The 144,179-nt window shown below is 35.2% G+C and overlaps 1 protein-coding gene across 2 annotated transcripts; it reads right to left on the minus strand.

Annotated features, from left to right (window-relative positions):
* Positions 1–18,225: 18,225 nt before the first annotated feature.
* Positions 18,226–114,324, minus strand: CDH10 (cadherin 10). Of its 2 annotated transcripts, none has more exons than XM_040068748.2 (12): positions 114,265–114,324; positions 75,105–75,482; positions 51,085–51,379; positions 42,448–42,567; positions 41,624–41,791; positions 36,116–36,303; positions 32,989–33,242; positions 31,186–31,322; positions 28,802–28,923; positions 22,364–22,472; positions 20,190–20,441; positions 18,226–19,296 (listed from the first exon to the last, which is right to left on the minus strand). In XM_040068748.2, exons 2-12 carry the CDS (start codon positions 75,333–75,335, stop codon positions 18,803–18,805), a joined length of 2,370 nt encoding a protein of 789 aa, XP_039924682.1. In that variant the 5' UTR covers positions 75,336–75,482; positions 114,265–114,324; the 3' UTR covers positions 18,226–18,802. The 2 variants fall into 2 exon arrangements, with proteins under 2 accessions (XP_039924682.1, XP_039924675.1); XM_040068741.1 differs by having other exon boundaries at positions 113,854–114,276.
* Between the last annotated feature and the right edge of the window lie 29,855 nt (positions 114,325–144,179).

The raw sequence follows: 144,179 nt of genomic DNA on the forward strand, positions 1-144,179 counted from the left end.
ACCTGTGGCCATTAAAGTTGCCTTCCAACAAAAGCAAAGCATGTTTGCTTCTGCTTGCTACTTTTCCAATTGTTTTATTGATCCCATGATTTTTATTTTTTTTTTTTTTCTGATCCAAATAGGAAAAAAAAGGTTCTGCTGGCATGCTGTGGTTAATTTACCTTCTGTGTATTCCATTCTTCCACAGACAGGTTTAAGTGTCAGACTTGGCATGTAGGAGGTGTCAGAAAGTTATAGAATTTCAGGAAATGCACATGAGAATCCTGTGAAGAATAAAACCTCTGTTTTTGTTGTCAGTGAACTACTAAATGGTCACACCTGCATCTTTTAGTCATGATCCACAGCCCTGTTTGCTAGGCAATGTTTTCAATAGTCTTACATAAATAAACATTTGTGGTATGGTTCAGAATTCCTGTTTGTTCTACCTATGAGTTTAAAAGGGTCTCATAAATACGTCTTTGATTTCATCCAACAGAATAAAACTACACAGTGAACAATTCAGTACCTTACCTGTCTTGATAACACAATGAATATATTTACATTGACATCTTTCCTATGTTCATTATCACTGTCATTCCCCGGAAAAATTAATGTCTTCACAAACTCATTTGGAGTAATTTAACACACACAGAAAAAAGCATTTTTCACTTCCATCTGAGCAATGAAATTAAATCATGATATACTGCAAATTATGATGTCTACATTCAAACAAACAAACAAACAAACAACAAACCAAAACTCAAAAAAACCCAACCAAAAAACTAAAACAAATCTCCATTGTTTTTCTGAGTTGTGATTTCCATTTGTGCTTGGCCATCCTATCCAGAGTGAGACTAGAAGCAGACATGTTAAGGGAATTGGCAGTTGTGAAGGAGAAAGAGGAGTAGAAGTTATTCCTGTCCAAGAATATGGTCACAGGGTTCCAGATCATGAGTAAACTTGGGTAAAAGTATTGTTTAAATAAAAGCTGTGGCAAAGTGTTTAAGAGAATACTCTGGTTGTGGTAGATGGAGCCATGTCCTTTAATTGACCACCTTAAGGGCTCTTCTGGCCCAGTTATTCATTTGCCAAAGACATACAACAAAGAATGTACCAAAAAAGAAATATTCATCAGCCATCATGTACAGCTGCCCAGTGTAGTTATTTTCTAATGCAAAAATAATTTTTATATACATATATACAGAGGTGCCGGTATAAAAAGGAAGAAAGAATAAGTTGAAAAGCAGCCAACGAAATTTTAGGCAGTCCCAGTAGTCAAGGTAATAATGCCCATCATCCACAAGGTTATGGATTGACACATTATTTCCAAGTTTAAACAACTATTAATACTTCATTTCACATTTTTAAGGGTGTTTAGTTGGCATTTGGACAATTTTGAGAATACTTGTATGCCTCTCATTAAGAGGGTAGGTACTTTCCAAGGGTAACCATGAAAGCTGATAAAGTTGACAATAGAAGCAATGTATAATGAGGTAAAAAAATTCATAGGGAATGTCAGGATTTTCTCTAGGACCCTTGAGTAAGATGTTGTCAGTTGAAAATGAGCTAAGATAATTCTTATAATTGCTGAAGAGATACTTCAGAGAGTTGAGTTATCACCATAATTTCTTTTTCAATCTATGCAAAATGCATGCATGAAGCTGCACATCCACATTAACTTGTTATATCTAATGGGAATACCACCACCATATGGCAGTTTTCTATTACTTCTAGCCTTAAATAGGTAAGTACAATTCTACCCCTCTCTGCCAAAAGGCTGCTCACAGCTGGAAAAGCAGAATGATGTGAAAAGAAGGGCTGGAGAGACAGGAGAAGAGCTGGAACCTGAACGACTTGAAGAAAACCATGTTGGACCTGGTCAGTTTAATTACTGAGTTACCTATGTTTCATACTTGTATAAGGTATCTTTGTATCAAGAGTGATTAATGACTTTTTATTCAGTAAAAATCCCAGAAGAAATCAAAAATATGTAACATTTTTACTTATAAATAAAACCAAATAATAGAATCATAGAATCCTTAAATTTAGAAAAGACCTCCATGATCATTGAGTTCAACCTTTGACTGAACGCCATAATGTAAACTAAACCACAACAATAGATGCCATGACCAGTCCTGAACACCTCCAGAGATTGTGGCTCTACCACTTTGCTGGGAAGCCTGTTCCAATGCTTAACCACATTATCAGTGAAGAGATTCTTCCTGGTATCCAATCTGAACGTCCCCCTGGCACAGTTCCTCTTGTCCTGTTGCTAGTTGCCTGTGAAAAATGGCCAACTACCACCCAGCTACAGCCTCCTTTCAGGCAGTTGTATAGAGTGATAGGGTCTCCTCTGAGCTTCTTTTACTCCAGGTGGAAAAATCTCAGCTCTGACAGCTGCTCCCCACAGGACTTCCTCTCCAGACCCTTCATCAGCTCCATTGCCCTGCTTTGGACATACTCCAGTTCCTCAATGTCTTTCTTTTGGTGAAGGGCCCAGAACTGGATGTAGGACTGGAGGGGCAGCTTCAGCAGTGCTGAGTTCATGGGGACAATCACTGCCGGGGTACTGCTGGCCGCACTATTGCTCACGCAATAGTGTGATGCCATTGGCCTTCCTGGCCACCTTCGGCACAGCTGGATCATGTTCAGTCAGCTGTTGACCAACACCCCCAGAATCTCTTCTGCTGGTCCACTTTCCAGACACTCTGCCCCCAACATAGTGTTGCATGGGGTAATTTTGAATCAAGTGTAGGACCTCGCATTTTCTTTATTGAACTTCACACCCTTGGCCTTGGCCCATTAATCCAGTGTGTCCATATCCCTCTGCAGAGCTCTCCTACCTTACAGCAGATTAACACTCCCACCAATTTGGTGCCATCCTGCATGGATGTGCTCAATCCCATCAGATAGTTCATTGACTGGCCCCAGTACTGAGCCCTGGGGAATACCACTTTTGACTGCTAGCCAGCTGCATGTAACTTCATTCACCAGGTAGACTAAATCCACAACTTTTCCTTTTTTTTCACTAGGCAGGTCATAAAGTTTTGTTTACTTAAAATCTTCCATATATTTATTCCCAACTTTATCAGCTGCAAACAACATGTTGCAACATATTTGTTTTCTTGTTTTGTTTTGCATTAAAAACTAAAAGCAAACCTGTCTACAGTTTAGTGTCTCAGAAGGTATTTTATGCATATATAATAATGACCCAATTTTCACATTCCTGTCTGGAAGTGTTCTTCCACCCTCATCCTGGCAAAAGAGCAAAAAAGTTAATCTCCCAGAATAATAGATAGGTATATGAGGTCTCTGTTCACCAGCATTCCTTGCCCATACCTTTAGGAGACTTGTTAAATCACAAGTTAAACAAAACCTCTCACAGGAGCATTGTGGTCTGGCAAAAACAAGTTTGGAGGAAACAATTCGTATCAGCATTTTATATTTTACTCTATGCTAGCATTGTTAAATTAGTAGATTTCACATGCAGTTGATCACAACTGATCAGTTCTTTGCCAAAATCACTGAAATTACCTGGAGAGAAGAAAATAGCATGCAGACAGTCAAGCCCTGCATGACAGCATGCACAGCAGTGGGTGTTTCAGAGAGTCAGAATTCAGGTTTTGACTTTCATAGAGAAGAATTCCTACCTCAAAAGATGATGCCATTCACTTTATAGTGCAAACCCTCTCACAGTCCCTGGCAAAGAAAGACCTGTGAAAAATGTGTGAAATAACTAATTAGCATGAAAGTAAGGAGCAGTTCAGAAGGCATAGCATCTGCAGAAATAAGGTGTGAAACACTTTTTCAGAAGGGTTAAATGAAAAAAACAATCCGTGGTTTTCAAAGAAAATTGCTGGCTATTTTCCCCCTACACTGAATTTTGCCAACAAAGGATATTTGATATTTTAAGGGAAAAAAAAAAAGAAAAAAAAAAATAAAAAAAAAAGTAAAAAAAAAAAAAAAAAAGAGAGAGAGAGAGAGAGAGAAGAAAATAAACCCACTCAGTGTTCAACTGAAAAACGTATGCCAAAATTTGATTATTTCCTGTTAAAAACAGGAAATAAATAAATAAATAAATTGAAATGCGCTAGCTTTCCTTCAAAATTTGCATGAAAGTAAATGAGATCAGTTTCACTGCTGTTATGAAAGCAGAAGCTGAATGGGCTAAATCAGGTGTTTTATTGCCATGTTTTAGAAAGCATTTTAGAAAAGATGAGATGTTATACAAAATTATTTTTTTTTCTCAGCCTGAAAAATATGTGTTCTATAGCCTGCAACAGCTGATGCAGCTTCCTTAGAGAAATAATATATTCTACCTTTAATACTGAAAGTGCCATAGTAAAGAATGCCTCACATTTAATGAGAAAGGGATAAGACCTCAGAAAAGCTTTGAACACCATTGCATCTTCATATTTTGTTGTTTAAAAAAACAGTACAGACCCTTTACACATTAAGCAAACCTTTCCCAAAGGTTTTCCATGGAAAGAATGGATAGCCATTGCCTCTAGCATCAGTAACTGGATTTGGCTGACCAAGAATGAGCAGCCAAGTCTTGAACAGGATAACACGGCTGGTTGAAAAAAAGCTAAAACTGTTCCGAGACTTCAACCCAGAAGAGATGCTATCGAGTCACTCTTTTTTTTTTCCTTCCATATGTACAATTTATGTAAAATATATTGAGAGGTTCCTGAGAGAACATCACTCAGAGTTGTAGTATGGGGTTGGGACATTACACCTCTTTTCTATGAAGACAATATTATGTAATATGAACAACAGGGGGGGAAAAAAAAAAAAAAGGAAAAAAAAAGCATTCTAGTAGAAATTTCTTTAGTATGTAAAACCACTAAATGAACACCTGGATTTGGTCCTTTTTCTATTTCTTCCTAGTGTTTTGTTTTGCATTGATAATGTTACTAGAGGCCATCTAGCCTTGAGTATACTTTAAATAAAAATCTTTAAAAAAACAGAGTTGAAAGAACAATTATTATGGCAATATAATCTTTCATGCAGAGTCAGTTAATGCCATCATTATGTGATTGAGTCCAAAACATTAAGGTGAAAGCAGTTTGGCAGCATTTTTGCATAATATGCCTCTGCTTGAAGCATCAGTCCTGTTGAAAAAGATAATGTTTGAAGGGGGGGGGGGCGGGGAATGGGGGAAGGCAGATGAAAGATGCATAAATCAAAATAGGAGGACTTTAAGCCCATTAGGGAAAAAAAAAAACAAAAAAAAACCCAAAACAAAACAAAAAAAAAAAACCCAAAAAAACAACGCTTTTCATTTCCAAATATAGACCAACAGATTTGGTTGTGATTTTATTTCTTTCCAATTGGCACATAAGTTATACTGAAAAGGACTAGAAATGTTTCACCATGTACAGATGCATTATCTTAAAGCAAAACCTTACTAAATTAATAAAATGTACAGTAACAGTTTTGAATATGCTAACATAAACATATTTTAATTCTCAATGTAACTCACTTTTTTCTCATAGGGAACAGTGTTGAAGTAAAATATTATATATGGGAAGTTGTTAACTTGGGCATGAGGATTGATTGTCATTGTTCAAATAATGGCTAATTTTGTATTTGTAAAATGAGTTTGTCTGGAGAAGAAATTTCAAATGTTCTGATTTGTCAATTCTGATCCATTTCATATATATCTCTTAGTGAGATAATAATATGTATGTCCTGTGTAGTCAGAAATTTACATTACTTGTTTCTTGAGCTATTCCATCTTTGTGAATTTGATACTTCTAGTGATGTGTTGAAATGTGTCAGATACGTTTCAACAGAGACATAATCAGAGCTCACTTATCAGAGAGGGACAATATACCTTTATTGTGAAAATGTTATGAAATAAATTAATACTTGTGAAAAATAATTTCTTATATTCCCGTACACATTTAAAATGTGTCTTCCTAAAACACAATATGCAGTTAACACAGGAATCCAGAGTTCAGTTTTATACAGGCTCTTGGCAATATCACAAGATCTAATTTTTAGTAGGTTTTTTTTTTTTTTTCATACTGTAAAAATATCACTGTTGTTTGTTAATTATTTTGTTTTCTATTTAAGTATACTCAAGATGATATAACTGAAATACACTGATATTTGCATATCATCAAGAAATCAGATGATATCTTATTGTGCTCTATGTTATTTATTTTCATATTGTATTTTATATGATTTTGTTCTGTACTCCCCCGTTCTCCTGAGAAATGTTATGTTCCAAGGTTTGTCCTGCCCTCCTCCCTTGTCAATCCTCCTATATTCCTCCCAGTCCCCTCCTAGAGGCCCTTTTTGTCATTTGATTATTCCTCCTGGCTTTTAGAGAGTTTAGGAAAGGACATCGAGTGATAGGGCAGTAGCCAAGGAGGTTCCTCCCTTTTATGTTCTCATTGGTTTCTTTAAATGTCCCTCCAACCCTGTTCCACACCCACCTTGTCCCTCATTGGATGTTGGCTTGTCTCCCCCCTTAGCCCCTCCCCTGTATGTAAACCCAGAGCTCAGCGTGCTGCGTGGCTTAGCTGGAGAGACTCCCTAAGGTTTGGATGTCCTGGAGTGGGACTGAATAAACACCTTGGACTTTGCCCTCCAACTGAATCCAACTCCTCCCTCCGTCTTCGGCGAGGTCTCTCCCATGATAAGGGGAAAACCCCCCTAACCACTCCTCTGGTTCCCAAAATCCAGAGGGGTGTTCCCTGACTGATTACAGTGTCAGAGCTAGCCTGGGTGGGTGGAGCCGTTGCTCCAAGAAGGACATTGCGACAATATCTTGACAGAGACATTAGAAATATAGAGCTTCTCACTGAAAGTCAGAAATATTTGGCCATATAGAATGTGTTTTAGACAGCTCTATCTTGAATCCCTCCTGAATGGCTTAGGTGGTATTTTTGAAATGTATACATTTTAGGAGGAGCACCAGGAAAGATCAAAAAATGGACCAGGTTTGTATAATTCTTGCCATTCTTCATAAGTCTTCTGCTTAAGAAGAATCTGTAACCAAATATATTAGAATCAAGTAATAGCTGTGCTCTGCTAGTAACATATAGATATGATTCTCAAAGTAATTGTGGAATATTAACAATGGAATTTCCCTGAAATATAGTAATGATAGGAAGAGATATGGGCCATCTTCAGTCATAGTAATGCCAAGCAGAGATATATATAATTTTAGGCCTTAGTTTTCTGAAAGTAAAAAGTAAAAAAACAAAACAAAACAAAACAAAACAACAACAAAAAAACCACAACCAAAACCAAACAAACCAACAACCCGAAAACAAACAAAAAAACCCAAAACAAAAAACAAACAAACAAACAAAGTTGTTTTTATGAATCAGGGAATGGTCACAGATTTTGAACTTGAAATTGTCTTTTCCCTAGTCTCATTCTGCTCCCTATCCATCCGGGACTGATGTCTTTAAGGGAAATGAATGGTGCTTCTCTCCAGAACTGCACCAGTATTTAGTAGTAGAATCTACTACAGCTTCTTTTCAAATGTGCATCCCCTCATACTCAGTACACAGCTTAGTTTATGCCCATCTCTAATGAAGAAGAGAGTCAAAAAATCCACAGCCCATTGTTTTTCTTTTTAAAACTCTGTGACTGTTCTTCTGTACTGAGGAACTGTCCTGGTTTGGGACAAATTTGGGAGAAAACCCCTGTATAGGATCCCTCTAAGGAAGCAAACCCACGTGGCCCCTCCCTCCAACTGGTCCGGAAAAAAAAAACCAAAACCCTCTTTGGAGAAAAGTGGAAAAAACTATTTTACTAAACAAATGAAGTGCATACAAGTATAAAGAATGAATAGTATGAAACAATAAAACCTCTCCTTCTGAAGTGAGATGGCAAACTGAGAAAGTCCTTGCCGTGGGTGTAGCTCGGCTCTCTCTCAGCGTCTCCTCAGTCCCAGTCCCTCCGGCGCTGCTGGAAAATGCCGAGGTCCAGGCCCCGGTGGGCCGCAGGTGCAGCCCCCAGTGCTCCCCTGGGTTTTCAGTCCAGAGCAGGTTTAAACAGTTCCAAGAAAAAGGAAAAAAAACAGTCCAGGGAAATTCTCTGCCCTAGCTAGCTGAAACTAACTAAAAGCAAAAAAAAAGATCTCTGTCCTGCAGTCTCTCCAAGCCTCCGCCGAACACGCTGTCCACAGAAGAATGTGGAGGAGTCAGGCAGTTTTCTCAAAACAAACTCCGCGCTTCTCCTTGCTCTTAGAACCAGTCTTAAAGGCACAGGACTCAATATACAGCACAAACAGAACAGACGATTGGGGATACAGGCATCATAAAGTTACCCTAGGACAGGAACTGATAAGGAAAAGGTAGACTTTCAGAATGAATAAACAAGCTGGTTTTACCTTGTACATACTCAAAAGTTTTCTCAAAACAAATTTATTTAAATAGGTATTATTTATTCATATGTTTTTATCTTTGCAACTTCTACTTCCTTGATTGTACATGACAAACCCCACTATTGTTATGAAAGAGATGAAACACTCAGATGTCATAAAGTAAATGGTCCTGACTAACTCAAACTGGATGCTGCTGAAATTGTATTAAGTTTTCTTATGACTTTAGGGTTCTACTTTCTTTAACAGCAGCAGAGCAATATCAAGGTGCCAAGAAGGCCAAGGGCCTAAAAATGTTCAGTTAAGCTGTGAAGGGCTTGTTTGTGCTTATCTGAACTGAACTGAACCTGTCTGAGGTACATCCACTAGAAGAAATAAAGCTGAACTAATGATAGAAGGAAACGCTGGCCATTTTTTCCAAGTAATACAACAGAATTTTATTTCTACATTATTTTAATATTTTTCAAGTAATAACACTGCAAAAACTACCCCCAAAACATTATTCAGCTTTCACTACTTTTAAAAAAATAATTTATATTCAACTTCCAGTGGCAGCATGAATTGCTGTTGATTCATTTCACAACATTTGGGTTCTAGACAAAACCTGGACCGCTCCCCTCTCCTGGCATTTTACTTTTAAACACTAATTTTTTTTTCTTTAATATCTTAAGTGAGATAATTGTTTGTGCATTAAATTGCTTAGATATATATAAATAGCTGACAGTGGCCAGGAGTAGTTATTTTCAGTGGGCTTAAAGAGATTTTATCTGTGCATATGAATGTTGATTAGTATTGCTCTTACATTAATTAAATTAAATGATGTAATCACAGAAATATTTTGTTTTAATTGAAACGGACTTAAAAAAAAAAAAAAAACAAAACAAAAAACTACAAATCCTGAATCCTAACTGCGCAGATTCTTGTAAGCTCTGTAGGTTGATTTCTTTTTCCTTACATAAAAACTTCGAGAATGATTTCCTCTTTTGTTCAGTTACAGGTCTTCAAACTTACTCTCAATTCCAGTTTTATGCACCTTTAGTGAAGTTTACTGACATTCATTTTGACAATGTTAAGGCATTCTTTGTGTGGTTTGTAATATGATGTACTTGATGCTGAAAGAAACAACACCCTTCTGTAACAAGCATAATCAGGCAGGTTTGTAGCTCTGGAACTCAAAGATTTTACTTTACAGAGCAGATACGCAGGACTGTGTGCTCACTGTCTTAGTCAAAAACCAGTTTCAGTTTGCAAGTCTTTTACACCTGCAAAAATATAATTTGGTGTACTGAACCAAATGCAGAAGACTACAACACTTTATGAGAGCAATTTCACATTAGATATTTGATTTTATTCTGACTTCTTAAGAGTAGGGGCAGGGCCTATGGTATTAGTCAGAACATGCCTGTGAATAAAATGACAGCAATAAGTCATATTCTTATTTGAGTGTTTCTTAATGTGTTATCAGAAAGGAATAAATACTGAAAAAATGCTAAATCTACTTTTAAGAATATTTACAATTTATTATTCAATCATGGTTTTACCCTGTGAATTCTATTTCCCTGTTTTAGGGAAACAGAATTTGCTTTTATATCTCTGTTGATAACAAGGCTTTTAAAAAATGTTTTATAATTTTCCTTATATTTTAAATAAGCTAAAACTACAAGGGAATCTTAGACCTGTCACATTGTCAAATTTTATGTATGAAATTGTTCCTTACTCATTACAATACAGGTAATGACTGAATTTGTAAGAAAAAATCTGATTAACTTTATCACATACTAATGGGAATAATACTCAAACTTAATAATAGTTAACAAAATAAAGGTTGTAAAGGCAACTCAGAAAATGCTGTTATTGAGACTGTGCTTATTTCTTTATTTTATGTGTGTGTTATAGGAAAGTTTTAACCACTTTTTTTTTTTTTAACTTTTTTTTTGTTACTTTTTTTCTCTTTTTCTTTTCTTTTCCTGAAGGAAAGCTACCTGCACTTCATAAGTAACTATTGACTTTGTCCAATGGGTAGCCAAATATTTAATTTGCCTTATTCTCATTAGAGGGGACTATCAAGTATTTCCCCCCCACCTCCCGGCCCCAGCACTCCTATTGTGCTTGCCACTATAGAAGACCAGTGTTTGATAATTAATTGGGGAATAAATATCCTCATGGCCTAAAAGGCTTATTTATATGTATTTATAAGTAAGACCTGAGAAATAGCTACTAAAATAAGAAAATACCTTCTAACTGAGATATGTAGCTGTGAATTCTTGGTTTGAAGGAGTGATGGTTTTGCCACAAGTTTAGAGCTCAGAAATTCAAAACTATATAGGTTATTGTGGTGGTGCAAAGGGTTGATTTGTTATGTGTTACTTGTTTTGTAAAGTTTTTCTGTGAATTTTTTATGAGATTTCATAATGGTATGTTCCGCTGTACCCCCCTGTTCTTTGTAATAGTTCCTCCCCTGATGAGTTGTTATGTAAAAGTTTGTTTCTTGTCAATCATCCCTCCCCCTCACTTGTCCCTGTCAATCCGCTCCCTCTCCTCTTGGGCACCCTGTCTGTCACTTCGGGGCCCTTCCCTGGTTTCTGGAAAGATCCAGGGAGGGCATCGAACGATTGGTGGGCACCTGGGGAATCCCCCACCTCCTTCTTGTGATTGGATCCCTGTTCAAAGGTTGACACCCTCTGTTACACCCCCTTGTCCCCTCATTGGCTGACCCGTTGTCGCCACCCCCAGTTCCACCCCCGTTTAAAGGTTGTTGCACAGCCCTGCTCGGGGCTCTCTCTGGGCAGTGGCTGACCGAGGTGGAGCTCCTTGCCAGACTACCCTCCAATAAACCATCCTGTTACCCTGTCAGAGAGTGCCGACTCTTTATCTGCCGCCGTGGTCGTGTCTTCATCAAAGCCCTGTCACTGGTGTGGGGAATCAAGACCCCACAGGGAGGAGGTGGCTTGCCCAGCCTGCCACCCCAACCTTGCCACGCATTAGCCGCAGTGCGGGCTGAGCTAGCCTGTGGGCTGCGCCAACTGAGCGCAAAGGGCACTGCGACAGGTTACGGTTCCCAGTATTTATTTTATTTCAAGGTCCTCCAGTAGAAGTAGAAATATAAAACTGCTTCATTGGGAAGTGATATTTTGTTGGAATATTTTTACTGCAAATGACAATCTCTGTATGAAATGAGGCAAATCTCTACAGAAAACAGTCATTATACAGTAGCCTCAAACTATTCCCCAAACAAGTCTACCTAGTGTGGAACTGAAGATAATAGAGCAAGAACTAAAATAAGGAAGCATAAGAATTATCATAACACTTGGAGTATATGGAAATTTGCAATAAGGAGGAAGATTTTTTTCTCTAGTGCACTAGTACGGAAGAAGGCCAGACTGAGCCCTTAGCTACAAAGGAATGATTTTTCACAAGAACTGCTTTTCAGATGATACAATTAAAGGTCAAAAGACAACCTTAATGATTTTATTTTTTCTGTCTTCCAGCTTAATTTGTACCAAGGCTGCTCAGGTCTCTCTTTGAATTGGAGATGCAGGAAGGTTTATATATTTTTGGTATAATTGTGCATAGCAGTTTCCTAAAGTTTCTCTGCTGGGAGTGTCATCCAGAAAGGTTACTGTGACATTTCCAAAATTATGTCTTATTAATAGGATTGAAACATGTTTGTTTCCCTTTTCATGCATCAATATTGTATACATGTTTATCTATATTGTGATGTTTATCTAGAACATGCATTCATACTTGTATATCTATATATGGAATATTGATGTTAGCATTTTCTTTGGGTTATGTTTTGCTTTGAATGTAACATAAAGAGTAGTAAGCAAAACTACTTCTCAAACATTAATAATTTGGAGGAGAAAAAGAAGTTGGCAACACTTTCCTTCCAATAATGGTTTTCAGGAGCCTCTGAGTTATGAAAAAGTTTTACCAACTTCCATTACTAAAAAGTGATGCTTATGGCAGCTAAATTAACTCTAATATCCTTGACTATGTCTGATGGACTTTCATGTAGAGGGAAACATTTCAAATTGCAATTTATATGTCATCTCGTTAAACCTAACGTTTGCAAGCTGTTATGCCAGCCATGTCTTAGAAAAGTACCCACAAAATTTGTTTTGAATAAATTTATATTTTGGCCCCACTTATATTAAAGTGCAACTGTCGTGAAGGGAAGGTGAGTTTAGCTGAGTAAAGGTAAAATAAAGCTCTTCTGTCAATACCCTCTAACATTTTCCTGGTCTACTTCTCTGTTAAAAGATTTTATGGCATGACAATTTAGCGGCAGTTAGAGATATATTGAAAGAATGTCAAGGAGTTTTGATCTATTTGCATTGAGAATTATATGGTGGGATTTGTTTCTGGAGACAGAGGGAAGGTCATAAAAATGAGAATATATTAATCATTGTAACAGAAATACAAATGTCTAGATCATCAAAGCCTGGGTTTGATGGTGGCCAGCTGTGAGTGGTTAGGAAGAGTGAAAGCACAAAGTAAGCATGTAGTGATAATTACATATGAAAGTTTCTTCTATGATCACTGACAGCATAAAATTGTGGGTCTTTGTGATTGATTATAATTACATGGAGGGGCTTTTGAACCATCTCCTTCAACAATTTTGTAATCCATTTAAGAAATTGGCATTTACAAAATCTTGCAGCAAGGAACTCCACAGTCTTAAGTTTGTTTTGTATCAGAAAAATAACCTCTTTTACCTTTTGAACCTGATTTTTTGTTTTGTTTTTATTAGAAGATTCCTGATTCTGTTACTGAAAAGCACAGTAAATATTGGATCCTGCATATAATTCATGTTTTCATGGACATCCATTGCCTATCAGCTGGAAAATCCCACCCTGCTTTGTTCTTCTTTATAAAGAAACCATTTTCTGACCTTTATCATCTCTTATCCTCTTCTTTATCTTTTGCTATCCTCCTTGTCTGGGGGAGGACATGCTAATGACAGCAATAAAACCTTCAATATAAGGACATAGTCAGTAGCATAACATTTTTTTCTTTTTTTTCCCTAATAATTCTTAATATATTATTTCCTTTATTTACTTAACACTGAGCTAAGACTTTCCCACAATTAGCTATTATAACTACAAGATCTCATTTGTGAATAACATGTTGTACCACTTCATCAGTTCACATTCTTTTGAATGGCTTTTTTTGTTTACTGGTCTTAATAACAATATCAAATAAGCTTTCATACCCATTATTCATTTCCTTTGCCAGATGAAAAGATCAGATCTAGAAGAATTCCATTTTTGTCCATCCTCTATTAGGATTAATGAATATTTATCTTAATTGATTTTTCTGTATTTTGTTGAGAAGACTCTAGCTTAATTTCTTTAGTAATGTTGATGATAGACCTTTTCAAATATCTTCTGGAAAGCTAAGCAGACTATGAAATCTGAAATTACCTCCTCTACATGTAAAAAGTGTGACTGCCTTGATACGTAACACAAATGAAATTCCTGTGGGTGGCCAAATTTTAATTTTTGTCCTCATGAACAAGCAGGTTACCACACTATTGAGAAACAAGCCAAAATTAAGAAAGTTCATTGAGTCTGTAATTTTTTTTTTTACAATTCTGAAATTAGTAGGATGAGATACACAATAACAACATGCAATATGATGGAGATATTTCTTATGCATCTATTTAAATACACCAAAGTGACTCTGTAAATTAAAGTTTTTCAACAGTGTCATGACTTCCAAATCCTTTCAGGTGTTACTGATTAATTATTTTGTATTTGCTGCACTTTCTGTGAATGCAAAGTCATGCTACCTGTTTGGAACAAAAAAGATACTTTCTAGACTCAGCTGATGACTTTCCTCTGATCTTTTAGTGAATATAATAAATTAGAATTTGTTCTGCTTCCCTCAAAAAGTTTGACTAGAAGTTTCCACACACAGTACCTAGACATGGGTGCAAAAATATTTATAAAATGCTTACCTTACAAAACTTAATCAATAAACAAAATACTGGTTTGCAAACTTTAATGGAAATATGCAAAATTATTCTGCCAAATATAAGTTCAAAATTGATATGATTTCTGGTTTGTAGTCAAAAAACCAAAGTATATTTCATATTTATTTTCAAATATATTTTTATTTTTTTCCTTATTGATTAGAGTTTACATCAATTTAAAGACAATGATTTTTTAAAAAAATTAAATGTTTTGATGGTTGACTGTACTCTTTTAAAACGGAAACAAAAATATCTGTGAAGAAGAGAAGCCAAAAGAATTTTTAAAATTCTCCCTGGCTTACAGTATTTGTGAATTCCCATGTTGTTAGTTCTATCTTCTGTCATGTAGAAAGTGACTTTTCATCCAGCTTAACCATATTAGAATAGAGCTTAAATAAGCCTCTGAAAAACTGGAGAGACGATAGAGAAGCCCAGAATACTTTGCTGGAAAAATCAAAGTTGTATTCACATGTCTCCTAATATTTCCAATTATCTCCTTATGTTTACTATTTATAGAATGGCTTTGAACATAATAGATAACACTGTTATGAATAAGTGAAATTGTTTTAGCTTGAACATCTATTTGTGCATCTTGTTATGAACAGATTACAGCTCAGTGATTTCTGTGCTGTTCAAGTGAACCTGATAAGGATAACACAGTGTTTGAAGGCTTCTGGTAACTTTTATTGTCTGGTCTCTAGTTCAACTTATTTGACAAATAGTAAGGAAACCAAAACTCTTTATATTCTTATATAAGACACATGTTACTAACTAGCTTCCTGAGAAGTTTTTGTTTTGTTTTTTTTTTTCTTTTCAGAAGTTGGTTATGGGCCAAAAGAGAGCATTTGCTTTTTATTCAATATTGGATAAACTTAGAGGAACACTCAAATTTTTTAATTCTGATAGAATGAGGGCAAACCAGTCTGAAGCAACCTGGAGAAATGGTTGCATTTAATTTTCTCCATCATTCATGATGATTCTTGTGCGTCCCTTCCAACTCAGAATAGTCTCTGATTAGCATAACAAGCAGTTCTGTAACAAGTGTTTATGTAGTTAACGCAGTGGGAGCAAATTATAATAACAGGTTTGAAGGGAAATAGTGTAGCAAATTTGTTCCTCTTTGTGTGACAGGTAGCGCAGGAAGAATTTAAGAAGTCATAGGAACATGTGATTCAAAGACAATTTTGGGCAATGAGTGAGAGGAATGAAGGGTGAACTCTTGGCAAACAATTATGCAATTGATAAATAGTTTGGCCTGGGAATAGTATTACATATGACTGAAGGAGAAATTATGGAAATATGGTATGTTGTAAGAGTGAATGTGTGAAAAACATCTGCATATACAGAGACGGAAGCTGGTGGATATTGACCTGATCATTTGCAATGTGAGGATTTTTTTGGTTTAAGTGCTGGTTCTGTTCTCTAGGGTTTTTTATTCTCCTTAAACTGTTCCTCCTATCAATCACTTTCCTGAAGAGCCTATGAAATATTCCTCTTTACACTGTTGTCACTAACAGAAGATCTTGTTCACATCTGCTTCCATAAAATCCCTATAAATATATATTATTTTGCAACAGATTGTACTCACTGTCTATTGAATATCCAGTGGCTACAACAGTTTTTATATGCTTCTGACTTTTTAAACATTCATGAAGTGTCCTCTTGTAAATAACTTGCACATTCCAACTGAAATGCAATATTAATGCATTTTCTTTGTCTCTGTGGTCCTGTGGCATTTTTGTCTTAAGAACATACAGAAAATTAGTTCAGACTAAACCATACCATGATTTGGTTTACTACATGTTGGTATGTTTTGTTAGTTTTCATCCAATTTCATGTGGCTAAGCTTAGGAGGTACTATTTGGGAAGCAGGTATCCTGTTTAACATTTTTCCATTTTAGTTGTCTAGGAGATTCACTTTCCAATTCCTCACTATGTTAAGGGTACAAGAAGACATTGTAATAGTGCTTTGATTCCTAAAATTTCCTAAAATGTACCAAGAAATAAATATCCAAGGATATGGCAACAAATAATAATAATAATAAAGATATATATACTATTTATATAATGATGTTAGTATTATGTTTATATATGGTTATATACTTTCACAATGGATACTAATATTTTATTTAATAACACATACAGGATTAAACTTTAAACATCAGATTCTGCTGAACAGTTATAAAATAACTTACTTCAACACAGTGATAGAAAAATATTTCCTTATAGTAACTACTTGGAAATTAGTACTGTAATGCAAAGTCAAGAGTCTTATTTGATGTTTGCTGATATATATGAATAGTGAGGAAGATGTGTGTATTTGTTTTTTTCCCTCCAGAAACAAACCAGAGATTTTAATTGAGTTGTATGTAAAAGTGTTCTCTGAGTCTGTTTAACCAGGGTTTTTTTAGCAATGAGGTAAAAACCCAGATGCTTTACAGCCTATTTTATCTTCTTCCTAGTATGTTCTCAGTTAAATACATAGGTTGTCACTGATCTCGGTGTTGCTGTAGACAAAATTAGTTTTGGAAGAATGTCTTTTGTCTATTTATGTATTTAATGGACAGATATTACTTGTTTGTTTCTTCTTATTGCATGATGCTGGCAAGGATTTGGAAGAAAAAAATTAGGTCCTGTTCACTAGATGATCATAAAGATCAACTGTTTGTATCACTTGTAAGACTTTTAAAAAGCTTTGTAATGGTGCTTATGTAAGACATTTCTTAATATTCTCAGATTCATAATCTATTAAGGAATATAAAAAATCATTAGCTAATAACAGTATTATTGATTGAAGTGAAAAAATTCTATAATATTCAGAGTTTCTTAATAGATCAAATAGTTTAACTTGATATCAAGTCAATAAAAATTTGGTCTCCATTGCACCAAAACAGATTGCTTAATGGTAGTGTATTCAGCTTTCAACTTCACTGGGTTTTATCAGCCCATTAAGGATAAGAAATATTTAACTAAATGAGAATGCAGCATTCCACTTTTCAAAGGAATAATATATTTCCAATATCTCTTGGTTTTGTGCCAATAATTAGTTGAAAGAGAGGAGTAATAAACATTCAGCTATGTTTCTCCCACAGTAGCTAATTCAGACTTCTTAATATACTGCTTTGGCTCTGAAATTATTTAATCTCAGCATCATTTCAAAACTGCAGTGCTTGTCCAGTACAAAACTTGCGTAACCTAAAGATTAAAGGAAGAGACATTTCAGAATATTTTTGGATACCTACTTCATTTTGTGATAGCTAAAGTATATTTTTGGTTACAGTTGGCTAGTTGCCCAGTTTTCTTTTTACTAGACTTGAGAAAATTCAGTAAATTGAGGGGAGGGGATGCTAGTTTTTGTGACACTTTCTCAGTCTTCAGATTGACAGCTTTAAATGGTTGAAAAACAACACATAGTGTTTATCAGCAAATGATTTGTCTTTGGAAAAATAGAGCTTAAAAATGATTGAGCATCTTTTTATGCTTTATCTGTTGCATTTACAGATCACTTCTGATGATGTAAGTATGACTCAAAATGGAGATCTGCAGAACAAATAAACTGAGATTCTGAAACTGATGTTATGTGTTTGGCTAGATAAGTTGTGCCAGCATGTTTCTAGAATAAGGCAATTCGAGTTGACATAAGATAGTAATTCTTCTTTCTAGACTAGAATATGATTAGTTTAGTTAAAAACCAAATAAATTCTTTTAAACATTGACCTGTAGAAAGTAACACTTTTGAGCAAGCAAGTAAGTGTATAACATTTTCCTGTCTCAGTGAGCACAAGCACTTCAGACTGTGTTGTATGTATAGAGAATACTTCAGAACAGAAGTATTAGTAGTTGGTTGTGATGCCACTGGAGAAATTCCATGTTCTCTTCAAGCTTGAAACTCATGGCCAGAACAGGCAGGCAAGCATTAACATAGTTGTAAAAACTGGTTTATTTTTTAAAAATAAATACAAAAATATAAATATAAAACATTGGCAGATAGAATTTGATGAAATGAAGTTGCACAAACTTTTTTTTTAAACCAGCTGCATATTACACTTATTAACACCACGTGTACATTTTGTTTTATTTTAATGTACAGAACAGGATATATCTGATTTTTTTTCTTCTTTGCCATCTTAAAAGCTGCACTTTCAGGAATAGGACATGTACCTAACAGAAGCGGCTTGAGGTTGCTTAAGGGATTATCACCCTGTTCAAATTTCTGAAAGTAAGATTTTTTTTGTTTTACTTACTAAAATGTATAACACTGAATTTCCATAGCTTTGGCTCTTGGAAGTTGATTAAATAAAATGTTGTGTATATTCCAAGTGGCATCCTACTAGAAAGAATGAATGACATTAATGGACAAGTTTAAAACAAATTTAAAAGGAAACCATTGTGCTGAGTGGCAGGAAAAGTTTCCTGAATGTTAAATAGTGTTGAGTGCAGAAGGTGTCTGTAAAATTACTTCCGCTTGAAGGAAAAGAAAAAAAGTAGCCTACTGTAGGTTAAGAAGTGTCTTTGTCACTTTCTCCTCCACCGTACATCTCAGCTAGCTTATTAAACCGAGGCCCCCACTCTCGGAGGTAATCATAGTTTTGGTCTCCTTCAGTAGTACCTGACTCCAAGGAGCTCAAGGATTCAGCTATGGAATCGTTTCCTTCATAGGCATAGGTTGCAAGCGAGTCATATGGCGGCGCAGAGGGATCAGTGTCATGCTCTTTTAGCCTTTGGTTAATGAAATCTCGGACATCCGTGTTGTCTGGTGCCGAAGGAGTCCTCCGTGGCACAAATAACGTTTCAGGGATAATGTCTCGTCGCAGCTTCTTATCTTCAATAGCTGCAGGATTCCTCAGGGTGCCGATATCAAAGGCTTGGGTGTCTTCCTCTCCACCACCTTCGTCATTGTAACTCACAATATTGTCTCTGATGTCCTCTTTAGAGAGGATCAAAGGCTCCTTCTTTCGTTGCCTCTTCAGAGCAGCAAATAGCACCACTATAACTTAAAGAGGAAAACAAAGAATGGGTGAAGAGCGCTATTTAACAATTTCTCAGCAGCAAATCTGCCAGGTACAAGAACTACATTCACCAACTAATTTTTTTGTTAACTAGATAAACATCTCTATCTGTATAATGGTAGCACAATAATGTCTATATCAAAAAACTATTTTGCACACATTTTGTGCTCTGCCTTACATGACCATGAGATTGTCTGCATGCTCCTTCTGCAGGTGCAATGAGCTTTAAAATAGCCAAGTCTATTCTGAAGATATTATTGCTTTTTCAAGCTCAAAGGATATTGTTAAAAAATGGGTTTGAGTTGAATTATAGGTCATTAAGTGTTATTCTGAAAACCACAAAATGGAGGTTTTACAAAATTTTCCTTTTTTTTTTTTTTTTTAATATTACAGCACTGAAACCACTGGACAGACAGGGCTTTGATGCAGTAAAATTACTGCTTACTGTTATATGTAAAATATATGCTGCATATTAATTTTTAGTAGTTATTTAAATGAAAAAAAGAGACTTTTCCTAAAAAAAAAAAAAAAAAAAAAAAAGACATTAAAGCAATTTTTAATTATACTATTCATCCTCCCTGAACTTTCTTCTTTTTTTGGAAAACTTAACAGAAGAACAACATAAATCTACTTCTGGTTGCACAGTGATAGTTTTAACAGTCTGGGACTTGAATTCTTATTTACAGTGTTAAATTAGCAGATAACGAGGGTTTGCCTTTTTTTTTTTTTTTTTTTTTTAATTTTTATTTTAAGCTGCAGTAATATTCTTCTTGCAAAATCCAGGATCATTAATTCTATCAACCTGCATAATTTTGTGAAACAAGCCAGACCTTAAATATTTGTTCCTGGGCAGGTGAAGACGCATTTCTCTTCTTACCTAGCAGGATGATGATGCAGAGGAGGATGGCCACCAGTGCACCCGTGCTGAGGCCAGCAGGCAGGAGCAAGGCCTCGGCACTGCAGGACTGCATGTTCCCCCGGCTGTCACAGGCACACACACGGATGGTCAGCGTGCCCGTGCTGCTCTGGATTGGGTAGTCGTTGTCTGATATCACCACTGGGAGAAGGTAAGTACTTATTTCATGTCGACTAAAGCCATTCCTTCTCGTCAAAATCCTGGCAGTGTTATCTAGGTCGATTAAAAAGATACTGTTGGAGGCTATACAAACAGAAACCATATCACTTGTAGTAGATGCAAACCATCGTATTTTATATGACTTAAAAATAGTTCCTGATATCATAGTGATATCTCTGTTTTTCTAACAACATTCCCATTTGATCAGAAAGCTATTTATAAGTTTTTAGGTGCATCTGGCCTGCTTCTCTGTGCCTCTGCACCACTTTTATGTTTGATTTGAAAAGAGGATTTCTCAAAGCTTAAAATGTTTTGCAGATTAATGCAAGCAGTGTGTGAAACAGTTACAGTTCAGGGCTGAAACCCTGAAATGCAGCGACCAACTGAGGAAAAATAACTTTCCACTTTGTGCAGTTTAACAAGTACGCAGTTCTGGAACATTCTTTCTATGCATCATCTGTGACAACACCCACAGGAATCCTATCTGTCAACTCGGTATGAGATTTGCTACACCAAACCACTTTTAACACACTAGAACAATTAATTATGTACCTTAGCACATGAAGTAGGGCTTTTTTTTTTGGATAGAAATTGTCTTAGGAATTCAGAAAATGTGAAAGATGGTAGGTATTCCTGCACATTTTTGAGAAGTGAACTTGCTAAACTGTATCTGTAGCAGACAAATCTTAGTTGTGTGCAGGATACATCAGCATCAAAAGCTGTCCAGTGAGTGGCCAGAGGGAAGGGAAGGAAGAGAAGGAATGAATAACATGGAGAGACTATTTCTTCTACTGCTGAAGCCTCAACACTAGACTGGCAGCCAATACCAGAACTGATAACATTTTAGAGCAAAAGAGAGAAAATACGGGTTTAGTGTGCACTAAAAGGAAAATTTAATTTTCATCATATTTGTGGATTGCTTGGGGTTGGCTATGTGGTTAGCTATCTTGACAGCCAACTTCAGGCGCAACTGAAATAAACCATGGGGAAAAAATAATACAATTACAGATGAAACAGAAATATCAAGATCTATACCTCTCTGTACTCAGGACCTAGTCACCAAGATATAACCTTTGTTTAAAATATTAAATAATGAATTTTTTCATAGACTTCAATACGTGAAACATGAAGGGGTTTTTTTAATTGCTTCCCTCACTGGTTTTGTGTATCTTAACACTATTTGTTTTCACTCAACATCAAAAATTACATGTCTTATGGATCTTTAAATACCTCTTCTGCAAGGGATTTTATAAGTTACTCAAACAATTTGATTTAATTGCTTCACTTTCCCTACCGTTAGAAATATTTTTTCTGCTGTTTGTAGTCCATTACATCCTGGAATATTCATCAGGAACAGAGGATTATTCCCATAGCCTTTATGCCTTTGACACATTTGAAGGCTGATAAAGACGTCCCCTTTCATTTATTTCTTCGCTAATCTAGAGTCTGCTCAACAAGTCATACTAATAATGTAGGCCAAAATTCATAGTCTCACTTCCCCAACAGAAGCTTCTGAAAATTTTCACTGTTAAAGACAGATTGAGAAAGGAACAAAAGAAAAGCCAAAGTGGCTCTCAGAACCATTATTTTCATTAATGGTCAGAAAGAAGCAAAACAGAAGGCCAGGGGAATCAGAATTATGTGACAAAAAGCTAAAGTGAAAAATCTCAGCTTGTCAGCCGAATGCATTTTTGAAAGCTTTTTTTCTTTTCAAGTATTTCATCTGTCTCTTACCCCAAGCCAATACTTTTCTGATGTTCTTTATAATTTTTTTTAATCGCATTTCTGCCTCACTTACAAAGATAAAAATCTAGAAGTCCTAAACCTCATTCACGTAAAATATTCTTGATAGTAGCAACCTTCACAACTTCTTTAGATATCAAAATATAGATATTGATAGATATCAAAAGCAAAAGTATTTCAGGAATGTAGCCAGACAGAAAAACCTCCTTCATTGGAACAGGCACGAATTTTACCTTCATTATCCTGAACAGTGAAGTTAGGGTTTACGGCAGCTAAACTGAAGAAAAATTTTTGTCCACCAAGAGGGTCATCTTTGTCTACTGCACTTATGGTTTGAATAAGCTGCAGGAAGAAAAGCAAGCAAACAAACAACAAAAAAAAACCCAAATACACCTAGGTTTTTGACAGAGCTGTCTGATCAAAGAACATGGAAAGCATTAGAATAACTTAGCATTCACACATATTGATTTAATATTTATTCTGTAAAATATAACAACTAAACAAAAATGTTCAACAAGTACCTTAGGTAAGCTTTTTGGAATAAGAACATAATGTATTTTTCATGATGTAGTACATGTGCACCTATATTTTTGTAGTGACATAGTGGACAAATCTTGTCAAAAATAGTTTTAGCTGTAGCTGGTAGTTTTTATAATTCATCTTTGGTTCATCATTTTAAATTCAAATCAACACCTAAGACAGTAATTCACATGAAGTTTTCTATTTTCATGATAAAAATGGCATTTTATGAGAGATATTTTTGAAAGGGAAGTTAACGTTTCAAATTACATTTCAACAGTAAGCATTTTTTCTTAAACACGGGTTTTCTGTTTATTAGTGTAGCAGAACACACCAACATGATTCCTCAGATGAAAAAAGCAGTTAGATTTTGTACATATTTCCACTCTTGTAAAACCACTCTTGACTTGTACACCCTAGAGATGCACAACTTTGGAGCGGGATGAGAATCTGGTGTCATAATTCTCAGAGTAAGCTGCACCAGATCATCTCCATACTCAGACTCAGAGATTTCTGCACTGCCTAAAAAAATTTTGGAGAATTTTTTGGGAAAGTAATGGCAAGCCCTTTATCAGCACTTGTTTACCTACCAGGTAAGTGAATATGTGGCTTTTTCACTGAAATTTCTATGCCTAAGAGTGGCAAAATATTGTTTCACAAGCAAAACAATTTTTTTTAACTTTTATTTTTGTTTTTTTTGCCTAATTTCAGACTGGGGCATTTTTTATACCATGGCATGGAAACTGAATTTAAGTCTGGATTTTTGTTCATGTATGAATGAAGGTTCAGTTATGTTCTTAAGTTTAACTTCCAAACATAGATTAATCGTTAGTCTAGATCATTTTTATTCATTTCTTATCCATTGTTTTAAATTGCACTGCTTTTTCAACCATGGAATTACATCTAATTTTTAACACTATTCCTTCCCTGTCGTGTACTTGTTAAACCCTGTTTGTTTTTCCTCTTCCAGTTCTTCCAAATACAGCCATTACTCTTCATATCACAGCTATTGTCAGGTCTGATCATCTTTAGCATCAACAACTGCAATGCACTCCTGTTTGCCTTAAAAAACGCATGACTAACTCCCAACTTCTCTCTTGTCCATCCAGAAAATAGCAGCAAATTTCTTAATGAGGCAAAGATGGGACTTTTTTTAATATAGCAGCTTCCTTGGTTTTTCAACAGGAGTTTTGTCTTTCTCTAAATCTGTTTTCTTATATAATCTTCCAATAACTTTTTAAATGAATAAAACTGATAATGCAAGCATAGACTGTTATTTGTTTGTGAGGAATGAATATTTTAATTATTTAGTGAGCAGATAGCATAAGAATTTTCACAGATATTTACAAAATGAGTAAAAAACCCACTAGTTTATTTTACTGCAAAACTAGAGACCATGAATATGGTCCATTGTAGGTGTCAGGCTGATGAAAATTGAGTGTTCATACTCATAGTTTAAATAGAGTGTGTAGAATTGAAAGCATTATTCTGAAGTTTGAAAACTGTTTCCTGACAATATTGATTACTGCTTTAACATGATAAATCCTGTTTTACATCTAGTTTTAAAGTTTTTTTTTTTCTCTTAGACCTGCCAGCCATGGGAAACCCCAATTACCTTGTAAATAAAGATATAAGGCTTAAGTTGCTTCTTTAGAAATGCCACAAAGTAGTAACAGCAGGGAAGCCAAGGATGTTACTCTGTATGATAATGGTGAGGAAATTAAGGGCCCCCTAACAGTCATGAGGGTCATTAGCCACTAAAAATCTGAAAAAGCAGTGGAAACAAGTTTGCTGTATGGTCTGATTATTCCAACAAAATTTATCCTTCTGCTTGGTAGGACCTCTGCAAGCATCACTTCTATCAACTGTTTAGATAGAAGTTTTCTTCTAAAATATACTATACATTTGCTTTTAAATTTAAGAGAAAGAATGAAAACAGAATGTGCTATTAATAAAAGGAAAATTCTTTAGAAACCCTACATCAATTTGCAGTTCAAAAACATTTTATTGCCTGAGTGTAAAAAAGTAAACCTTTGAAAGTTTTTGAAAAAGGTAAGGCAAAGACAAAATTCTGATACTTGTAAAACCACTGGAAGCTATAAGATCTATGGCTATATAGTGAAGAAACTAAAGTAAGAATGAATCAGAAAAACTGGGAAAGAAAGAGAACAAAATTTCAAGTAAATTGATCAAAAATTGTCATTTGTCAAAAGAAATTAAAAATATGCAACAAAGAAAGATGAAATAACACTTTAGGATTAAAGTATTTAAGAAATTTTTACAGCAATATCTGAAAAATAGGAAGGGAAAATTGAATGCTAGAAAAAAAACTTCAAGGATTTTCTTTTTTCAATAGATCTGAATTTTATCTATTTTTAGAAAGACACTTGGTGAATACAACAAGGAAATTTCTGGAAATATGAAGATCCCAAAGGCCATGTTTAAGCAAGATTATGGTGAGAAAAGCATGCCTGATAAGGATTGTTATATGGGTCAAATAAGATGATAATGTGAGAAGCAGCATAAAAAGAATTGGTTCAAGAAACCTAGAATGTTTATTTAATCGATACTGAATTAAGTTACCAGAAAAAGGAAAGTAGACTCCATCATTCATATTTTAAAATGTCTTTGAAAGAGAATCCATTATGACCTAGACCTATTTACATAACATTTGGCCATGTGAAGCGGGAGTGGGCATGTATGGATTTAGTACAATGAAGGCTAGTAACAGCAAGATAATAACAACCATTAAACATCACAGTGTACTTGAGTCAGGTGGAGGTGTCCCGGGGCTGTGCCGGCGCTGCCCGGGCCGGGCCCAGGCGGTGCCAGCGGCTGCAGCGGCCCCAGCGCAGGGCCCGGCTGAGCCCCTCAGCCCCGGGCGGGCGGGACAGAGCCCCGGGGAAAGCCTGGGACAGGGAGCGCAAAACGCTGCCCGGCAGCCAGGGCTGAGCCACGGGAACCCAGCCGGAAACAGCCCTGCCAGCCCCGAGGGGACAGCGGGAGCAGGGACGGGGCAGCAGAGACCCGGCAGGGATGGCCCTGCGGCCAGGGAGAGACCCCGGCGGGGCAGCGCTTCCCTGCGGACCCGAAGGCGATGCCATGCTGCAGCAGATTTATCCTGAGGGAATGCAGGGGTGTTAAGGGATGTTGTTTTAGTTGTTCTTTGTTTCTCACGATCCTACCCCATTTGTAATGGACAGCATATCAAATTAATTTTCCCCAATTTGAGTCTGTTTTGCCAGCGATGGTAATTTGTAAGTTTGTCTTTGCCTCAAGTAATTTTTTTTTTTTTCATCCTCTCTCCCCCTGTACTGTAGAGGGGGAGCATCTGGCTGCATCTGGGTGGGCATCTGGCTGCTGGCCGAGGTCAACTCCTGCCTTCTTTTCTTTTGGCAGATCATTTACAAGTAGAGAAGAATGGCCTCTCTTCTGGCATCTACTATAGGGAAAATGAATATATAGAAAAAATTATACACAGCTTCCATGCAAGATCTCTCTAAAGCAGGACTGACTTCTGCTTTCTAAACTGATTCTTATCTTGTACATTAGAGGATCTTTGGAGGCTGGCAGCTGAGCTGCCAGACGTGTGACAGCTGGGAGCTGACAAAGCCAGTGGGATTCCGTCTGTCCAGATGCCCAGCTGCTGGCTCTTCTCACCTGGGGGCGGAGGACAGCTGAACCAACTTCTTTGGTTGCAGGGCTGCAGCATCCTGAGCATTTTGCAGCTTTATTTCCCTGAACTCCTATTGAGTCAGCCTTGTGTAGGTCACATGAATGCCTGTGTCCTCTTTATGCCATCACTCCAAGACTGTCCTCATTTTTGGGGGGGGGTCGAAAGAACAGCAACCACCAAAATAGCATTCTGCCAGAGGTGCTGCTTGTGTATAGCTTGAGCTTTCTGAGATAGGATGTTTGCATCGTTTGTAAGTTCATGGTATGATCTCACATCGGCAGTAATAGCAAGCAGGAAAACAGTCACAGCCTTTCGAGTAATCCAGACTACAAAAGTCACATTTCTCTCTTGCTATATATTTGCATATGTGTGTATGTTTGTATACAAGGATTTATGTGCACCTCCCTGGGTATCATACATAGTATGTGTGTCTGTATATATGTACGTCTAAAATTTAGGCTTCTGTACAAATGAAGTAAATGGAAAAGTATAATATTCATTACAAGATCTGTCTTTAGTAGATGGGAAATACTAAAATGAATACCACAGAATCTGTGACTGATGAAGCATCATTAGTTTCAGTGACCTAACAGAAGATACAAATTTCATGGATCAAATGTAATTATGAAAATCTGAAAGGGAAGAAAAATAGCAGAAATGGGGGAGGAATCAAGCTCAGAGAACCATGTTCAGTTTAGATTGATTAGATTCTCTCAGGACAGACTGAATTAGAAAAAAAAAAAAGTCTTATTTATGAGCTGCCAGTAAACAAGAAGAATATAATTACATTCAAATAGATTATTCATGTTATCCTGCATTACATTTTTCTCTTCTTGTGAATTGCTTTCTTTAAGCAATCATTTGAAACTCAGATTTCTTAAAAAACATGTTTATATTCATGGCCCTGTCAATAACTTCAGCAGGTTTTTCTGATAAAGACACTATTGAGCTCTGTAACAATTTAAATAAGTATTTGTGGATGTGCAAATTTATTTGGCCTCTCACTTATTCGTTATAAGTGATTAGTAATACTTTATTCAACTTTTTAACTGACAGCCTATTCTGATTGTAAGCAATAAAACAATATAATGTAGAAATAACTTTTATATTTACTTTTAAATTATACTGACTTCAATAGTCTAGATAGCCGACAAAAAACCTGTTCCTTAAAATATATTTATATGGAAATTTAACTGTTCTATTAGCATTTCCTGTACGCTCTAGAACTAGTAACCTGCACAGAAAAAATTCTGAAACCTCAGATGAATAAAATTTGTAGAATCATACATTTGTTGGGTTGTTGTTGTTGTTGTTGTCGTTGTTTTTAAACACAGGATTTTTTTTTTTTTTTTTTTTTTTGGTGCAGCTGGAAGAGGAAAAATCAATGTTCTTCTTTTACAATTGTTAATCCACATACCGTATTGAAAATGATTAAAATCCTATTTTAGCATTTATAGCAGACACTTCAACTGTTCAAAATTCTACATTTTTAGCCAGTGATTTTTCTTTACCTAACAGCTTGAATTCTCTTGTGACTGTCATAGCAGATGAATGCACTTGCTCAGTACCTCTAGATATTTTATGCATTATAAATTTGGGCCTAGATTCTTTATTCTAAGTTCAAAGTGATGTCACTTTGGAAGGACAAATGGCAACCTGAATGTGAAATTTGCAACATAACCTGAATGTTAAACCTGTGGGACTCCAACAGTTAAGACAATCTGGCACTTCTACCACATTCTATTCAAGCTCACTGAAAGGGTTGCACTGAGCTACTACTGCCACCATTTTAAAGGCTTTATTATTGGCTTATTATGCTCTGGGACATGTAATAGGACAACATTTTTTAAAGAGCTCTAATAAGCAACAGGCTATTGGGAATCAGGTATTAAACAGTACAGTCATTTCACTTAAACTGAAGTACACATTGTGTAGCCTCTAAGAAGCAAAAGAAAATATTATACTACCATTTAAAAATGTATGTTTTCTTATCAGAAATTTTTGGTGTGATAGTGAAAGATGAATCCAACAGTCGGGGAAAACAAACAAACAAAAAAAAAACAACAAAAAAACCAAAACTGTGACAGATATTTTTGTTTGCAATCACTGTCAGCATAGATTGAAATATATCTGAATTTTTCTCTTATTTAATTATAGAAAATATAGATCAAACTTTTTAGTTAGATACAGCATTGTACTTTGTGAAATTAAGGGCAGAGGGAATCATGACCATGTCATGGACTTATCTTGTCAGGATTTGACAGCAGTACAAGGTTAGGTAAGGAAAAGTGGTGATTGAAACACTGATGTACTTGTAACATATTGAGATATCACTGAAAGCCTCACTCACAGAGCTTCTTATTAATTTTTCAAAAACTTATTCGGATATGATTTTTCCTAAGCGGTAGGCAAGAATGATCTACAATTGAATGCTGTAGCAAAACTGGGTAGTGAGAAGTGTTTATCAAAGGCATACCTGTCCAGCTCTTGCATTTTCACAGACAAAAGTGTCGTAGAATACAGCAAACTGTGGGGCATTGTCATTAACATCCAAAATTCTTACATAGACAGGAACACGAGTAGTATCTTTGGGGTTGTCTGACAGCAGAAGAGAGAAGAAACAAGATTATTTTCTTATTAAGAGTTTTCTGTTTTCTTCCAAATTTCATGAGCAATGCACATGCAAGGTGAAGTTTGAATCTGGTCAATATTCAGTGTACAAACCATTAACAAGTCAGAATCGGGCCTTCTGAAAAATAAGAAAATTATTCATGTAGAGTAAAAAAAAAAGTATTGGGATCTAGTGAGCAATTATTTTTTTCATAAAAATAGAGGACTGCAAATGTTAATAATATATTTAAATATTATAAATGGAAAGTATGTCCACTGCTACAATAACAAATTTGATCACTTGGTGGGCTTAAGGTTTTGTAAGGTTTTGATCTTTAATTTTAAAATTCTTTGTGATCTAGTTTTGTTTTACAGAAAAAAACCCATCATTTACTGTGCATTGTGTTGGTTTTGGCTGGGACAGAGTTAACTTAGTCGATGAGATGTTGATTCATATTCTGAAAAATTTCCAAGTCTGACTTTCCTCTCTTGCCCCTCGAAGAAATTCAAACAAAACAAATGAAAGTACCCCTCCAAAAATTTGCTGAAGAATTTATTAGAATAAGATTCTTTTATGTTTAAATTGCTTTTAAAAATATGAATGTATATTTTCAGACCTTAGGTTCTGAAACAAGAATAACATCCCCCTTGCCAAATGCCCAGATCCCACTATTATTTAGAGCGCTATTTTGTTAGCATAGGTTAATTCAGGAATACAAGTGTCCCTGTTCTTACTTGCTGATCTTGTTATCATACCAAAACTATTAAATAATGCCTGGGTGTAAAAAAGTGCAGCTGTATCTTGGAATTCTGCTGCGTGGTAGCTAAGCACTGTATGCTTTTTCAACATTAATGGAATTAGATAAGTAACAACAGTAACAGATTGTTCCAAAATACTGATTTTCCTCCCTTTTTTTCTGCTTCAAATAAAACAAAAGACATTAGGAGCAGCTGGAATTACACTAGCTTGCTATCAGTAACACCTTTGCTAAAGAGCATGATGTGGATCTTTTTTGACATCCTGAATTGTTTAAATTTCCAGGTTTAGGACACTGTTTTTCATAGCCTTCTGCTATGTTTGTACTAACTTTCTAAATCAGTTCTAACTCTGCTTTCACATTCTGTCATACTTCACAGGCAACATCTTAAAATATTTAAAGATCTAAATCTAAATCTCCCTCTTCACATCTTTCTCCAAAATTAACATAACTCTGTGGAGAATGCTAGTTACTCCAGATATGTCCACCATGTAAATTTGCTCTGTTTCATGACAAGGAAATAAGTTTAGCACAAAGATCTAATCATACAAGGATGATAAGTTTCATCATTATATAAATCTGAAAATAATTTGTACAACATTGGACAGCACTCTAAATGGTTGCAAGCTCAGGACAAAGCATCACAAGGAAAGAAGAGTTTTTGGAAAAAAAAAAAAAGACAGTTTTTTTGTAGGTTTTGTTTGTTTGTTTGTTTGTTTTTTAAACACAGAATGTTTAACTGGAAGGACAGTGTTCCATTTAGTCCTCCGCAGTGTAGCTCCTGCCAGCTATGTTTCACTGCTAATCAGGTTTTTTTTCCTTTTTTTTTTTTTTTTTTTCCCTTCAACTGATACAGAATTAGCCCTAAAAAAAAATTAGTGACTTTGACAGGAAGTGATTCTTACTTGCTGATTTCAAAGATCAGACCTTTGTCCCTTAGAAAATTTTCTGTCCATTGGTTAAAGCTATTCTCAATAACATAGCGGATTTATCTACAGAGAGATGTTTTAAATAGTCCAAGAAAAGCTACAGCTTTGGGATCGAACTGAATTGTACTTGTAAGATATATTGATTTTAAAAGCTGTAGGTGTAGATGCCATAGGAAGAGATAATGAAAGTACTTCTAAGGAAATGAAGAAAATAATAGACGCAAAAACATAGATTACTATGCTAAACTTGGCTATTTTACTAGCAAAATCATGTTATTGTCCTCCAAGAAAAAGAATAAAAATAATTATTTCAGTCTTATTATTTAACTGGCTAACAATTCCAGAAGTAACTTGGACATTAAAGGTCAGTAATGGAGGTAGGTGAGGAAAAGAGCAATGAGGAGACACCTGCTGTTAGCTAACCCACAATTCACTTTTCCATACCATCTAGTAGAAAGGGACGTGGGAAAATAAAGGAGGGGTGTTTTTCATCATGAAGTTGCAGCTGTAACATTACAGGCTAAGGAAAACTGAAAGGAAAAATAAAAACCAAATTAGCTTACTAATCTCAGCTGCGATAACACTAAGATTGTGCCATTGGGATATCTCACGGTCAAGTGGCTTAGAAGTATAGATGGACCCATTTCCAGAATGAATGTTAAATATCCTGTCAAGGTCAGTGTGACGATCCAGAGAAAACCTAAATATGGTAATGAAATATAAAGTATCATCAAAATTATACAACATCAAAGAAGACATGTATTTCATAAGTCAGTACAGTTTTATGTTCTACATTACAAAGGATGGTTTTGTAAAGACATACATTTAGTTTCTATAAATACTTCTGAAAATTCTGAAGGTTTGCTCCATAGAATAAGGAATTAAAATTTGAATTTTGAAAATCTGATCCAATAGTGTAATATTTGATAACTGGAGCTTTTACAGGAATATAGAATTATTTTTAAAAATCAGAATTTCAATATATTAATTAAAGAATTAATTTAATCATGAAAGGAAAATGGTCTATGATATACTGTTTCTTCAGACTGAGATGGATAGTTAATTTACAAGTTGTTCAAAAGTATTGCTATAAGCTCAGCTTCTACTCTATAGGATGTATTAATTCACTAGAGATCAAGATTTAAAAAAACCCCCAAAACTGTATAAAAATAAATCCACATGCAGAACTCTCGCTTTCATGCATAGGCGTTAAAGAACCTTCTATATTTCTATAGTTCTTATACTTCTGGCAGGCAAGATGTCCACCACCACCACCACATATGGTGGTGTCAAACTAGTATCAGAAAATTTGTCTTTCCTCTTTTTTTTCATTATTATTTCACATTGCCTTCAAATTAGAATTGAACCTTTCATGTGGAATTAAATGTAGGATTTTGCCAAATACAGAATGATTATCAGAATATGTGTCAGAATTGGGCCAAATTTTTAAAATAATACACTTGTATAGTACAATATAAAAAAATGTTTATGTTTCTATGAAAATTTATGAATTATCTAAATTGTTCATCAAGTGCATCTGGTTTTACTTACAGTACTTTTAACTAAACTGAGCCAAATAAAAACATGCTGTTAGAAGACAATAATATCAGTACAGTTTTGGTGGCTGTTGTTTGCTCACACCATCACACACAATTGCAGTAAATATAAAAGAGATACAAATAAAACCCTAACAAACAAGTCAACACCAAAATGAATATAAAAACAATGACAAAAAGGGAAATTAGAACAGCCAATGAAAACTTCTGATGGTGCCATAAAGACTTACTCAAATGTTGGGTTTTTACTTCTAGCTTACTCTAACAACTCTGAACTAGAATTAAAAAAAACCCAAAAAAACCAAAAACAAAAACAAAACAAAACAAAACAAAAAAAAAAACCACGCACAAAAAACCCCACCTGCTAACCTGCTATTTTCTGGAGATTATTTATTTATTTATTTATTTATTGATATTGATATTGATATTGATATTATATTACTTGTAGGATAAGCATTTCACTTTCCTTCATACATGACACTAGTTTTATTGAAGACTAGAACTTGTTTCATCAGCACTCTAAAAGCTTTTCACAGTGTGAAGCAAGAATCAATTCTGATGGGCCTACTTGAAATCAAGTTTTCAATGAATTAAGGCACTGAAAAATATTTTGAGTGTCTCTTGTGTGCAAGTAAATTGCTGTTGCCTGACATGTTAGTAGGTTTACAGATAGCACCATTCTCAATTCTGTCTATCTCTGGAACACTAATAAGTAATAGAAAAAAACCTCTATGTGAAATTAATGTTGCATTACTATTTGTCTTGATTTCTTTAGCACATAATGTGTATACAGACACTGAAGTATATTACCTTATTGGACTTGAGGCAGAATCAGGATCCCGTGCCATTACTGTTCCTATTATTGTCCCCAACTCAATATCTTCATGTACCTCAAAAAGGTAAGAAGACCTGCTGAAAACAGGAGGTTCATCTACATCTTCTACAGAGATTTTCACAATAGTTGTGTCTTTGAAAGGCCCAAGGTAATAGAAACGGGGATCCACATGGGTATTTTCAGCTTCTACTTTCAAAGTATAAAGTCGTCTTGTCTCATAGTCCAGTGGCTAAAAATGAAAATTGTGATAAATTTTGTTAAATTAGATTTACATCTAATTTACATCTGACAGATGTTGGCCTATATACATAATGGAAACAGAAGAGGGCTCAAGCCTTACCAGATCCTGCCCTGCATTATGGGAACACCAACATAAACTTATATTTTCCCCACCACAGGAATCACTTTGTTTAATAAGAAATTACCATTGTTTTTAGAAGAAGTATCTTTCCCCAAACATTAATTAAATTATCTCAGCATGAATGACAAAAATATTTTCAGTGCAAGTAAACCAATTTTTCAGGGAATTTTGCAGCTGTTTCACACAAATATGGATTTGAAATCATCATATAACCATTTAAAATGCTTGAGATACTGACTGGAAATACAAACATTTCAGAAGAAGGTATTCAACACTAATATTTCTTAGGAAATTCTGTAAACTCCTAGATAATCAAAATGACCAGAGTATTCTTACTGTCAATCCTATATAGCTACCTTAAATATCAGGAATGTTTTAGGTCTTTTGAGGATGGTGTCTCTATATCTAGAGAAATAGTAGGGTTTAATCGTGTTCTTTTTCATTTAATTTAATGAATCCAACATCAGAGGGTTTTGGTTTTTTTTGAAAATATATTTGACATTTTTGTCAGCAGTTCTTTTTTAAAATGGAAGGAGGAACAGTTCACAGTTATAATTAGAAATCATTTTAGATTGAAAAGAATTCTATTCCCTCAATTTTTTCTTGCTGTCATAGATGAAAAATGTTAGCTAATTAATGTTTCTAAGGAAATGAGCAAGCTCAAAATCTACCTTTCTGACACAAAGAAGACTTCATTAACTCTCACGCATTCTCAGAAGGATATAGAACTGGTGATTTTCATTCATCAAAATGGGTGGTTGATGACTTATTTTTTTCTGCCTACCTGTTTTTAAATACTAATTAATGCTCACTAAAGATGCAGAAGTGACAGGTTAGATATTTAAATACACTATTCAAAAGCAGAAAGATGCAGTCCAGTGAAAGAGTGTTTTCCCACCGCCCCAGACTTGTTTCAAAAAACTAGTCAAAGCAGATGGGAGAGTATCTATGAATACAATTGAGAAATGCTACTATTTAACCTAGATCTGAGGCTACTGCTGTGTCTGTGAAGTGTATCGTTCAGATGTTAAGGGATGCTGGCTTCAATCCTAAAATCAAAGAAGACACGCTAGTCCTGATTTAGTCTAATTGACTTAATCTGGAAGAATGTGCACCATGAATATGTAAACTTGCTACTCTAATATTCACATCCAATTTGGACATCTTGTCCATCTACAGTGCAAAACATGGATATGAAACCTGTGGATTATACAGGCATTCCAGAACATCAACAGTAAGGAACAAAATTCTTGCCCAAATATATGAAATTGCAGAAAATCAATTATTTTGTCTGCGAGAAATTGTATAGAAAAAATTTGTACAGAGAATGTTCTTTTACAACACATAATACATTCAGACAATAACTTACAGGCTTTGTAAAGAAACACAAGCTATTTGTAGTTATTCACCACCGAAAACAAAAATTACAATCAAAATGGATTAATAATAATAAAAAAGAGACCATTTTAATGAATCAATGAACTTAGCATTCTCATCTCCTTCCTCGCTTGTTAGTGCTGTTGTCTATAGTATTGAATAAACTTATTCATGACTGAAAAAACATCCTGAAAAATGCAATTTCTGTCAGACTGTTAAGGACAAAATCAGGACATCTTATTCATTAGTATTTATTGACATTTTTTGGGCTGCTGTATTATAATTAAGTAAATTTCTTATGCTTGATTTAGCTACTAGACTTTTTTCTAAGACTCAATTGATTTAATATAATAGTTTATGTGAAAATCTGAAGCAAGCAAGAAAAGAGCATCTCAAGAGAAGCTTTCACTAACTAGGAAAAGGAAAAATATAAGACCTCCATCTTTGGGTTTTTCTTTCTTTTTTTTCCCAGATAAACAACTACACTCACTATGAACACAACAAAACAGATTAAAAAAGGACACTCTTTGCAAAACTTCTCTCTTCCTTGGTTGCCATTATCAAAAGATATGGAGGTATCTTTTATATAATTGTTTATTTCATTATTCTGTGTTTAAGGACATTTGTTTGGAAAGGTAATATAAACAGTGCTTTATGTTAAAAATGGTCCCTGAACTCTTTGGAGTTCACCTCAAAATCTCAAAGACGAGGACCAAGGGACTCCTGGAAGGGAAATTTTTGAGTAGTAGGAGAGTGGCATTTCTACTTGAGAGATCTTAGACTTAGAAGACAAGCATCTGAAACTGCTTTGACAATGCAAGACAGAGGACAGAACTAAATCTAGCTCTGGAACAGGAACACCTTCATTACATACACATTGCTCATGTGGCAGCCCTCTCATACACTGGAAACCGGAACAAAACCATATAGCTTGCAATTCACCTCTGGTCTGGGATACAGATCTCATCTCAATCAAGTAGATGAGAATCTCACAGGGAAGGAAAATCTGTGTCCCTCATAAGTGAGTGAGCTGCTGATTGCTTGCTGAAGAAAATAGGTTACAGAAATACCTAAGAAGTCTGCATGTGAAATCACCAAGATAATTAGTGCTAACCCACTCTGGCTGGTCCAGTTTTTCATACTTTGCTGGCAACAATGCTTTAAACCTATGCTGCATCTTAGATATGGTCATCATCTTTTATTTTCAGTTCGTCTTAAAAGGAAATGGTACCTTTAGGTCACACTGATGGGGGATGCTTGCAAATGTTAAGCAGTCAGCATGTGTTATCACATGTTGTAAGCAATGAACATTTGTAACATATCATTGACATCAAAATCATTTAGTGAATGCTGTTAATAGACACCTTTCGCACAGTGATGATGCCTTCCTGTGTGTCCTTCTGTGTCACAATATCAAACATATCGGTCCCATCGCCATCTATAATTCTGTACTCTACTTCTGCATTTTTTCCAGTGTCCGCATCAGTGGCTTTAACGCTGCCAATGGCTGTCCCAACTGGGGAGGACTCAGGAATGCGGAGATGGATGGTACCTGTCAAAGAGACAAAGAGCCATTCAGGACCCCCACAAGCATGAAGTAACATGCATGAAATAATACTTCATGAACAATAGCTGATAACATAATTTTGTGCATATTTTATTCTAGAGAACTTGCCATTTAATACCAAAATGATGGACAAAATACAAGGCAGAGAACTATCCAGAGGAAAGCTTTATCTAGGAGACTGAAAAGAAAATCGTAGAAGAAACATTCATAGAAAAGTAGGGTTGAGAAAGACCTTTATTCTATCTCAGAGGAGAATCAACTATATCTGCACTCTTCTTGCCTTTCTTTTCCTTGCAATTTTCTTGTCCTCATTTTTCTTTCATTCTTGAAATACCATCTGGAAAGACTGCTTTGTTTTCTTGCCAGGTTTCACTCTTCTTTTTACCCCTTAATATCTAATGGCAATCTTTGACATATATTTTATCATAGAAGAAATAACAAGAATTGAATTCTTTGATTTTGCTGGCCGATTCTATGCAACGGATTGATATTTCAGCTTTCAAAATTAGATAGTAAGATATCATATTAAATAAATTTGAGTAACATTAATGCAGGAGGAGGTGCTTTAAAAATCTACAAGCAGAGATTGTGCCTATACTTGTTAAAGTATATTTAACAAGTATAATTGTGCTTCTACTTGTTAAACCAGTTACTTCACCTTAAATAGGCTTATGAATATTGTAATTCTTGGTTTGTGCTACTTTTCTTATTTCAGTTATATCTCTTTATGGTAGTGTCATATAGCTGATAAAATGCATAGGAATAAAACTGTCATCATTCAGACATGCTGCAGTAAATTGAAATAAGTATCTTATCATTTATTTCAGCATTGCATCCTAGCCTTAGTGTGAAAACTGTAAATAAGGGTGCAGATATTTGATCCCATCTGTTGGAACATACTCTAGAAAAACACGTGGGGTACATAATGCTCTATGAAGAATTCTCAAAAAAATATTTTAAAATTAATGCATCTACAGTTGTCATTCCAAAGATGAAAGTGAATTCATCACATCTATCTTGGAAAACATTTTCATCTACTGTCTTGGTTAAGTTTTCCAGTATTTTCTGTTCTACTTAGAGGCTACCTAAGTTGAAGGAGTTAGAAGCAAGCTTAAAGTAATACAAAAGTGGAAATGGTTGAGGACATGAACCACAACAGTAAAAAGTTTAACATGCTACACAAAAAGCAACACATATATACATTGCCACAAATAATTAGTACAGAAAAGTCCATCAAGGGAGTATCAATTTTGTGCAATCAAGAAGAATCATGGGGAGAGATTGGCAAGGCTGTATGAGACAGTCACAACTAACATGATTTTATCATATCTCAGGAAGGCATGAGTCATTTGAGGATTACTGGTGTATTAAAACCAGCTACACAGTGACACTCACTACAAAAAAAAAAAAAATTCTGGGTCATTTGAGATTTTTTTTCTGCTTCTACAGCGTTATTTTTTCTGCTTCTATTACATTATTATGTTCCTATTTGACAAACTTGAAAAAAAAACCCCACAAAAATTAAAAAAAAAATAAATGCAATCACATTTCGTTTGCAATTAAATGTTGAATGAAAAATACTGAAATATTTAAATTTAATTTCTTCATATAATTTTACTTAAGCATATTTTAATATGAAACTTTCATATAGCAGCAGAATGAATTCTTTATGGCCATGTACACCCCACATTCTATTTTTATATGTTTACTTTTGCTCAATCACATTTTGGTGTTGCGTACTTTATCCTGTATTTTCTCTAACATTTTCATTACTTTTCTCTAATAGCTAAACCGGTATACTCCACTAGTAGACAATCTCTCTGTAATCACCAAATAATTAAAAAAAAAAAAAATAACCCTAGTTTAGTACTTAAGCAGTACTATAGGAGACCACAGTGAAAGACTGTTTTTTGTGGGGTGTTTTTTGTTGTTTTGTTTTGTTTTTGTTTTTGTTTTGTTTTGTGGGGGTTTTTTTGTTTTGTTTTGTTTTTTAATTTTCTTTTGTTTTGGGGGGGGTGGGGGTTTTTTTTTTTTTTTTGTGGGTTGTTTTTGTGTTTTGTTTTGTTTTGTTTTGTTTTTTTGTTTTTTGGTTTTTGGTTTTTGTTGTTTTTTTGTCCTCAATTAATGTTTCTATGTTATAATTATTTTTGTGGGGTGCCAACTACTCCCGACAATTTTTATCTTCAGCACTTAAAACTACATCCGTAAGCTATGCCTTGTGGACACTACTTTGACTCCCAGTGCAATACCCAAGTCATTAATTTAGTCTACAAAGTGGTAAGAGCTCATATCATGAATTGCTAATAAGGTAGTGGAAACAGAGAAGGAAAATAACCAAAAACTTATCATCTGAAAGATAATTTTTAATCCAACTTATCCATTTCTAGAAATGTCCACCATAGTATGAGACACTCAGTTTTATAATTTTTGCCACTGAAGCCATTTAATGCATTGAGCAAGTATGGGATGCAGTGCAGTATGGGATGCAGTGCAGCTTTAGACACTGTATCAGAATACTAAGTACACCAAAGCAGAATCATCCTTGCAAAACTCTGCTGTCAATCTTATTTCTCTCTTCTCAAGGAAAATAATTTACTCTTTGCATTTACTCCAGTGAATGATGTCCTTTCATTTGTCTGTCAGGAAAAGAAATGGGAGGATCAAGGAAAGGAATACTTTTCCATATACTAAGGAGAGCAGAAATCAGCTTGAGGATTGAAGTCTACACACTTGGGATTGTAAATACTTCAGTCAGTCATATAGAATGAAAAACCAATCTTATTTTTCCATTTACCCTTTTTCCCATTCGCTCTTGTATAGGCTTATAATGTAAAGATAAATATTATAACGTACTAGAGGCTACAGTCTCACAGGAGACATGGGCTGCCATAATTCAGGTGCACTGAGTTTCATTCAGACTCAGGCTTCTAAGTCCATAAATCGCATTTTCCATTTATCACTGATCAACACGATTTCCTTACTTCTGAGAACACTTGGAAATATTACAGCTGAAACAGAGATCCATTGTCTGATGTCTTTGAAGACCTTTCTGCAGCACCTTGAAATAATTTTCAATCTCATCACCACTGTTATCTATGTGGGTTTTAGTGTATTTTTAAGCAGTGAAAAATATTCTGAAGAATCCTTGCTTCATAACATATATATATATATATATATATATATATATATATATATATATAAAACATATATATATATTTTTATACATATATATATTTAAAATTTTTTAGAAAGTATGGTATCATACATTATGTTGAATTTTCCACAATTTTAATATGAGTTTCTTGTGGGAGACATTTAAGCTGATATTAAACATTTTATTGAAACATATAGCTGTAATATGCTGAGTCCTGTGGAAACATAATGGACATTCTAATACTTAGCCTGGTAATTTATAAATCTGATATGAATATTATTGTTTCATTAACCTAATACATACACATTCTTTTTTACTAATGGAATAAAATAAAAATAATTTAACTTAATCAGTTTCAATTCCAGCAGTCTCATTGAACTCTTTTAAAATAATGAATCATTATAATGCCTATTTCCATTTTGAGATTAAATATAATTTTTTAAACAGTCAATAGCTATTTTTACTTTCATATATCAAGTAAAATGTGTCATCTTTATAAATGTTTTAGTTTTCATCTCCAGTGAAACATTCATTTATATCTAACTAAGAAATTGGCAGAGAGAAAGTAGAGAGAAAACCCAAACAACAACAATAAATGCCCATGGGAGTAAAACTAAGTTTCTTTAAAGCAAATGACACATCTGATTTAAACTGACATTAAAGAAAAATGCAGAGATGCTACATCAAATCCTTCTCTCTCTCAAATATTTTGTTGTACTCTCAGATAAGCCATGTTAAAATGGTCTAGAAAGTTGATTACATAATTCTAACTTCTAATTTAACACACTATTTGAAAAACAACAAAAAAGAGAAAAAGAAAAGTATAAATATGCTGTTTTGAAGCTTCTATGGTGTCTTAAACTTTTTTTTTTTTTTTTCTTTTCTTTTCTTTTCTCCTGTAACGCTCTGAACATGACACCTCTTTGAACAGTCTTCTTCAGTGTGTCCAGAGAGGAGTAATACAGCATTCCTCTCCTACACAACAATGGAAATAACATAATCTTCCATAAACAAATGGAAACAACAAAAGTAACAAATAAAATATTTGTGGAAAAACTAAGAAAATAAAATGGTAAATTATCAAGAAATTCTGTTCAGAATATGACCTTTGTGGAAATGCACAAATTCTCCTTACTCAATGGTGCATGACTTTTTTACTTCAAGTGTGTATATGAAATGACACGCTGATAAACATCTTAGCTAAATGCATATATATTAACTGCAATATTAAATTGAACATAATTATGTACTTTAGTTGTGCCATAAGGAGCATAATTTGAAGCTGATTCTTTTATTTTGATCAAGAAGAGTGCATCAGTAACTACTGGATTGAGTAGAATTATGCAGAGTGTCTAAAATGTGTGGTGAGGATAACTCTAAATCCTCTACATATTAAGTAAATCTAAATCATCCTGCAAATATTGCAACTTCAATTTATGCAAACGGCCTCAAATGTATTTAAAATCCTTAACTGTTACAAATTCAATGTTACATAGTTTAATATTTCCATATTAGACAGAGACCAAGAACATTATTATATTTTGGGTTGAGGATACAAAGTCTTGACAGCTGTACTATGAAAAGTCAACAGAGCATTATAAAAACCTTCACTAAAGCTGTAAAAAAAGTAAAAAAAAAAAAAAAAAAAAAGTAATTTACTTTAATTTGGGATTTTTTCTATGTTGTTTTGTAGCTCTATAGCTGAAAAAATACAAATCAGTCTGATTACCTTTGATTAATTTTCTTTTCCACATTCTTCATGATTAAATATTTAAGCAGATACTTCAATTCAAAAATTTCTGGATATCTAGAATTACAACATTTAATTCTCCAATGGGAGAGCATGTAGGATTTAAACAATAGGTAAGGAAAACAAAAACATTGCTCTAATGCTCTTACAAGTCCACCTACAATTGCTCCCCACTTTACTGGGAAGAATTCCAGGTTTACAGCAGTTGTATTTGATCATGTAACTATATTCTAACAACAACAACAACAAAGCTGTAATATTTAATATACTGCTCTAATAATGATAATCAGCACATAAGCCTTTTGTTTATGTGTGCCCCATAATCTAGATTTACTCTAAATTAAACCAGATGGTGATTGCTTAACTCTTACAGCACAAGTCAACTATTAAATGCAGCTTACTCTGGGGGAAGCGAGGTGGATTGTCGTTGACATCAGTCAGTGTGATGTTCACAGTGGTGGTTCCTGATAATCCTCCCATCTGGCCTCCCATGTCCTTTGCCTGGATAACTACTTGGTACTGCTCCCTGTTTTCTCTGTTCATATTCGGCAATGCAGTCCTGATGATGCCTGAAAGAAATAAATCAGAAAACATAGTCACTAAAAATGTATTTGTTGCTTATGTGCAGCAATCTGCTGCATCTTTTTTTTATATTAGTCCTGAAATAAATCTCTAAATTATTAATTAAATGTTTCAAAGTACAATTTTCTGTCCTTAACTTTTATCATAGTCTTACAATTGGAGTAGTCTTTAGTACGGGCTATGTCTTGGTTGAATACTTGTTCTACATCACAGGTCCCTTTCCTGTTTCATGCTAAAAATTATTCAAGATACTTATGCACAAGGTTTAGGAGAAAGAACACATTTCATTAATCCAAGTAGAATCATTAGGAAAAAAAGAACAATATTTTCTGAGAAAAAAAACCCTTTTCTTGACTTTATCAGAAAAGTTGTTATTTAATCTTAAGCAATAAATAATACCACTGTAAAATTACTTATACTTCATCATTTCAGATGTCTTGGTTTTATATGCATTATATGTATCTATATGTATTCATATGTTTTTATATGTATTAAAAATGTTATAAATCATGAGAAAAAAGCAAGAAATGCTCTTTCATTTCAGTTAGTTTTTAATTAAAATTTTTAGGTGATCTAAGGTCTTTTAAATGGAAGAAAAAGTTTAAAGTTGATGGTAAATGAAGATAATGAAAATTTTCATAACCTGTTTCTGGTTCCACAGAGAAATATGGCTGTCCTTGGAGTATGCTGTAAATTATTCTGGCACTGTTTCCATATGAAGGGTCATCGGCATCAGTAGCTGTAACTTGGACCACAGAAGTACCTGAAACATCCAAAGCCAATGTTGCACATAGTTGCAGATGACACTACGTGAAGGTCTCAGAACATCAATTTGTATTCCAACAGACACCAAAGAAATTTTCAGCTAATATCGATTGGATTTTCCAAATATATTTGTGATATTACAGTCTGCATTAGGTACTTTCTTCTTTATTTCAGGCCTCCTTCTACATAAATTGAAAATAACCTTCCCTAATCCCACAAGTGTGATTAAGATTTAATTGGAAAATGTAAACAATAGCTATGTCTGAGCTGAATTTTTAACATTATCTAGGAAAAAAGATAAGGCCATTGGAACTTGTGAAACAGGCCATTGGAACTTTCGAAAAACAAGTCATCAATACGCCCCGCTTTCTAAGTGTTACTGTAGATAGATACTACCAGAAGAAACGTTGTCATACAAACTTTGAAATCTGATGATTATTTGGATTACAGAAAATTTTCTAGCCTTAATGACCTTCTCTAAATTTTAGCAAAATATATCAGTCCTTAAAAATATGAAATCTTTGTCATTACCACTGACAGTTTTTATTCAATCAAAATATTTTCTACATCCTGTTCAATTCTTCCATCACAGAAATAAAGTATCATCAAGGATCCCCCCCTACTGTTCATTCATAAAGTGCAGATACTATTTTAAGTATATAGGAAAGAACTGGGGAAAAAAAAAAAAAAAAAAAAAAAAAAAGGAAAAACAAACATCATGCGCACATGACTGGCTAGTGATGGGCTAATCTGAAGATCAGAAAACTTTAAAACTAGTTTGTCTTTTTATCCCAGTTCTTTCAAAATTATCTTCCCCACCAAATACTGCCATATATGGAAAAAAAAAAACCACCTGTAAATCCAAGACCGTTGGCACGATTATTTACTCCCTCACAGTCTGTCTACACTACATATTTATTCTAACATACATAGAAAAACAGATAAAAGTAAATGCTATTTTTCCATTTATTTGGGATTTCATGACATAATGACAAATCTGCTTTTTACAAGCAAATTGTTCAATCAAACGACCAGAAATCCAAAGGCATTGAAGATGATCAGTTGTGCCAGGGCTTAAGAACTACAGTATAGGGATCACTTAGTGATCATTACTTGGTCTAGGTCTTGCTCTGTCTTTTACATAGTCAGATGTCGTTTCTGATGTTTTTTGACCTTGAGAATTTTCAGCCTAATCTGAACTTTATAAGAGTGTATAAAGGAAACAGTGAAAACATACTGGAGAGATGGAGACAGACTTTTTACAAGGGCATGTAATGAAAGGACATTTCATTCCATGGGAGCAGCTTCCAACTGAAAGAGACCAGGTTTAGATTAGATATAAAGAAGAAATTCTTTACTGTGATGGTGGTGAGGCACTGGAACAGGTTTCCCAGAGAAGTTTCACATGTCCCATCCTTGGCAGTGTTCAAGGCCTGGGTTCTGAGCAAAGTGGTCAGTGGGTAGCACTCCTGCCACAGCATGGGGGTTGGAACTAGAAGATCTTTAAATAAAAATCAAACCATTCTACGAATAGTTCCAAATCAAACCATTCTATGAATCTATGAATATGGCAGCATCTATGTTATTAATAACACACCAGTGAATTCTGTTATTCTTTGCTTGCATAATTGCCTATTTTACTATACCATGAACTAGAATTCAACAGTGGTAAACCTGGCCCAGAAGCAGTCTTTTTCCAATTATTGTATTTCTCAGAAGGCATATTTTAATATAGCTTTAATTATAGTGTTTGACTCTCCTTAGGGTCTAGGACTGTAACAGTAATTAATATATTTGGCCCTTACTGATGTTTTCTGCAAGCATCTTCAAACAAAATACAAGTAATAATGACTTTGACCTCACAATTCATTTATGATGAAAACATATTAGATAAAAATCACTGGAAATAATTATCTAGGAAAAGGAATCCACAAAACATCCACTGTAGAGCTGGATACTAAACAGAATTTGTTTCCTTTACTCTCAGCTGAGTTATGTGATATTTAACTAGGGCAAGTACCCTCCATAGTAAATTATCCATACAAATAACAAGCTAAATTAATAGAAATTTTCTGTTCTTTCTAGTGGTAAAGATAGAAAGTAATGACACCTATTTTCCCTGGAAATAATGACATATTTTCCTCTGAAATAATCTCTTTCAAGCTGCAGAATATAGAAAAGAACTGAAAAGGGCTGCATGTTCAGAGAACTCAATGTAAGAAAGATCTTTGACTACACAGTAGTCCTGTAACTTAGAAAGCAATAAGTTGCAAACAAGCACAGGAGTGGATAATTTCAATTCTTTTAACATGTCCTTTTTAAGGAAAAATCATGTTTTGTCTTGGGGGAGGGTTTGCCTTTTTTTTTTTTTTTTTTTGTGGGGGGGAGGGTGGGCGGGTTTTTTAGTTTTGGGGTTTTTTTAAACTTTGTGTTTCATCTCCTTATGGCAGGATTTGTGTGCAGGCTAAAATCAAACTTTGTAAAAAAATCTATAAAAAGATCATAATTTGGGTATAAGGAGTGTCCTAAGTCCGAAGATGCAAAAAGGTTCGGTTGAGAGAACTTTATATGAAAAAAGATTTTAAAATACCTTTGTTAGTAGGAAACCAGAAGGAAGTGTTGTAAGATGAATTCCATGGCAGAGAGGACTAAGAATTGGGAACTGGTGAACAGCACTAATGAGGGAGTATGTAAGAAACCAAGGTAGAAAGTTAAGCAGCTCTAACTGTTGTCTAAAGAGAAAGAAAAACATATAACTAGAGGCAGACATGACAGACCAAAAGGGCACCCTGTACATCACATGTAAACCCAGAAGGAGGTTACATCTTCTGAAGCATATATTGATAACCCTAATTTAGAAGCAGAAAAGTTACAAGATGCAATAAGGATAAGGAATGATTAGAGAATATATAGGCTGTGAAGATATATAAATATATAAAAAGAGGTCTAAATAGAAAGTTCTGAAAACTTTTCTAAAATACACTAATAGGCAAAATCCACAGGAAAATCCATCTAGAGGAAAATAGACTATCTGCAGTTCTGAAAAGAAATCTCCAAATGAGCAGAAAGAGATAGGTAAAAAATATGATGGACAAAGCAGAAGACTGTCGTCAAAACCATAAGAATATTCTAGGTCATAAACTCTGAAAGTAAGGAATGGAAAAAGCGAAAGAGGATGAAATATCCAGTAATCAGTACAAATATTTTAGGAGAATAAGTTGTCTTCTAGGTTATCGACCCAGCTGCAAGATCCTGGAGTTGGCCCATTTATGTCTGCCTTTTCTATGTTTAACGAGCAACAGAAGAAAAATGAACAAACAACAAAGAATTTATGAGCCTTTGTCAAGACACTCTATTTGATAATAGAAATAGTCATATTCTCAGGTGCCCATCTGGTTAGTACCACAGCCAGAGGAAGCAATCAAAACTGCTGTTTGTCGTCGGAAAGATGCTGGTGTATGGCTTCATCAAGATTTGATACCTTATGGATGGATATTTTCTGACTTCCTGTTTACCTTATTGTCCCTTCTAGTATAGAGAACTTCAGGATGGAGCAAACCCTGTACTCCAAGGGTGCACAGATTTCAAGTACTTCAGGTTTTTGGTACTTGAGCATTTCATTGTTTTCTTTGTATGATGTGATACCATACTTGTCTTCTTTTCTGGTATCCAGATAAGTGAACACAAGGTTTATATGAACACCTCACCATTGTGGCTGCAGTACAGATGTGTAGTAATAGACAACACAGTGGCAAAACTGCAGAACAGTTGACTTTTTAAGTTGTTGGGTGTGTGGGGGGTTTTTTTGGTGTTTGTTTGTTTGTTTGTTTTTTGGTTTTTTGTTTTTTTTTTGACAATTCTTAGCAAAGTAGAGATAAGATTAAGCCCATCTGAAATATTGATATTCAGTACCAGGACAAAGAATGCAGTCACCAGGTGATGGACAAGTCACAGCATAACATAAATACAAGGCACATGTACAAGTTATAAGTTACTAGTCATATTAAAGACTGATAAAGATTTAAAGTATAACAAAGAAAAAAAAAAGAACAAATATTTATTATCTATAAAACATCACCTGTGTGGTGAAAAATACATTAAAAAGATGATGACAACCTCCACAGGAATTGGAAACAATGAAAAAAGAGAATTGTTCCAGTGTTGTGTGTTCCCATAAGAGTCATGCCATCTGTTCTCTATTTGCCTCATCTATCTTCACAAGGTCCTCTTTCACTTTTGATAGTGACAGAGGCTTTTTATTTTGCTTTTCACCCCATTTTACTATCACCACTCACCAATCCTACTTTTATATATGAAAGATCTTTCCCTATGCAGTTGGTTTGAATAAACTGATACCTTAAAAAACACTGTTTGGGTATGTTTATATGTCTGTCTAGTGGTCCAGCCTTCACACCTGACTGATAGTAAGCTATTGAACTTGTAAGTACCAATAGTAGCAGGAGTGCAAGTCATTCTTTAAAAAATACATATTTTTAGTTGATAATTCTATCATGGAATCATATCATATACTGGGTTGGAAAGGACCCATAAGGATCATCAAGTTTAACATCCTGCTTCTCATAGGACTGCCTAAAACAAAACTGTTGTTTTAGTATTATTTGTTCTTTTATTTTATGTTACATATTTTTATATTGCGTTTTGTGTTATAATGGTTTGTTCTGTACTCCCCTGTTCTCCTGGAAAGTATTTTATTCCAAGGCCCTACCCCTCTTCCCTGTCACTTCTCCTAGTCCCCTCCTACAGGGGGGGGACTGTCATTCATTTGGCTGTTCCTCCCAGCTTCTGGAGAGTTCGGGCAAGGACATTGAATGATAGGGCAAGAGCCAAGGAGGTTCCTCCCTTCACTTTCCCATTGGTTTCTTTAAATGTCCCTCCAACCCTGCTCCACTCCCACCTTATCTCTCACTGGGTGTTGGTTTGTCCCCTCCCTTAGCCCCTCCCCCGTATGCAAGCCTGGAACACGAGGACCATGCAGGACTTGGTCAGAGCAGCTGAACTGAGGCAGGCATCCGACTAAGACAGAATAAAGACCTTGGACTTTGTCCTCTGACCAAGTCTGGCTCCTTTCTTCCGCCATAGACACGGTCTCTCTTCCGTGATAAGGGGAAAAAGCTCCTTCACCGCTTCCCTGGTTTCCAGGACCCAGGGGAGTTTTCCTGTCTTGTTGCAGTCTCGAGCTAGCCTGGGCGAAATGGAGCCAGTGGCTCCGATAGAGACAAGCGACACAAAACCATATGACTAAGAGAAACATTAAAGACACTGACACCTTCCTGTGGAGCCTGTTCCAGTGTCTGACCAATCTCTCAATGAAGAACCTTTTCCTAATGCCTTATCTGAGCCTCCCTTGACAGTTACATTCCATTTTCTTGTGTCCTACTGCAAATCAGCAGAGAGGGGAGGTCGGTAACTCTGCTGCCTGTTATGCAAGGATGCCTGCAATATCTCTCTTTCTCAGACTCCCATTATATAACAGTGCTATACCATGTTGACTATGCTGGATTAGATAAGGAAAATATGAATATCCTGATAGTACCATAGTTTTTATGGAATCATATAACTCATCTCTACTCAGATAATGGCTATAGTAATTTAGCTTTGTAATTTCTCTTTCTGGTGGCTATCACTGAGAAAATATTTATATCATGAATTCCTCTTAATGTTTGCAGACATTTATAGAAAGATTAACTGTTTCTACATTCTCACAGCAGTGAAGACTACAGGGGACATTCAACGGAACAGCTCAATTACATCCAAGACTGCAATTTCTATCTGCATTCCTTACTTCAAGCCTGACAATATCTTAGCCCATGGCCAACAGTACTGGGTAAGTAATGGGCTGCTCACAATACTATAACTAAAAGAAAAATTAAAATAATGCAGAGAGAGAAAAACAGATAGATGTAGGAATTTCTTCCTATTTTCCTTTGAATGGGAACATGGAATTCTCATAAAAAATGGAATTGTTCCTTTGCTCATAAATTTCTCATATAACTTGCTGTATTAAAAATGCTTGAATTGCATGATGTCAGAAAAAATAGAATTAAAAATATTTTGTAATAATGATGTTATATTATTATTGTAGCAGAATGTGAAGAATTTTAAAATAATGACTTCACAATTTCTAATTAATTCTGTTTTTCTCAAAAGTTTTACGCAGCTTATTCTTTTAGAAGATTCTCCTCTTCTTCATTCAGCCTTTAGTTTTCAGATAACTAAGTGGATTTTTTTAAGTTGGAGAATTAAATTAGTGTTATGAAGAAATGAATCAACTTTGATGAATACTTCATAAAATCACATCATGCTCTCATGGACCACAGATGACTATATACCTCTAGGGATCAGCCATATAGTTAAAAGTAATAAAGCTAAAAGAAAATGTCACCTATCACATAGTTAGTCAGTCACTCTAGCAGATGAATGGCTGCATTTATAAAATCCAGGAACGTGATAGATTTGAACTGAGTTATAATTATCTTAATTATAATAATTCTATTGACAAAATAAAGTCCATTTGTTTCAGTACAACTATTTATGCAAGATAACAAGGTTAACACACTAAGTGCACCCAAGTTGGGTTTTTTTCATGCTTTTTGTTTTTCTATAAATTATTGTTTTCTAAACATTTTTCTAATAATCTTATCTATTTTTCGTTGTTTTAATGAAGACATTTTGCAGTTTCAAAATTTTATGATCTATGTACAGCTGTACAGATACACTAGAACCTTGCAATCTGAATGCTTTAGAAGCATTGAAATAATGCCATGATTGTTTGAGAACACTTAAAGAAAAAGATGTTATTTATGGAATTGAGACTGATGAAATGAATAATCAATAGCTTATAACTTAATAATATATAATAACATAATACTTAATGAAAACACAGTAATTTTTTTTTAATATCTTTCCAAACATGTTTTAAAGAATGCATTTTCAAATTTATAGAAAGAACCTGAGAAATAAAGTGGAAACTCTAAAAGATACTTTTCCAACCCTACTGTAATCTTGCCATATGTGTCTCTAGAAAATGCAGAAATTTTCTTTCAGGATGCACTTTCAAGATGCTCTACCTAAAGCTGTATATGTCTATGGAAATTTAGAAAACTGACCAGTACATTAGTAAATTGGTATTACATTTTGTTAGATTTTGGAACAGTAAAGGTGGATGATTCTTCAGTTCTCCTCTCTATGTGGGCTGATTTGATGAGATTTCAGTGCAGGCCTACACATTCATCTGTCATATTTCTTTATCTTTCTTTTTAAAATTTGTTTTCCTTTATAATAAAAACCACTTGCTGAATGCTGGAATTTTAAAAACTGATTCAATCAAAAACTGAAAGCAGATTGAAATATTAAGAAGAAAGGGCTATTTGTATTATGCTTCCATACATTGCTGCACAGATTTGCTGAGGCCATTCTCTTTCAGTAATTACGTTGGGGTTTTTTTGTTTGTTTGGTTGGTTGGTTTTTTTTTCTCTTTTAGCATTTTCCAAGACCCCGGAAAATAAGCACTAAATCATCAATATCTGTATATATAAAGCATCTTAAAAACCTGTCATCTCAACAGGCTAATTTAGATATCTAAAACACCTGTTTGACCTATTCAGGCAGTGGAAGTTATTAAAATGGTAATAATAGCCAAAAAAATTATTGAATTTATTGTTTGTTTTCTGAATTTTTAGAATTTAGTATTATAGTAGCTACAGTTATACAATTAATAGGTTAATATTAATTTTTTAAAAAATTATATATATTTTAAGCTTTTCAAAATTATTCCTAATGAATTGTATGCACTAATATCAATAATAGCTCATATTCCAAAATGTTATTGTTTATAAAATTCACCAGGATCCAGGCCACAACTTTGCAGTTAAGATAGGAACTGAAAATACATTGCGAAAAGAAGAGTAATTTGCTCAAACAGCTGTTTAGTATTCATGAAGGTTTCATTCAAGGATGGAGTTAAGGATGTGAAAGCACAACATGATTTGTCTATACAGTAAAAAAGTGAAAGGATAGAAAAAAAAAGTAAAGAGGGTGTCTACCTTTAGACAGTGCATCAACAGTACATGAGTCAATATGTAATTCTCCTCACCCACAGAGAGAGTGGAGACAGCTCTCCATTCAGTGCTTATCACCACTGGGAACTCCCAGTGAAAATGAAAGAAGGAAAAAAAAATTGAGATTTCAACAGGCTAGTTTAGTCATCTTATTCTAACAGTTCCGAAGGAGAAGGATGATTCACCAGTACCTACTATCTATAATATTTATTTTCCATAGAACTGCAAAGCCAATAATTTGGATATTCCAAGTAGAAATAGATCTCAGATCATAACAATCTGGTTCTGAATGCCATTTCAATATTTGAACAAATATGTCAAAATGAAAAATACTTAACTCATCAGGCAGAATTCTGCACATGACTGACTTTTGAAAAGAAGTGGAAACAATTTTTCAATTAAAAAAAGTCATTTGTGCTTCAGTATAGAGAACTCACCTACTACTGACATTTCAGGAACACTAGCAGTGTAAATTTCTTCTGGAAATGTTGGTTCATTGTCATTAATGTCATGGATCTTGATGACAAATTCAGATTCAGGTTCCACTGGTCTCAGAGTTCTTCTATTGATAGCTTGGGCACGCAGAGTGTAAAAGGCTTTCTCCTCCCTGTCAATTCTCCGAGTTGCATGAATATCTCCTGTCTTCTCATCAATTATAAAAAGAGTACCAGCCCCATCTCCTGATAAAATGTATTTGAGGGATCCATCTCCCTTATCCTGGTCAGAATGAAGCTGAAATGGAAGAAGACAGTATTTTGTTTAGAACCAATGAAAAGAACGGTGTTTTTAAAATATCATTATTGTAAGTTATTCTATATGCAACAAACGTGGTTGATACCATCAAGAAAATAACTTTTATTCACCACTGACTGACAGCCAGTTTCCTAACTTAGCTCCAAGAATCTTTCAACTTGACTGTTCTAGAAGGTTTTGCTTTTGCAGCAACACCTGTTCTCTGCTAAGAAACCTCTGCATCACAATCTTAAAGAAGATTTTTATGTTAATATTGACCTTTTCTTTCCTTGAAGAGATCCTATTAAAAAATCACAACTGCTGTGCTAGCTGTAAATTCACTAAGCAGATAAAGAACATGGCAAAATACAAGACAATTAAGGAAAACAGAACCACTGGTTTAATGAAATAATATTTTTAAAAAAAATTCATTTGATATTATTTATATCTCTCCCAAATTGGGGAACATTTCATTTGAAGTCATTATCACTTGCACTCCATCAACAAATGTAAATAGACTAAAGGAAAACCCCAAATTTATTAAGCATATAAGGTATTGATTTAACACCCATTATTTGTAAGTTGTATAAAGCTTAACTTCACATATATAACTTGTAGTCTTGACTGCCTTTATATAAAAAAATTATTCAATTAAGTTTTGTTGTTCAGCACAATAATGTGGATGATGGCTCATTTCATCTTTTGGATACATTTAGCACAATTTCTCTCAACACCTTGTTGGAAAGGTCTTTCCAATTTCATTGATTACATAATAAACTGAAAGAAGCTGGCACTCAGATTTATTTTCACCATGAAATATAATCTTTTTTGTACACTTATTTTTGAGTTCAGCAGAAAGATCAAATAAAGCAGAAGCTCTTATTACAATAATGAAGTGCAAATATATTTCTTTTTAAATCACACCCAAGAAATATCAGAACATTCCAGTTTAAGAACGAGTGCATTTTTTTCTTTCTAAAAATAGTTATTTGCACATGTAATAAGAACATCAATTAGACGTGCAGTAAAATTTTATTCAGTCATGATTTTTTTGTTTACTTAAGTCTACATTTCAGATCATGAAAAATTTTATACATGTAGCATAGTATAAATATCTCCCTTGTTAAGCAGCCATGAGAATATTTCTCTTTTTCATCTATGATGCCCTTGTATTGACTTCCATAGCATCAGTTTTAAGTATTGAAAAAAAAAAAAAAAAAGAAAAAAAGTAAAAATAAGTAAAATATTATTGTAGTTTTGAATGCATCTTCCCTTGTGTTTTGTGCTGAAACCAAACATACTTGGATTGGAGATAAGCCAAAGTCAAACAGTAAACTTCTGTGTTGTGAAAAATTTTCAAACACTGAATATTTCCCACAGACTTGATATATGTGGAACAGACAGAACTCACCAGGCATCTTGGATCAAAACTTCTATGGTAGAAATTTGAATAGAACATGAATTCATGTTCTGAACTTTGAGTTTCTACGTAAAAGTATTTAGACCTATTGAACTTTGCTTACACTACACACATGTATGTTTACTTTACAAAATAAGTACTTTCTTACTATTTCTTTTCATTCAACAATAAATAAAAACATAGGAAGCTCCACTAAACATAAAGAGTAGGAAGGTACATGTTAAGAAAAAAGACTTTGCAAATAAATATTTTTCTTTCTTTTCCTTCTGTTTCTCTTGATGACATCAAATGGAAGGTTTCAAGCCATCCTCACACCTCTTTTGAGGAATTAATTTTTAAAGTGAGCTTTAATTTCTCATGATCCTCCCTTGATGGCCCACAAGAAGTGTGACCTTTCACGCCTCCAATTGAGCCTTTCACCCTTCTTTTTAAGAGACTCAACAGTATCTTCCAAGCTGTGTTCCATTTAAAATGTCACTTAGTGTAAGTAGTCCATGAGTGTTTTTTTCTCCATATCTTCCTAGAATATAGTTTCAATTCAAAAACATTTTGGTCCTAGGAACTCACTGCTGGTCCATGACCAGTCTGAAATATTTTCATAGCAGAATGATGAAGAGCATGATAAGAGGCTGCTTTTCCTTAGACCTGTGACAGAAATATAAAGTCCTATATGAGAGGGATCTTTAAATGGGCACAATTGCAGTTTTCCCAGATGCTTTCCAAAGCCAGGTCTGGTATTATTAATTCTCACAAAAGCTGACAACAGTGTATCAGTGCTGCAGTGCCTGTTCTTTGGCTCAGAAACCAGTAAGCAGCCTAGCAAAATCCATTCTAATACATTATCCCAGAACAGTATAACTCCATGCAAATAGTTCCCAGCAACAGTGTCTGGCCAAATTTAATGTACAAATGATGCATACAAATGGTTTTGGAGAGTGATATTTAGCAAAACCATGCCAGGAACTTGTAAAGTAATTTAGCCATCCCAATAATCATATTCTGGTGCCTTAAAATATTGCTTGACACTAGAAGTCTGAACAGTGTGGTGAAGAGAACTAAATCAGAAAACTAAAAAAATCCCTGAACTAAAAAAAATGGGGCTTTTGAACAACTGTATTTAGATCCAATTTAGCATGTAAAGATCCTTTAACATAGTTATTTGACAATGATGTATGTATGTATCATTGTTGATGATTTTCCATTGCCTCTCCTGTAGCTATGTGTAAATCTTAGTAAGATGATTTGAAAATGGTCTTCATGCCCACAAAACTAATTAATTAATAGGTAATTAACCTATTACCTCTGCCAAATTAAAACTTTCTACTTGTGTGGGTTTTTTTGTTTATGTGGTTTGGGGATTTTTTGTTTGCTTATTTGTTTCCCCCCACACATATATTAGGCAAAAGTCTGGAAAGGGAACTGAAATAAGACTTTGAGACATTCACAAAAAGACTTCTAGGGAGCTGAGAGTTGCACTCCACAGTAACATGTATAAAAAGAATACCAATCTACATAGTTAGAAGAACACTTTAAGTGTTCTCTTTAAATGCAACACTATATTCTCTAAATAATAATAATAATAATAATAATAATAATAATGCCTTTGGTTTGATAATCCAATTTAAATTATACATATATACATAAGAGTCCAGAGTTATTGTAGAAAAACTTCAAATTCAGAATAACCTTTCAGGTCTTTTTTGAGTGATCAGGAAGCACAAAGCTACAGATAAAATGAGCGAGTCTTCAAGACATAATTCAAGGGGTAAAAATGTGTAGCACATATAAACCATGAAAAAGAATGCCTCCCATTTTGTTTTTTTAGCTCTTAATTCAATCCAGATGTTACTAGAGGAATCAAGGTGACTAAAGACTGCCCAAGTTGCTTCACAGCCCTGCATGGTGAACTATTACCCAACTCTGAAATGCATGAGCAGTTTGTCGATCAGTGCTGCAGAGTTTTTTCATTTTACTCAAGTACTAAAAAAAATCTGTAAAATATTTCTCTGCTACTTTTAGTATAAAGTGTTTCCTATAGTTATTTTAGCTAATGGGCATCTGTGATTCATGTCAGCCAAGCTGAGAAATGGAAAGACATCTGTTTCATTTAGCAATTTCATTGCACAAAATGATCAGCTGTGAAGATGTGGTTTTGTTTTCATATCTGTCACTGATATTTTGCAAACTCCAGTTTCACTGAATTTCTCGCTGTTCTTCCACAGAAATACTTCCCTTTTCAGCTGCACCAGTATACGCATTTTATGCATCTTTTTTCTCACTTTATAGGAAATCAGAATGTCAGTTGATATTATTTTATATAGTCCTGTTTCATAATACAGTAATTGCAATTACCATGAAACACATTTCTGCATATCTTCTATCAAAACTGGTTGAACAAACTTTTTAATCCAGAAGGATTTCATATAGATAAAAAAGGGAAATCTTGTTAAACAAAAGATAACATTTACAGAGGGTCTCAAAATGGAGTGCTATGTGAATACTTAAAAATGAAGCTGAATTATCAATCCAAGGCAGAGAAAATAAGAGGTTTTAAGAGACAGAATTACCTTTTTTTTTTTTTTTTTTTTTTTTCAATTGTGGGGAAAACCCCAGAGTTAATTAACATATAACATCCTTCTTTAGGGTAAATGCAACCATAAATGAAATAAGCTCATGGAAAGAAGTCCCAATCAAATTCAGCTCAATAACTTCTTAGTTCTCTAAAAGACCTTTGTAAAAATACTTTTAGAAGACTTTAGCTGAACAGCATAATAATTCTGGTTCAAAAATTACAACACAGGAAATTCACGTTAATTAACATCCAATGATTCAAATCAAACCTGTCCACTCAGGATTTTGGGATCTCTCCCTACCTTCCCCCATGAAATCCACTCAATTCTGAAATCTCCCAAACTGAGTGTAAAGTAGGTGGACTTGATTTTTTTTCAAATAGCATACAAAGTGTTAATCCTATTTTCACCAAAAAGCGACAAGACACTGCTGTGAAAAACAGCGAGAAGATAGGGCTAGTCAGATCTATTTTATCACACATGCTACTTCAGGAATTTGAAATTACTTATGACAATGCCAGATAAAGACTTTAAGATTTGTCACACCTATTTCTATTTGAATTTCAGATTCAGAAGTCCCTCTGTGATTTTTCAGTGATTGGTATTCAAATAACTAGACATCAGATATGACTGTATTGAGAAACTTCCCTCTGGTTAGAAAACTTACTGTAGGCATTATTACAGTTCACATTATTTTTAATCTTAATTTAATATACTATAATGTATAGGACACTTTACAATATAGTTTAAAGTTTTCAATCTTTGCAAAATGACAGACTATTTTAATATTAACTTACTAAATAGACTCTTACTCTCTTACTTTATATTAGTAATTTTTAATTGTATAACACAGCAATTTTTTTTTTCTACTTTCATCAGCAATGTGTCAATATATCAATTTAATCCTAGTATCATAGTAACAATGAGACCTCAGTACACTCTTGAATCACTCTATCTTTTAGATTTTATACAAATAAATCCTGAATGTCTCCTAATTCTGAGGGCAAATTTCAGGGCAAAACTATTATCTTTTTTCTAACTATATTAGCAATGTGAAACCAAAATACACCACAGAAGCATCTGCCATTTCTTTCCGTGTTCTAGTGCACATTTAATATTAGCAACTTGACTGAATATTTGGTTGAATAATAATGTTTGTGTCTCTAAACATAATCACAACAGAGGGAAGTTTTGACATGAAGTCAGCAAAAAATAATTGATATAGAGTTCCCACAATGGAGATATTTATTTTAAGCATCATGAACTGAACTATTAAATGATGCAGTTGTTAGCTGCACTTACTGTAAAAGCTTTTCAGACCAGCTCATATCCTGTGCGGTATTCTCACAGTTGACACATTTAACAGTCATGGATTTAAGCCATTTTACTCAGCAAAGAGGTTGACTTATTTAAATTTATCCAAAAGGTAGCATTTTAAGAAACTTCTTTCAGTGATTCTGTAATTTGCACTAAGTTTTATTCAGACATATCACACATTGAATTTTCTCCATCAGTTATATTGTCAGTTTGCCAGGACTGTGCTATTGTGTATTATTTAAGAGGGCATGGGCAGAAAGGAAAAAGACAGATTTCCAAAAGAATGCTTTGTGAGACTGGGAAAGATAAGGGATGAGCAAACTAAAGTGGAAGCACATCAAGTAATGTAAGATGAGAAGTAGTCTGAAATTATTTTTTAAGAAATGGAAATTCAAAACTCCAATCTGCAGTGCAGACTGTTTTCAGACAGTATTTGTTTAACTTGATTATCAAAAGGAAAGATAAAAATATTTTCCACCATTTTTTATTGATAAAGATCACAGTAATTCCTTGATGTTCAGAATTTTTGTTTGTTCTTACCAATGTTTTAGAACAGTAGGAGATAAATTATATACTTTTTTAACATTTCTTTCCACATCCCTGAGTGAAATAATATCTATCACACAAACAGAATTATAATTTTCACAGCTGCCCACAATTTTCACTACTGATATAATTTTGAAGATTCTCACTTTCCAGAAACTTTCCATAACCATGCAACAAATATATTTTTTCATCACTAGGTTTATGTCTTTTTCCTGTTACTATAGATTATTCTAAAGGGAAGAGTCACTGTCCGAAGAAGGTAAATGGTCTTGTCGCTGACAAAATATTCTAGGATTTCAGGTGAGAAAGGCAGGATTTTTTTAAAGACACATCATATGAGCAGCAGCTAAAAGTCTTTCATAGATTCACTAAGTCAGTGTTCCAATACCCAATCTCCAAAAACCAAGGTCTTTAGCTGATGTTCAGAGAGTTAGAACAAGAAAATTTCAGCTTCATTAGGTTGTTGTAGCTTCCACTCCAGAAGACAACACAAACATTGAGCTAAGATGAGAGATTAATTGAATTTCAAACACCAAAAGGTTCTTGCATAAGCCAATATGCATTTGGTCTTCCAATTTTCATGTAATAAATACAGTCTGTACATCAGGTAAAGACAGAAAGCAAAGAAGTGCCAGTAGACTTGAAGTGCCCTTACTCTTTCTGGCACTGCCAATAGATGTCTGGGTATAAGTAAGCAGAAGGGAATTCTTGTGATAAAGAGAAAAAAAGGTCCTGACCCATGGCAGTTGTTCAGGTCCCCATTCATTAAAATGCTGAACTGAACAAAAAAGCATTGTTTGGCTCTCCTCCTCCTGAAATTGATACAGCACAAGCCTACATCTGAACTTCTGCAAGCAGTTTCTGTACACTATGCTGTGGTCTCAGAATGAAAACATAACTGATAAGATTTTCCTCAGACTTGGATGGAGGCTTTTTGAATATCTATGGATTTTATGTGTTATGTTTTTTGGCTGTTTTTTGACTGAAATAAAAATCTATACTAAACATTTTATAAAGGATTAAGTAGTTTCCAGAACAATCTCCTGATTGCACCAAGGAACAGCCTAGGAAAGTAAATATGCTAAACCAGCACATGCTTTTCTTCCACTGAATTCACAATAGCTTCATGTTTTTGAAAACTTAGGGGTTTGTCTGTTTAGTTTGAAGGTTTTTTTAAGGAGAAGTCACCACTTATTCCTATGCTCTCTGCATTAATAAAAATAAAAAATTAAATAATTAAAAAAAAAAAGCAAACCAAAACAAAACAAAAAAACAAAAAACAAAACAAAACAAAACAAAACAAAACAAAACAAAACAAAACAAACCACCAAAACCCCACAACTGTAGGTGTGGGATTAATTTGTAAACAAAAATTATTTTATTAAATATATGCTCATATATGTTTACTAAAGTATCCTAATTATTAATAAAATTACCATTAAAACAGTTTTTATATACCCTAATGTACAGTTTGCATTCTACATATAAAGCACTGAATAATTTAAAACAAAAGCAGAAAACATTTAAAATACCTATGCTTGGTTTATCTTGCCTGCTCCTGGAGGCCATTAAAAAGCATGTTACAAAAGATTGTCTTTGTTTCCATCTGAAATCATTGTAACATGTCAATTGGTAAGGGCTTTGAAGGTTTTCAGATCACCTTCGTGATATGTGTATTTTCTCCTCCTGGATACTCCATATTTATCACAGAAAAATATATGACGATATCTGTCACCCCAGGAAGTGGAAAAGTGGAGGTTGTATATCAGCTTAAGTGGTTGTATAAAAGCTTAAGTGGAGGTTGTATATCAGAATTAAGGCATAAAATCATTTAAATAATCTCCAAAACAGTGATCCACAATAATAAAGTAATATTGTAAAATTCAATCCCAAGGAAAGGAAGAGAGAAAAAGAGAGAGCTGACATTTTTTTCATATGTTTCAGGAGACTTCTGATGACTCTGAATTGATACTATATCTAATCATAGCAATTTAAACAATGAGGGATAAAGATGTCCTGTATCAATCCTGACCTCATTAATATCATAGTGAAATCAGTGGGACTATATATCCAGAAAAGATAATTTATAATCCTAAACAGGAAGGTAAGACATTAAATGAGGGTTAGTGATAGAAGAGAGGTGGAATATGTATAAACTCTTAAATGCAACTCATATTTTTCCATCAAGTTTGTATCTTCTTTCAGTAAATTATGAAATCTGTTATTCAAGTGAATATTATTCTCAAGAAAAATCCTATCTATATACCAGTTACTAAATAATGAAGTTATAATTGAAATCATTACACAAAATTACACTGCAGAATGATTGTGCCAGTGCTGTCACCCTCACAGGACAAAAATGCTTCCTGACATTCACAGGAATCTCTTGCTTTTGTTTTGTGCTCACTGCCTCTGATCCTGTCACTGGGCAACTCAGAAAAGAGCCTGGCTCTGTCCTCTTCGTACTCTCCCCTCAGGTGTTTGTGTACATTGTTAAGATCTCCCTGAGCCTTGTCTCTTCTGGTGCAAAGAGCTGCAGCTCTCTCAGCCTTTCCTCATATGTGAGGTGCTCCAGTGCCTTAATCATTCTTTGCTGTACTCTCTCCAGAGTGTCCAGCTCTCATATTGGGACACCTAGAACTGGACACGGCACTCCAGGCATGGCCTTACCAGTGTTGGGCAGAGAGGAAGGATTTTCACTCTTGGCTTCCTGTGAATGCGAGGACACTTCTATCTGTTTCTGGATGAGAGCCTCATCTGTTTATTCTTCTTGGTCAAGTGGGCTACAGCAAACACCCATTATAATGCCACCTTTGTCTGTCTTCCCTTTTAATCCTAATCCATAAACTCCCCATTGGCTCCTCTCCCATCCCCAAGCAGAGCTTCATGTACTCTAGCTGCTCTCTCACATAAAAGGGCAACTCCATCTCTTTTGTCTCCCCTTCCCATCCCTCCTATAGAGTCCATATCCCTCCATTGCAACACTTCAGCCAAGGAAGTCATTCCACCAAATATATATAATCCCAACAGAATCAGAGTACTGCAGCTGTATGCAGGCCTTTAACTCATTGTGTTTATTACCCACACCTCATGCTTCACTGTACAAGCACTTAAGAGTGGAATCCCAGCATGCTAAATTCCTGGAAACAGTTTTGGGATTTATCCACCATGGTGCCTTGTAGACACCTTGTAGGCACCTCAATTATGAAGGGAATTACAATCACATAATGACATTTAATTAAATTTAATCATATTTTCATTAACACTGTGTACATAGCTTTAATTACAATTTAAATTTTTCTTATCAAAGCAGCATATTTTATTCCACTCTCAGAGTGCAAAATGCCAAAATAACTAGAATTGGATATAAATCTTTGCACAAATCATACAGAGAATTGCATGTTATGGTGTATATATTAAAGACAGCATCATCAGCCTCAGTGAACTCTATTCGTCGAATACTTTTACTGGGGACAAAAAAGCCCATCCTGATCTTAAGTGATACAAATTAAGAATGGTATTCCATAGTAATTATTTTCCCTTGCAATGTTAATTACTGGTTTCAAAAAATGTGTTCTTTGGGCTACATCCATGATGAAAAATTATTTCTAACTTATGTGAACTGTGGTAATCAGCTGATAGGCCGAGCCAGTATTTCCATAAAGCTTCTGTGATATTTGCTGACATTTGTAAGACATCAAAAGCGCCCTTTACTTAATCTCTCTTTTCCTAATTACCAATAAAGTTTACTATATTCATTAGGCTGCTGGTGTTTAATTTTCTTTGTGAGGGGTTTTGGTTTGTCTATAGAACAAAAGAAATCCTTTACATTCTCTTTTTTTTTTTTCCCCAGAATCAGTTCATTTCCATGAAGCTTTAGCTCCTGCCTTGTGTATTATTTGCTCTTACTTTCTTCTTTCAATAGTAAAAAAGAATTATAAACTATCCCTAGAAAACTTCCTAATTCACTTTTATGGTACACAGACTTTTACATAGCATTTGAAATAGCATTCCTTTTTCTTTTAATGACTTTGTTTTCTATAACATGTCATTATCCTGTCCTAGGAAATACATCCGTATTAGTGAAATCTCTTCCATTATTCTTAAATAATAAGATTGATTAATCCTGTGCAGCTTGTTCCAGTGTCACAGCCATCTAGCTATTCCATTTATTTTACTTGGCTTTTAGTAGACAACATGCCACTCCTGACACATAGAGAATGGTCTGTCACATAGCCTGACCTAACTAAACAGATAATTAAGCAGTTTCCTTATATTCCAACTGTATTATTTATATAGCAGTCTCATTATCCTTTTTGAATGACCTAAGACATCATGCTGATTGCTAGAGGCATTTCTAAGTCCTCTATGGCATCTTCAGTAGCAACAATGTGTAAAAACATGGCTGTATTTCTGCACAGCGGTTTTTGCAAGGGTATTTTAAAAATACAAGAGGAATGGAGTATTCTGTAAAAGATTTAATTTTAAAAATTATATAAATGAACAAAAATTATGGGTTTTTTTGTCTCCTCGTATATGTATTTGTTTGCTGTACGGCTCTACCCAAGTGGCCTCTCCTGAAACTCATATATTCTACTTGCCACATTAATTTCACTTTTTACAGGTACTTTCAATTCATTAAAACTTTTCTTAAGTTTTAGTAACATTACTTGGAACACTGACTTACTCTATGTATCTTTCCTGTTTCCTTTCTCAAAATGGATTTTCATGGCATTTCTTTAAATTCCTACTCATTAAAACAAAAATTAAAAATAGAACTCTCTTTTTCTCTCCCAATTTACTTCACCTCTCACAGAGTTGCGTTAATCAATCTTCTCACTGCCAAAACTTAAAATATCAATGTGATTTTAATAATTTAGTACTAAGATAGATAATTTCTATCCAAGATTGCCTAGGTAGTAATAGTTGTTAATTATTATATTCATTCTAAAATAATATTTCTTAAATATTTCTAATTCCTAAAGTTACTATTTTAAATGAAATTTACAATCATCAGCATGAAGACTCAAATTTGAATTTATGCATACTTCACAGCAAATGTCATACATCAAAATGGATATGCAAACACTGTCATTAGAAGGAGTTCTTTATACGGAAAGAAAAAAAAAATCTGTATTACTACTTCATGTTTCTGCATATCAAGCATAATTTATTCTACTAATCCCTATATTGTAACACATGTACTTCTAAATTACATATAATTACTAAGAAAACTATTAAAACATTTTAGCAATAAAACCAAGAAAAGCATTTTTGTACCATGAACCTGTTTCTAAACCAAATGCTTGGAAAGAGTAGTATCTTTTCTCAGCTGTTCTTGACATATGATCATCTCTAATGTATCATGCAGTTTTCCAAAGTTTTCAACAAAGTAGGTTTTTTTGTGGGTTATTGTTTGTCTTTGTGCTTCTTTTTGCCACCAGTTTCACCCAGAAATATTCCAAATTATCACATGCAACCTCTGTTTCCTGTTGTGTTAATAAATGTCACTTGCTTGAGAATTATTAAGAAAGAACATTCTCAAAAACCAAACTAAACCAAACCAAACCAAAGCACAACCACTCCAACCAGAACCTAAAAAAAATCCCCCAAAACCCTCAGATCACTAAAACATTGGGAGTGAAGAACAGTATGATTACTCCTAATTTTACACCTAGAATAAGCTTAATTTGCTTATGTCTTCCCCCTACAACTACTTTGAGATATATACTTAGGCAAGTCGAGAGGAAAGGCAGGATTGAAGGAATAGAAATTCAGAGGCAGGGAGAGCACCTACACTACTGTCTAAGAAAAATGTCGCCAAGAAAGTTAATTTGGTATAGGTCTGCATCGTGTGTTAGACAATAATTCTCAATCTAGACAGCATTACTGGACCATAGACCACAGATCTAGGAAACAGAAGACAGGCACACCCAATATGAAGAAGAAAGGCTTTTCTACAACCTTGATAAGGGGAACAGAAGAGATGAACACCATGCTGTTGAGGACCAAGGTCTTCTTCAGCTGTTACATATTCTTGCAAGTATTCAGAATCTTTTCCCACTCAAATTTTGCATGCCCAGTCATCTGAGTCTACAGTGAAAGCAGCAATCTTTGTAACTTCTTAGCTTTAAAAACTACAATACTGTGAATATACCAGAACATTATTTTTCTTTGTTCAGAGCCTATTTTTCATCTAGCTCTTTGCATAAATCTGTTTATGCACGCCTTTTTAGTATACAAAGCCTCCTAAATATTCACTAATAATTTTCTAAGCTCTGAAGCGTATCCAGATGTGTAAGGTACCTTTGTACCTGCCTTTCAAGCATTTGGTTGGTCTGTGAATTCAATCTTTGAAACAAAAGACAGCCTTTGTTTTCAGGCTTGAAGAGATTAGGAACTCATCTAGGGTTATATATTTAAAATTGCTACAGACCAATATATTATAAAAATAAAGGATTTTTTTTTTTTTTTTTCCCTCAGTGGCCCTGTCTTCCTTTAATGTTCTGAAGTAAATAGCTATTGAAAAAGTTCAGGAAACAGAAATAATTGCTTGTGAAAGTAACACTGATGAGTTGGAGAATGATATTTGTTTACTACTGCAAGCAAACTCTACTCTGTCTTCAGGGACTTCAGATAGTTACTGCCTCAAAACAAAAGGTATTAGAGACTTTAGAAGAACTTACTATTCCAGTCTTTTTGCCTCAGCTTATTTTCAATTATCTTCAAAGACAAAAATACTTTTATAAGGAAAACCTTCCAGCAGGAAGACATTTTAAAAGGGTAAACATCAACTTTTAACTTGTTAGAACTCTCTCCCTCATGGGTATTTTGTTGCAAGTCACCAATTTTTCCACAGTATTACTCCCAGATCTTCCTTGCTATCTGTGTATACAGGATATTTAAAAGGTCATCTGCATCTGATTTAATTTAAAAAAAAAAAAAAAAAAAAAAAAAAAAAAAAAAAAGCCCCTGAGGAGAATCAGACTTTGAACTGCTGCTGAAATTATTGGCTATTTACACATTTATAATTTCAAATAAGTTATAGGTCAGACATTTGTAAAACTCTCTTTTATATTACGTTTTTTAATTCCTTGTGTGAATTAATGTACTGTGATGAAGCAGACTCTACTTCCCCTGAGTTGTGGCTTTGAATATAAATTGTTTCAGTTTTATCAGTTCTTTCCCTTTTGGACTATCTTTTCATGACATGCAGGTAAAATTTTAAACCCAAAAGATAAGCTGAACTGAAAGGAACTGGACAGTTTAGATTAAACCATTTCCCAGTTTCTTATACTATTTTGAAGCATGATGTTGTTTTAAGTACGATGCATAATCAGATATAAACTCTAAATGAAAACAACGCAAGAGAGCTACAACTGTTCCTCATGAAGGCACCAAAATGTATCCTATAGGTGATTTTACACCTGCTAGAAGTATGCCTGTAATCTAGACTATCTTCCTTCTAAATATTCCTGACAACTGATAGATACTGTTTCATTTGGTGCTTACACAGATGAGAATTATCTATTTTGGACAATATTTTCAAAATGGCAGACTACTGCTGCTGGGATTAATAGAATAAAAATGAAAATCTACCATTTAAAAATAGTTTTCTCAGATACTGAGAAAAGCAGTGGCAGGAAACCTACCTCCATGACTAGCAGAATCATATGGACCCCACAGTCTCATTTACAACTTCTCATCAAATTGATAAATGGCTTGGACTCAAGTATCAATGTGCAAAAGAAAAATGGAGAAGTCAAATAATAATATTCACCTTTGTATCAAAACTAGATAGTTTTCATTAAATTATTTAGGGAAAACTAGCCTCCCAGAATTCAAGAAGCATTTGGACAGTACTCTCAGGCATGTGGTGTAATTCTTGGGGTTGTTATGTGCAGGGCCAGGAGTTGAACTCAATCCTTGTGGGAGATTCTCTGGAGATTCTGTGGCTCTATGATTTATACATTCCCAGTGTTTTGCATTTACCACCTTGAAGCACTCAATCTCACGAGATGTATAGCTTCCATTTTACTTGGCAGAAGAAGAGGAAACAACATTCAGCTACTTGTCCTCACTCATATTTGCATTAGTTTATGAGTAGACTTGCAAAGTATTTGCATAAGGGTAAAGAACTTGAAAGCAATTACATGGATGAACTTGGAAATAACATGAAGTGAAACACCCACACTGTTTTGAAAGTGGCATCACTCATAGCAGATTCATGTAATTCTACAATTATGAGAACTATTGACACGTGGACAAGAAAATAATAACAATCTGTTTTAATATACATGAACTAAGTATATTATCATATACAGAGCAGGTGCCTGGGTAGTGGCAGCAGCAGCACTGGGGGATCTGCCAGGTGTTCCCTGTGCAGCGGCCGGCGCTGCCCGGGCCGGGCCCAGGCGGTGCCAGCGGCTGCAGCGGCCCCAGCGCAGGGCACGGCTGAGCCCCTCAGCCACGGGCGGGCGGGACAGAGCCCCGGGGAAAGCCTGGGACAGGGAGGGCAAAACACTGCCCCTGACCTATGGCAGCAAATAATAAAAAAATACTTTTTTAGTGCTTTACCTCAAAAGTTCAACATACCAGTTTTAGTATGTAAAAGCTCCCTCTACTTTGCACCTCCTACATTCAGTCTTAGTTTGTTTTCCTTAGGGTGAAAAAAATTAAAACCACCTCACTTTTGTAAAGATCTACTGCAGATTCCAATTAAAGACCATTAAAAGCATTAAACCTGGTAAGTAAAATACTTATGGTCCTATAGAGGCCAACGAGATATAAGAACAGATTATAAAATTAGTATTTGCTTGAAAGTTGAGCAAATATAATTTTAGAGGTGATATCCCACTTCTTTGGCTGTAATTCCTTCAGTTATTATGACCTTTAAAATTATGTAAAATATGCCCAAAACTACACATGGAAGTGAAAAATGTTGTCTACTATGCTTAATGTTTAACTTCAAGCTATTGTATAAAAGCGGATTTGTGTGTGTCTACCTGGATTATAGATATGGCTACCTAAGCAATTTAGTGTCTTACTGTTCTTCTTCTATGTATTTTACCTTGCTTCTCTTTTTGGAATTGCAAGGAGTTAAAGAGAACAGTTGACTGTCTTTAACACCGTTCAGACCACAGAAGGACTTTGCCATGAGACAAACACAGAATGGAGCAAGATGTGTGAGCTCCAGGCCTGCAGAGATCTGGTTAGCCCATCCTGGTTAATGCATCCAGTTAAAAATTCTCCCTATGGCAAACTGCGTAAGGAAGCAGCAGCTTGTACACATATCACTAGTCAAACAAAGACCACGGCAAGTTATGGGACAGATGGCATCTGTGACCACCAAGGAACACCTAGGCCCACCCAAACATCCTTCCATGGATACTCAGAAATTGGACTGTAAGAGAAGCCCCCACAGCAGGAACTTGGGATAAGATAAGGGTCATATTATTTTCTGGGTGTTACCTCAGATGCAGGATGAAGTTAAACTGAAAGAGAAGAACACATCACTGATATTGGACACAAAGGACACAGAATTTATGGACTACAAGGAAAACCAAAGCAGCAAATGTGCTGAATCAGCTCTGATTAGGTAAAGGTAATTCTTACAGGGGGAGATCATGACCCACTAACTCAAAAAACTCACTGGCTCAAAAGAAAGGAAAGACTGAGCATGACTTACTAGCATTAGAAGCCAGGGGATCATTTAAGCAATAGAAAAAGAGAACCATGTTGCCAATGAGCATTAATTCCTTTGTTTGCTAAAATGTAGAGATATTGCAAAGTTTGGAATGACCCCACCACCAAGAAGCCATGGATGAAGAAGGACCAAGAGGATGCCACTGGATCCACAGGTAGTGACTATCTTCTTCTGGATTTCTCTCTCTCTCTCCCTCTCTCTCTCTCTCTCTCTCTCTCTCTCTCTCTCTCTCTTTCTCTCTCTCTCTTTCTCTCTCTCTCTCTTTCTCTCTCTCTCTCTTTCTCTCTCTCTCTCTTTCTCTCTCTCCCCCTCTCCACTTCCTTGTTCTATTTTCTATCTTTCTACCTCACATTATATTGTTAAATAAGATCCATACTGTTGATTTAGGCATATGGTATTTTTGCACCTTGATTTGACCAGAGATATTTCTCAATAATTGGATTATAACAGGTGCCTTGGAATCTCAGAGCATGGTTTACATCTTGGGATCATGGTTCACTTTTTTTTTTACCAATTAATCACTTGCCACAAGTGTGACACAGGGTCCTGTGGCAATTACCTGTATATGGATATGTGATGTGAGCCTAAAACTGGCATAAACTTCATTGCCTGTGAAGATTTGATGCAGCTACAACATGAACCCACAGAATTTCCCTCTTCTCATGATACCATTTGGTTAAGAAGACATTTCCATTTGATTAAAACTAGATTAAAACTGTTAGCCAGGAAGTTTTTTCCCTGTCAATACCCATACCAGCACTGGCATGCTCTAAGGTCTTTCTCTTGTATCCTGGTCACACAGTATAAGAATATAAGACATGCTGCCTTTCAGTTCTGTCAAAACAAATCTTCTCTGCTGTGGTAGAGATTTAATGATACCAGTGTTAGTAAGCCTACTGTTTCAACTTTTTAGTCCTTTTCATTCTAATTTTGGTATCTTTGCCTATATCCTTCCTTCCTTCCTTCCTTCCTTCCTTCCTTCCTTCCTTCCTTCCTTCCTTCCTTCCTTCCTTCCTTCCTTCCTTCCTTCCTTCCTTCCTTCCTTCCTTCCTTCCTTCCTTCCTTCCTTCCTTCCTTCCTTCCTTCCTTCCTTCCTTCCTTCCTTCCTTCCTTCCTTCCTTCCTTCCTTCCTTCCTTCCTTCCTTCCTTCCTCCCTTCCTCCCTTCCTTCCTCCCTTCCTTCCTTCCTCCCTTCTTTCCTTCCTCCCTTCCTCCCTCCCTTCCTTTCTCCCTCCCTTCCTTCCTCCCTCCCTCCCTCCCTCCCATCTCTGCTCCCATCTAATACCTCTACCCCCACATGTTTTATGGAACATGGTTCTTGCAATGCTAGCTGGTTCTGGTTGCACAAACAGTCCTATTGACTACCATTTTAGAGAAAAAGCACACTGCAAGTAATTTGCCTGTTAGATCTTTAAGGTTAAATTTGAAGAAGAGAGCTATTCAACACATCCAGCATTTCTCACTGTGAGAACAAATACTGACACTGGACTCCCCAAGATGAGCAAAACTGCTTTGGAACATCTATTGTCAGCTCTGCTGGATGTGGCCTGCAAACATGAAACAAAGTCTAAAATGACAGTATTCCATTCCAGTACTATTTCACAGTGAAACACTGGAGTTTCACTGTAGTTCTCTGTGCTTCCTCATGCTTTCCAAAACTTTACCAGTCTTAAGAGGCAACTGGGAGTGTTCATTCAGGTCTTTAATTTACAGCGTGGGGCACATCTGAGCAAAAATATAATCAGATAATATGGACACTATGAATCATTCCCTTAAGCAGTTGGGTTAAGTATGCCCTCAGTATGCCCTATTCAAGTGACTTAACCCCTCTTTCCTTCTGAGCAGACAATTCTTTAAAGAAACTTATACACTCAGGCATCTATCCAGGGCTGTGAAGCCACAGTCTTGGAACAAATATATCTAGCTTAAAATTCAGGCACACAACAAACCGTGGCTCTTTTGGTCATCACTAAAACACTTGCAGACACTACTAAGCCTTTTCATTCTTCAACAACTGTCAATTCCATTCTGTGTCATCCAGCAAAACGCAATGTCTTCTAGAGGTACATCCAGAACAGTAGCTAAGAAACATTATTTAAGAGAATAAAACTGAATAGTATTCAGCCTGGTATTAGCATTAGCTCTTTGTCACCAGTACCTTCTGCTGCTGTTTCATGAAGCAAGAAATACACTGAGGTCTCCAAAGGAACAGTCCTTTTGCAAACTGAAAATACCAACCCTCTGCACCCTTAACCATTTAGAGTAAGTGATGAATCTAACAGTTATATTCATAAACTTCCTACTAAGCTGAGTCCCAACAGACTTTGAGAATGAATCTTTGTCAGCACTCACTGGAAATCAGTCAGCCTTCAGGACAATCCTACAGAAAGATTTCAAAGTCTCTGATGTTATGGGAAAACATTATTTTACTCTGACACTGTTGACCTATTCTTAAATATCTAGGAGGTGACATGTGTACCCCCAAAAGCAATCTTTCATATGCTTGAAATGAACTGGTGTCTTAAATAACCCTCTTCTTAGTCTATGTTTTAAGTCTTGATGAGAAAGAAATAAATTTCTAAATGTTGTTGTATCTCGAATATCAATTCCACCACACTGCAGTATCTTCAGTAAGATAAGGTTTTTGAAGATACACAGCTGTGAATAACTTGGGCTTTGCTTCCAGTAGTTACACCAAAAGCATCTCATGTGGAAACTGTTAAAGGACTAGCTGCCTGCTTTCACCTTGACAGATTCATTTATTCAGTTTGCAGAATATCTTCCATCCCTTTCCATTTTATTTTATTGATCTCTGTCACGAGAATCTGCTCTAGCCAAAAAATCATCCTCTACTGAACTTCAGTGTCACAGGGCTGATTACCCTCAACTGAAAGGAAAGACACTTTGTATCTCTCAGTCAGATCCTCACACCAAATATTAAGCCCGCAGATTAGCACTTTCAATTCAAACCCCTACTCTTTAGTCTTTCATAGCAGAAAAGGTCTTTATAAAATAAAGAACTATGGTGGAAACTCCCTTCAGAAATGAAAATGCAGAGATTTTTAAGAGGGTTTGGTAAGTCTTCACCTTACCACTCCAAAAGCATTACTTCACTGGGACCTTTTATTGTATGTGTCACACCTGATGATGAATCCTTTGAAATCAAAACACAATCTTTTGTACTATCCTCTCTAAAACCAGTGCTTTTGATCATTGCTTCATCAGAAAGAAAAAATACAAGCAACATCTGAGGCTTCACTGCTTTACATCTTTATGACTGTCATGTGGTACATCATCCACAGTGTCAATAGATAGACAGTTACTAAAACTGTGACTGCTGTTCATGAAAATGTGTCATGCATGCATGGCTTTCTAAGTCTTTTCCTCAGAATCGTATCTGTTTTGGGATTCTCAAAGTGAAAGAAACTAAGTGATGTTGACATGTTCTGCTCTTTGCACCATCAAAGATAATGACTACACTTACAAGCATGTGGTAGTGAATACTGCCAGGATAATCCTTTCTGGTAAGTTTTAACATGACACACACAAATATTATATAGATCTATGTGCAAATATATGATAAATTATCCCTTGAGATACTAAAAACCACTGCAGTGTTGCTAAGAAGTTCAGTCTCTCAAAGTCCTGAAATATTTGTGTCAGTTGATCCTCTATGCAATAAAACTACTGCAATGGAAATTGCTAGGAAAAGTCAGTATCTATCTCAGAAAGCTAAGTTGGGAAAATATCTGGAAAACTAAACAGTTGACAAGATCTGTTGAGATAATAGGAGGGGAAATGAACTTCAATGTAATTAAATGTCACAGTGCATTGTCACAGTGCAACTAGTTGGAAGTTACCCCCCAAACTCGACCAGCCTAGAAATGGAACAAGTCCCTGGGTGAGCAATGACAGGAAGGATTTGAACTCAGAGACCTCGACAAATCCCCTCCAACCCTAAAAATGCAAACATATCATTGGTCAAAGAGCTGGGTGGTGTTCAGACCCTGACCAATCAACTGTCTTAACCTGGGAAATTCAACCCCCCTGTAAAAAGAGCTGCTGTAACAAACTCTTGGCTGTTTGCTGAGGATGTTCGGTGAGTTTGTGTAATTTCTGTCTCCAACCAAGAACTCTTAACATAATAGATAACGATTTTATTTCTAAATTTATTTTTTTAATCACTCTGTACTATGGTATTGTTGGTAAACAGTAGTTGTTGGTAAACAACTTCCTTTAGGTGACGACTACTAGAAAATAAAGTTTAGATTTAAAAGGATTTTTTTTTCCCCCCCTGGGTATACTCTAAGTAAATTGAAGTTTTTCAGAACAGATTTGAAAATGCATAATAGTTTGTAATTTCAGCACTTAATTTGAACAATAATGGGCCTTGAAACTGTATACTAAGAAAAGAAATAAAAATTACAAATCAATTTTCCGTAATATTAATAAAGTGGGTCTGCTGACATGAGGTTTACACTTCTTTTAGAATATTCCTGCATTTTTTAGCTGAAAATGGGGGGACATTTTTACTCAGATTTTCTTCCAGTATATTTTTTGCAAAGATACCTCAAAGGCAAATTGTATAATATAGATACAGAGAGAGAGAGAGAGAGGGAGAGGTTTGGTTTTCCACATGGCTCTTCTTTTTGACTTCAACCTTTAGTAGAAATACAGTTAGAATTATTATTTGAGGTTCTGCATGTACAAAAATCAATTACATAATTTTGATTTCTGTTGTAAGGATGCTGTGTATTACATGAAGGAAAGGATGACCATCCTCTTTCTTGTGATAATACTAAATACTGATCTAAAGAAACCTGGGAATGTCCATAACCAGTCAATATGTACTCTGCCACCATTTTACACAGATAGTTGACTTAAAGAAGGAATGCTTCAGTTGTTAAGGGATTATGTATCCCTTTAATTCACTGAACCCCATTTCCATCATATTATTCTACTTGAACATTCTCAAGATGACCCAAAGAGTGAATAAATGAGTACATGAATTGCATTGTGAATTGTAGACACTTGTTTCAAGAGTACTGTGATATTCAGAAGTTATTAAGTTTCCCTGACAGATATTTAGATGCAGGTTAAAAAAAACAAGAGAAATTGTATTAGTCATGAGATCAGGAATCAAAAGATGTAAACCATAAACCCAGATGAATCAGCTTTGGAAAGCTTTGGAAATTCTGCTGATATGTGGACTAACATTGAGGAAAAGAAAAGAAAAAAGAAAAAAAAAAAAAATTCTCTCTCAGTCCTTGGCCATGAATCATTGAGTTTTAATTTCTACTCTTATTATCTACCAAAATTTCCAAACACCATCTCCAAACATGTTGCAGAGAAATTAACAAGAAAGTGACATTTTATGTCACCCACCTGTTGCAATAATTTTGTCTCTTGATAAAATGAGGTTAAAGGAAACATCCAGAAATGTTTTGAGCATAGAATTGAGATGGCCATTGGAAAGGTAAGTGCAAAAAAACAGTAAAGGAGATAGATACTATAGAAAAAATTTAATCAGTAATTATTTATTTACCTAATAATTATAGATTTTGGACTATCAGAATAAAGCATTAATTAATGCAACAATCATTTTTTATTCCACATATAATTATATCCCTTTCCATTAGCTTCCTTTGTGTAAAACTCTCCCTGAACAAATACCATGCAATGATACTCTTCATTTAATATGTGTTTTCTACCCTTTTCCCAAACTATTCAGAAGAATACTACTGGGCAATTTTATATACTGTTTCATTTTAAATTTGCTTTCTCAGATTAACAACTCTTTTATTCTAAGCAGAGCAAACTAGATGAAAGGGCTGTCTTAACTGCTTATCATGTTTCTTCTCAGTATTGTACTCTTAATCCATCATTTTACTTATCTTTACTTATCACTTCAGATTTGCAAACACTTATTTTCTCTCAGCCAAAGTAGTTCAGTGTTTATCAACAGCTCTCTTTTTCTAATGCAGGTGAGTTATTAAAAAAAAAAAAAAAAAGTTAACCCTTTCCCCTCTAAATAATCTTCCTTCACTTATTTATGACCAGATGAAAATTTTTAAGTAACACACTCCTGCTTCATGATTTGAAATCATAAAAATTCAAAAATAATACAACAGGAAAAAAAGTAATCAGCATGCTTCTGAAGTTCCTTAAACAATATGAAGTTCTGGGTGACTTGGAAAGCTATTTTTTTTTTCCTAGGACTGTTGTAAGCAATATACTTTCAATAAAATAATACAGTGCTTTGATTTTGTGGGCAAGGTCGGTTTTCATAAGCTATCAACCTGACCCAGACTGAGGGACTGGCTTACTTGCTTCAGAACACCTGGGAATCATATCTTTACACTTGGTATGAACTGTATGAAATAAATATAGCAACTATTCACAAGACTCTCAACATGCTTTGGAAATGGCTGCATTATTTAAATGCTAGCGCAAATACTACAAATAAAAAATGGCTTACTCATTCCTAAGCCTGTACTCTTAAATTTTTACTTAGTGTTTAAATTTCATATGTTTTAATAAGCATTTCCTTTCACAAATCTTCCAGTGTCCTTAATTCTTCCAAGAAATGTTTTATCATATAACATTCCCATACACCAGTACATGTTGGAGCCCAGCTGGCTGGATAGCAGTTTTGCAGAGTGACCTTGGGGTCCTTTTGAGCAGCAAGCTGACTGGGAGCCAGAAATGTGTCCTTGCAGCAAGGGTCACCAGCACCCCAGGCTCCATTTGGAAGACCATCATGTGGAGATCAAGAGAGATGATCCTTCCTCTCTCCTCTGCCTAAGTGAGATATGTCTCTACTTCAGTGTCAAGGTCTGGGCTCCACATGTGAAGAGAGGAGAACTGCTGGAGGGAGTCTGAGAAATAGCCAGAAAGTTGAGTAAGGAATCAGGGTATTTTTCATATGAGAAGATGCTGGGAGAGCTGAGATTATTAAGCCTGGAGAAAAGAAGACTCAGCATAGACACTATTAATGTATATAAATACTTGTTGGGAAGAAGTGAGGGAAACAGGCCCAGTTTCTTTTCAGTGGTGCTCAGTGATGTAACAAGAGACAATAGGCACAATGTCATATAACAGAAATTCCCCTTTAATATAGGAACAAATATTTTAGTGAGTGGGTGGTCATTTGAATAGTTTGTCCAGTAGGATTGTGGATTCTCTGCCTTTGGAGCTATTTAAAATCTGTCAGGGTACAGTCCTGAGGAAGATCAAATTGACCCTGCTTTGAGCATGGGGTTTAGACTACGTAATTTCCAAACATGCCTTACAATCTTCACTGCTTTGTGATTTTATGATTTTCACAAAGTCAGTATTTCACTGTGGTATTTTCCAAGTTCAAAACCATGTAAATACTGAAAATCTGCTTTATAAAATATTGAATTTATTTGTTTAGAACCAAACATTGGTGCTAAGTTGCACCCATTACTGCTGACAGCAAATTTCATTTTCAAGAAAATTACCATTTTGAATTAACATCTTCTACCTGTTTGAACATTATTGTGGCATTACACATTATATATTTTCCAATAAATTACATGGGAAAACTTAAACATCAACAAAAAATAATTTAAAGAACATTTTCAGTGTTGTTTATCTAATCTTCTATTAAGCTACACAGTCATATGCACTAGTTTGCTGTCTTCTATTCTTCCTAACCATGCGATTTCTATCACATGGTTTGCAAATGAACTTTATTCCCTAAAGTTAATTGATTTTCAGGGAGAGGTAAAGAGAAAGAAGAATTTTTTTTCTTCAAAATAGGTTGCATTCCTCAAACATGAGCATAGAAAAAGGATGCAGTATCTTGTATGAAACATGAAATATTCAGAGACAGTTGGAAAATTATTTTATAATGAAGTATATAACAATCTACTTTGATAATGAAGACCTACTGAGTGGGCTCCTGGTGGGTATGATGTGCTGAAACAAACAAATCTGTCAAAAATATTTTCATTTGTTTCTCTCAAGTATTTCTCAGTAGCTCTATCAAGCAGCATTAGGTTGATGATTCTAGTAGGAGAAACAGTGTATCTGTTTCTTGGAAATCTGCTCCTTATACATTAGAATAAAACATAGAAAGTAAGACTCTGTGGAAAAATAAGAACACTTGAAAATTAAACAGAAAACCTTATGAGAAACCTACCTTGCCTACATACTGATAATCAGATCCTGTGTATTCCTCCAAAAGAAAAAACTGATTCCACATCCATCCTCTCTTCTGGCGGTGAATTGCTTTCCCATCATTCCCTAAAGCACGTCCTCCAAAGCTTTTGGGTCTGAGATCAGGAGTCCTTCTGAAGAGCATTTCTGTATGGCAGGGATGTGGCAGCCACATCCAGAGCAGCAGGAGTAATAGGACTTGCTGTACTGTCATAGTTCTCCACTGCTGATGCTCTTCAAGCCCTTCGGCAGTGGAGCGTAAAGTTTTGCTTTTCTTGGCTTGTTTTTTATGTATCTAGTTTCTGATGCAACCAAGTGGTTTCCAGCAGCTCATCTCTGAAGTGTATGCAGTAACCAAATCCTGAAAGTAAACAGAGAAGAGGCAATGAAAGTTGAAATGCATTCACTCCCTACTGTCCAACATCACTGCTACTGTACCCTTCATGTACAAAGCGTAATGACATACAAAGCGACCTGGTCAGAAATATAAAGGTTATCGGTATAGGGGGAACACTGACTATATCGGGTAGCTGCTGAAAGAATATTTCCCTAAAAAAAAAAAAAAAAAAAAAAAAAAAAAAAAAAAAAAAAAAAAAAAAAGAGTGCCATTTTGATTCAGAAACTTCTAAAAGTGTTCTTTATTTAGACTGGTGAATAAATATTGCTGAAAATTACACATTAAACACTGCTGCCTTTGCTTCAAATGTTTTCCACCCAATTTAATTTACAAGAATTCCAGTGTTCTATTAATCTTAGTACCAAGAGACACAAAACTCTAACACAAAGTAGGTTTAGAAATTACAAATGGTAAAACACCAGTTCTCCAGGGTATTTTAAATGGTAAAAGGGACTATCGTATGCATCAGAAGAACTACAACACGAGAAGAAGCAGTCTTTTAAACAGAAAAAGTTCTTGAGATGGTCTTGTAATATGGAGTGACATGAGCTTAGCCTTAAACTCTAGGAAACATTTAAAAATATGAGGGCCGGTTTCCCAGTATCCTGAAATACTGAATTTAATCTCATTATAGGAAATTATATCACAGGGAGAAGGCAAGCCTCTCCCAACGCACCTTTTTTTTTGTCTCCACTTTTGTTTTTTGTTTTGCTTTGCTTTGCTTTATTTCTTCCTTCATCTAACATAACCATGAAATGTCATTTCAGCAAGAGAAATTTAATCAAGTTCTCTTCACTTTACTTCTATATCAGCATTTAAAGAAGAGCAGCTTTCGTTAGTGAGACCATCTGGGAATTGTTTCCTCCAGTAAATCATAAAACCCTTTGATTTGTAATCTTGATAGGCCATAATTTCTCCAATCTTTCATCACGGTGGTTTTGCTGTTCTTCCTTGCATACGCATAAGAAACATGGATGGTTGTTGCATTTCCTTGAATATTCTTCCACATGTGGGAAAAAAACTCAAGTAGTAATAAGCTTGGGTTGTTTTTCCTCCTCTTTGCTGATTTTAATAGGTAAGTAACATGTACTCTTCCTTCAATAACTAAGTACTATATTTCACTATCATCTTAAATAATTTTATTTTTCAAAGAAGAGCTACGTAAAAATTTCTGAAATTCTTCCTGTATTTCAATTTGATTTTGATGTGTTACTCAAGCTATTTCCAAGCCTGTGTTCAAGCTATTACTCAAGCCTGTGTTGATTAAAAAAGCTTATAATAAAATGTCAGGATTATTAAAGTGGGTACACTATGAAATACAGTGACATAATTTAAAACCTGCATGTCTGTGTGCAGGCATGTTAATAAATGAACAGATTCTTTTCAGGAACCAACTATTGTCTTCAAGTTATGTTCACTCAGGAGAACATCTTCCCATCTCTCCCAGCATTTGAAAATCAAAAAACACTTCTCAAAGCCACTGCTATTAAAGATTTTGGCCACAATTCTGTTCTTAGTAACTCACAGATACCTATTTCCACTGGTCTAAACAAACACCAAGTTATGTATCATTTCATTTTCCCTCTTTCCCTTTCTCCTAAAATTTTGACATTTAATTCATTGTGAACTTTGATTAATACACAGAATAATCTGTTCTAATGCAAACTACTAATGCTGAATATGCTACATATGCTGAATTATATCTGCATGTACAAAATGGAGATGTGGTCCTCCACCTTGGAAATTATTCATCACAACTCATACTTGTGTTCTTTGGAGACAAGGGTATGCTGAGTGAAGGAGGAGAGCTAAGATTTAATCTCAGATAATAAAAAATGTTTCTTCTCAAAGACCATAAGTAATTCAAAGTTGAAATTCTCTCAGTTTCCTTAAAATTAGGATAACTATTGTGGTGTGTGTTTTTTGTGTTTTTTTTTTGTTTTTTTTTAAAGGGAATATAGAGTTTTCTTCTCTCGCGCCTTTTTTTTTTTTCCCTTTTTTCCCCTTTTTTCACTTTCTTGTTGCCCTCAGTATATATATTCCATTATCCACACATTATTATTTGATGTAGAAGTGTTGTTAAATGCCTCTAGGGAAATAATGCTTCAATATTAGGGGTTGTTATTGAATTTCCTTCTTGTTAAATTAGGTCAGCAGAATGAAAGCTCAGATGAAATTTGTTAAACTCACAAAAGTAGCTAATGTACGTGGACTTGGCAAGCACAGCTGCTTAATGGATGTACATACCAGCAAGGTCTTTTCCCTCCTTTGAGACTCCTGCTGGAGTTCAGTTTCCTGCTTTAAATGTGATGAATTTGACAGTAGTCTACTCTAAAGCAGTAACATTTACCTTTAAAAATGAGCTAGCAGAAAGGAAAAAAAGAGACTAAACTAATAAAAAGCATTGCATAAAGGAAAAGTTTGAAGATAATTAGATGAAGCAAACCTTTTAATCCATAACTCCAAAAAGTAAACAGAAATGTGAATTCTGTATTAGATTGCGTATCTGGATTCTGTGCTGGAAGAGCCAACAGAGGAAGAAATGTTTTTCATCTGTTTGCTTTTTTGATGTTTCAGATTTTTGGTGCTTTTGTTTGTTGTTCGTTTGGGGGTGTGGTTTTTTGGTGGTGTTGTGTTTTGTTTTGATTTTTTTTGTTTTGTTTTGTTCTGAAGAGTTTTAATAGCTTTGCTGGCTTCATGTGGCTTATTTTAAAAAGAATTTAGAGTTTAAAATATCTTTAAATGGATTTAAATGAAACTATTTCACCAGTCTTTCTGATCAAATCTCTCTCTACCTCTTCTTCCAGAAGATCACTTCTTGAATTTTTGTCACAATGGAAAAGAAACAATGGGGAAAAAAAACAAAAACTTTTTAAAATAGATCAAAATAGATCAGTTCATTTTCTGTGTAATATCCTCCTGTGTAATTCCCATAATTCTGTGTAATATCCTTCTAAATTACATTAAAATTACTACAGAAGAACATTGTGCCCAACTGTGCTCTTGTTTATACAGGTTTTTTGTTTTGTATTATTTTGAATGAGTTTTCTTGGAACAATTTCTAGCATGCAAGAGATGGATCAATCATCACTGAAGCTATTAAATCACCATTAGCTTTCAGGTAACAGTTTTAAAACCATTAAGCAGGATTTTCCACAGGATGATCACTTCTATACCTCTCAGAACTTTAGAATAAAATATTTTAATGCCGCTCAAAATGTATTCATGTGATTTTCAACTTCCAGCAATTTTTGAAAAATACTTTCTATTGCTTCTCATTCATGCAACCCTCCCTCCAATACTAAAACATGCTTCATGCCATTTGAAACTTGTGATCGTGACACGCAAAGCAATCACACGAGACGAGAGGTTTTTGCAGAACAGAGACTTCTCCGATCCAGCTCAAGCTGAGTCAGGGCGGAGAGAGAGCCTCCTTGTTCATTTCTTACTTTTTATACATTTGTGGGTCTGGCTGAAGATTGGCTTCTTGGGGTTTCCACTCCTCAGCCTCAGTGGCCAGACCAACTGTCAGTTACAATTGTTTTCAGGTTAGAAATATGCAAACAAAGGACAGAGAATGAAAAACAAAGGAATTGTTTATGTTACATGTGTGAGAAAAAGGTAGAAACTGCTCCTAATATTGTACAGTAGCCAAAAGGTCTGACTCCATTTTATGAAAATTCAAAAGGCTTTAAAAAACTCAGAAAAACCAGGGTGACAGAAACTCATATGATTTAACACCTATATAAGATGGGCCATGAATGCTTTTAACTGGTGCATGTGTCAAAGTCCAAGTTACTGGTATAGGAGACAGAACTTTTATACCCGGGATGTTATTTCTATATTAAATTATGTCCTCCTTTTGGTCTATTTTTTGGCATTCATATATAATTGCTTTTGGAATTCAGCAGAACCAAATTTAAAATAGAAATTTTAATACAGATCAAAAGACTGCATTTGTTTATTTTTTTCTAATAAAGAATTTTTAGTCAATTTCTCTTGTGAGGAGCAGATTTGAAGAACAAAAAACTTACTTTGGATAGCTGCCATTTAAGAATTTTGTTCTGTATTTGACCTCGGTCAAACTTGAACTGAATTTTAATTGTGCGATATTTCCAAAAGCTTGTTTAAGGAAAGATATTTATGCAATGCTGGTCCTGTTTTCTCCATTTCTCTTTCAGCTGGGAGCCATTCATAGCTCTAATCTTGTCTTTCAATCATTTTTGCTATGTTTGTACAAAATAAAGATATTTTTGGAACTGAAGATTCTTTCTGAAAAATTAGATTAAACTGTGCTGGAATCTCAGGAGGAGAACAATATTTAATTTTATTACTCTGGAAGTAAGCAGAGCAGATTTTGTTCTTGCATTGTTCTTGCTCTGCAGAGTTGATGCCAATAGTGCTATTTTTATATACAGCCACAATGAGAAACTTTCTTACTTCCTGTCTGACTTCTCCAAATTTTTGTACCTTCTCCAGCCACTGGTATAGAGTTACCACCAAAGTCTGCAGACCGTCTATCCTAGTTCCTACAGCCTGCAGCCTACAGCCAAAGTTCTTACGGCCATCAGCCATGAGACATAATTCTTACAATTTTAGTTCTTCCTTGAATTAGGCAACTTGCTAAGATGCCTCTGTTTCATTAGAACCCTGGTTCCTGGATTATGACATCAGAAATTTAAATTTAAAATAATAGGGACTATTTAACAAGCTAGTAAATGTAAAAGTAGCAGGACAGTTAAGTGCAGAAAAAGCTGTATTTTCACTAAGCCTCAGAAGAGCCTTCATCTCAGATAATTTAGTTTTGTTAATTTATTTGCCATCTCTATCAAAATCAGAAGTTCTAATGCCTTAGATCATAGTGCAATGAAGCAAGTACTTTAAAAAGACAGCTTTGTGAGAGCCTGTAACTCAAAACACAGCAAATCTTTCTCTTTGTATGTGTAATCTATTGGTGCAAGATATCCCTTAAGGAAAAGAAAACCACATTTTTATGAAGAATTTTAAGAGTATTTGAAGCAGACAAGTCAAATGATCAATCCAATAATGGATTCTAATCTCATCATTCCTTGTATTAGAGATTTATGTTCATTATTTTGTGTATTATATCCCAATGAAGTCAACTGAAGTAATTTATAATTTAATTGCTTGATTCTGAACTAAGAAGATAATTGGTAAATTGTCAATAAGCTGCTTATTTTATAGCCTGCAGCAGAACCCTTGCACAGCATAGTGACCACACTTCAAGTTATGAAATTATAATAGGAATTTGCAAAGCAGTCAGTTATACCTTTGAACTTTACAATTCACTCTTCTCTATGAAATCCTGCTAAATGATTAATCTACTTAGAAATTTGAGTTGAATATACATAGTTAAATGCTAAATTAAAAAACCCAACAACTACCATTTCAGGCTTTAGATATTATAATTGGTAATACTAATAATATTTCCTAATCATCGAAATAATGTCATTCACAGGAGTGTTTTCTGTTATTTTAATGATTCATGGGGAGAAAGGTACTGAAAAACAAGCAGAGAAAACTAAGGGAAAGGAAATACTAGACATTACAACTTTTGCTAGAGAAGTTGATTTTTTGGGCTATGAGAGATAATATATAAGTATACTTTATGTCTTATTATGTATTAAAAATCATAACTTCTATTAACAAAACAAAACAAAACAAAACAAAACAAAATCAAGTAAACATGCACTATACAAAATTCAAAGTGGAAGGTTAAGGTTCCAATCTGCGTTACACTGACAGTTCAGTAACTGGAAATCCACAACTGTAGGTAAGCAAACAGAAATCCAAAACATGGCAAATGTAACTGCAAGCTGATGTTAAACTGAAGAGGAAAAACGTGTCAAAACTCACTCCTCCCAGTTCCCCTGCTGTGAAGAATATAGTCCTCTACCCTCTAAAAAGCTCTGGATGACTCACCAAAACTTCTCCCCTGACTTCTCAAGAGTGAAACCCTCAGGCTTAAGACAGAGTGGGACATTCAAAGGGTGAGCAGAAGACCAGAAAAAAAGGCAGAAGGTATTAGTAAGTTACCTTACATAACAATTTTGACTGTTTATTAATTAGGATTTTTTGTGTTAATTAGATTACCTGGATAGCTAAGAATAATTCTTAGCTCTCTACATACAATGACTACACCTTTTCTCACAGTACGATATTGAGAGTACCACATTATTATAGCAGTTTTCTTACAGAGTTAAATTTACCACTGTCACTAAAATTTTGTGGTAGAAATTACACATGCAGCAGTGACAAAATGGTAGATGACTTGTGAACAAGCACAAGTTACTTGAATCATTATAATTTCTGTAACTTGTGAGGTACCCAGAGCATTTCATTACATGTGGCACCTTGTTCTCCCTTTTAGATAACCCTTTCCTATCTGATTATATACACTAAGTTAAAGTTCCACAGGGTAGCTACCCAGTATTTTTCTGTATGACAAGGATGGACAAGTATAGAGTTAATTCATTAAATTTATATAGTGCATAGGCCCTCCCTCTTGAATTAAATTAAAAAAAAAATCAAAGTATAAAAAAAATCCAAAAATTAAAGACACTATCTGAAATTTTCAGGATCTAGCGAAAGAGTGGAAAGATCATAATAGGTTGCACAACATAACAATAAACTACCATGTTGACTTGATACAGGCAGGCAGCCAGAGCAACCACAAACACATGTCTGAAATGCAAAGAGTAAAATTATTTCATTACTCACTAACCAGAGGATCCTGAAGCAACACTGGGCAGACACAGCCAAGAGGGAATGCAGGTACCATCAGGCTCAGCCCATCCTGATGGACAGCGACCCTGCTGTTTGCACACATTTATCAAGGGCCTGTGCATGTGTAGTTTAACACCATGATTTGATCTCCTCTGTGGTTTTTATGACCTTTGCATTGATCTCCTTCCCAAAGTAGGGAGTTCAAGCACATCTGTGAGACTGCCTCCAAATCTCTCAAAACACTGACATCACCTCCACACAGAAATTCTACTTGACAAAACAGACAGAAAAAAACCCCAGCAGTAGGCATAATACATGGGGTTTCCTACACTGTTATTCTCCAGGCCTTGGCATTCCCAGATGCAAGGTCACCTGAGAAAATCTACCATCCCCAAAGCCTCGCCATACTTTCTTCTGCTTTTAACTCTTTCCTCCCAACAACTACCTAGGCACAGTTCAGGAGAAAATAACGGAGAAGTATAATAATTCTGAACAATCTCAATAGAGTGGATTTTTTAACACTTATCTTAAAAAAAAAAAAAAATAAAATTAAAAAAGGGGGAAAGAAGGTATGTAGACAGTAATATTTTTCTTAAGAAGTATGAAATACTTCTTAAGAAGCGTGGAGTCCTTCCTCTCCACTTAGCCTCATCATAAATTCAGTGTTCAGGTTTGAGCACATATCTAATTATTTATAATATACAAATTATTAGACATCAGGGCTAGCAACAAAATATTTAGGGAAAAAAAAAAAAAAAAAAAAAAACGGAGGAAAGAACAACTACACCTAGTTACCCAGTCTACAGAAAGAAAACAAGAGGAAGAAAGGGCTATGGGTGTATGTTTTAAAACCACTTCTTGAAATTAAGAATTTACTTTCAAGGCACACCACAGATAATCTAAGCAATGCAATGTACTTCATTCACAACCACAGTGATTCAGGTTAAGTGTTAACTAAAGCTTCCTATATATTTGCAGGATAGTTGGCAGCGGAAATGAGATGTGACTGAAGGATTGCAAGATCAGTCTGAGCAAACTGCTTTCCAAAATGGGCTGCCTGCAGCTGGTATAACCAGAGTATTTCTCAAGATGTTTTCAAGCTCCATTCCACTGAACTCTATCCCTTCCTCTTCCACGTCATTATCTCTTTTCATTATGTTTTTCTCTGTCTGGTGCCACTGCTACCATTGGTTACCCCATTCTCCTGTATGAATATGGACTTTTCATTCCAGATCAACCACATACTTTTCCATTTATCCGATTTCATACCAAAAGTGGCTTTAGATATGCTTTTGTGGGTTGAAAGCAACTGAAATTCTCTTGCTTGCCAGCCAGCATAACATGTTTTTCCACATCCAATTATACAGTCCTAGACACATGGTTTAAACAAGGTCTTGCAAGTCTTTGAGTTCCCCTCCATAAGGTTTTGTAGTTGCATTTATCCCATAAATTGTCTTCCTTCCTTCCTTCCTTCCTTCCTTCCTTCCTTCCTTCCTTCCTTCCTTCCTTCCTTCCTTCCTTCCTTCCTTCCTTCCTTCCTTCCTTCCTTCCTTCCTTCCTTCCTTCCTTCCTTCCTTCCTTCCTTCCTTCCTTCCTTCCTTCCTTCCTTCCTTCCTTCCTTCCTTCCTTCCTTCCTTCCTTCCTTCCTTCCTTCCTTCCTTCCTTCCTTCCTTCCTTCCTTCCTTCCTTCCTTCCTTCCTTCCTTCCTTCCTTCCTCCTTCCCTTCCCTTCCCTTCCCTTCCCTTCCCCTTCCCTTCCCTTCCCTTCCCCTCCCTTCCCTTCCCTTCCCTTCCCTTCCCTTCCCTCTCCTTCCCTTCCCTTCCCTTCCCTTCCCTTCCCTTCCCTTCCTTCCCTTCCCTTCCCTTCCCTTCCCTTCCCTTCCCTTCCCTTCCCTTCCCTTCCCTTCCCTTCCCTTCCCTTCCCTTCCCTTCCCTTCCCTTCCCTTCCCTTCCCTTCCCTTCCCTTCCCTTCCCTTCCCTTCCCTTCCCTTCCCTTCCCTTGCCTTCCCTTCCCTTCCCTTCCCTTCCCTTCCCTTCCCTTCCCTTCCCTTCCCTTCCCTTCCCCTTCCCTTCCCTTCCCTTCCCTTCCCTTCCCTTCCCTTCCTCTTCCCTTCCCTTCCCTTCCCTTCCCTTCCCTTCCCTTCCCTTCCCTTCCCTTCCCTTCCCTTCCCTTCCCTTCCCTTCCCTTCCCCAGTCCTAGTCCTAGTCCTAGTCCTAGTCCTAGTCCTAGTCCTAGTCCTAGTCCTAGTCCTATATCTATTTTCTTTTTCTTATTCCTTACATTTCATCCTTGACAATCCTTGGCTTTTCTGGAAATAAAAAATATAAGAAAATTCCATATGAATTTTGCCAAGAATGAAACCTGAGAGATCATTTAGACCTGGTGACTATTCCTTCTCCCTGTACTGAAGTGTTTGCCTGAGTAGGGTGAATTATAAGGAATAATGCTGAACAGTTAAGGAAAATACATTTTTTTCCTTCAGGGCAGGTGGAATTTTAAATCTCCAAGCCTTTGCTTTCCAATGCTTTCACCTGCCAGCAAACTCTAAGCCTTATTAGGGAAATAGAATAAGCACAGAAGCGTGCCAAATATCTAAAAACTCACTCTAATCTCATCAGGAGTTTATATCTTCAGCTCAGGCTGAAACCTTACAGCTTCAGAGAGCAGAGGCAGTTCACTAAAGCATAAAGAATTGGGGCATTGAGAGACTGTGCCTGCTTAGAAAACTGTGTAATTTGATAAAGTGTTCATTGATGTCTACACAGTGGCTCCTCAAACTTGTGTTAGTGCCTGTGCCTGCAGCATGGATAGTCACATTCCTGCTAATTAGATGATAGCAGAAGGATTACATTCTTTCTTTGCAGTCAGGAAGAAATGGAAGCAGCCCTTCCTCATGAAAAATCACAGTTGAAATTAACAAGAGGATCAAATGTTAAGAAAATATGTTAAAGATATGATTTTATTTCTCATGTTTTATTGAATAAAAGTGTAAGTATTGAAAAATTCATTCAATTATTGACAAATTTCATAAAACTCTTCTTTGGAAGAAAAAAAATCTTGAATGACAAGACAGTACATTTGCAATGCATTTGAATTTTTTTCCTATAAATATTTCTTAAAGTGTCTGAGTTTCACCTTGTGCTCAATTACTTTATAATTATTTTAGCATACTAAAATTCTGCTTTGGCTTTTAATACTGTTCTCAGTTTATCCAGCTAAGCAAAAGTCTCCTTATGGGGTAACTGCAGTTTGTTGGAGCAAGACGACCTGATATTATGGAATAAAAAAAAATGTAGGGAGTGTTAATATTCAATATACTAATTATATTCATTATATTTGCTGTGAATGGATGACAGTATCATAATTTCTTCACTTTCAGTGAGTCAGAATTATAGATCCTCTTTTATAAGCTTGTTCACAAGCTGTTACAAATGTCAAACCATGACAAGAAATCTCTTAAGAATATACCAGATGGATGTATAGTGCATAATAGTCTGTTGCCTTTTATGCCTTACATTAGACAATCTACAGTACACTGCAGAACAATTAAGTGCTTACAATTTAAGCAATATAATATTTGCTGTTGCCTATGCAACGTGAAACTATATTCACATTGAGGTATGCAAGAAGAGCTCCATCTTCTCAAATGGCTCTTGCTTTAAAATAGTACACAGCAGGCTGCATCTGACATTTTTCAAAATTAGTTTTACAGCAAGATTAGCTGCAAAATCAGCAAATCATATACTAAATTTTACCTTTTTTTGCATATCTCAGTAATGAAAAGGATGTGTCTTGACTGGTATTGTAAAAGGATATCTGCTCTTAAGTAGCACATGAGCATGGATATGATAAACTGATGATGGACATGGGTCAATTAGAAAATTTGGAAGCAAGGGAATTTTCACTTAAAAATGTTTCTGTGTACTGTAAAACTGTACTATAGTTGGCATTCAAAAGTGCTTTTCATGCTCAGAAAATATAATTTATACATATACTAACACTGCTGTGTAGAGAAAAGAGAGGCAGACATTGATGAGATAAATTAAATTATGCATAATCTGACCCCGGATCCCACACTTGGATTAAGTGTGTTCTGAATGCATTCTGTAGTATCTACATAGTTCTATGCTTTATACAACCTCTGTTTGTGTCTCAGCCTTCAAGGTACAAAAGGTCAGGCCACTGCAATAGATTATGTTGGACTTCCAAGCTGAGCTAGAAAATTCTGTTTAACCTGTGGATTTCAGAAATATTCACTGGACAAATCTGTTGACATTTAAGAACATATTTGTATTGCACAACTTCTTTTGATGCATCTTTCATGTTTGATGGTTATACAGAGGTATATATGTTGGTTTGCTAGCCTTCTATATGTTGTCATTTTTTGTTGTTGACCATAGCATCTGAAGAAACAGCAATAATATTGGACTGTTGCAGAGGAAGCCTGAAGAGAGCCACTAAATTTGTGATAAAAGTCAATTAAGGACATGCCTACTTTCTGTTGTCCAGATATCATCTACGTAGAACAATTCCTGAAAAAAAAAGAATTACATAAAAAAATATTTTAGGAAAAAAATCAAGTTTGCTGAAAAACACTTGTAATATCCACCTCAATAATGTGAGGAGAAACTCTTCCCAACAAGAAAACTTCTCTGGAGAACTAAATCACTGAATTCTATTTTTTTTTTTTTTTTTTCCCTCTTCATAATGTAACGAATTTCACATTCTTTGCTGTGTGCTTTTCTGAGAAATACATAAGAGGAAATCAGCAATCACTTTGCACTGGAAATGACCTTGCGTGGGTAATTGGTAAGGGCTACATCCAGCTGACACTAGAGACATTTTATTCAAAACAGTTATTCAATCTCTGATCTTTCTCTTCTGATTTTCAGGGTAACCAACAAAACACCTTGCAAAGATAAACCCGGAACAGAACTTCAAAACTCATCCAGGATACAAAAAACAATGAATTCAAATGAGTTTTTCCTTTTTATTGTGCATCATATACTGTGCATCTCTCTCCCTTCCCTTTTAACCTCTGTATGTCTGCAGGTTATGAACTAACTAAATCTCTCTTTCCCTTGAGAGCTAAGTATCTCTTGTTATTCCCTACAACACTATTTTCATACCAGTCTATTTCATTGGTGGCAAATATATATGTATATACATTTTTTCTTTACAGAATGAATGCAATTAATAGCTATTGAATACAATTAACAGCTATCTCATTAAAATTAGAGAAATTTCTTCAACTTCTATATAAACTCCACTTTTTTTTTTCTTTTTTTTTTCCCCACAGATAGAAAGGGTTTCTATGCCTGAAAGAATATTTTGGATTATAGTTTCCTTTTTTCCAAATACATCCAGATAAGCTAGCAAAATATTTTCACATTATTAAAAGAGTTATACCTAATCTGTAACATCTTGGAATCATTACAATTACAGAAACACTAGTTCATCTATGATACGTAAAAGGAATATACTCTTTTCTATTGACTCTACAGAACACAATAATAAAATATTATTCTGCTATTCTAGATCACCTGAGATTGCAGAGAACGTATGTGACAGGAAAGAAGGCAAACTGCACCTTTTGAAGTCTCAGCATAGAATATTGGTCTTTCATTTTACCTCTTCTGAGAGGCTTTATTCTGTATCATGTACTTGTGTACCCTGTTCCAAGCCTGCTTGATGAGATCATTAATATAAGACTAGCAATAGATTTACTGTTAGTCAAGTGAAATAATTTGCCTTCTCAGTAAGAAGGACGTGTGGTAGACAAGAAAACAACAGTAAGGTCCTACCTGTAGGATAAATCTATGCTCTGGAGAGCTATAAATACTGAAGTTATTATACCTGTAATAGAACATTGACATAATTGAGTGTGGACTAATGAGCAACTACAAAATGGAATAACAATCAGAAGCTCCTTAATCCATAGGAAAAATATCTGTTTTGCTGCACCAAATGAAGAAAACTATGTGTCGGAGTATTGAGTGAAGTCATGTGGGTTAGCATAAGCAGCCCCTTTCTTCAAAACACGTGAGAAACAAGGCAAACTCAAAAGGACATTTGTAAATTCTGCATTGGGGGTTGCAACTTGAAGGTTTGTTTCACAGTTTCAGTGTCTGGAGAATTAACAGTGCACATAACTAATAAACAAGACAAAGTGGAGAGTGAGAAGAAAAGACTGTAGAGAATCAATACACTGCTTCTCCTTTCCTACACCCAAATCTTGCTTAGCAGCAAGTAATGAAGTAACAACATCCATGGTGTAAGGCAGGAAGATATTCCAAAGCAATGACTTTTGCAAGGAGAGGGACCAAGTAGAGAACAATAAAATCTGACTTGTGGTATAAATTAAAATGAATGATTAGCCCATAGAGGTGTCAGTGCACACATATTTATTTGAACTCAGAAAGCAGAGATCTTCCAGAACAACTGCAAAGGAATGGACACAGTGATTTGACTTAAGAAAGGCTGGAATAATTCCATGTAATTATGGTTAAAACTGTTTTTAAAAGAGCTGTAAAGGGAAGAAAATGGGAGAGTAACTGGGAAACTACCCAGACCTTGGCATTCATCTGAGATGTTTCCTTGTATGCAGAGATTGCCTGAAAGAGATGACAGACCAACAATAAAAGTAACTTTCTACTACTTTTGGTTTGCTGGTTATTTTATTTTGTTGTTTTATTTTTTGGGGGTTTTTTTGTCTTTTTTGGTGTTGGGTTTTGGGGGTTTTTTGGGGGGTTATTGCTTTGGTTGATTGGTTGGTTTTGATTTTGGTATTCATTAAAAAATTATTTGGATGTGAGAACTTTGAAAATGTTACTTTTTTGAAACGTAACAGTTTTTGGCCAACCAGTCTTTTAAGTTGGAACACTGGCATAGAGTGAAATGGAAATCGGCAGGAAATGTACAGCACCTACAGCACCTATGGTGTATTATTTAAAATGAGCATCAGATGGAGAGTTTTCATCCTTTTCAGCCAAGAGAAAGGAGAAATTCTGCTTTTGGATACAACTGAAGTCTGGATGAAAAATAAGTAAATCGTCATACAAGCAAATTAATGGTCTGTAATTATGTGTTAAAATAATCAGGAACAAGGAGTAACAAAAAAAGTTTGAGGAGTACAGAGAGAATTAGACCTCTTGATAGACTAGGTGTCAGGTGGTTTGTTTTTCATCTAAATTCATTGAGATAATTTCATGAATGGCTTTGGAACTTTACAGTACTGGAGCTCTTTAGACAGTGAAGGCTTCATTGTGAGTGCCATCTGAGAGGTGGTTGGATAGCTGATAAAGTTCAAAGTTTCCAGTTCTGGGTACAGTTGTTTATTTGTTTTGTTTCTGTATATGTAAGTATGTGTGCAGGTATACATTTTGCAGCTATAGGGATGTTTATTCAGCAAAGTATATTGGCAGGAATATTTAATGAAATAGAAAAAATATTCTGGAGAAACCAAGCAAAAATTAACAAAACTGAAGATTTTGTTTTGCTTTTAATTTCTATTTTATTGTTAATTATTTTCAGTATTGTGTTTCAAGGAAACTCACTTCTATTTCTCGAATAAGGCCCCTCCAATAAAGTCTACTATTTTTTCCTGGGTGTGGTGGGGTTTTTGTTTGTTTGTTTGTTAGTTTTGTTTTGGGTTTTGTTTTTTGTTTCTTTTTTCTTTTTTCTTTTTCTTTTTCTTTTTCTTTTTCTTTTTCTTTTTCTTTTTCTTTTTCTTTTTCTTTTTCTTTTTCTTTTTCTTTTTCTTTTTCTTTTTCTTTTTCTTTTTCTTTTTCTTTTTCTTTTTCTTCTTCTTCTATCACTACAGATTCCTTTTATATGGCTTCTGGACATTCATAAAGTTGCAACCAATATTTGCTGTTCAAGCAATATTGACCAGTCTTGTATGTCCCATGAAACATCATGCAAGACTATTTTTTGCCTAACTACTTTTAGTCCAAACTGAAAATACAAACCTGCAAGAGGCTCTGCTAGGCAGAGTCTTTGCCTGTCCACACTATATCAAAAGTGACAAGTCTTGATACTTTGCTTCAATGAATCTCTAGCTGCACCTTCAACAAAAACAAAAATCCAGAAAACAAAATCCAAACAGTGCATGTGTTGTCACATTTTGCTGCTGTCACAAGAGGCTGCCGGACAGGTTAGGAATACTGTATTACAATAGCAAGGTAACTGTTAGGGTCAAAGGGAAAATGGACTCATGCTTTATAGGTTTATCCAATTACTTCCTTTGTTAAACAACAAACAGCCCTAATTAAAATTATACATTTCCACAAACACAGTAAGCTAGAAAATCAATATTTTTCCTAACAAATTCCTGTAGGATTACATTTATCCCAGTAAAACTCAATGATTTATAGCAACGTACCCAATGTATTGTGAATTCTATGGTTTTAAAGAAGCAATTTGGTGCATGTAATTGATGATGTATTTACAACAGTTTCTAATTACCTCTCTCTATTTTTCTTTTTCTATTTCGGATCTAAGATGAATAAAATACTATTATAATTGGAAACCAAAGTTTTATCGTTTAATTGCCATTTGAAATCAATTAGAATTCAAAACATTTCTAAGTGAAAAAAACCCTGTTTTTTCAGAGAAAGAGAAATACAAGGAATTTAGTATATAGGAATATTTTATGCCTGTCAATTACCATCTGGCCTCTGAGTTTTAGGTTTTTGAAGCTTTTTTTTTTTTTTTTTTTTTTTTAGAACAAGGGAGAGTTTCACTAAAATATGGACAGTTAATACTTTAACGTCAGAGGTTTTTTTAAACAGTCTTCTTTTTTTAACTGAAAGGAATTACAAGTGATTAATGATATATTGATCTTTGAAGTTAAAGACTTCTTGAAGTGTTACAATGTTTTTACAAAGACTTATTCCTACCTTATGCTGTATTATATGCAATATTTTGGTATCATTTCTGAATGAGTGATGCTCTCCTAGGGAGTATCTATACATTTTTCTCTCCAGAATACTCTTCTGTAAATTTACCAAATGTCTAGAATAGGAAGTGAAATATCCCTTGTAGAGATCACAAATGAGGAACCACAAAAAGATTCCAAACCAGAAAATTCTTAGAATTAAAAGTGTTGTCAAAGTGTCTGTTCAGTTCTAAATATACTTCCATCCCAGCCTCATAAATGTAAAGACAATGATGTATATACCACCCAGATACCTAAGAAAACCATCTGAAAAAAAATGCTATTCTTAGGACAGCAGAAATTTGGTAATTCTGTGTATTTGAAGGCAAACCCTTTCAAATCTGGATATGTGAAATATATAGAGATATATGCAGCATATACCTGAGATATTTTACATAGAGTTTCTTGGCACTATAAAATAATCAATTGAACAAACACAAAATATTTCTGTAAAATAATTAGTACTTTGAATTTTTATTTAATTATGGCAAAAAGTAAAGAGATCTCACCCCTTAATCCCACTAGGTGCGTAACATACTAGAATCCCCCGATTCATTTCCTCACTGTACTGATTTTGTCTATAATAGCGTTTTTGTTTTTTTTTTACAGTATCTTTTATTGTGCTGTGTTTGGGATTTTTGTTGGGAACAGTGTGGATACCACAGGGATGTTTTCCTTATTGCTAAGCAGCACTTGCACAGTGTCAAGGCCATTTTCTGGTCCTTACCCCAACCCTCCAGTGACTAGACTGGGGGTGCACAAGCAAAATACCAGGACAGGCCACCCTGACTAATCAGAGTGTTGTCCCATGCCATGTGACAACATGCTCAGCAATAAATCTGGGGGAAAAAGAAGGAAGTGGAGGACATCAGGAGCAATGTTCCAATGTTCTTTGTCTTCCCACATCACCATTGCCACATGTGATGGAACCCTGCTTTCCTGGGAATGGCTGAACACCTGCCTGCCCACAGGAAATGGTGAATTAATTACCTTCATTTACTTTGCTTGTGTGAGCAGCTTTTGCTTTCCCTGTTAAACTGTCTTTATGAGTTTTCTCACATTTATCCTTCCCTTTTTCACCCCTATCCCACAGGAGGGAGAGTGACAGAGCAGCTGTGTGGTACTCACTGCTTATCGGGTTTAACCCAGAAAATCCATTTTTTTTTATTTTTAATTCCCTCACAGAAAGTTATCTTCAATAAAGTTATTCCTTTCAGTTATCAAGAACCAGATGATCTGCGCATTTTTATCGGTAGATTTCTTTGAATCAGTTGCAGGGAGGAAAACGCCACAGAAAATCACAAAATGTGATAGACGTCTATGTGTAATAGACTCTCCTTACAATTCTTGGACTACAAAGTAATCAGAAAAATCTGAATATCTCATCTCATATTAATAAAAATGTCTAAAAGCTGGCTGAGATATAAATACATAAAGATACAGCTGCAAGAGTACACATACTAGAATATATTCAGACTCTTTCTCCAGAACAACATTCTAGGAATTGTCAATATAGGAAGTGTTGACCATCTCTTATCAAAATCCCTCCAGGGGAAGCAAATCCATCCAACACATACCATAACTTAACTACTAGATAAAAAAATTACTATTTTATCCAATCTGCCTTGATATTTGCCACAGGGTGGCATCCAGCTTCTCACTTCTGAAAAGTTTATGTCAGACTGGATCTCTGTCATATTGCTACAAACATCATTTGTTGCACCTGCCAAGAAAAAAAAACACATCAACCCAATGCTAGTGTCAGCATGGGAAGAAGCAATGCTGAACATTTTAGATTTCCTGTTTTCATTTATAGCTTGCTTCACAGTAAAGCAAGCAATTACAAGAAGCTTAGGACTTAAGACAAATATAGGAGGAAGGTTACTTGAGGTCCTACATCAATTTATTAAGATCCAATGGATCAATGGCTCCAAACAGAAAGTAAAAGTGATTCCTAGGAGGCTGTAAAGGTCACATAAATTAGATGGTAATACATCCCATTGAATGTTTATATTCTTATTACCCATTGTGTTCACTTTTCCAATTTCCACGCAGTGTCATTCACAAGTAACTTGCTCTAGCCTGTATTTTGAAAATGGATTTTCATTGGCATGTTGACAACTATCCTTTCTTTTCCCCACAGCTTTTTTTATCTCTGGTGGTTTTTTTACACCTCTTCCAAACACCTGGTTGAGAAAGGCGGACTAGCATAAGAATACAATGTCAGTGAAGTGCTATCCTTATGTTACTACAAGAATGTCAAGGATTTGTTCTCAGTTTCAGCAAGTAAAGTCAGCTTTTAAAAGCCAGCTACTTCAGTGACTGAAGTGTTATTGCTAAAGATACTCACTGATGCTACTCAAAGGAAAATGTGGTAGGTAATTAAAGTATATATTATGATTTTGAAAGAAACTATGGAGATTTTTTTTTCCTCAGTGTTGAGAAACACAGAACTAAAATATTATGAAATATATATGCATACACATTACCAAAACTTAGTGAAAATGTCAAGTAAAGATTTCCTACCTGTTCTTAAAACATTATTTTAGAGTAAAACAGATATCTTGTCTCTAATAACTGTTATATGAGTGAGGATTGAAGAACTAAAATGTAATTTCTTCCAGTGTCCATAAACAAAACCTTCCAACTTGCAATCACTCCTTTACATTACTCAGTGTAACTCTTAAGACAGACAGCTCTATGACAGCAAAGAAAATAAATACCAAACCTACAAAAAGCACACCAGTTTTGAGAGAGAAAGCTGTTTAATGTCCATACACTGAATATGACAGAAAGTCACTCACACACTGATGAAAATTTTGCGTCTTTCTGGCAACGAGTGAGGTAAGATGTCAAACACCATTGACAGACAATGAGGTCAGCAAGAAGTCATGTCACAGAGCAATCAGATCAGCAGCAGCACGGCTGCCATCATCTCTATCCTCAGCCCCAACAGGTACTGCATGTGAGTCCCTTCTGCTCTGCAACTTGACAGCAGCTTCTTCAATGTCACTGCGCCTCGGAGTTTTTTCAAATCTTGTTCCGTGACCTCTTCCAATTTAATTTCCCCTCCAAAATCTTTATTTATGCAAATTGCTGAGGTCTGTTACAAATGCTTATCCATGCCAAGGTTTGTTAGCTTTTACCACAGTATCAACATCTGTAAAAACACCTATCTCTTTTCAGTAACAAAGTCTTTTTATTCATTACCTTATAGAAAACCTTCTCATGAGGGAAAAGTACTCCAGTTCTATAGAACAATATTCTGGAAATAAATCTGTGGCTGATTGTGTCACCTGGACTACCCTGCCTTCTTCATTTAGGGGACATGTTTCACAGAGTTATTAAATAATTTTTTTTTTTTTTTCCTTAAAGGACCTGGAGGGGAAAAAGGAAGGAAAAATTACGTACTAGTTTAGTAAAAGGATTCTAGAGATGAAACATGGGTATCCTAACACAAACATGCTAGGTATGGACAAGAAAAAAGAATACAGGGCAGAATAAATAAGAGTTGAGAGACAAGAAGGATAAAAAAGAAAAGGTGATAGCAAGTCAGAGTGAAGAAAGTACTGCATTAGGCATCTAATCATATGTCTTTGACATCTGTACATTAATACAAAAAGCACAGTGAGCAAACCTAGAAAATTTTAACTTTTTTTTTTTGAAAGTTTCAAACCATATAATAAGCACCTTAGAGAGCTGGTGCAGTATCCCAAAGGACTTGAAGGTTATGATAATATTATGTGCAGGAAAGACAAAAAGACCAAAGAAGGAGTAATTTTTGAAGGAAACTATATGGCAAAAACAAAAGCTCTTGTAGTGCAAAAGTGGAATAGAAAATGCAGCAAAGAATACACTTTGGCTAAGACACTGTATTTTCATGCAAACACAGTGAAACAAACACCTCAAAAATATAAAATACATTGTATTTTTAAATATGAGTATAAAGAAATAACAGGGAAAGAAGGAGGTAAAATAGGCCAAGTCAAGGCACAAAAAAGAAAAGTCAGTGGTGTCTAGGATGAAGTAATTCTGTAAGAGAATTAGGAACAGAAGAAAGATTGAAAATTTTGATTCAATACTCAGTGGAGGAACAGTGTTTTACAGATAAATTGAATGAAGTTGGAGAATGCAGTGTGTTATCACAGCAGCATTATTTTTACAAATAAATGTAGGACAGGTAGCGAATACAATTTATATTGGTAGCAAGATGTTATGATCTCTGCATTAAACAGGAAAGATTAATTGAAGAATTTAGATGTGAATGGTCACCTTTTCCAATCCTATTTGCTGTGTTACATTATGTTTTACAGCCAAGAGACATAAGATGCTGAAGAAATCCATAAACAATTTCTAGGTGAGAACAGATGCAAACTCCCCCTGAAGGGGATGGAACAACACTGGACAAGGTGTGCAGCTGTAAGCAAGGCAACTGTTAAGTTATGGGACGATTCAATGATAAGACATTTAGAAAACCCAGCAACCCAGCAGCAGCACATTCACATGTTGATAAAACAAAACCAGCTCAGCATGAGAATCAGGCATTCTCAAGGCCCACACACTGTTCACTGCAATTTACAGGCTTTCAAAGCGTGGGTCTAATGAATTTACTGCTAGTATAGAACATGAATTGGCTGAAGCAGCTTCAGAATAATTAGTCATTCTCTGATTAAAAGTATACACTTTCCACTCCAGTTCCTCTCTTAATTCTTCCTATGATTGAATAATTATCATGCCTGGTGGACAGAGAAAAATTACTAAATGTCAACCATCTTAATGCTTGTGAGGCAAAGATCACTGAATATGATTTAACGGCAGGCATCATCTGGATTCAAAAATAGAAACTGATATATAAGGAGGATTATTACCTATTAGAAAAAAATAAAGTATATCTTCTCGACTCAAGCAACAATGAGAAGGGCTCAGCTAAAATAATAAATTCATTTTGAATTCCAAACTTTAACAGAGGTGTGGAGAAAAGGAACTCTCATGGCATGAGTGAACAAACTGGTGCTGCTACATTATAGAAAAAAAGGCGTATGAGAAGGGAGAACAAGTTACAACTTGGAAATATGAAAGACTTGGACAAGGGTTGATCTGTGATCCATATCTACTGAATGTTCAAGAAGTAATGTTTAACATGATTTGTAGCTGAGAAGAAGAAGAAGAAGGAAAAAAAAAAAAAAAAAGCCCAGTGGATTTTTTTTTTTTTTTTTTTTTAATTTTTATGATAATCACATCTACAGACAGAACTAGTACACATTAACATAGTACAATTAATCTCTTAAGACTATCTTGGAGATTAACTTCCTTTTCCACCTCTATCCATCCTTAATCTTGTAAGTGCTATACCCAGAAGACCAACCCCGAACTTCATTTTATTTAGACTGAAAAAAGAAATGAAAAGGCTATTACATAATGTACACTTTCAGATATGTTTCACACCCACACAATAACTGAACAAAGGAGGACAACAAATTTTTTGAGCCAATCTTAATCATGCTGGCTCTATTTTTTGAAATCAAAAATAGCAACATGAAATAGGTAATATTTGCAGGCTGGCTTTCACAACTGTTTAGGGATTAAACATAATTTGAAAAATTAAATGCTTACTCATATTTTGTTTACTGGTACACCTTATATTTGTTTTTTTACAGTTGTCCCCTTATACTACTGGATTTTCAGAAATACTTTATAACCTCATTGGATAAGGAAACAGACAAAGGCATGAACACAAAATGTAAATGCTATCTGAAAGAGGAAAAATCCTATGAAAACTGTAATCACATTGCTATTAAGAATGACCTGTCTCCAATATAACATTTGATTCTTTTAGATATTTCAGCTGTTTCAAATCACACTAAACTCTAATATGATATATCATTTAACATCAAGCACAAAATGTTATGTTTCCAAAGAGACCATGGTGGAAAGAAGCAGAAGAAACAAATCAATATTGTTTAGAGAAAACTTCTTTAAAAAAGAGAAAAACCCCCACATTTTATTAAATTGACAAACTACTTCATTAGACTTGAAAGTTCCCAAATTTGTTTTATTATATATTTCCATGTTATTTTACTTAAGCATACAACTACAATACATAGCCAGTGGACAGGGACGAACCTGAGTTAGGCCAAGTTATTTCCAAACTCCGAGAGCTATTCCCCATTCTTAGTTTTACAAATGCCTTATCTTTGTGATAGCCTCTATCAGGCTACAATGTTTCCATACAAAGAATTCCACAGAAAGACTTCCAAAAGTACAAGAAAATCCAAGCACCTAAACTTGGCAGTTTGCATAGGTCTTAGTGCTGGAAACCCAACACCAACACACTATAGAGAGATTTTGTTTGCTTTTCACTCCTGTGCAGTGTTAAATGGGTAAAGCTGCACATTTTCAGAGAACTGTACATCATATGTACCCTGGGTTATGTGTTTCATCTCCCAATACAAAGCTCAGACATCCCAGTTCTTCTCTCTGCCATTAACACTTTTTTCTCAATGCTTCCACAAACATTATGGCACAGGACCTCAAGGAAATGGAAGGCTTTTGAAGAGTTATGATAAGCAGGTCCCACCAGGATGTATTTACAAAGAAAGAGCCCCAGAGATTATATGAAAAGCAGCCCAATTATTAGGAAAAATTCCCAAGATGAAACTCATATAGAAAGCTGTTTTCAACATCTATACACTCGTAACTGTATGTCATAATTTTTGATAAACCAAAATAATCAAGAAGACTTGATTTTATTTGCTATACAATGGTAAATGCAGTGCTCCCACTCTAGGCCAAATACTGAATGTCAGTTTTGTTTGAGTTCAAAACAAAAAAAGCCCCACCAGTTATGGAATTATGATTTAATTTGTATTTCACTAAACGATCATCATGTGCTGCCCAAGCATCCATATAACACGCATTTCTAGGAGGTAACAGGACTACAGACTAAACAGAGTGGATATAGTCTGGGGGTGGTGGTGGCTCTATTAAGTATAAAATATTAAATGGACAAAAAGCAGCCTAAAGCTCTTCAGCAATTCTGAAGCCTTTACTGTTTTGCAAACAGCCAGGCAGTGTGCAAATGCAAATGCCTATGCACAAACACCACTGCAGTCCAATATTCCCCATTACTTCACAAGCAGCTAATAACTGATACATGATAAAAACTGACTTTTCTTTATCGTTAATTAAATCTTCATAAATAATAGCTTTTATACACTGAAAATTATCTAGGAACTATAGCTGTACATCATGAACACCCTTGATAGATTTGAATATTCTTAAAAGCACCAAAGTACATGATAAAATAAATGTCTAAAAACTAGCAGAAGGCTAGGAAAAATATATTTGTAAGTATATGCAAAGTATGCATAGTGTCTCCAAGAATAAACTGTATGTGTGTACTGGCACCTAGAGATAGTATTTTCTTATGGATAGATGTAAATGGACTTATCACATGATTGTTGATGTCTGAACAATTTCTTAATGTTTCTCTTAGCTACTGTGCCATATGGTCTCTTACATGGTTTCAGGGCATTGCTGCACCAGTCAGGTCTGTTCAAGTTTAGCCAATTTTTGTGGATCCTGGTGATACAGCCCAGGAATGGTATACCTGGAAGAGGTATAATATTACTTAGCAGCCTACAACAAGAGAAGTTTTGTATGCCCAAATTAATATACCTCGATGCTAAAAAACAAGTGTTCTATGTTTTAGCTACATAATAAAGTTTCTCACAGAGGACTTCAAACTCCTTTTAGCCTGTCACAGAAAACCATTTGTTCACAAGAACCAATTGTTTCAAAGCACTCAAATGTTAATTGAATTTCAAAGCATTCAGTTGTTAGTTTGCTATATTACATCATACAGATGAAAGATAAACATCTGTGACTGACAGGAAATGTGAAGTGAGAAGCAATGAACACAAAAAGAATGTCCTAAGCAAAGAAAATGACACATAAAAGAAACCTTAAAATACCAGTACCCACACAGCACAGAAAGCAAGCCAGTGATAAAAACTGGGCCACATTGGAATAAAAGTAACATTACAAAAATATTACTTATCATTTTGGAAATTTTATGAACAGAAAAAACATAACGGAAAATGCAACAGTCATTAAAATTCTAGGAGTGATACATGTGTGTATTAAAAAGGCTTAAAATGTGATTTGCCTAATAATTTTATATTATGGTCTTATGTGGAAGATTTAATAATTCTAAAATACTTGGCAGTGTTTGACTTACAACACTGTAGTATTTCAGTGAGGTAACTTATTAGTATTCTATTAAATATATAATTCTGTATATTGCCTTGGATATGAAAATTTCTGCTCAATGTGCCCTGAAGCAAAAGTGCAATTGAGCACTTCCTGGGCAATAAGAATGTTCAGCACAGTGCAAGTTCTCATTTTGCACTTCGCTTCCAGGACAAGTTCTGACCATGTGAATTCTCTGTAAAATTTAATCATTCCAACTGTCCTCTTTGTCTCATTACTAAAGCAGGCTGCTCATTGTGGTCCTTAAATCAATTAAATCAACTTCCTGACAAATACTTATTGGACATCATTGAAAGACTATGAAAAAAGTCACTGCCTTCTAAGAATTATGTGAGCAATTAAAATTACCCTTTTATTAAAATTAGGGTGGAAACCAATGAAGTGTCCGAAAAATTTTAAGTTCTGAACAAAGTACTGCTAAAGCACTAGCTAAGACAAAGGTTGATGGTTAACTAGAAGCTAGAAAAAGTTAGCTTCAGAAATACAGAGCTGTTTTATCCTTATTTTCTGCTAGAAAATTAGTCTTGGAACAAGGCACAGCTTTGTTTAAGGATGAAGTTGCCCAAAGCACAACTGTGTACAAATCTGGACAGAATTTAAAAAAAAAAAAAAAAAAAAAAAAAAAAAAAATGCTGAACTTTGGATAGCTGATCAAATCCTGCCAACAGTAATGGAAATTAACACAAGCTTAAATAATTTTTGAACAGCTGGGGTCTCCCCTGCACAGAAGCACATGAGTTTATCAACATACCTGGCCCTCAAACTTCTGTGGTTTTCTGCATACAAACATAGTAGGAGATGGCTTTCAGCCCTTCCTGGAGGCAAACTCCTTCCCTGTTATTACGAAGAGAGCATCAGAAATCCACTGACAATGAGGAGTTTCTGCAGCGCAGCCCAGCCCTGAGTCCCCTTTTTCTTCACAGACTTGACTCTTCCGCCTGGACAAGCATCCCGTACTTCAAGCATTGCCCAACTGACAAGAGCACCTGTCTGCTGCTGTTAACCAAAATGCCTCTCAGAAAAGTGCCAGAACACACAGAAAGAAGCAGATTAACTCTGATTTAAATCTCTTTCAGGTTTATGTGTTTTTTTTTTTTGTTTTTTTTTTTTAAATAAATGGCAAGATAGACTAGTATGGTCTTTTCAAAAGTGCAAGATCTGTGAAGACCTTGTGGATAGCAATGTGGACTAACAAAAAAGAAGCAGGAGTGCCGATCATTATCACCATTCCTTTCTCATATAAATCAGTTGTCACAAACAGCTAAAGGGCTAGAGAAGAGCTATAGCCTGGTCTAAAACTATCATAAACACTTCTGGAATATCTGGAGATAAAGGTGTGTTGGTTTTTTTTCTTTGGCTGAGGAGAACTTAATTGAATACTGTTAGAGAGACACTTCTAGAGACATAAGGGTTTAGTTTCTCTGAAAATGTTTCTATCCTGCATAAGACATTGTGAGGCTACTAAAAATTATGGTTAAATAAGGGAAAAATATGTTTTAAAATTTCTTAAGGCTGGAAGTTTCTCTCCCATTTTTAAGGAACTACAATTCCTTTTGCCTTTTGCTTCTTGAATTCTCTTAACAATACTAAAAAAGTGACAGCTATCCCCATGACATTCTGTCACAGTGCTTTACATCAGAGCGGATGGATATAAATCCATTACAGGAAAACACATTTTTATTTCTGAAGCATGTTGATTTCATCACATAAGTCCAATAGGAGAAAATTTTAATTTTTGTTTTATTTATATATTCATACCTCAGACAGTTTAAACTATTTCTACACTGTAAAAGGTAGGGAAGGAAAACAAATGCTTTATTTCCAGATAATGTATCTGCTTCTCTGTTTATCTTCACAAGAAAATAACCAAGTTTACTTTGGCAATGGTAAGTTTAACCTAAGGCCAAAAATTACATATCAGTGTCACTACTTTTAATTTTGCAGTTCTTTTTTCTATTTAAATAGCCCTTCCCAGTTTGTCCTAAGAATTGCTAAGATCTCCGAAGGACAAAGTCATAGCTACAGATTCTGAATCAGACTGTTTCTGCAGGAGTCTGAAAAGATGGCACAGCTACATTGTGCATGTAAGAACAGCACTTATGATTGCCAGGAACCTGTGCTTTTGTGACCTTTATGTCTTGTTTAAAATTTCTGTAGGCTTGTGGGCCCTGAAACAAGTCAGTTATTTACTACTGTACAGCAGGATGATTTTTTTTTTTTCTTTCAGTGCCACAGCTTAGGCATGTGTTGCTTAGACTAACTGGTTGTCACACTAGATATAAATAATTCTGACAGTCAGGAGAACACACTAAACACACAACTTCCACAGATCAGCAATCAGCCTTATCTGACAGACTAACCCCAGAAAGAATTTTAGAAAGCATTTTTTCCTTTTGATCATCTAGACAAGTTCAGTGACAGACACTTTTCAGTCTCCCCTTTATACACAGGATCCAACAGTTTCCAGTATAAATAATGCATTTACCTACCTAAAATTCTAACTAAATTATGCACACAGGGATCGAAAGAGCAAAATCTACTGTTCAATAGGTGTAATTTGAAGAAAGGGAGTAAATAGAATTTTAAAACAGAGATGAGGAGATTCTAGCAATTTTTTTCAAAAACATATTCTGAAACTGTGCTCTACATATTTCCAGGCTTTTCTTAAGATAATCACAAAATCATTAACTTTTCACCTCCAGAAGCTCCACAAATAGGAAGAATCACTTCAATTGACCATGTTTCCTCTTCCCTCCCTAACTTCAAAGAAGACATTGATAGATTGAATAATTTCATCTTTCTAATACATTTTCCTAATCTACATATTCTTTTTATCCTTTAAATTGGTTTTACCTCCCTCTTATCCACCCAACACTGCAAATTTTCTTAATCTCATCTCATTGGAGACTTTCTCTTTGGTGGCTTATGACATGCTGCATCATCTTTCTATACCTGTGTTTGCTTTTTTGCCCATCTCATTCTGTGTGTTAGGTGAAGCATACTGCCTTAGCTGAAGCTTTTAGAAGAAAATACATTTTAAAAATGCCTTAAACCAAAAGATAAAAAAAAAAAAAAAACAAAATGCCAAAACATATAACACAATACTACTTTCCCCCTCTTTAATATTCTTTAAAATATTCTGTACTAAGTTTGTATTAAATGTAACAGAAAGAAAACTACACTGACATGCATAAACAAATGTATAGTAATCAAGATTAAGAAGATATAAGGTTGGTAAATACCTTTCTAGAAAACTTTTTAAGATTTAGTTTGTGAGGCCTTAAGCTTCACACTTCTGTCAGTGTTTCTATCTAAACTATGACATGTATTTAGATTTGTCATTCTTGTAAGGAAGTTCACCTCTTGTCAATTCACTGGAATGAGCAATAGCAACTCCTTCTTTTGTTAAGTCACCAATTTAATTTTTTAGCCTATTACAGGAGGCAGCTATAGAGAGAAGTATTCAAAAGAGTTTTACTGCAATGAGGAGGAAACAATCACATTATCACATACCTATATAAAACTGTTGAAATTCTGTATCTTATTACATTAATGTTATGATTCTTCTCTTCATTCTAGCTGATCGGCAAGGGAGTTTTACATCTAGCTAACCCTAATCAGTGAAATAACACAATCTCTAACCAATGAACATGAATACTTCACCTGTTGACTGACTTATCATAGTACACTGAACTTATAACAGTGGTACCTCAGCTAGTGATTGCTTACTAAAAATCACATTCTATTGACTAACATTTTAACATTTACCATGTAATTGCTAGAAAATATATCTTGAATTTTTATCCTTCTAATATTTTTATTTTCTGTACAAATATAGAAAGCATATAGTACACAGACAGTATTGGTAATGTGTACATAAAGTAATGGATTCATCTGACATTAAAAGAAAATGTGAGATCTCAAAACTGTTCTAATTTAGTACTAATTTTGATTGATAGTATTTCCTCCTTCAGCTGGGAGGATATAATAACTCACAAAGTAATAATCTGACATTGATTTTCAATAATTACAGTGTATCTGGATGTTGTTTGAACAAGACTATAATTTTTTTTTCAAGAATAAAAATATTCTTATTTTTGAAAGAATGACAACCCCCGCCTTAAGTCAAAGCAGGACAGATACCTCGATTCTCTTTCCAGCTCTTTCCAGAGAATAGTATATTTCCATCTTGAAACTGTCATCAGACTGGAAATTAGAGATAAGCAAGCAAATATGCACTACTGTATAGAAAACTCCTTCAGAAACCGAGCAAGAATGTGTTCTGTACTGATTGCAGATACCTACAAGCATTATCTTTAAAACCCCCAGGTATTAAGTTAGTATTTATTTAGTACAAAACCAAAACTACTCATTTTTCTGAATCCCAATGAAAATACCAGGAAAATATACAGCATTCCTCTGCTGTTCTTGCTCTTTTTTTTCGGATGCAGGTTAATATGAATTTTCCCAAGCCAAAACCAGAAAATAAAATGAAAAGCAAGAATGCTATCACAGACCCCGGCTTTCTGTTAAACATTACAGGATGCTGAAGTGAATATTGCCTTGAGCTAGCTAAGTATTAAAGTATTCTACAGAGATGTAATGCACTGCTACAATAAAAATATATTGGCAATTGCCTTGAACCAGTCAAGTATGCTACAGAGATCTAATGCAGCAGACTAAAAATCTATTTCTATGTGGTAATGACAGTCAGTTTTTGTGTGATTTCTCAAATCAATAATTATAGGCTCTTAAAGAGGAAGAAAACAAAACACCCCCCCCCCCCCAAAAAAAAAAAAAAATCTTTGTTCTAAGCATTATTGGTTTGTTATTTTACAGTCACTATTAATATTCATACATACATATCTATCATCAAAGCAAGGTACATTTTTGCGAAGCTTAGAAAATATGCGCTGAAAAGACTACCTCTTTGTTTCATATAATTAAACTCTTGCCACGAGATGGCACCAAAAGATTAAAAATATCTGCATTCCTAAGGTTCCCATCTGAAAAAGGGAACACTACAGGGAATCACACAGGAAATGTCTTCAATATTTGACTTTTAATTTGGTTAGCAAGTTTTGAATATCATTCTGCTTACTTTGACAAACTATTGAAATGTAGAGACTCACCACAGAGTTAATGGAGAAAAAAATTGTTATAGTAAAGCTTAAGTTTCCTACAAATTGCAAAGAACTAGCTGTGAACATTTAGAATTACATATTTCTTCTACAGGACAAGGAAGTAAAAAGCATATCCAGTATATTAACAAAAAATGAACAGACACAAGACAAAATAACTCTAAACCCATCACCAATGTATAGTTTCCCCTAAAGAAAGTTTATGAAACTTCAACAACTCATGCATTATGAATTATTCCTTTACTCCACTCAATTTTCCCTCATAAATGCAATTAAAAAAAAAAAAAAATAAAGTTGAGCTCACATTTAGTCAGCTCTGTAAAAAGCTGTGCGGTATATAATGTGAAAAGTGAAGAAACTCTGTTCCTAGCTTGTAGGATACGATATTGTCAATTGAATGCTTTTCTATTCCCACAGCAAAACCTCATCCTGTATGAAGAGTTTTACTGTACGACATGAACAGCTTGGAGTGGACTAACTGCATAAAACCAAACCAAAACCAAACCCCATAGCCCCACATAGGACAAAAAAAATTGAAACCATTATCACTTCACTAGCAATTATTTCATATAACACATTTATCTATTAAAATTCCAGCAAAACTGTTATCAAAAAACATTTCATAACCTCCAACCAGAAAGAGACCAAGCATCTCAGGAAATAAAACTATAAATTCCTCAGCAAATTTCATGTCACTATATCTTTTTCCTTAGAGGAATATATATATATGTGTGTGTGTGTGTGTGTGTGTGTGTATGTATGTATGTATATGTATATGTATATGGAATATGTTATTGTCAGTATTGTCCTGATCTTCATCACCAGAATTTCTGATTGTACAGGAACATATTAAGCTATCTTTAAACATTATTTTCTGCACATCACTTCATCTTAGCTCACATATTTTAAATTACTAATGGATTACCCTTGAGAAGTCAGTGCTTGATTAAACATTTGAATCATTGAGATAAATTCTGTTTACTTAGATAGTATTCTCTTTTTGCTATCATCATACCATTTTGACATCACCTTTTTTTTTTTTTTTTTTTCATTTTATTTTCCTCATAGCTAATATCCCCATTTTAATCCACTATAATGAAAACTAAATAGCTTCTAAACTTGTTCAGGAATTAGTTTTTTAGTGCCAAGGCATCATGGTTTTTTTTGTTTGTTTGTTTGTTTTTTTTTTTTTTTTTTTCAGAAGGATTTTAATATACTAGAACTAGAAAGGGGCCTCCAGCCAGCATACTCAGTGTAACAAGGAACCCGTCACATCACTAAAAGGACCTGATAGTCATGGATACCTGTAAGGCAAAACCACCTGGGTGCTTTCCCAGAGATTCAGCTGGAACCATTTAACTGGCAGCTGTGGGACTCATCCACCTAGGCTGCTATTATCCCATTAGCCCTGACTTTCACAGCCTGTCCAAGAGGCACAACAACCTCAAACCCCACGTGCACAAGCACTTACTGGTTGGATCTTGATGGCGGAAGCCATGGAGAAAGGAAATGGCAGGTATTTTCTCTCTTGAATGTACACAACCTGAAATTTAACAAGTACTCACTGGTCTGTTAACATAGGGGTTAACATAGGGGTCCTGTAATTTAGAAGGCTGAACTACTTTGATCTTTACCATTGTTTTTTAATTCCAGCTAAATGGTTGTTGTTAAAAGTGAAAATCTAAAAGCTCATTTGTAAGTTCTGAGCTAAGGCACAATATAGCAAATACCATTTAAATCCCTGGAAGCAGTGAAATAATATTTTACAAAAAGTTTACATCATGTTCTAGATCATATTTTCATTATGAGTACAGATGCTATATTCTGCTATTAAAAAATAAAAATCTTCTCATTTCATTGCTTAAATAATTGGTTTCTCCTTCATTGTCACAGAATTTTAGGCATCCAGTTTAGAATTTCTCAAGCCTAGTTACCTTTTTTAGTCACATTATAGATTCTTAAATTCTCTAGAAGATTTATGCACATCAAAATTTTAATGGAATTATTAATATAATGCACTGGGTCTTATTTCTTTTTCCTTTTCTAATTCTCATAATTCTGACCTCAAATAAAAACCTGGAGAAAACCAATCACAGTTAGGATATATTCACAGATAGCACATGTGTTTCAGAGTGATTCAGATGCCTTGAAAGAAGAAAGTTATGATTTTGTCTTAATTTGCCATAATGTAAAAATATTCCACATATGTATTTAAATTTTAGAGACGTTTATTCGGGTGATAAGAATAGTTAAAGACTCTCTAAATAATATAAACTAATAAAGAAACAACAACAAAAAACCCACAAACATTTCCACCTTAAGAAAGGTTTTCTCAAATTAATTGGATTAATCAGGATACTATTTGGTTTGAAATCACTTAAGAAGGGAAATTTGAAGGAGTACTATAAGCTATTTTATAAAGGAGTACTATTAGAGGAGGAAATCCATCTATCTCTGTCTGTTCACATTCCATTCAGTTGTGACTACCAGAAAAAAAAGTAATTCCAGTAAACCATAGCACAATTATTTTTAACCTTTTAATCAGAAACTTAATAAAATGCTCCCAAGCCATGGAGAGAACCAAACGCACCTAACATGTCTGCGATTCTTCACCCGTTCTAATCAAGATGCCAGCTTCACTGCTATCTTCACCATGAGCACCATACTCTCACTCAAGGAAATGAGCACATCTCTGCATGCTAATGTCAGAAAGTAACCTTTGTCCAACAAAGGAGAAAAAAAAATCACACTTCCCTAATATGGTTCTCATGATAGTGTTCTACATCCCGCTCTTTTAATGACACTACATATTTCTGCCAAAAGCCTGTGGAAACTATTCATGAGAGAAACAGAATTAGAAGACAAAAATACTATTTAAAACCTGGCCATGGGAAGTGGGAAGCAGAAGTTTATTTAGGGAACTTGGATGTAATATGCTTAAGTAGATCTTAAAATGTATTTCATGTCATAATGAAATGTCTTACTTCTGCAATCTCAGAAGGAAGGATTTTTTGGTGGTTTTTTGTTTGTTTGTTTGTTTTTGACTTGGCTGCAAAGTAATTAGGTGTACCCCATTAACCCATTCATAAATTGAGGTCTACACTATTACCACTTAATACAAGACTATTCTGATTAACAGCACTTTTATTTTTTAGGAGGAAGTGAGGAGAGCAGGCTCTGTATATGCCACAGAATCAAAATTATAATGCATGAGAAAAGAATATAGCATGCAACGGTATTGACATGTAAAATCTCTCTCCCATACTAAATGAAAGAAGACAAAAATTAAAAAAGTATCTGTACTCATAATGAAAATATGATCTATAGTATGATGTAAACTTTTTGTAAAAGATTATCTGCATAATTTGTTATTAAAATTTATTCTTACATGTGGAAAGGAAGTAAGAACTGAAATATTGTCATTCTCTTGCTTCAATTCATCATGTTTGGGGATTTCTCATGTCAAACATATTCAGGGTTGTGGTTTTTTGTTTTTGTTTTTGTTTTTTTTTCCTCCCCTATTCTTTCTATTTTTCTTGGGTTTTGTCCTGCAATTACTTCTAAAAACTGAAAGACCAGATCATCTTCTGAATAATCATTCTGAATAATCGCAACATTTAAAAAACAAACAAGCAAATATACACCCAACATTAGCTTAAGAATTGAATCTTACTAATCAAATTTGCACATGTAAGCTTTTAGTAAATTTATTACCTATAATTTTCATGATATTTCAATGATATTTTATCATGGAGTCATAAGAAGGGTGGGGTTGGAAGGGACCTGAAAGATCTTCAGCATCATGTAGATCCAAGCCCCTCCTACTATGAGCAGGGATGACACCCACTAGTGTGGATATCCACAGCTACACTTCAGCAACTTGTTCCAGTGCCTCACTACTCTACGAGCAAAGAATTTCTTCCTAATATCTAATCTAAATGTCTACTTTTAATTAATTGTCTGCTGACACAGAGATAAAATGGATGAGCATTTATGGTTCCCAGTTACAAGCACCATGGTAAAGGCATCAGGAAAATGACAGGTCACTATTTCAAAGAGAGAGGAATTGATACACTTATGGGATAATTTTTCTTGGAATTCTTAGAAGCAGAATAAACTTAACCATCCTCCCTCTATTGTCAGAAATTACACATACTTTGGGTTCTTGTATCTTTTCTCACTCTCATTTAAAAACTCATAGATTTACTCCAGGTATTTTGCCTTTGGTGTAAAATATGAAACGCTCAGAAACTCTCTCGATTAAGGCCATGATACTTAGAGGAACTAATGACAGAATACATAGCTTCTAAGTTTCCTAAATACAGGTATGTCTCTGTTTTATTTGTGCTTGCTATTAGGAGAGTATGACAATTAGTAAGATAATTTTTGCATACATTAAATAGATGGAAATATTTGAACTACTGAAGTGTGGTAGACACATGCATGCAATAAAAAGTTCAGTTTTATGCATTTATTTTATGTGAGTTTGGGAGAAGAAAAATTAAGAGACCTCTGGGACACTGCATTTTGAGTCTTGCTAATAGTGTTGCAAATTATATCGATATATATTCTTCATGTTAAAAAAATCTGAATATTATAGCATTGCAGAGCTCACGAGGATTGCAGTCACCTTGAAGGATCGTGCTCTGGTCTGGTTAAGAGGTGGTATGTCATGTTCCTTACGTTGTAACACAAAATATTGCAATAGGGTGATACAATAAACCCAATCTGTAGGTGATGGAATATAAACAGTAAAATATACATGTACATACATTCATATACATCATACCATATATGGTTCTTCATGAGAAAATATTTGATGAGGGATTGTTTTGGTTTTTTTAGAAAACAGACAAATACAGTTGTAGCTTTTGACCAAGAGAATTCTGGAAACATCTATTTTCAAGTAATTTTTTGAATAATTTCCTTTACATAAACACACATACATTCTCTCTTCATTACATGATCCCCTACTGTTTTAAATAGGGTTCAATATTCACTTTGAGTTACAATTAAGAGTTGCCATAATAAAGTTACAAATAAAAACATCATGTGAAGAATGATGTACATGTGGGAAAAATATTAAAAAGGACACCTCCCATGTTGCTTTTCATTACACTCAATTAACTTCCTACATCATTGTATTTCCCTGATGCAGCCTGTTGGTGCATGGTACACACTTCCAGATAGCAGACTTGAGTTTATATCCCAGAGCAGATGCCCTGTGACAAGCTAGGAAGCACCTCTGAGATGCTATTAGACCTTTATTCCTCCTGCTGGACACACTTCCTTAACATCAAAAATGATAAACATAATCTATTTCATCTAAGTTAATAAAGACAAGAAATGGTAGTGGGACTTGCAGAAAAAGTCGAGTAATAAAAAGCTGAATTAAATTAAGAAATAAATTTTACAGTATTCTGCTACCTAGAATGCAAGCCCTGTTTAAGATAAAGGTTGTCCCTGTTTTACCTCAACTGTAAACACACACACACACACATTTGAGGTAACTGTCTCTGACATTTAATAATCAGGAAGACTGCATACAAAAACGAAATGTGCAAAGGGCTGCAACGGGCAATTTTTTGCCAGACTGCCCACATATTAAAAAATAGACTGACAGGCCAGTAGAGAGAACATATAAGCTAAATAGCCTTTGGTTGGGTGGTGCTCTGGTTTCCCACCAGACGAAAACAGAGAAAAAAGTGTTCAGGTTCAGCTGATTTTTTTATTATTATTATTCCTGTATGCAATAATGCAGCCTGGTAACTATAATATACACAGCTCCCAGAGATGATGATTTTTTTTTTTTTTTCTTTTTTCTTTTTTTCTATTGCTCTCTTATAGAGTCATTAATCCTCAGAAATAGACAAGTTATGGAAGTCATCATGCCAGGGATTCAAAGCTGAAGAGATGTGAATCCAGGAAGCAAAAACCAGGCAACTTTTAATAGAGGAGTTCCTCTTGGCCTAAAGAGAGATTTGGAGAGTATTTAGAGCTCAGAATACCATTGCTGCTTCTTTTCTTTCTTTTTGCTTTTAGGTTTTTCCAGAAGTTAGACAATAGAGGAATTAGGGTTTTTTTTTTCCCAAAAAGCAAGTGTTCACATTAGTAGATCTGAAAGTGCAGGATGTGCAGCAAGTGTGCTTTTTAATCCTCTAATGTTTCAGTGAACTGTCCCTTTAGAGTCTGTGAGCTTTCATTGATAGGTTACATACTATTCAGAGCAAATGAAAGTGTGGTATGGTGTGGCATCCTTTCGTGCAGTGAAGTCACTGCACACTTCATAATGTTTTATTTAGGCATATTTAAACTGCTCATGAGAAGATGGTTTTTATTTTTCTAATTTCAGTTTTCCTCCTTTACAATAAACGATGTATCAAATATTATGTTAGTAAAAAGCCCATAGCAAATTCAGTGGTAATACAGAACAAATACTCATGTGGTTCCCTGAAGTCACTCACAAAACGTTCCTTACACCCTTACATTCTGCCCCAATAATCAGTGGTTTTCTTCTATTTCTGTCAGTCATATAATTAATAATAATGTCAAAGAATTAGCCATGGAGCAGGTTTTTCAAATCTATGAAGGACATATTGTGAAGTCCAGTTAAAACTCCATGATGTAAAAAACATGATTTCAGGTGATAATAATGAATGAAATAAAAATAATATTACCATAACCCCATATTCACCCCATTCCTGCTAGTCAACAATAGTTCAATCTTACTTTGACCCCCTGTACCAGTGCTGCAACCTAGTGGTATAAAATTATACTCCTTGTCAATCAGCCTATAAGTATAGTTAACAGACCTAAAAAGAAATCACTTGCACAGAATTACCCAGATGAGACAGGCTCTATTTCACTCATTTCTTTCCTTGGGAAATCACGTTGAGATCAGGAAATTGCTCTCTCACAATCAGAGGCAGATATTATCCTCAAATTAACCTTTTCTGACTTTTACATTTAATTATTTAACAAGGAACTTAGCTGAAATGTGTATACTGCTTTGCATGTCTAGATGTGTATTTTATTATTCTGTCTATACATTTAATTAGTTCTATGCTCATTTGCCTTCACATATAACATTTTTCTGCATTTTTCAAGTACTGCTAAGCACAGAAAAGAACAGTAGCCACAGTGTCTACTGTGAGCACATTTCAGTATTTCATCATTCTTCACAGATCCTTTGTCTATTGAGAACATGCAAGTGTGAAGTTTTAGTGTCTCTATACTCATTTATTCTAATGCAAAGCCAAAAAGATAATTGAGGAATATATAGGATTCTACATAGTCTTTTAAAGATGTATTTTGCTATTTTCTTTTCCACAAACAGTTTAAAGCATTATAAATATAAATAGTTGGGAAGATAAATAGCCAAGACATATTTTCCAATGCTACCCAAAGTTAACAAAAAAATCAAATAATCAGGATCAGTTTTCAGCTTAAATATATGCATTATAATCAACACTCTTCAGACATTTCAGTGTTCCTATTTAAGTATACAACATCATCTTGACACCACACATAAAAGACCACAGACATAAACTGAAATTAATAGGAACTGCTGCAGAAATTACCTATTCATTCAAACTTTTATATAACAAAGCATATAAAAATATGAGAAGACTCCCTCAGGCCCAAACTAGAGTAAGGGTTGATAATCCAAGTATTCCTCTCTTGACATAAATCCATATTGACCCTAAATAGCTGGTTTTCATCAACATTTGAGGAAGATAACCTGTTTCCTTCTTGCATTCCTTAGCTCCCTAAGTTCCTTCTTTAATTTCATCCTCTAAGAGTAGACTGCTATTACATTCAAAAGGTAAGCAATTAATATAAAAGTTTGTGTAGCTGCAAAAATCTCAACAAATCCTAGTACCAGACTTGTAATTTTCCCAGTAAATGGCATGTGTGAAAAGGATTTGGATATTTAGAAGTGTGTTCCAGTCTCCCACTCCCCACTTTTCCCCTCCAGTAATATCACCATGTAAATTTAGTCTACTACCTTTAAAAGAAGAAGAAAAGAAGAAGAAGAAGAAGAAAAAAAAAAAAAAAAAAAAAAAAAAGACACTTTTTTACAAACCCTGCTTCCTCACACCGTGCACACACTCACACATGCATCCACACATACATGCACAACAAGTTGTATAATTAAAAAAATACCTTCAAAGCAACAGGAGTGCTGTTGGGATAATACAGAGGCTTTTAGTGAAATGAAAGGCAAAGATTATAGGCTACAGCTCCATTTGTGTGGAAGCAACAGAGATGATAGGTCCATTTTAAAATGCTGGTTGCTATTTGTCACTGATTGCACGTGTAGATGCATTCTCCTAAGCTGAAGGGCTGTTAGATTTTTACAGCTGCAACTAGTATGTACAGTATGAGCCTATTGAAAATTTCTTATGCAGCTGACAATGCCATCAATAGTAGTTGGGAGCATGGATTTAGATTTGTATTGTGCTGAATTAATTTAACACTGCATCAAATATGGATTTTATTGCAGCAGTGACAAGAAATGCTCACACAGGTATAGACTGAATTTTTCCTCCCTTCTACCCCCTGGTTTTCCCTTCTCCCTCCACTCCCCCTTTACTGAAATGTCAAACCAGGCAATTTTTTTCCCCTATCTGTGTGCATATGGCTCTGTACAGATATTTGAAATATTGTATCTATCCACTCTGCTATCCCTCTCCACAGGGATTTCCTTCATAAGAAGCATTTTCTGTGAGTGTGGATAATTATTCTGAAATTCAATCCAGGGCAGAACGATTAGCAGTGAAAGCTGCAACAGACTTGCACAGGTATAAAGAAAGTGAGGGCACATATGTGCATCTTTCATGCTATGTTCATAACTGTTACACTATGAAACATTGTGCTTTCTTCAATTCAATTAGACTTGTTCCCCTCATACTGAATTTGCAAGAACTGACTATAGATGGAAACTGCTGCTCAAGAGACAGCCTGCTTACTGGGAGAAGAAAAAAAAAAAAAAAAAAAAAAAAAAAAAAATCTTAGTGTTTCAATCCTAAACACATATGATGATATCGGTTTACTTTGAGGAGAGAATGCACAGCAGTTATTTCCTATCCCTTGTCTCATTACTCCTGACTCATATTTATAAAATGCAAAAAGTTGTATAAGGTAAAACAAATAGACGAATTGCATTAAACAACATACTGCTCTAACAGAATAACTGTAATAATACAAACAGAAAGAAAATAAGAAAGGTTCCTACCTTTTGCTGAGAAAGTGAAGTAGTGTCCACCCCAACCCAACAGAAAATCGAGCTATAAGAGTCCTTTTTTGGGGGTCAGTTTCCTCCTGTTATTTTTTAAGACTGATCCTACTTGGATCTAACTCAGGCTTTTTCTCCCAGCGTCACTTAACTCTGGACAGTCCGGAACCAAAGCTAAGGGGGAGCTCTCCCTCCGACTGGCGTTCATTCAGAGCTTCTGATTTACGGGAAGAAAAAAAAAAAAAAAAAGGCACCAAAAAACCCCCACACCACCACCAAAAGCCAAGACGCAGCACCACAGGCACACACAGACGCAGCGTGCACAGGCTCTCTCACACACGCACACCTCTCACGTTCCCTTCTCGGAGGGCAGCGGGAGCCAGGCGCTGCTGCTGGAGCCGCAGCACTTACCCTGGGAAGATTGGAGCCCGGGGAAGTGCAGTCTTCCCGAGCACACAGTGATTTGCAAGTGAATGCGGTGGGAGGGTACAGCAAACGGAAAGCTTTTTTTTTTTTTTTTTTTTTTTTGTGAAAGCCTGTCGCCCTCCCTTCGCTGCCAGAATGGTTCTCTGGTTTGGAAGGCTAAGCCTCATCTGCTTAGCTTGTCGTAATAATGAACACTGAAAACACCCCCACTTTTTGTGGTGTGTTTTTCTTCATTAAATGTAACCACTTCATTGTATCACCAGTGGTCTTACAACACTGTTTATAAAAGATATATCTATTTTTAAAAATAGCATGCTGTCAAGTTAAAGGAAAACCTTTCAGGGCTGAGATGAAACCAGGGAGTAATTATTTTCTTCACTGAACTGCTTTTTCTATTATATTAGTAACAGTTTTCTTCACACTTCACTATTTTGCCTTATGATTAATACAAAACAAGACTGGTTCATATAAAATTTTGAATTTTCACATTTCCAGAGGTTCTAAAACAAATCCAGTATCACCGCTAATTCCCCATTAATATTTTTCCCAACTTGGTGCTTGTGGCAACTGCTTTTATTTTAGTCATTGTATTTGGACTTCACATTTTGCAATGTGTTTCTTTTCATCGAGTTAATCTGTGTTGGTTTCATGTTTCTAATACAGCAAATTGGACTTAGCACAATCCTCCTTGGATAATATCAAATTCAATCCTTTCACTGTGATACTGTAGACAGTTATGTGTACATTAGTTAGAAGAGATTTAACAAATAGTCACATAAGATTAAACCAATGGATGTCAGTATTGCTCTATTTAAGAAGTGTCATAAGAGGCTTTCTCTGGTTGCAAAAAAAAAGTCTTAAAAAAGAAAAAGAGAAAGCCAAATTCTCTTAAAACAGGAGTTGAAAAATGTATTTGGGAGTGAGGAAGAAAGTAACAATGAAAACTATTTCATTATTAGGAAAACTAATACAGAAATATGTAGCTTGATGGTTGTTGTTAGGCTACTCAGTGTACTCTGTTTTTAGCTGCTTTCAAGAGAAAAGACAATTAAAAAAAAAAAAAAAAAAAAAAAAAAAAAAAAAAAAAAAAAGGCAAGATCCTCACTGCAACTGGTATAATTTCCTAATGTAACCACCTGCTGTTGTTTCCCCTTATTTGTAATCATCAATAGGAACAGAATGACCCATCACCTAAGTACAACCTTTGGCAGATGAGCGAGTCAGCATTTCAGTAACATGCTAGACTAGTATGTGAAGACATCATCTGGAGATAAAAACAAGTAAAGCAGCGAAATGCCAAGTGGTGGGGGCAGAGGGAATCGCTTTTGATTGTCATATATGAAATTATGCTGTTTTAAAAAAAGTTCATCTATCCTGAGAGATTTTTTAATCTTTCGAGGAAAGCAATTAAATTCATTGGCTTTCATTGTACTTGGACTCATAAATACACAGTGCCATATATAAAACCTCTGTAGAAAAAAAAAAAATATTATTTCCTTCTCCCTTTCCCATTTTTTTTATTAATGTAAAAATCAGAACTTCCATGTGCCTCTCTGCTCCTGGTTTCCAAAGACTTTCATTCTCAGTCCTTTGATAGGACAAGAGAAGACTGGAGGATCTAACTCAAGCTTCCTAGTCTCAACCACCATTTGACACTACACTGTGTAAACATATATTCACAGTTCCCAGTAATCCATGTGGAACTGGCAATATTATTGAGGCACCTGTACTATCTTCCAAGTTTACATGTTTATTTGTGCAAAACTGGAAGCATAAGAGTCTTTTATTTTAGGCAAATTGTCTCATATCGATCTGAAAGTAGATCCATGGAACTTTCTTTTTGGACTGTACCAATTGCACTTCTGTCTCCTAACAGATTTAGGCTTTCATCCTATAGCAGAATGCTAAGGATTATGATAGAATAAATGGTTGCACTTTCGATTTGGTAATACTTACAAATTAAATTATGATTAAGGGAGACACAAATATGTGCAAATGTATATGCATGGATGTGAAATAACTTTTTAAAGCTGGACTGCTTTTCTGATGCTGAACAGAATATTAAGTGTTGAATATTAAGGCTAAAACCTCATATCTTTTAAACATTTTTCTCATTTGCAATCATGAAGTTGATAATAAATGACAATTTGTGTATACGCACATAAATCTAGTCTACACAAACACAAAGAGAACAATGCCAAATTTTGAAATCAAGAAAATAAATAGAATAATTCAGGAAAAAGGAGGTCAGAGACCCTGACTGTGTCTTATTCCATTTTCTGAGAAGTACTTTGGTACATTTCTTCTAGGGTTTTATTCAGCTGAAGTGAACCTATCTTATCCTAGAGAGATATTAATTTATTCAGGCATAGTTACTGCAAGTCACACTTGTACACTTAAACTGGACTGACTTTTGGAGATAAGGTTTAACTCTAGAAAAGCCATATTTGTCACAAACTACTGTTTCTGTTGGTATGGTCAGCTGCTTAAAATTCAGTGTTTATGAGTACTGATAGCATATGGACATCTAAGGAAAAACATTTATTCAACAATATACTTACTCATATACATGACAGTAACTTTAAAACAAGGTGGCATCATAACCTATTTTTAGCATTGCCTAATACTTCCCATTAGAGCAGTCCATTTTTTGTTACTTATAAATTTACCAAACAAATTACTTAGGATTAAATTTTCTATGCTGATGGTCTGCCTTGGGCAGAAATCATTTAAAAACATTTCAGCCAAAATGATACTGAAATTTCAGAGAATCAGGAAAAATTATACAGCTGAAATTTTCTCACAGGAGTGAAACAACCTTCATGTTTTCAAGGCAGAATGTGAAACTCCACAGGGTACAGCTGGCCTTTGAGTCGCAGAGGCTTACCAATGGGGACAGATTAGGTCAAGGAGCATGAAAATAAAGGGTGGTAGAAGCAGGAGTGGAGGCTGGAGGACTCATTCTTCTTGGCCAGAAGAGGGGAAAAAACCTCAACAACATATTTCTGATAAAGAAGTAAAAAGGAAGAAATAGTGGCAGAATAGGGGGGGGAAAAAAATTCATGGAAACTGAACAAGGAAACCTTAGGTGGGGAAAAATAGAAAAAGCACATGAGATGAAAATCCAGACAGATAAAGATCTCATCAGAGACTGTGGGGTTGCTTTTTACCATCTCTATCTTCAAGACAAGTGGTTTTATCATCTGAAATTACAAATCTACTACCATACTACATTGGATATACATTCCTTTCTTGTCATTTCTGGTTACAATATTGGCAGAGATCCCAAAGGCCAAGAGTTGCACTGAAGATAAAGAAGATGAAAAGTACAAGAAAGATAAGAAAGAAATATCTGAAATTAGACACCATTCTATTAAACATTGCTGCTGGCAAATATCTGTCTTACCTGCTGGAATTCTCTCCACTCAGTGTTGGCCTGCACGGAGCATGACAGCACGTTAGTAGCCTCATGAGCCCTTGAAATGTTCAGTGTGGTGCTTGTAAAGACTCCAAACCTAGCAATGGCCTGTATGGAACCTAATGATCCTATTTCTCCATGGTTTTATTCCACATTTGATATATTTTTTTTCATCTATGTAAAATTGTTCACAATTTTACTAGCAATAATAGTCAAGAGCTCCAAAATTAACAAAGGCTAGAATTGTTTGTTATAAATTAAGAAAACTAAACTAAAATATTGTAGTACAGATATGAGAAGAAATTAGTTTATTACACATATATCCTAATTATTTTCCATCTCCCTTCACACAATCCTGAAAGTACCCCTCCTCAATGCACAAGATGCACTGGTTTATGGGTAAGTCACAGTCTGGCAACAGTTGTCTAGAAAATATTGTCTTTTATTGTGGCCAGAAAATTTTTGGGGAATGGAGCTGATTGGACAGAAAAATAGAAGTTTTCACAATGAAAACATTCTTCTTTGAACAAGACCATATCTAATCCTCTGCCACTTACACATGCTTGGTGCTGAACATGTTACTTGAATCAGATATCTTTCATGGTTGCTCTCCTATTATGTCTTATTATTTCCAAGTTTCTGATTGAAGTGCTAGGTCTGATATAAAGAAGTGCTGAACACTCAGTTTCATGTGCTAAAGTAACAGCAAAAACTGTAGAAGTGAAGTCTGATTCTCTGTGTGTTTTCACTAAATCAGCCAGTACTTCTGATCATGGTCTCTCTCTGTCTTAAATTCTATTTTTTGGAAAAGGTTAACTATCATGGCCCCAAGTCAGACACTTCATTAGAGGACAAGCTAATGTTTGGAAAACATTAATGTTAGGAACTGCAGAAGTCCTTAAGAATTATGTAAAAAAGCAGGATTTGAAAAGTATGCCCCAAACAAAGTCATACACTACACTGAATAATTACATTGAAGCAGATTATTTTTTTAAGGCGAATATGTGCCTCTAAGACAATAATCTAGTAAAATATAATGATTTTTATGCACCACATCGTAGCTGCAGGATAAGCAAATAATTTTAATATTTCCTGAAGTTCTGTAAGTTTGAATCTAAAGTCTTAGCTGTTTTCTTCTACAATGCCTACATGCACATTTGTAACATCGATTATTTATTCATTAAATGTCCATGAATGTACTAGGTACTTAGATATGGAGTCTAGTTGAAGGCCACTTGATAGCAATATATCCCAAGGATGAGTATCAGGGACAATACTGCTGAACATTTTCATTAATTATTTGGATGATCGGGCAGAGTGTACCCTCAGACTGTTTGCTGTTGACACCAAACTGGGAGGAGTGGCTGATGGGCCATGCTGCCGTCCAGAGGCACCTCGACAGGGTGGAGAAATAGCTGATGGAAACCTCATGTAGTTGGAGAGAATCCAGCAAAGAGCACCTCACATATGAGGAAAGGCTGAGAGAGCTGCAATTCTTTGCATCAGAAGAGACAAGGCTCAGGGAGATCTTAACAATGTACACAAACACCTGAGGGGAGAGTATGAAGAGGAAAGAGCAAGGCTCTTTTCTGAGTTGTCCAGTGACAGGATCAGAGGCAATGGGCACAAACCAGAAAGCAAAAGATTCCTGTGAACATCAGGGAACACTATTATCCTGTTATCATGGCGGGGCGGGGGGAGGACAGGGACCTATCAAAAAGCTAGCCAAGATATTGGTAGCTAGGTTGACCAATAAGGAATGTCAGCGTGACTTTGGCAAGGACATTTAAAACTAATCTGCTGCAGATCGGTTGCCCCCTTGCTTCGGAATCAGCCATGAGGTGACATCGTAGGCGGCGGGCCGGCCCGGGTCGGGCCCTGCTGACCCCTGGGCGGCTGGGCCCGGCCTGGCTGAGCCTCCAAGAGCTGCTGCCTGCGTGGGAGCGGCCTGGGTGAAGCCCTTTTACAGTTTTGTGGTAGCTCCGAGCCAGGCCGCCCTGGATTAGACTGAGGGGTGGAATAAAGGACATCTACCAGCTTCCTCCATCAGCACAGCTTTGCATTTTCTTCAGCCCCATGCAGCCTGGCACATGCACGTGGCCCTTGCAGGCCCGGGTGGATTTAACCCTTTCTTAGCAACATGGAGCTTTTAAAGCCCAACTCTTCCTTGAGAAAAAGAAGAAAGAAAACAGAGGGTACGTAGAACAAACACCACATGAAGTCAGTTAGATTAGAAGTGAAAGAACTAATAATATTGGAATAGGATTGAAGAAGTGGATGTCTTTAACTGGACTTCTCTAAGGTAAACTATGGAGAAATGGACTGTTCTTTGTAGCATTTTAGTGTTCTTGGGTAGAATGCTAATTCTAATCAAAATTGAGGACTGATGTAATTGAGATTTATTTGAGAACTTTAAAGCCCCCCACTCCTGGGTTAAAAGGAGGTCTCAGCCTTTGAGAAAAAGAAGATTTTAGACTAAAAGAAGTATTTGTAAATAGTACCCCAGATACACTGAGAAGCTTTGCTGATAGAACATCACAGTCTGTGGAAACTCCGGGAGGCAGCAGATGTGTGACATTAAAAGCACTGGACTATTTTGTCTTGTGGCAAACATCTTCATGAAAATATCTCTGAGAGACTCTGCTCCTAAAGTAATGAGTGATTATGTCTAAATAGTGAAACTGACTGAAAATCTCAAGTTGTGCTTTTCTATGTTGTTTAAAAAGAAAGTTAATAGCTTGTAAAAGGAGAGAAGCATGTTTTAAAGTGTCATTCTGTTTTAGTTTAGGTTTTCTTTTTCTCAACTTTTTTTATTCGTTTAGTGTGTGTTAATAAAAGTAGTTTTGTTCATTTTTCAGCTTAAGCTTGCTTTGTTTTTTCTCCTAATCTCTCCCTCCCAAAGGACAAAAAAGAAAAAAAAAAAAAATACTAAAAGCCCTACATTAATTGGTGTTTCTGCCCAGTTTTATTAAATTAGGACCATTACACCTGTGGGGGTGACTAAGCACTGGCACAGGTTGTCCAGATGGCTGTGGAGTCTCCATCCTAGGAGATATTCAAAAGCTGCCTAGGCGTGGTCCTGGACAACCTGCTCAATATGGCCTTTTGTGAGAAGGGTTGGGTTGGATAAGACAATCTCCAGAGTTCTCTTAGAATCATAAAAGTATAACAATAAGTAGTAGAGAGAGGTGATGGTAATAAAGGAGCAGAGGATCCCATGTCAAACAGTCTAAGTGGAGGAATACATTGTTAATACTAGGAACAAAAGGAAGGAGGAACAAAATATTTCACAGTGCATGCATTAAGAAAAAAAATCCAACACAGAAGTATCATATTACTCTTCTAAAAGTATCATCACCTCTCCATTCCATCCAGTAGTGTTCATAACAGCTGCTGCTCTGACAATACCATAATTTCCTTTAACTCTCCATGCAGTCTCAGCAATGTCTTAGAATGATCAGATTTCTGTTATAAATCCCCCTTGATCTATTGTTATAGTGGGAAAAAAAAAAAAAAAGTTTGACTTTTTGGGGGTTCTGGCATCTCATTTTAACTAAAATATGAGGGGGTTTGGACTTTTTTTGAATGCTTAAGTTAAGTAGCTGGCTCCAAAGGATCAGTCCAACATCCAGCCTTTCATTCATTTCACTTTTTCCAGAATGTTCACATCTTGGTATCTGCTAAAACTCTTTTGCTTTTATAAATCATCTGCATTCCTACTCCTCTATCTTAAGAGTGCAGATGTTCTGATACTACAAGTGAATTTTAGCACAATGAACTAAAAAAGTTTATGCTTACATGGAAAACATCTACAAACATCGAATTATGTGCCATTTATAAATGAAACACAGTTCATACAGAAGAATAAACACTGAAAAGATTAAATTACTAAAGAAAATGTCAAAAAATCTATATTGTATAAAACCTTCTCTTTGGTTTACTTAATAATTATGAAAAAAAATATAACAACCAGAGGGATAAATCTTTATGAATTATTCGTAGCAGTCTTCAAATAGCCTATAATTTCTTTAGCAGTTAGAATAAACGTTTTTATAAAATAATGCTTTATTAATACAAGCAAGCAATAGTTTTTGATAGAACCGCTCTCCTCTGATTTAGACAAAATTTATTTCTGTACAATACCATGAAAATAAATATGGAAAAAAGACATCTTTACTTGACTTCACTAAATTACTCTCTGAATTTCCCTTTTTGAAATCAGCCAGTGGTTCATTATTTTTTTGTTAGTACTGGTTCAAGCCTGGTTAAAGTTAATTTGCAGATATAAGACATTACACAGTGTAAAAAAACACACTGAACTGCAAAATGTCCTTAGTAATGGCTATGTGAAGGTTGCCAGATCTCTCTTTTCCTTGATCTTTCAATTTCTTAGTTTTCATTCAGTGATAACTGCACCAGAAATGTTACAATTACAAAAACTTGTTCTTTGATTCCCACCTAGCATTAATACATCTCTCTGCATTCCTAAGTAAATGATATTTTTTATACTTCAGGCTTATTGACATGTTTTCTTTAGATGCTTGGTTTTGATTTAATATCACATACCAATGCTGTCATACATAAATCTGTCCCTGCAGGTTTATAAGGAGGTTTAGTGTCATTCCATTACTGTTAAATAAGAATGTGTATGCAAATGCAACTGCAAATAAATTAACAAATACACAAGAAATCCTTCCTCCCTTGATAACATAACATAACATATCTGGAAGAACACAGATTAAATGTATCAATTTTGCATTTGGCAAGTGTGATGGTGATACATTAAGAACAGCTAAACTGCTAACCATATTTAAACCAATTGCTCACAATTGAAAGAAACTATATTCCCTCAGAGAACAAAATCAAATTCAGCATACTTTTTTAACCTAAATAATACCAGTAATTATATTTATAGACAAAAGCAGACAGTAAATTATAACGCTGCTCAGTAGAAAAGACAAAAAATATAAAAAAACCTGCTATATTTCAACATGTGTATAATGTTGTTGCTATATTACATTTTAATTCAGAGACTTAGGGACATTTTAAGCTCCTTAGTCATTCAACAGTTCATATGCAATTAGCAGGATCCACATTGCCTCTTCTCAGCTTTAACAGATTATCAAATGTGCTACTCTTGTGCTATCATATACTTGTCAAGAGGTATACCTTCAAGTTAGTCTGGCATATAAGAAGTGAAATAAGAAGTGAAATAAATACACGACCTGTTATTTCTTATGCTTCCCTGTTATGGGTCAAGTATCCAATGTAAAAAGCAATACACCTGTGGAATTTTTTTTTTTCCACAGAACCTATCTCATAGAGAATGACATATAGAGGGCACAAGTCAGACAAACAAAAAACATTCAAACAAACAAACAAAAAAATCCCCCCAATTCTTTCTTAGAGGTTATTAGGTGATTTGCAAATCAAGCTACAATTAGCTGGTCTGGAAGTCCCATTAGTGGTCTTTCCTATTCCTTCTAAGTTTTCACCAATAGATTCTCCTACAGGAATTAGCCACATGCTTGTACTCCATCTTTACTTTAAAACACCTCCTTAGGAGAGATTTTACTAGGGACTGGATGAGAATTCATGTTATGACTGAGAATACAAAACTATGCAACAGCAGAAGTTGTAAAATATTTTTTAATTTCTTATTAAAATTGATTCAGATATCTGTTCTTTTACAGGTTTTATTCACAAGAGCTTATAGTGACAGGACAAGGGGGAATGACTTCAAACTGAATGAGGGCAGGCTTATATTAGATATTAGGAAAAAATTCTTTACTGTGAGGATAGTGATGCACTGGAACATGTCCAGAGACGCTGTGGATGATCCATCCCTGGAACTACATTACCGGGTTGGTTGGAGCCCTTTGCAACCTGATCTAGTGAAGGGTGTCCCTGCCCTGAATGAGATGATGTTTAAGGTCCCTTCCAACCTAAACTATTCTATGACTCTATGATTCTTGATTAGCAAGCCTAAGTGTATTCAGTCTCTGGATGTATAATTAGACAAGGATAAGCTCTCTCTATGTATAATTAGACAAGGATAAGCTCATTGGTTAGAGAGGGATATTGTCTAACAACAGAAAAGTGATGTGGCATTGAATGTTTCACATCCTACCAAAAATAATGGTAATGATAAGGATAATTCCCTATTAAATATTAACCTGGTGTCTTCCAAATAGTTCAGACAATTTTTATTTCTATTCCAGACAGTCCGAACAATAATCCAGTCTACCCTTAAGAACAGGTAGAGGGAGACTTCAGTATAATTTCTTGCTCAGTACCAAAACTCAGGCAGAAAACCAGGAGTTTCCATTTGTATGCTTAAAATGCATGCATTTAAATACTACAGAGTTGATAAGACCAAACCTAGGATCTTTACCGAAAATCAAATCAGATTAAAAACATGCAAATCAAATACTTCCAAATTCTGGTTACAGATATTTCACAAAAGTATTTTGGGGGCACCAAATACAAACCAGCAGCTTATCTACACATGTGAAATACTTTGTGTATATAAACTGACCAAGGCATAGTCTGATATCCGAATGTAAGAAGAGTGCTTCAGTGTTGCTGACATATTTTGGACTAGAAGTAAAGGAAAACAAAAGGTGAGGAAAAATTAGGGTGCCTTTGTAAAACAAAACAGAACAAAAATCATAACTTGTATAGGTGGATGTTAAAAGATGTGTATCAAGCAGCAGAAGGCAGTCTTATTATTCTTGTAGAAAAGGAACAATAGATTGAAGTAACAAATGTTAGCATCTTTTCTTAGCCTCAAAACAGGCTTCCATAAAATAGAAGGGTTTCACTTTGAAACAAACAAACAAACAAGCAAACACCTGATAATTGACTGAAACTCTTCATCTGTGCCTAAACAATGTAGCTGTTGCATAATGTTGCACATGGCATATTTTTTTTACCTCTCCCACAAGTATGCCTAACTTTCTTGTCTTAAACCTTCCTGACTGCTATAGGAATAGCAGTATCTTTCTCTGAGGAAGGAGTAAAAATACAAGAAGTAAAAATTTACAAGGAGTAAAAATACAAGGTCAAAGAGCTCATCATAATTTGCAAAACCATCATCAATATCTGTGAGAAGAACTCTTTGTTTTCTAACCTTTGTATTCATGTGTTATAGGTTTGGTCGTTTGTGTTTTTGTTGTTGTTTTGTTTTAAGGGTTTTTTGTTTGTGGGGGTTTTTTTGGGGGGGTGGGGTTTTTTTGTGTTTTGTTTTGTTTTGTTTGGAGTTTTTTTTGGTTTTGTTCCCTGGGAAATTTAGTGAAATCGTCAGTTGCCCTATTCCAAATACAATACTAGAGACATACCAGTCAGGAGACTTGCGGGGATTTAGGTCTTAAGTAGCACCCTTGATTAGAATTCATGCTCTTCATTGTGGCAGTTCTTTAGAGAGACCCAGACGTCCATCAATGGCAAAAGGAAAGAGAGTCTGCTCTTTGCTCCAGGGGGGAAATCACGGCTTTATTTTTGGGGGTCCTGCTCCTGCAGAGACTGGAGCTCAGTAGCTCCTTCCTCGTCCTGATGCCGTGCAAATGAGGCTGCCCTGCCTCCATCCCAGGGCTTTTATCCAGGGGTCAGGGCCTAGAGGCAGGGACAAGCCACTACTCAATCAGGGATAAGGTGGGAGTGGAACAGAGTTGGGTTACGTTCCAGTGTGGGAGGATGGGCGCAGCTGAGCAGGGACAAACCACGTGATACAGTTTCCAGGGAACAGAAGAAACATTACAAAACCCAATATAAAAATGAAATACAATATAAACCAAATTAATGCACTACAACACTTCATATTTCTGTGGGGTGCCAAACAGACATAGAACTCACAGACTGCAGAAAAAGGACTGTCCTCATCTGACAGGAAAGACTTCAGAGTGCAGAGTGCTCAACTCTAACACCAGAGGCAAGTTACCTGAAGTCAACGAATGTTCCTATCCATGTTTGGATGACACAGTTGTTCCTCCTTGAACTTTGATCTGACCTTTCTGTATTGAAGAAAGAATCTTACTGAAGGATTCACAGAAAGAATGTTTCATTTCCAAGTCAGTCTGTTCTTGCAAAAATATCAGCATTTACATTTTGTGCAGAACAGTCATCATTAAGCTTTCTGAAAAAGAGACACGTTAATTGTCAAAAGCAAAATTTTATCCAAATAACAACATACTAAATTGCAATTCAAAATCATGTGATAGCCACAGGCAAGCTACAAATACATTTTAGAAATGGGTATTTCCAGAGTAGGCAAATATATGCATAACCAAGGACATGGCTATGCACAAACCTTATATGAAAATTTAGCCTGTAGTTAATATAAGAAGTTGTCATTATTTAATGTCCAGTTAGGGTTTAAATAAAATCACATTATTGCTTGGACAACCACCCAACGAATAAAGACCTGTGGTGGTGTGAGAATTGTTTTTATTAAGTTATTAAGTTATTTTTGTAAGATTTTTAAGTTATTTTATAATGGTTGAGTTCACTGTATACCCCTGTGTTCTACATTGGTTTTCCCTTCTGCATTGGTTGTTTTGTCTATTGTAAAACCAGACGTTTTCTGTCATTCATCCCTTCCCTGCACCTGTCGCTGTCAATTCCCCCCCTCTCTCCTCGTGGTTGCCCTGTCTGTCGCTCGGAGACCCTTCCCTGGCTTCTGGAAAACTCCGGGAGGGGTGCCGAGTGATAGGCTGGGGCCCGGGAGACCCCCTCCCATCATTTTGTGGTTGGTCCCCAGTTCTATGGTTCACACCCCCGGTTAACCCCCCGATTCCTGTGACTGGCTGACCGGTTGTCGCCACCCCCGTTTCCACCCCCCCTTAAAACCTGCCGCACGCCTGGCCTCAGGGTCTCTCCTGGGCAGCAGGTGCAGCGTGCAGAGCCCCGTGCTTCCTCTGCCTCAATAAACCTACGTTACATCCTGCTCGGGAGAGTCCGCCTTTCATTCAGTTGTCGAGGTCGCTTACGTCATCAACATGCCAGTCGCTGATGGTGGGATCCAAGTTCCCACAAGGAGGAAGCGGCGCGCTTCGTCCGCCACTCCGATCATTCATACCACATTGCCACAGTGAAACTGAGCTAGCCTGTGGCTGCGCTGGTCAGCGCGAATTGGACACTGTGACAAAGACCCACATCATAAATATGCACACATAAAAATTGCCATCAGTACTCAGTAGAGTAGCAACCTTGTTGGCAGACTCAACAAAAATGGAAAGGAGATTTGCTTAGGTGACAGCATAACATCAGATGCCAAGATAAAAATGGATGAACAAACAAAGAAAACACAAGCAAACTGCTTATGAAGTCAGATGAGTTTAAAATCAATCAATCAATCAATCAATCAATGACACTTGATTGAATAAAAATCAAGTGAAAGCTAATACATAGAGTGTGTTGCTTTGTTGTTGGTTTTCATGGGTTAGACAAAATAAGGAAAGGGAAAATTCTTGCAAATAGTATAACAAAACACCATTAAACCAATACTTACAAGACACTGTATATTTTTGTTTTACTCTTGTGTATAGCTTTGTTTCTTTCTGTAATATTGCACACTTCCTGGCATAAACAAGAATTAATGTGTTCTTTTTGTGTTTTGTTCGATATTTTAATAGGAACAGATATGATTTTCTTCATGACTTGAAATTTGGAAATTGTTACATTTATATTACTCCAAATGTAGATGCAAAACTATTCTGAAGGTTTATACACATATTTGTTACCACAGTAATATTACCAACTGTTTCTTATCTTCTGGAAAATACACTGATACATAGAGGGAATATACTGGATAAAATTAAATAGATACCACTCTAGAAAAATATTCCTCTGTGACAAGATACTTTTATGCAGGAGTCAGGAAGTGACCTAAAAGTTACTGTAAAGTGATTTACCTTCAAACTCCGACTCTTCATTATTTAAGCAAAACATGGTCTGTATTAACAGTAACATCATAATAAAATATACCTCTAAACAATGATTCACCATTTAGTCATTTAAAACTTTCTCTTTTTATTAAAAAATGTCACAACACAGCACAAAATTAATTTCCTATACAGTTTTCTAAAAGACCATAATATTTTAGCCTCAGGACAATAGTGTTACAAACGGGAAAAAATCAAACAGACCCAAACCAAACAAACCAACAAAAAGAGAAACTCACCCAAATGAGCCAACACCCTTTTATAGCTTATCTTCAAACTGAACATCAGACAAAAAAAATCTTTATATGCTCTCTTGTTAGGTCATTTATTGTGCTACATTCTGGTCCCAAAAAAGCCAATATTCAAGAGTTCCGACTTCCTGCATTTTTTAATTATGCTTCTGTGCAGTATAACATGAAGTTATAAGGTATAATGAAGACCTAAAGGAGACTATTAGAACAGGCTTTTTTGGACCTAGCAAATAATTTTTAATATTTATTTTCTCATAAATGCCATATGCAGAATTAGTAATTAAGAGATGCAGACAAAAGAGCAGAACCCTGAAAACCAGTGTTATGTTAAACAACATTTTTCACTGAATATTGCCCTTGTTTGTTTTTGATTTTAAGTAGAAGCAGTAAATTAAAAAAAAAAAAAAATCTTTAAAAGGTAACTGGTGTCTCAGGTCTCAGGACAGTTCAATTGTATAGAAAATACAATGCACAGTGCACTCAGAGAGAACACCATGACAGCCTCCTAAGTTTCATCATGAAGAAAAGAACATTCATGAATTTTTGAAAAACTGACATAACTTACATGAATCAAAAAATGTAAAATTTAACATTAAACTATGAAAGCTTTAAGAGGATGTATAGAACATAACTCAGTATTAATGGGTACTAAGAAGAAGAAATAACTGCAGAAAATACCTTCTATAAGTATTATAAAATAGCTTATTAACTATAAATGCTGTCCAGTCTAACTGTAATGACACATGTCAAGTTCTAGAGATAACAGCCTCTATTCCAACTCTGTCCAGAATGCTTTACATGAATATTGGCCAATCACTTAATCTGTGCTCATAACTACAATGGAGATATTAATTACAGAATGAATATATTTCACCTTCACTTTGCAAATTGCTCATGCAAAGCTCACCATTTCCTTGCATTTCTTCTGCATAATTAATCATTTAATTCTCAGATGCCAATGTTTTATTTTCCAGTGAAACTCACACAATGCTGGCTAATTTTTCTTGAAACATATATGATACTGTGTTTTTCCCAATTTTGTTAGTCTAGACTTTAACTAATTAAAATTCTGTTACCAGCCACAAAATATCAGTGACATATATTGGGAAATATTGTCTCAGTTGTCATTGAAGAACATGAAATAACTTAAGTAGGAACTACCAAATAATAATAATTTTGTTTTTTAAAATGTTATTTATTGGCTTTCCTGATTTTTTTCCTTTTCTTTTTTTTTCATTTGACAGAATTGTAAGTATCATACTAATGCTTATACAATGATGTTAGAAAGCAGTTGGATGTTAACAACGTCAATAAACAATAATTATTTACATGCTTTCTACAAAAGGTATTAAAACACATTAAATATATTTTTAAAGAAGATTTGAGGGTACTTGTTTCATTTTGATGCAGAAGAATAATTCTCAGGTTTACAGTAAATTAGACAAATTTTGAAAGTCATCATTCCCACTGAAATGTCAGAAGATTTTCCCCAGAACCCAGGGATGTTTCTGGAATATTCTTTTACTCCACAGTGAGAAGCTAAACAGAGAGAGATGGAAATAGTGCATGCAGTTAACATTTCACTACAACGAGAAACATTTGGGTAGAAAATACTAGCCAAAAGGGGAAAAAAAAAAAAAAAAAAAAAAAAAAAAAAAAAAAAAAAAAAAAAAAATCAAAGCTAAACATTCTAGCCTGGAGGGTGGAGGTCACTGCAAAATTAGGATTAGACAAACTTCTATGGATCACCAGAAAGGCAAAACCTAAACCAAACTAAGACAGCTGTTGTGTTCATTAAAGACATGCTGCTTTTCTCAAAATGGCAGTCTTTCTGGATCAAGCTAATAGAAAGTCAGGTTTTCTGGTGAACACAATATGCCTTAACATCATCCAGGAAAGACACAATTATGTTATTTCATAACAGCATGCTATATTTCAAATACATTTTGCATAAAAATCTTTTTTCCTCACTTTAAAATGTTGCAGAAATAAGAGGGAGAAATTGATATCATCAAAATACTCAGCATATCAGAAGCAACACTCTTAGATTACAGTCACATGCTGGAATTTCAGTCGTTGGTAAGTTAGAAATGTCCCTTCAGTTGCTGAGAAAATAACAACTGAGAGAAACAAGAACATTGTACTTTGTTGAAAGATGACAGGTACTGTTACAGAGTTAGCCTTGTAGTAATCTCTGTCAAGTATCTACTGACTTTTGTTCAGATATGCTGTGGACATACACTTTAGTGAATACTCATATCAAGATCTGCTTTGCTTCATTGTTGAATTTTCAGTGCATTTCTAATGTGGAATATTTTTTTTAAATAAAACCCTTTACTTTGAATGGAATCATTCAGAAAAGAACCTTGAGCATATTGAGATGGAAAACAAAGTTAAACAGTACTTAATTTAAACAGTAATTTATGTACAATGATTTAATTTCAAAATACCTTGTTTCTAAACTCTGAAATTTGCATTTAGCTTGATTTTCAAGCCATAAATCAGCTTTTAACATTCTTTGGTTTTGCGTAGCGGTTCATAAAACCACCTTCAAGCTATCCCTTATAAAATGTTATTTCATTATCTACTTACCTTGACTATGAGCAACTCTGTTCCATGAATTAGTTATTTTCTGATGAACCATCACCCAGTTTCTACTTTATAATTGCTGTTGGATTTTTATTTTCCTGTGGAAAAGAATAGAAAAGAGGGATAAGGAGTGAAACTACATTAAAATAGTAGTATTTGTTAAAAGATGGGAGGGTCAAACTTTAGTTTAAACAAACTACGGAAAGCCTTCATGCAATTCATATAGAGCTGTTCTAGTTTGACCAGCTTTTCAGAAATCATTCAGTTTCTCTTGAGCAAAGCATAAGAAAATCAATTAGTAATCAGGGAATACAAACATAATTCTTATGTGTGAGTGAAGAAACCATTCAGGACAACAGCATGGAGTTACTAATTTAGTTGCATGTGAATCAAAATCAAGAGTGCTTCTGAATGGTAAAAGAACATGTAAAATTACTTTGGTTAAACTGCTATAGTTGTGACATTTTTCTGTAACCTAGTCTGTGGTTTTTTCTGTCAGCATTGTAAAAGGAAGAAATTGTATGTGAGTGATCATGAAAATTTTTTAGCTCTTACTAAGTTTTGGGTTTAGATCTCTGTTACCAGTAAACTGAAAAATGTGGAATTAGGGGGAAAAAAAAAAAAAAAAAAAAAAAAAAAAAAAAAGCAATTTGGCTCAGAATGATTATATATATAAATATAATAATAATAATATTATATATTATTAATATATATAATAAATAAAGCAATAAATAATTTCAAGTATAAAAAACTGAACCAAGCCAAGATGTATTAAGGAACTAAAGATAAGCACACACTGCACTGCATATAGAAATGTGCTGTCATCTTGAGATGTAAAGACACAGTTTTTCAAAATCAAAAAATATACTTTTAATTAAAGTAAAGTTTGTGGGTGAATAAGGGGGTAAAATAGTAAAACAATAGGCAGAGTGTAGTATAGTTTCTGAATAAACTATACTTTTTAATCAAAGAAAACATGGATAGCTGCATATGCAATCACCTTGTGTTGTTCAGGGGGTGATTTGAAATTGTTTGGTATTTCTCTACAGTTTTTGAGTCATTTAGATATGTATGAACTCGCCATATTTTGTGCTATATATAATTTTCTCACTTTACAGAATAAATTGCAATAATTCACAAGCTCTTTACACAGATTCCACTTGATATATTAAAAAAAAAAAAAATACATGTCTATAAAATAAGATGGTTATATACATGACATACATACACATACAAGCTATTGTATTTCATGTAGAAAAATGCTATTGCACATATAATAAACCCTCCCTATGAATGTCAGCAGAATTTGGGATGGAGGAGTAGGAAGCTGTATAATTTGCATGTCAGACTAAAATAAACAAATAAATCCTTACAGGAGTTAGCGATACACAAATTAAGCAAAACATTTTGATACCATGATAAAATATTACCCTCAATTACATTAAAAAAAAAAAAAAAAAAAAAAAAAAAAAAAAAAAAAAAAAGGGACAGTGAAGCATCCAGCAGCCACTAACAGTGGCAATGAGTTCCTGGGATGGTGGGATGAGATATGCTGACCAAGATTTTTCTTGGCCATATGACATTTGTAACATTTCTCCTGAATGAGCAATTTCTGGTATCTAATGAAGGGTGAGTGCACATTAAATCTTTAGCACAATTTAGCTTAAAAAGTCAGCCAACAAGAAGAAATAAATGCATTGGAAACTAGCGTCCAACAAACTCAGAAGTCTTCCAGTAACTTAGAGAACTATTAACAACATTTTTCTATTTATTTGAGCCTCATAAATATATTTTCTTATTCCCATTGTTTATGTCAGTGAAACATCTAGAAGGTCTCCAGTTTATTGGCTCTCTGTAACAAAGTTCTCCCACTAATATGTCATTCTTGGCCCATGAACATCTTATTTGACTTAAGTTCTGAGGTTAATTTCCAAAGAGAATTAATGACAAAAAGAAAGAACTATATTCTTTCCTTTGCCAGATGCTTTACTTACAGAGCATTAACAAGTTAAGAGATCTTGATTATTTATCTCAGTCTACTTTAGTAGATTGAGTCATTAGTTATGAAAAGCTTTAATGCTGTTAAAACAACTGAGATGAAATAGGGAGGTGGCACGTATACTGTGTGTCATTTTGGTTCCATAATTTCAAAGAAAACTTATTCCAGAAATAATTACAGCATTTTGTCTGGGGGAAAAAAGCAATGAAATTTACAAAACACAATTGGCAGGAGACAGTATTAGGGTACCCATTCAATATTGATTGAAAAAATTCTGCTGCCCAGGAGACATCTTCAAATTGATAATGCTAGCATGCCAATTTACTTTTCAAGCTGAATTATTGATAAATATGCAATAGTAATGTAATAATTAAAGAAAAACTAGAGAGGATAGGACACTTGTATGCATCACCAGCCATTACTTGTCACTAACCTGGATTTTTACTGCATAGTGTTAGATTAACATCCAAGCTAAACAGGCTGATTTTAAGTTAGCACTAATGGCCATGTGTAATGAGAAAAATATGGTATTTGAACCTTGGTTACATTTTTTAAAAGACCAAAAGTATATTTCACCTCCCCCCCAGAAAAACTTGTTTTAACTTAGTCAAATGCAAAAGTTTTGAGTGAGACATAATTTATCAAAAGTCATCAAGTCTCCATCTGTAGAAACAGTAACTTTTTCACTGAGATAGCAAGCGTTTTTTTTTTATTCTGTCCTGTTGAAGTTCCACGTGAACATGAGAAAGACCTCTTTGCTATGCAGGTACTTTGCAGGGCTCTTTACAGATTGGTCCAGAGAGGCTGTGAAGCCTCCCTCACAGGAGATATTCAAGAACTTGCCAGTGTGGCAGTATGAAAGGCAGTAAAGGCCTTGGCTCTATGTAAGGCCTGCTCAGCAGTAACAAAACCATCTCTTTATTATCATCCTTTGTTACCCCAGCCCAAATCAGCACAAATTTTCATTCCATCATCTTTTGGTCCCAGACTTTCTTCACTTAGTAAAACTACTCTTTCCAGAAAATTTTGATTTCTTCATTAACCAAAAATTACAATGAATTTCAGTATTAGGCATCATAAAAAATGAACTCATTAACGTGCTTCTGCCAATATTTACGGGGCTACAGAGAGAAGTTAATAACTTGCCTAACTTATTGTGGAAAGGTGTTTTAAAAGTGTTGAATTGTTTTCTGCCTCATGTATTTGGAGGTACATTAAATAATTCTGTTTAACAAGTACACTTATTTTGCAGTGCACAACATAAAAATTGTATCTATTACTTTGGAGGAAATTATTTCAAAAAACATTGCAATTATATTGTTGTTTGCCTCTTCTAAAGCAACTGTTTGTAAGAATCATACCTTGAATTCTGGAATGATTTACACAGCTCAGCTGAAATGCTTATTCAATATGCCAAACAATATAATTGCCTATCACATATGTACATATTTTAGATAGTGAAGATATTCCTCTTACACATAAATTTATCAAATAGTTGCATAAACTTTACACAGTCACCTAAGAAGGAAAATGCAAGATCACAGTAATAGGAAAATTATTGCAAAGTACTGAGTCATCTCCAAAGGCCTAGGAAGAGAAAATGCCATGCCAATAACATGACTTTTCCATTCTTCCAAGTTATTTGACTATATTTTCCCGAATTTCTGAAAATAAAGCCCCAATTTTCAGTTTTTGAACTTTTTTGTTGAGTTTGTTTTCAAAATCTTTGTTGTTATATCCTCAGTAACTAAGATTCATTTTAATCTCGGGGAAAAAAAAAAAAAATCCAAAGCAACAAGTACAAAAGCAAATTGTCACATAGACAAAGGGGTTTTTCCTTCATATAAAAGATAAAGTCAAAAAATATCTAATCTGTGGTGGTGCAGAACCGTTTTATTAGGTTTTTATAAGAAGTTCATGTTATGGTTCATTTCACTGTATCCCCAATGTTGTAACCCTTTTTGTGTTTTCTGTATAACAAGGTGTTTTGTGTCAGTCCTCCCACCCTCCTCGCTCTGGGGCAGCTTGTCTATCACTTTGAGAAGCCCTCCCAGGTTGCAAAATCTCAGGGAGAGGGCTTCGGGTGATAGGCCCCCTGGGGAGAATTCCTTTAGCTCTGGATTTTAGTGGTCTGAGGCTTGGGGGTGGGCACGCCTTGTTACCCCCTGAACCCCCTGATTTGTTGTCTTGTTGTATCCTCCCTGGAACCCCTCCCCCGCTTATAAGGGGTAGGAGGGAGATTCAAACCCTCTCAGCCTCTCAGCTCTCAGCCTCGGAGCTCTCAGCCCGGAGCGCTCTCTCCGCTCCTCAGCTCTTGAGCTAATAAACATCTTTTAACCTGCTAAGCTGAGAGCCAGCCTTTTCTCTTTTGCTGCTGTTGCTGTCATGACACTATTGGGTCCAGCTGCTAAGCTGAGAAGCCGAAACGAACTGGGACCTGCTGTGGCTGTGTTGACCCAAGCTAGCCGGAGGTCAGCTCCTGCCCGGTGCGGGAATGGAACCAGACACACTAATCAGAAATAAAAAAAATCAAAATCAGAAGAGTTACCAAAATTTATAACAGCGCACAAAAAAAAAAAAAAAAAAAAAAAAAAAAAAAAAAGGTTAATTTTCTTATGCAGGAAAAGAAAATAAATCTGCCTTGGATTAAAGTTACAAGATACATAATTGGATGATATATACTATGAACATTGGAAGAAAATTATCTAACCACTTGCACTGCATTGTGCAAGTATTCAAGTCCATTCAATCAGGCATCCATTTTTTAAATAATGATTATACTTTACTGCAAATTCAAAGAGAAAACTAAAATTTATTTTATAATTCACAGTCCTGAGTTTTATAGTGATACAGCACAATAATCTTGGTGATGCATAGGCACAGATTAAGGGACCCTCAATGGCATCCCAGGTAATGCATTGATCTGAGTCAGACGTCCCTGTATCTCTTTGCTAAATGAAAACACTCAGAGATATCCAAGAAGCTTTGATCCTTTGTACTATTTTATTGAAATATAACCTGGAATAATGGAACTTGTTTAAGTGACGATTCAGCTTTGTTGAGGCAAATAAAAGGTTCAGAAAACAGACCTTGAGAATCTGGCTCTCATTTCAGCACAGTGCCACATAGCTGCATGTCCACAGTAACTTATGAACAAGTAAATGTCCTCCTTCATAGGAATATACAAGTTGAATACTACTAGAGAGGAGGAAAAAAACCCAGCTTTGTGTTATGATCAGCCCCTGAAGATGGGGTAACTGATGTTCTTGTAATAGATTCCTTGGAGTGGATTAGACTGAAATGAGAGCATATGTATTTGTGGCAGGTTTATTGTAAAGCGATTTGGTTGCAATGGCAAGGAGGTATATAGCCATTTTTGGTTATTATCAATAGAAATGTAACAATATAAAAGTATAAAGAAAATATATAAGAAACAGAAAGAGAGAAAAAAAGGATAAAAATAGAGAGTGGAGAGGAAAGAAATCACCACCCATGGATGCAAAAATGTCACCTGCTTACAAATTTGATGTCCATTTGTCAAAGTAATGGTCACAGTCATGGTCTGTCTGCTGTGGGGGAAGCCTGTGAAACACAAAGTTCAATGGGCTAATAAATGTTCAGGTTTGGGTGGGGATGCCCAGGTACCCACCCGGGTGGGTGTTTTACGCTGCGTGATGTATCACTGTGGATCATGCACAGTGGTCTCGTCTAAGACCCTAGAAATGAGTCTGAGGGGGCTTTGGGCATGTTTGATGGTTTATGGCCCCTTCTAATGACATGACCACTATTTTGCCCTGCTTCTCATATTGTACCTTATCAGAGGGAATAAGCATAATGGAAGCCATAACATCTCTGCAGGATCTGATTCTTATTGGCTTTTTCCCTTAACTGGCCAGAAAACAGCTTGTTTAAGACATCACTCAGAGTTTATCAGGGATGCAATAAGTCACAGGGCTCAACTGGTTTATCTGAACAAAGGTCAGCTTGTTGTAGTGATCCTTCAGTGATGGGTGTTCACAACCTCTGTCTTACATGGATCAGAGGTTTTGCCACCAAAAATCCCACACCTTGAAGAGCTATAAACTGCTGAAACTGAAAAATAATTACTAGAAATAAGATGAAGGAACATGAATAAGTAAGAGAAATACTGTAATTTTTTCACAATGCATAGCTCCAAAACAAAATACCTAATGTAGTTATCTCAAACTGTTAAATAAAGATAATTTTAAGATATGGTTTCTAATTCAAACCAGAATATTTTATTCACTAATCAAATGCATTATAGTGTTCAGTATATCTAGCTTCAAATAAATCTAAATTTAAGTATGTAAAAAATGCAAGCATTTCAGATACTTCTAAGTGTTTGAGGCAATGAATTGGATTAAAAACATTTAAGCAACAAAATTAACATGACATTTGTTCTCTATTATGATGCAGTAAGTTGAAAATCAGAAATATACTGCAAATAACCAGGGAGGAGATGACAGAGAGGAAAATAAAAGGAAAAAGTTAAAATATTTTAAATTTTTATTCCCAGATAATTTTTAGTATCTTTAAAAAATTACATTTATTGGCAATGAATCTTTCAGAAATCATTTTTTGTTTTGGAAAATGGAAAAATTACCTACAGGCATATTTAATTTCCTCATAAAATCAGACAACTTCTCTTTTCAAGAAAGAAGTTTCCTTCTCCTATACAGAGTAAATTATAATACTACTGGAACATGCTATTAATAATTCATGGTCCAAGGGGGAGATCTCTCTTTTATGTTCTTGCTTATCTGACTTGTATGTATAAAGATCTATAATAAGAATACATCTATCCCTATATACTATATATATAAATATATAAGAGAAGGGTTGAGGGAGAAACTAGTCTAATGTTAATATGGAAAGCACTACAAACAGTTAACAATAAAATCTCTTTTATCTAAACTCTTTGGAGAGCTGTTCAGTTTGGAGGTTTTGTTGCTAAGAGATACATATTTGCACTTTGCTGTTATTTCCCCAGCAGATGTTGAGAAATGTTGAGAAATGGAAATGGTTCACCAAAGTAAAAGTATACCAATGTTTGTATCTCTCTGGTCACCATTTAGAAATGTTCTTGAAACAAACAAAAATATTATTGTGTCAGCTAACCAGCATCCGTAATTTAAAGACTCAAACACTGAAATGCTATGCTGACACGGCCTTAAGAATTTGCTGCAAACTTGCTTCTAGCGCATTTTTATTTGTGGTCTAAGATTAATTTGACTACAAAAAGCAAAATAAAAGTTAACATGTAAAAGCAATTCCTGAGGTGTGTCTTGCTTAGCTGAATAAGTGCATGGCAAGATCCTGTGGCTGGGGGTTTTTTTGTTTATCTGGGTTTTTTTTGTGTTTTTTTTTTTTTTTTTTTTTTGGGGGGGGGGGTGTTGTTGGTCAGTTTAATTTGGCAATGTAAAGTCTGCCAAAGACATTTGTAAGATCCCTACAACTGTTTAATTTTCATATTTACTTAGGGTCCTTTCATAAAGGCATTTTAAGAGTTTTTATTAAAGCTTAAAGACAGAAATGGATTTCCCCTATACTATTATATTAGCTGAATAAAGTGGTCACTTGTGACCTTCATATCTTTTTACTGTTTTCTTTTGTTTTCTGTGACAGAGGACTTTCAGATGCAAAGGTCTTTCAAATAAATGTTGATTTTAACTTTTAAACTTAGGGATATAGCATTGACTGGAAATGGATATCCCAGTTTAGTAACAGGCATTTACGAGACCTCATCTGGAAACTATCCAGTTTCGGACTGCCTTGTACAAGGGAGATAAATACACTGGAGTCATTCCAGCAGAGAGCCGCAAGGGTGAGGAAAAGTTTGGCTATAAGAAAAGGAAATGTAGGGGTGAATTAATTGCTATGTACATCTACCTTGTAGGATGACATGGCGAGTTTACCTTGAGTAATGGCCGGATGTCCATCCATCCAGAGTCTCCCCCCATCTTCCTTCCCCCCCCTTTACAACAGATCAGGAGAAAAAAGAATGAAAAGGCTCATGGGTTGAGATAAAGACAGGGACATATCTTACCAATTACGATCAAAAGGGGAAAAGCAAAGTAAATAATTGCCAAATAAAAAAAAATATTTGAAGAGTATGAAACAAAAACAAAAGTTCACACATCACATTTGCCCACTCCTTATCCCTCTCTTTTTTCCCAGGTTTACTCTAATTTCTTCATCTGTCTCTCCTCTACCTCTTCCCCTCTGTTGTGAATGAGTGGCTTAGATTACTTTGGGCACCACTCTCAAAGGTATTAGCAAAACCGGGTTTAATACAAACACATCAGTACATCCTCCAAGCAGAGCAGGGGGGTGGGGAAAGGGGCACTGCGGTCGGTCCATAACAGCTCCTCTTTGCTGCTCCTCCCTCCTCACACTCTACACAGCTCCAGCCTGCAGCACCTCCTTGAGCTGCAGTACTTCAAGGCAAACTTACTGCAGCCTGGGCGCTCCATGGGCTGCAGATTCTCTCGAGGCATGTCCACCTGCCCCAGCAGGGTGTCTCCTGGAGCCAAACAGCCATCCCTGCTGGGGGCCTGGAGACCCTCCTGACCTCATCCTTCTCTTTCCCCTCTCTCAGCCCGGGCTCCCAGACAGCGTTTTGCCCTCCCTTGCCCAGTCTTTCCCCGGGCTCTCACCTGCCTGCCTGTGGCTGAGGGTCTCAGTTGTGCCCTGAGCTGCAGCCACTGACAATGTCTTGTGAGCAAATCCACCTCTGAATTCTTCATCACTTAAAGCCCTGTCCCTGAGGTGCTGCACAACGTGAGGTAGTTAGAGCACACATTATACGGATAGACCCCGGATGTCTTGCAAACAAGTTTCTGGTCAATGTATTTATTTACAAGTTATACAGACCAACTTTGAAATACCTGCTTGGAACAGTTAATAAGGCTGGAAATTATTATATGAAATGGACCATTGGATGGTCAGCACAGTTCTGAGCTCTGGCAAACTCAGAGTTTGGTAACAATGTTGAGTACCACTGAGGTTTCTAAAGAGCCCAGAATTCTTGTTTGTAGATGCAAATATCATGCTGAAGTATCAGTAGAAAAGATATGTGGTGGATTCTACATCAATTTGCATATTTTTGTGCAAAATGGAAAAATAATAAAATAATACTAAATGCATTACTCATTTCAAGATCAGTGACATTTCAAGAAACTCAAAATCTTACCAGTCCTGTAATAGAGAGCTTTAGCTTCTTCCTAGTCCAAATATATTTGAGATTCCTTATGAACTTTTTACTCAACTCCAGCACAACTTTTCATTTTCCCAGCAGCTTGAGGGTAATGCCCTTTAATTTTCCCTATGGTCTCAAATATAGCCTTCCTGCTGACACACATCCATCCATATGAATGTTTCACTTAGGCATTTCTTTCTAAACTAAGAGCTGTTGTGTTGATTTCCAGAAAAAAATATGCAGAGACCAAATACAGTATCTTTCTCTCTTCATGGGAAAAACAAAACCCTTTATAATGAAGAAGTCTTATATTTTAACTTACAAAAGAAAAATAATTAAAACGTCAACAACAACAAAAACAGCAAAAAAACAAACAAACAAAAAAACACCTCACAAGCACTTTGCACCAAAAATTAAATTGAAATTCCAAAAAGCACATTTTAAGTGGTTAGCCTTAATAGAAATCAGATTTTACATCACAAAATGTGTTCCACGTGGAAAAGGAAAAGAAAGAAAGAAAGAAAGAAAGAAAGAAAGAAAGAAAGAAAGAAAGAAAGAAAGAAAGAAAGAAAGAAAGAAAGAAAGAAAGAAAGAAAGAAAGAAAGAAAGAAAGAAAGAAAGAAAGAAAGAAAGAAAGAAAGAAAGAAAGAAAGAAAGAAAGAAAGAAAGAAAGAAAGAAAGAAAGAAAGAAAGAAAGAAAGAAAGAAAGAAAGAAAGAAAGACAAAAACCAAACAAACATATTCCATAAACACATTGTGGAAATAAGAAGACTAAACTATACAAATCTCAGTGGTTCTGACAATGTAACTTCTGACCACTGCTTACAATTAAGATGCAAGTTGAAGTTGCAAAGCTAATCAAATTGGAAAAATGGGAGTTAATTAAGTTCTGGCAATGAGAATCTCAAATTTTCTCATGAAAAGCATGGCAAGATTTTACTTAATCAAATGTCACTGCAACATTGGTAATATCGATCTCATTGCCCAATTGCCCTATGGAATGTTAGCTGTAAAGGAGAAAAGTTAAAAGATCAAACCAGTTAAGAGAGAAAATTACCTGAACATTGAGGGAAATTATGCATGTCAGGTTCTAATAATTAAATATTCTAGTTACATTTTACTTTTAGAGAATTGCAAATTCTGTATCATAGGTTAGCACAATTTTGTTTTCTAGATATAGAGAAATGTAAAATGTGTTTTCCCTGCCCTAACCGTAGTGTCGGTTGGGGGGAGGAGGACAAGGACCTATCAGAAAGCAGGCTGGGATATTGACAGCTAAGTTGACCAATGAGAACTGTCAGTGCCACTTTGGAAGGCACATTTAAAACTAACCTGCTGAGACCGCCCACTCTCTTACTTCAGTGGCTTGCCATGAGGTAACAAGGTGGTCCGGGCTGGGCCTGGCCCGGGTCGGGCTCTGCTGCCTCTCTGGGCGGCCAGGCCGGGCCTGGCCGGGGGACTGGGGGCCACTGCCTGCACGGGGAAGGCTTAGGCTGGCTGAGCCCCTTTCCCTTGCTGGCTGGCAGGGGAGAGGGGCAGCGGCAGCTCGGCAGTGCGGGGCCATGTGCTCAGACCTTGGCAGAAGGGGCCAAAACATGGCCCAGCTTAATCACCGCTGGCAGCGGAGAAAGCGAGCCTGCAGCTCCATAACAACTCTGAGCTGGACTGCCTTAGATGAGACCGAGGGGTGGAAAAAAGGACATTTGCCAGTTTCTTCTACCAGCTCAGCATGTGCAGGTGGCTTTGCAAGCCCAGGCAAAAAATTTAACCCTTTCTTAGCAACACAGAACTTTTAAAGCACAATTCTTCCTTGAGAGAAAGAAGAAAACAGAAGGTACATGGAACAGATGCTGCATGAAGTCAGTTAGATGAGAAGTGAAAGAACTAATAATATTTGAATAGGATTGAAGAAGTGGACATTTTTAACTGGACTCTTCTAAGGTAAATTATGAAGAAATGAACTGTTCTTTGCAGCATTCTTAGTATTATTTGGGGGTTGAATGCTATTCTAATCAAAATTAAGGACTGGTGTAATAGTGATTTATTTGGGAACTTTGAAAATCCCCGCTCCTGAGTCGAAAAAGGAGGTCTCAGCCCTTTGAGAAAAGATAATTTTAGATAAGAAGAAGTATTAGTAAATAATACCTCAGATACACTGAGAAGCTCTGCAGATAGAACATCACAGTCTGTGAAAACTCCGGGCGACAGCAGATGTGTGACAGCACTAGACTATTAAGTCTTGTAGCAAACATCTTCATGAAAGATCTTAGAAGGACTCTTCTCCTAAGATAATGTGTAGTTATGTCTAAGTAGTGAAACTGACTGAAAATCTTAAGTTGTGTCTTTCTATGTTGTTTAATAAGAAAGTTAATAGTTTGTAAGAGGAAGGAAGCGTGTTTTTTAAAGTTTCATTCTGTTTTGGTTTCTTTTTCTTCTGTTCTTTTAGTGAGTGTTAATAAAACCATTTTTTTGTTCATTTTTACACTTAAGCCTGCTTTGTTTATTTTTCTCCTAATGTCTCCCTCCCACAAAAATATTAACACTAAAACCCCTACATTAATTAGTGTTTCTGCAAAGTTTTATTAAATTAAGACCATTACATTCTGATTTCTATCTTCCTAAGTGTTGTAAGTCCTCATCCTCTCCAAAAGGTATTAAATGCCTTTATTGGCAAGTTGTTTTTTCTGATGTCAGCATAAAGATATTACCTTCCATTTTACCATTTCAATATTTGCCTCATGATTTCCTTCCCATTCTGGCTTTTTCCTTTCCATTTCTTTTAAATCACAGCCTTTCCTCATCTCAACCAGTGAAACCAGCAAAATTTTATCCCTCATTTTGCGTGCTTTTTCTATCTTACATATACGTTTCCACAATTCTGGAAAAAAAAAAAAAAAAAACCAACACAGTTCCTCTTGGCTCATCTCATAGATACTTTCAAATCTCTCTTGTTCCATTTCTGTTCCATGTGATTAGGCTGCTCTTGATTTCAGGCTGTGTTTCCCCCTTAAAAGCCCAGGAAGTTCTATTCTCAGTAGTCTGACTCCTTTCCCCATGACTCCTTTCCCCATATCTCAGGAGCTGAAGTTAAAAACAGCTGCAAACTGCAGGTTTGTTGTTGTTTGGGTTTTTTTCCCTACTTTTATGGTAATGATTTTCCAGGTAAAATAATGCAGTTTTTTTTCCTCATTTTAAAGTCCTTTAACTAAATTAATTGCATTTTTATTATGGAATCTCTGAAACTAAGTACTTTCTATGTAGCAGGTGATATATATTCAGACAATTCCCACACTTCTATTTTGCTTAGAATTTTTCATATTTACCTCGTGGTGAATGCCAATATACAATGCACCTACCTGAAATATTTTTCTCCAAAATTATCCATGGGCCCACTTGTAGTTCTGCTTAGAAACTACCTTGGCTGAAATAATTATGTCCTTTTTAAAACAGATGAGATGCATCCACATTGTTTAACTAAAAAAATAATTTACTTTTTAGTCCCCTTGTATTCAGAGGTCCTGGTTAGGAGCAAAAAACTTTTTAGTTGAATTTTGAAATTAATTTAAAGTCACAAAGAGATAACTGTTAGGCAGCAGGAAATTTAAAACAGCAGGCTCTTTTACTAATGGCTCAATGCATGAGACCACTACTGAGTGAATCTCTGTAAACTCTTCTGGAGGAGGTGGTTCACAATTGCATTAAATAATCAAGTGCTTTGTAATTAAGTTAATATGAAATATTTTTACAAAACCTCTTATGGCAGCAACCCACTGAGTTAGTAATGGTTTTTAAAAATTCTACTTCAACAACTTCTGCTGACAATATATTTTAGATCTCTTAATGAATCTTAATGAAATAAGCATGTTTGCCTAGTATTATGAAAAAGTTTTGAAATGATATTTAGGTAATTTTGGAAGAAATTAAAAGAAAGAAATTCCTCACATCTTTGAACAAATAAAATTCTTTTTCTTTTTCTTTTTTTTTTTTTTTTTTTTTTAAATTAATACTAAAACAAATGCACAGACCAGAAAGTTGGAAAAAAAAAATAGAAGTCACAGATCTAAGGAAAGACAATTTATTTCATGTGAGCAAAGTGAGCAAAGACTATTTTGTTTGTTTTTTTTGTTTTTACAGTGTACATCTTTACTGTGATCAGATACTAGGTCTAATTCTTTCCTTCCATCATAAATTTGGAAAAAGAATAGTTTTAAAAACTAGAGCAATAGCTATTTTATAAAATGTTATAACAAACAAAATATAACCGTGATCTATTTAACTATATATGTGTCTTGGTTTGAAAGACTGGTATCTGCTAGGGAGGGGCAGGGCCTCTCTAGGAATGGGGAAATCTAATCCCTTCCCTCCAAGTTGTTATAATTTAGAAGATTAAAGAGGGTTTTCAGTCAGAGCTATGGGGAAAGGAATAACAGTTCTTTACTAGTAAATATAACAGGACAAACAGCCAGCAATAATAATAATTGTT

The sequence above is a fragment of the Hirundo rustica genome, chromosome 1 (assembly GCF_015227805.2).
Source record: "Hirundo rustica isolate bHirRus1 chromosome 1, bHirRus1.pri.v3, whole genome shotgun sequence".
NCBI lineage: Eukaryota > Metazoa > Chordata > Aves > Passeriformes > Hirundinidae > Hirundo > Hirundo rustica.

What these genes read in the sequence shown, in the direction of transcription:
- CDH10 (XM_040068748.2), bottom strand. Translation starts at nt 75,335, where the DNA reads ATGACAGTACAGCAAGTCCTATTACTCCTGCTGCTCTGGATGTGGCTG. An exon ending in GCATCATCACTGTGCGAAAG is followed by an intron (nt 33,243 to 36,115) that starts GTGTCTATTAAC and finishes TTTCATTTTTAG; the next exon opens with CCACTGGACTATGAGACAAG. An exon ending in TCTGCCTCAAGTCCAATAAG is followed by an intron (nt 31,323 to 32,988) that starts GTAATATACTTC and finishes TACCATATTTAG; the next exon opens with GTTTTCTCTGGATCGTCACA.